At 41.9% G+C, this 144179-nt stretch overlaps 4 protein-coding genes and 1 long non-coding RNA gene across 22 annotated transcripts in view; 4 read left to right on the top strand and 1 right to left on the bottom strand.

Annotated features, from left to right (window-relative positions):
- The first annotated feature begins 10404 nt into the window (after nucleotides 1-10404).
- Nucleotides 10405-15950, top strand: LOC133378090 (uncharacterized). Of its 2 annotated transcripts, none has more exons than XM_061612877.1 (10): nucleotides 10405-10518; nucleotides 11167-11303; nucleotides 12260-12393; nucleotides 12558-12674; nucleotides 12922-13001; nucleotides 13652-13754; nucleotides 14391-14474; nucleotides 14872-14976; nucleotides 15326-15389; nucleotides 15853-15950. In XM_061612877.1, the coding sequence occupies exons 1-10, from the start codon at nucleotides 10487-10489 to the stop codon at nucleotides 15879-15881; spliced, it is 885 nt and encodes a 294-aa protein (XP_061468861.1). In that variant the 5' UTR covers nucleotides 10405-10486; the 3' UTR covers nucleotides 15882-15950. The 2 variants fall into 2 exon arrangements, with proteins under 2 accessions (XP_061468861.1, XP_061468862.1); XM_061612878.1 differs by having other exon boundaries at nucleotides 12260-12294.
- Nucleotides 15951-17573: 1623 nt separating this feature from the next.
- On the top strand, nucleotides 17574-22016 carry LOC133378092 (uncharacterized). Of its 2 annotated transcripts, XR_009760853.1 has the most exons (3): nucleotides 17574-17661; nucleotides 17749-17888; nucleotides 21559-22016. It is a non-coding gene; the product is annotated as an uncharacterized LOC133378092 (long non-coding RNA). The 2 variants fall into 2 exon arrangements; XR_009760852.1 differs by having other exon boundaries at nucleotides 17657-17888.
- Nucleotides 22017-34700: 12684 nt separating this feature from the next.
- TMEM237 (transmembrane protein 237) lies at nucleotides 34701-57380 on the top strand. Of its 4 annotated transcripts, none has more exons than XM_061607980.1 (13): nucleotides 34701-34742; nucleotides 38730-38761; nucleotides 39001-39011; nucleotides 40015-40071; nucleotides 43819-43932; nucleotides 45082-45175; nucleotides 46016-46170; nucleotides 48016-48139; nucleotides 52292-52483; nucleotides 53084-53157; nucleotides 53716-53809; nucleotides 55075-55196; nucleotides 56383-57380. In XM_061607980.1, exons 1-13 carry the CDS (start codon nucleotides 34716-34718, stop codon nucleotides 56448-56450), a joined length of 1164 nt encoding a protein of 387 aa, XP_061463964.1. In that variant the 5' UTR covers nucleotides 34701-34715; the 3' UTR covers nucleotides 56451-57380. The 4 variants fall into 4 exon arrangements, with proteins under 4 accessions (XP_061463964.1, XP_061463965.1, XP_061463963.1 ...); XM_061607981.1 differs by lacking the exon at nucleotides 34701-34742 and adding an exon at nucleotides 35006-35220; XM_061607979.1 differs by lacking the exon at nucleotides 34701-34742 and adding an exon at nucleotides 37359-37615.
- A 2248-nt stretch (nucleotides 57381-59628) lies between these two features.
- Nucleotides 59629-110555, top strand: C2CD6 (C2 calcium dependent domain containing 6). 11 transcript variants are annotated; one of them, XM_061607983.1, is made up of 17 exons: nucleotides 59629-60183; nucleotides 64288-64374; nucleotides 66061-66112; nucleotides 66920-67059; nucleotides 74337-74459; nucleotides 75978-76022; nucleotides 78903-78971; nucleotides 80833-80924; nucleotides 85809-85961; nucleotides 87321-87435; nucleotides 88477-88549; nucleotides 92651-92694; nucleotides 94174-94566; nucleotides 98486-98552; nucleotides 101255-101298; nucleotides 102993-105743; nucleotides 109679-110555. In XM_061607983.1, exons 1-17 carry the CDS (start codon nucleotides 59902-59904, stop codon nucleotides 110012-110014), a joined length of 4866 nt encoding a protein of 1621 aa, XP_061463967.1. In that variant the 5' UTR covers nucleotides 59629-59901; the 3' UTR covers nucleotides 110015-110555. The 11 variants fall into 11 exon arrangements, with proteins under 11 accessions (XP_061463967.1, XP_061463968.1, XP_061463969.1 ...); XM_061607984.1 differs by having other exon boundaries at nucleotides 75981-76022; XM_061607985.1 differs by having other exon boundaries at nucleotides 74337-74429.
- Nucleotides 110556-125178: 14623 nt separating this feature from the next.
- Nucleotides 125179-144179, bottom strand: part of STRADB (STE20 related adaptor beta) — a 21472-nt gene continuing 2471 nt past the window's right edge. For all 3 annotated transcript variants that reach the window (XM_061608004.1, XM_061608001.1, XM_061608003.1), the window contains exons 2-12: nucleotides 144109-144165; nucleotides 143232-143312; nucleotides 139719-139821; nucleotides 138344-138465; nucleotides 137892-138000; nucleotides 137330-137453; nucleotides 134066-134237; nucleotides 129786-129890; nucleotides 128759-128985; nucleotides 127341-127383; nucleotides 125179-126595 (exon numbers count right to left, since the gene is read on the bottom strand). In XM_061608004.1, the coding sequence (XP_061463988.1) occupies nucleotides 126443-126595; nucleotides 127341-127383; nucleotides 128759-128985; nucleotides 129786-129890; nucleotides 134066-134237; nucleotides 137330-137453; nucleotides 137892-138000; nucleotides 138344-138465; nucleotides 139719-139821; nucleotides 143232-143312; nucleotides 144109-144120 (1251 nt within the window). In that variant the 5' untranslated portion in view covers nucleotides 144121-144165 and the 3' untranslated portion in view covers nucleotides 125179-126442. The remainder of the gene's footprint in view (nucleotides 126596-127340; nucleotides 127384-128758; nucleotides 128986-129785; nucleotides 129891-134065; nucleotides 134238-137329; nucleotides 137454-137891; nucleotides 138001-138343; nucleotides 138466-139718; nucleotides 139822-143231; nucleotides 143313-144108; nucleotides 144166-144179) is intronic.

A 144179-nucleotide genomic window follows, 5' to 3' on the forward strand; every position in this document is an offset into this window, starting at 1 on the left:
CATTTTTTGCCGGAACTTAAGAACACTGTTGTACCACTATCAATTTTGTCTGGTCATTTCAGGGGGGCTCAGCCCACCCAACCTTAGTCTTGGGGGGGGTTGAGCCCCCCCTGTTCTGGGGTCCATGGGTTGGCCACTTTGAGAACAGAATGCTAACCTAGATGAGCCACTGGCAAGATCCAGCAGGCCTCTTCTTATGATCTTATATTCTCCCTTGTCTAGCCCACTCAGAGTGAGTACCTTGATTCCAGTGTGTCACTTCTCAATATTCTTTTCTGTTTTCCCCCTTGGGTCCAGTTCAGCAGCAGGGGGAGTGTTTAGAAGGGAGTGCCCGTGTGGACGCACCACAAATGTTCCTACTATCACCTCTGCATCCATTCTAGGTGCAGATATCCTTCTTCCTTAAAACCCAGCGAAAGTAGGAACCCAATGCAAGACTAATCGTTCGAAAGAAGGTTATTGATAACAGAAAAAATAGAAGCAAACACAAGAACTCACTCTCAACACTTCTCAGCAAGCAAAGTAAACTTCGTACTCATCACAAACACTAAAAGACAGCAAGGATCCTTGAGCCACCTTTCCTTCCCCCAAGTGGACAACATACGTCTCTAGGTTTCAGAGTAGGCTGACGGCAACAATTTGTCCCCAAGTTCCCAATTAAATACTCTCTTCTCCCCACTTCCAGTAAACTCCTACCCCGCTAATTAACTATTAATTTTATGCTCATTTTCCTGCATTGATTGGATCTTACTCTTCTTAGAACACACCCCTCTACCAAGATGTCTACCCATTTCCACATAGTTTGTTTATCCCACATGACACAAATGTTCCTCTTTTTGTGGAAAATCCTGTGGTTTTTACCTTCTTTTCAGGGGAGAGGGGGCTTTTTCTAACCATACTGTCAATCATTGTTGTCCAAAGGTGACCTTTTATTTATTTATTTATTTATTTATTATTTTATTTATATCCCACCCTTCCTCCCAGCAAGAGCCTAGGACGGCAAACAAAAGCACTAAAAACACTTTAAAACATTATAAAAACAGACCTTAAAATACATTAAAACAACTTTAAAAACTTTAAAGCTTTAATGACATCTTTTATAAGGGTTAAAAATATATTGTTTTAAAAAAAACATATTAAACTGTTCCAGCACAGACGCAGACTGGATAAGGTCTGAACTGAAAAGGCTTGTTGAAAGCAGAAAGTCTTCAATAGGCGCCAAAAAGATAACAGAGATGGTGCCTGTCTAATATTTAATGGGAGGGAATTCCACAGGGTAGGTACCACCACACTAAAGGTCCGTTTCCTGTGTTGTGCAGAACGGACCTCCTGATAAGATGGTATCTGCAGGAGGCCCCACCTGCAGAGTGCAGTGATTGACTGGGTATATAAGGGGTAAGACGGTCATTCAGGTAGCCTGGGCCCAAGCTGTACAAGGCTTTGTACACCAAAACTAGAACCTTGAACTTGGACCGGTAGCAAATGGGCACCCAGTGCAATTCTTTCAGCAGCGGGGTGACATGTTGGCGATACCCTGCCCCAGTGAGCAATCTCACCACCGCATTTTGCACCAGCTGCAACCTCTGAACCAACCTCAAGGGTAGCCCCACATAGAGTGCATTACAGTAATTCAGCCTGGAGATTACCAGTGTGTGAACAACAGTGGTCAGGCTATCCTGTTCCAGAAATGGCTGCAGCTGTCTTACTAGCCAAAGCTGGTAAAAGCTACTCTTAGCCACTGAGGTCACCTGAGCCTCTAGTGACAAAGATGGATCCAGGAGTACCCCCAGACGACAAACCTGCTCTTTCAGAGGGAGTACGACCCCATCCAAAGCAGGCAACTGACCAATTATCTGAACTTGGGAACCACCAACCCACAGTGCCTCCGTCTTGCTAGGATTCAGATTCAATTTATTGGCCCTCATCCAGCCCACCACCAAGTTCAGGCAGTGGCCAAGGGCTTGCACAGCCTCTCCCAGTTAGATGTTATGGAGAAATAGAGCTGGGTATCATCAGTATACTGCTGACACCTCGCCCCAAATCTCCTGATGACCGCTCCCAAGGGCTTCATATAGATGTTAAACAGCATGGGGGACAAGATGATACCCTGTGGCACCCCACAGCACAACTGCCAGGGGGCCGAAAGACAGTCGTCCAACTCTATTCTCTGAGAGCGACCTTGGAGATAGGATCGGAACCACTGTAAAACAATGCCTCCAATACCCATCTCACCAAGTTGGCCCAGAAGGATACCATGGTCAATGGTATCAAAAACCACTGAGAGATCAAGTAAGAACAACAGGGTCTCACTCCCCCTGACCTCCCGATAAAGGTCATCCATCAGGGCGACCAAGGCCGATTCAGTCCCATAACCAGGCCTGAACCCAGACTGGGATGGGTCAAGATAATCTGTTTCATCCAAGAGTACTTGCAATTGCTGCGCCACAACCCTCTCAATCACCTTCCCTAAAAAGGGGGTATTTGCAACTGGTCAGTAGTTGTCACAAACCAATGGGTCAGGAGTGGTCGGATCACCATCTCTTTCAAGGCTGCTGCAATCATTCGCTCCCACGATGCATTGACCACACCCTAGATCCACTTGGATCCCTCAACAAGCTTTAATAAGCCAAGAAGGGCGACGGTCGAGAGGACACGTTGCTGGCTGCATCGTCGCAAGCACCTTGTCTCCGTCATCAAACCGCATCAACTCAAACCGTTCCCAAGAAGTTACAGCAGACGTTGCACTGGACACTTCATTGGGGACTACAGTAGATGTGGATGGGGCATCAAGACAGCTACAAAGGCGAGCAACTTTACCCTTGCAAACAATTCACAGTGGGCCTCCGAAGGGTCTAAAACTCCATTTCTTGGAGTTGATGTCAACAGACCCCTGACAATACGGAAAAGCTCTACTGGACTGCTACTTGAGGATGTGATGGAGGCAGAGAAGTGGGCCTTCTTTGCCGCCCTCACCGCCACACAGTAGACACAGTTATGATGTTTTATTCATGCCCGATCAGCCTCACCTTCTTTATTAAAGCCTTATCTGATGCTATATTTGCCTTGTCCTTATGATAACCTATAAGCTATACGTAAATAAACCTTAGATCAATGATTTGATTTAAACTATACCTTATATTAACTCTTGTTTCAACATTTTATAGTATTTATCAGCTTACACATGCTTATTGGAATAGCATCCTCATTTTAACTTGCTAGGGACAATAATAGGATGGTCTTTGCAACCCTCCAACAGTGCAGAGACATTTAATATTACTGCTAACTAATCCTTCATTTGGTCTTTATTAAATGTTCATCCATGGTCTCCACAATTTCTATCAATTACCTGAAATCTCCTTCTTACCCTATGCCTTAGTTGCAAGCATCCACAATCTCTGATTCCCCCTTGAAATTATTTAAACTAAAACACTATAACATCGAACTCCTTTACTATTTAACTAGAAAGGATCACACTCCACTATCTCTATCTATTAGACTTCTAGTATACCTCAGGTTCTTCATCCTCCTTGGAGACGCCCTTAAATGTAATATACAAAAGCCCAGAAACTTTTATTCAAATTGTACACTATTAACACCAATAGATAAAAGCTCACATTCACTTTAACCTTAAGAACTCATTTATTGTAAATCTGAAGTAAAGAAGTTAGTTCTCTGTTCTTGTGGTTATGTCTTTTGGATATAACTGGATGCCAGCTGATACTGTAATCCAACGGTACTTTCCATATCATGGCTCAAAGTCCTCTTTGCCTTCTGATTGTTAAAGTTCATTCTAATCCATCCATTTGAATGTGCCTTAACGAGAGCCGGTGTGGTGTAGTGGTTAAGGTGTTGGACTACGACCTGGGAGACCAGGGTTTGAATCCCCACATAGTCATGAAGCTCACTGAGTGACCTTGGGCCGGTTACTGCCTCTCAGCCTCAAGTTGGAATCGACTTGAAGGCAGTGCATTTTTATATTTTAAAACCCTTTAACCTTATGCTTATCAATGCAGGATAGTAAATTCAATTTCAAAGCAAACTAATAATTGCTACAGATTAATGAACAATGCAACTGCCAAAAGGGGCATTAGACTAGCATCCTGTTGAACCTATGCATGATATTGGAAATCAGAACTGAAGTTGTATTTCATCAATTATTTTGAAGCACAATTGAAATCTAATTCAGGCTATCTCTTTATTAAAGATTTATGAATTTTATTTACTTAATTTTGTATGTAGTATACATATGTATATTGAGAGCAATCATTATGTTAGTCTTAAAATATGCAACTATTTGGCATGCATATAAACTATGCCTTTAGCTTCTTGTTGTTCTGTTCTCTGTAGGAGGAAGATCTGCAGGAGATGGAAGAGTCAGCTAAGAAAATGGAAACTCTGTTTGGTCAGTTCTTTGATCAGGTTATTGTGAATGACGATTTACAGGAGGCTTGCATGCAGCTACTGTCCACTGTGCACCAAGCACAGGATGAACCTCAGTGGGTCCCATCCAGATGGATATGCTCAGAAAATCAGCTGTAATTCTCAGGCCTAGGCAGTTTAAGAAAGATTATAGTTCATGCTTTACTGCAACAATAATAAATGCTGGGATTGCTAGAGAGAATATATCATTTTTTTCAAGGAATTTAGAGAGGATTAGTCAAAAAGCTATTGCAAAATGTAGTATTTGTCTGGTGTGGCATTCTTAAGCATTGTACATTCAGTAACATTAATTCTGTACCAAAAATTGCTTCATTATAGTATAAGAATATAATTTGTTAAGAAAAATAAAAGAATATATTTTGTTGCATTTGTCTGAGCCAGTTGTATTAATCTAATCATACTGTCTTTTGACTTTGGGGGCATTTTGATTGTGTCCTTTCTTGAGCAAAGTAAAATTTCAAGGAACCTTCAAATTAATTCTCCAGTAATTTTGAGGTGGGGCAGTCTTTGTTATTGATTGATGGCAGTGTTAACTATCAATAATTATTCTACTTCTCTGCTAACGTGTCAGAGCCAATGGAGAACCGACAGCAAGGTTCTGGTTTGACGTGTACCTGAGCTCTTGTGACACCATTTGAATTTTACTTCAGCACCTTACATCTTTTGTGGGTGAGAGGTGCCATTTCAGGCAGTGGCTTGGGCTATGGTGTTGTTGGACCCTAACACCAAAGACTGAAGTCAAGAAGACAGCTATTCCTCACCTGGCTTGACCTTCCACACTTGGCTTTTCTCCTGCCAGAACAGGAAAGCAGTTGATGCTGAAGCAAAGGCGGCTGGCAAGCACCACTAATACTGTATTCTGCCACACATCTTCTCCTTCAGGCTGGGGGACAAGCAAAGCAGCTACTCATGTCACTCGGTCACACCCTGTGGCACTACACAGACCCTTACAACTGGCAGACACCATTTTTAATACTGAGGAGGCCAGAAATGGTGATTATTCTCCTCACTCATATAATTTGGGGGCCACTACCCCACTCTTATTCATTGGCTTTTTGCCTCTTCAGCAGCCACACAATAGCACCTAGTAGCAACTAGAGTCCACAGATGCCCAGAGTGCAGTAATCTGAAGTACCCCAAAAGGGTTCCATGAGGATTCTCTTTTTTTAACTTTTTTTAACCTAACCATTGTTTCTTTCTGGCAGCATGCCTGCTCCTGACAGCTCCCCCCCCCCCAAGTGCCTGACAGAGGCAAAGTGGCCACTTTGGAGAGGGATGGCTATTCTAAGGTCCCTTCCAGGTGACCTGTTTATTGTTTGCTGTTTATTGACCATTCATTCTGATTTGTGTGTGGGAAAGTTATACGACATTCCATCAACCAAGTGTTATTCCAGTGCATTTCCTCATCATTTACCTCAAAAGGTCCATTTTTAAAGCAAGTTTATTGCATGAGAGCACAAAATCTAATTGCACAGCCTGAATTTGCCAGTATGTGATTGAATCCATCCCAAAATAACACCAGTATGGAAGCCCTCAGTCTCTTCTCTCTTAAGCAAGCAGTTCCCTTTTCCTCAAATCAGGCACAGGGTTGGAGTGTTGTAGGAGCCAAATGGCAAAACAGAAGCCCAGCAGTTCAAGTAAACATAACTTGAAAGACGGGAGTTACAAGTCTGTCTCTTTTCCTGGGCAGGTGGCCCATCCCTCCAAATCTTGAGATAAGGAACAGCTTTGCTGCACAACAGCTGAGGTATATTAGACATAAAGAACTTGAGGGTCCTTAAAGGGGAGATGTGCCAGAGATAGGGTTTCCCACCAAGTCCATCTTTTTGAATTAACTCTAGTCATCTTCATAGGGGATTTTTGTGTGCAAATAGCTTCCTAATACGCTTCAGCAACATCCCATTCTCCCTGAAGACTGGTTTTTCTGTTCCTAAATCCATTGAGGAACAAATGAAAGATCAGCAACTTATGGAACGCCCACTTTAGACCAAAATATAGGTCTGATAAAGAGGAAGATTGCCCTGTAAACTTTCCAAAGCTGAGTAGTTTCAGATTACTTTTATGTGAATTATGCTCACTTCTCAACAGACATATGATTAACAGTGAAACAGACTGCCTTGGAGGATAGTGAACTCTTCTTTGAGGTTTTTAAGCAGATCTAGCTGGCCACCTATTAGGGATGCTGTAGCTGTGGATTTTCTGCATTGGCAGGGGCTTAGACTAGATCACCTTTGAGGTTCCTTCCAACTGTACAATTCTGATTTGTGGTTGAGTTGAAGAGACCCACTGTAATTCCCAGCCTGACACTGCATGCCTGGAGATGCAGAAATCCAGTGAGATTTGCTGGATAGTGTGTTGGTCATTTCTTAGAGAGCCCTGGGTACAGATCCTTACTCTAGCAGGATGCTTTTGGGTGGTCTTGATAAAACAATTATCTTCTAGTCTTGAATAACTCTTGTGTTGCAAGGACACAGGTATTTTAAAGAACATAATCAGAACAGCATGCTATTTGATCTTCAAATGGACATTGTGTAGCTAGTTGCACTTGCTCAGGGGACGGCTGTCCCTATGGAATACTGTAAAGCAGAATATTTCCCTTAAAAGTCTTACAGGCTTTGACTATATCACAAAAGTTTTCTTCTTTATTTTGCTCCCACCCATTTTTTTAACCAGGGCTCTGTTACAGACATAAAGTGGAAAGCTGACCTTACATCTTTGTATGCTCTTGCTAACCCTATATTAGCACACTTCTCAACCTTTATATAGAGAAAGACATAAGAAGATCCTGTTGGATCAGGTCAGTGGCCCATCTAGTACTAGCCTGTTCTCACAGAGGCCAACCAGATGCCTATGGGAAACCCAGAATCAGGATCTGAGTGCAACAGGAATCTTCCTTCCTGTCGTTTCAGAAGCATACTGCCTCCAGTCATGGAGACAGCCATTGTGGCTAGTAGCTATTTATACCCCCAAAAAGACAAATGCATAACTAGAGGTTAAGGCTATCTTTGCATTAATATCTGTTCCCAACCAGACTCATTGGAGGAATACCCAGAAGAGAATGTAACACTCTTTAGGTTATAAAACTTGGTTATAAATCACTTCAGGACTTTTTTAGTGGAAAGTGGTACCGTGTACAAATTTAACACAACTAAACTAATGTTGCAGTGCAATTCCATACATGATACAGGTTTACTGAAGAGGTCCCACTGAGTTTAACAGCATCTATTTCCAGGTAAGTATGTACAGGATTGTACCCTAAGTAGGGTTGCAATATTCCAGTTCCACAAATCCGGGCAGGTTAATTTGCATATTATGCAAATTATTTGCATATTAATATTTGGATTGTCCAGTTGTTTTGTTTTTGTGCCTAGGAATTACCACCAAAAACTGGGGAAAGATGTGAGAAATCTTTTTTTTAAAAAGCAACATTTTTAGCCTTAAACGCCTAGACTCTAGTTTCCAACACTATGGAGTATTGATTGATTGATTAAGAGAATTTATATCCTGCCCTTTTGCTGTTAAAAACAGAGCTCAGCACAGCTTACAAATATAATAAAAACAATAAAAATACACAATCAATATAAAAACATAATAAAAACACAAAATAGCAACAAACAAAGTAAGTCAGGGCAGCAGTACGGTTAACCATATACGATATATTTCAAAGTTGTGGTGGGTGGAGAAAAACAAGAAGCCAAAATGTTAGGAAAAGGAGTCTTTCACACAACATGCTCAGTTGTAAATACCATTGCAGCAAGCTTTACAAGTTCCTCCAGTATTCCACTGGTGCAGGCACTCAGACATTCAAAGTATCTGTATGTTTCTTAGGTTTTATAAAAGCAGAGCTTTGCTTAACTCAAAATTTCTTCTCCCTTTGATCAACCACATCTACACAGGTTCCACCTCCATACTCAAAATGAAACTGGGCCTGGAAGTGTGCAACAACCCCACACATACCTTGCTAATTAGATTACCAATGCCAGGATGTCTGTCTTATCGACTACTCTCCTGCTCCGCCCCCCCCCGGGCATCATAAAAGACCCAGTCCTGGGCTCAGAAAGAAAATAAATATCTGGTCCTCTTCAAAGTATTGATAAGCCTCTTGTTTTAATTGAAATAATAATTATAAATTCTTGTTCTTATCACTAATGGGAGTTAATTATCTTGCATATGCTGCTGTTGCTTCTATGGCTGTAACGGAGTGAGGTTAAAGATAAGTGAAATGCAAATTGGAAAAAAACAACACAAAAGGCAGTAACACTTTCCTAAATGCAATACCATACCAACCACAACAAGATTCCTATGAGTAAGGCAGAAAACTAAGCATCTCACAACCAGTCAGGATTCCTAACCAAAAACCAAAAATATGATAAATGAAGAAATATTTATATAACCATGACTATCAAATGTATTTATTATTTACACAAACTGTAAAGATATTTATAGTGCAATCCTAGGTTTATTTATTCAGAAGCAAGTCCCAGCGTATTCAGTGGGGCTTACTCAAACAGGGACAGAAATGCAACTTCAAGTGATAAGCAACTTCATTCACACAACCCAAAATTCCGAATCATGCCACTTTACGCTGTTTTGCAACTGTTTATACTTGTTTTTATGGTTATTGGATTTTAAATGGCTTTATTTCTTGTTGTGAGCTGCCTTGGTTTCCAACCCTACCTCACAGGGGTGTTGGAAAGACTCCATACACGCACACGCACACACTGCAGATGTATAAATACATACAGCCCATATAATAGTTTATTATCAAACCAGTTGGTCATTGCAGAAAAATCAGTATTAGTTTTTAAAAAATCAGTATTACTTTCCTACAGAATAAAAACTGTAATACCTAAGTAAGCCCTGCCTACTTGTTTTAAAATAGGACTGAAGGGCACAAACACAATTCTTTTTTCCATTCACTCCAAAGTCCCATTGATTTTCAGCACATTCATAACCATGTCTACTCAAAAGTAAGTCCTATTGAATTCAATGGGATTTACTCTGGGCATATGGGATTAGCATTGCTTTTACAAAAAGCAAGTATTGGGAAGGTTTTCAAAACACTGCCCAATATCTGACTCCTGCACACAAGAGGAAAAAAAACTGAAATGTATATACTTACCCAATTTATGAGATTTCCAGATAAACAGGGGGTGAAACCACCATTTTGTTTTCTAGAAACTGCCTAAGGTCAATGAAACAAACACAATCCCTGATTGGCTGCAATCCTGAACGGGCGGGGTTAAAGCTACAAAGTGCTATACAGTACTGTTTAAAGAAAGATTTAACACTCGGGGGCGGCAGCTGACGTTTTTATGTATATCTCGAGAACCGGACCACCTAGAAACTTAATTTTTTTTTTAAATTAAAGCTGAGAATCCGGGCCACCTAAAGGGCTAGCCGGGCGCCAGGTGGCATGTGCACGTTTATGCCTATCAAGATTCTGCTGCGATCTTCTGTTGTAGTGCATCCTATGCATGCTTACTCAGAAGCAAATACCGATCCTGTAGATGGTAAAGTACTCTTTATACTGCTGAAAAAAATATGTTTAGTGAATTCCTGATGTGAGATAAGCAGGAAAAGGAAACTGTGCTCAGAACTTGAAATGGGGTTTAGCTATTGCCTGAGGGTCAACAGATCTTGTGAATCACTTATTGGCTGGACACCTGAAAGGGCCGGGATTACAGCAGCCGGTATGGAACAGAAGTTGCAGGGGGCACGGCTGACCTTTTGGTTTATATCTTTTGAACCAGATCACCTAGAAAGTTATTTTTTAAAAAAAAAAGAAAGCTAAGAGTTGTAGTTCAAAAACGGAACTTTTCCAAGCTCTGCCTGAGACACAGCTGTTGGAAGGTGTGAGTTTTCTAGGGTATATAAAGGGAGGTTGGGATGGTCTTCCTTTAGAAATGTGGCTTAATGGAGAATAACATGATTGGTCATTAGAGAAATGGAGACAGGGAAAGAAAGAGAGACAGTGAAGCAAGCCGGCAGACAAGACCTCAGGTCCCTCCCAGCTCTGAAGCAGCAGCCAGGCTCTGCAGGAACAATGCCCACTGTCAGGGCAGGTGGCTTGCCAAGGTAACACTGAGCCACTCTCCTTTGTTGCACCTCTTGCTGCTGGTATAAAAGCTGCCAAGCTGAGGTGTCCAGCGTGGGTTTAGTGGAGGAGTTGGTGGTGTGGAGGAGAGTAGGAGGAGTTAGAGAGAGCAGAGAGAAGAGTTTGGCTTTGATTTGATTTCTATTTTCATTTTTCTTTCTTTCCGTTTCTTTTTAATTTGTCATCCGAGAGGTTTAAACATGGAGAAAATGTAAGTAGGGTTTCTTCTACTTTTCTTCAAATCCTGGGGGGAGCACCCGGGGTCCCTCACGTGGCCTGCATCCCTGGAGGATACAAAGGCAGCGGTCCTCCTGCTCTGTAGAGTCCAGACGTACCTTAATGGTCCATACAAGGACTGCCGCCACCATCTCCTGAGCTGCAGAGAGCAGGAGGACTCTCCTCTAAGTCTTCTTTGAGTACATCCATTATTATTATCTATTATTCATTTATTTATTTATTATTACATTTATACCCCGCCTTTTTTTCCATGATAGAAACCCAAGGCGGCTTACATATGGTTCCCAGGCAGTCTCCCATCCAGGCACTGACCAGTGCTGGGCTCGAAGAGCCCCCTGCCCCAACGCTTCTGGCTGCAGGCCTGAATTGGTCCTCTCTCTTGTTTCTTTCAGGTTTAAATGCCTGCGGAGTCTCCTGGCGCGCACCAGCAAGGTTGTCCCTTTAGGGGAGGCTTCCCCCAAGAGGTGGAAGTGCCCGTGCCTAAAATGGAGAAGGAATCGGGTTGCGGCAGTACGCAAAGCCAAGCCAGGTGAGGCTGCCTCTGTCAGCAGGTGTGCCCTTTTTGTGGGGAGGGAGAAGGTGAGGATGGCGTGGGAGAATCTGTGAGGAGGGCAACCTGGTGATCATGAAAAGCCCTGCTAGGTCAGACCAAAGACCCCTGTAGTCCAGCAGCCTGTTCCCACCATGGTCAAACCCGGTGCTGCAGGGACAAAGCCCACAACGGAACCCATTCCGGGAGCCCTCTCTCACTTGATATTCCCAACAACTGCTCCTATTTAGAGGCACACTGTCTCTTCTTCTGGGGGGAATGCACCGCCACCTCGACTAGGAGCCATCAATGGCCTTCTCCTCCCTGAATTCCTGTAGTCCTCTTCACCAGCAGCCACCATCCCCACATCTAGTGGGAGGGAGCTCCATCCTTGAGCGATGCAGTGCTGTGTGAGGAAGGAGCCCTTCCTCTTCTGTGTCCTGAAGCTGCCACCCTTCTGCTTCACCGGATGTCCCCACTGGGCTCAAGCATTATGAGAGGGGGAGAAAACGCTCTCCCTGTCCACTCCAGGCACCGTTTTATATGCCTCCTGCCTTACAACACAGAAAAAAGGCATGACACCTGAAAGAAACGTGGGGTGGTGGTGGTGGAGGAGGGTGTGAAATGTGAAAAAGAGGAGGAGTTGGATGCCCTGGCCCAAGGGAAGGCCTTCGAGTGAGATGAAGATGTGAGGGGAAGGTGGCAGGCAGGCAGGCAGGGAGGGAGCATAGGGGACCATCTGGAGCTCAGCCAGGAGATGGTGAGGTCCCTCCCCAGCAAAGGGTCTGAGGAGGAGCATCAGGAGTGAAGGGATGGAAGCCATGGAGAGCTTTGAAAGGGTTGGGGACAGAGTGGAGAGATGGAACAGAAAAAGTGGAAAGATCAACACAAAGATGTTAGAATAACGCAGGTGAGGAATGAACCTTTCCTCACAACTTGTCCTCTTTCCATTGCAGAACCGCAGGCGGATAATGCTGCCTCCTTGCCTGAGGTTAGTATCGTAGGGAGCAGAAGTGGAGGGCGGGCACAAAAGCTCTTGGCGCAGGAGCTTGCAGAACCGCAGGTGGATAACGCTGCCCCCTTGCCTGAGGTTAGTATCGTAGAGAGCAGAAGTGGAGGGTGGGCACAAAAGCTCTTGGTGCAGGAGTTTGCCTCCCCCTCCCCCAAACCCATTCTGGACGTTTGCTCCCCTGGGACCCGGCAGACCCCCATTGGAACCAACGTGTTCTTCCTTGACTATTCTTCCAATTTCAGGAAGTCACCCCGCAGGAGTACTTCCTTTTCTCCGTCACCTCCACCTGCAGAGACACCCGGGCGAGCGGCCAGGATACTGTCCCATACGACAAAGAGTTGGTAGCTCAGACCATTGTGGTGAGTGGGATGCAGGCAGGGTGAGCAATCCTGCGGGGAGGTGGGCAGGAGGAGGTCTGGGGATGGGTTGTGGGTCAAGTTCTGTGGAAGGGACCCTTTTGGGACCAGCAAAGGGGAGGACTTTGCAGGCATTTCGAAGGGAAATTCCTATTTCAAGTGAAGTCAGTCCCTGAGGTTGGGGCTGGAGCAGCCCTCCTGAATCCGTGGGACACCGACTTGACCCTTCTGTTCCTTGATCTCTTCTCAGGACATCGTCGACAAGCATGATGATTTCCTGGACCCCTCCAGCATACTGAGAATGTCTATGGAGGCCATTTTTTATCTCAGGTGTGTTGTTGACAGGGGGTGGGGTGGAGATATTTATTCACAGTCATAGTGGTAGTCAGAGCCAGCAGGGAGGCAGGATGGGGCAAAGGACTGGGCAGCTTTTATGCTTTTGGGGCCAGATCAGCCCTCTTGGCTTGTGATCCTTCCTTGTGGAGAGGAATACCTTAAAGGGGCAGCAGGCCTCTGACTTGGAAGCTAGAATTGAAGGGCTCTGTAGGGGATCCCTAGCACGAAGGGGGTTGGTTCCTCGGGTGATGTGGAGGCTTTGAGGACACAGACCCTGGAGGTCCATGTCCAACTTGAGGGTCTCTATCTCAAGAGCCCCAGATCTGCTGGGCTTGGCTGTGGGTCAGACCTGATCCTGACTCTGGTCCTGGGCTGGTGTCTGTTCTCTCTGCCTCCAATGCCAGTCCTCTGAGATGCCTCGGATGGCTAACTCTGGGGGCAGAGGGAGCAAACACCAGTCCAGGCCCCTCCTCATCTTGGTGTGAGGCATAGCCCAGGCTTCTTCTTCTTGTGGGGGGGTAGGGATATCTCAGTATGCAAATATGTAAGAGAGGCATGGGGGGGGCTTGGGGCTCCCAACACCCCCTGTTGACTGTCCACAGGTCTTTGGGGAAATCCACCTCATCTTTCCTCTATCCTGCCAGTTTAATGAAGCCTCTGTTTTCGACACAAATGAAAAGAACGATTATCCAGGGAATATTCTATTCAATCTATGAACTGATTGAATTTTCTGAGGATGACAACGAGGTAAATTCTTTGTTGTTCGATCATTTTTCTTGCGTTTTGATTTCTATATATCTCCTGAGAGTTTCCAGAACTGTTTATATACAATGATTTTTTAAAAACTGTGCTCCACATTTAAAAGAAAGTATGCCCTATTCAAAGCCGCTAAATATTTACAAGAAACATCAGGATTATTAATGAAAACAGATTAAACAAGAAATTTAAAACATTTAAAACACAGTCAAAACTGCTGCTTACTAAAAAGAGAGAAGAGCATATCAATATCGATATGCTTGGATAGGTTTGCTTAACCAGAAATTATTTCAGCAGCCCCTGAAAGGGATACAACAAAGGCACCACTTGATGTCAATAGACAAGGTGTTCCAAAGAGTAGGTGTTGTGCTGCCACCCAAAAGAGCAATTTCCAAGCACAGGACAAGTATTAGGGAGCACTTTAGCCATGCCAGTTCCGCAGATGGAAGCCCTTGAGTGGACTCTGTTAGTGAAGATGGTTCTCAGTCTGGCCCCTCTCTCTGTTCTGCCAGGTTCCTTGAGTATCGCCGTTGCTAAAAAATCGATTGTCTTTCTTTTTTCCCCTTCCACATCATCTCCCGCCTGAATCTACGGATCCACCTCGATGAAAACTGTCTTCGCCATCAGGATCTCCAGGCGATTTTTGAGTTGATGCTGAGGGGCCTCCTATCGGAGGCCCCCTCCCTTGAAACTTTATCAAGCATAATTGAAGTAAGTGTGCTGGGAGGGTATGTGTCACTGAAGCAGAGCCTGGTAGGGAGGCATCACCCCCCCTACACACCTTTTCTCAGCAGAATTACCCACCAGGCACCCCTCGGGCCCCTTCCCTTTCGGCAGGCAAGCTGAACACCCTGCCACACTGTGCCACGTGTCTGGCAACATGCTGCAGAGTAGCCTTGAGCATGATGTGCAAGGCCAGGCACCCAAGCTTACTGGGTGGGGCACCCGGGGGAAGGCCCCAGTGCAGATTTTGGACTGGGCCATGTCAGAGAAGGCAGTCCTTTCAGATGGGTTGGGATCTCCCTCGACTAGTGGGGGAAATGCCTTGGTGACTGGTGGTGGCAGCCTGTCTGGTCCCCTGATGCTGAGCTGCTCTTTCCTCCCACAGGACCTGCGCATTTACATAGAGGGAAAGGACAAAAAAGAAAGGGACCTGGCGGCCAGTAGCCTCCAATGGCTGCTGGCCGACGCACTCACATTCCCAGACCTGACCGTAAGTATCTCACCTTTATGTGTTGATTTAGAGTACTTGTACTCTATGGCCCCAAGAGGGTCTCAAAGCAGCTTACGAAAGATGAGAACCTTCCAGCCTGCTCTCTGGGACACAGGGTCTCCCTGTGGGTCCAGAATGGGACCCAGATGATGGAGGTGGCATTCTTTGCCCTCTGCTTTGGAGCTGCCCTTCAACCTCCGCCCATAAGGTGGCAGAGCTCACAAAGGCTCTCTCAGGCAAGGAGTGGCACTGAGGAGCTGAATCTCCCTTAGTCCTGCTTTGGGGTACCCACACTTTGATTTTTGGGATTGGAAAAACGACCTGATGTAGCATTTTCTTCTCTCTACAGCTGGAGTCTGTGAGAACCATCATCCCTCCCGAGTTGTCCTGGCTCTGCTCCCGAACCAGTGAAGGTAAGATCTCCATCCTGGAAGCAGACAGCCAAGCCACAGGCCTCACTTTCCACCCGAAAGACATCGCCTATAGCCTCTTTGGGGCATGAGGGTGCCCCAACTCTTAGCCATAACACCAGCTGACCTCTCAAATTGTGGGGTCTTGAAATTCAAGCCCTCCTGCCCTGAGGCCAAAAAAATTGGGGTGGGGTGGGGTGGGGGGGACAGGACGGAGTGGCAGCTGCCGGCTGCTGTGGTAATGCCCTCCCTCAGTAGTGAAGACCAACGACTGTAGCAGGAAGGGACCAGATGATCTGAGAAGGGGAGGATGATGGGGGTGGGTGAATGGCAGCCCCATTGGTCCCAACCAAGATATGGGTCCCCATCAGCTGCTCAAGCATGCCGGATACTGGCTCTGGATCTGCAAAGTCCACTAAAGTGGCCATAATTAAGACTCACTTCTGTTCCCTTCTTTCCTTTCCAGAAGAGCTGGTGATAGAAGATCTGGAATAGAAAGAATCAAAATGCTTTCTGGACAGCGAGGGAGGGAGGGAGCACCGTTTGTTGCTTTGTGTATGTTCCTTGGACTGTTTTGTTGTAAGATATATTGTATTTTCACGTTTTAAATTTATCAATAAAGTCCATTTTGACTGACTTTCCATTTGTCGTCATGTGTTGTACCAGATTACTTGTACCCCAATGCTGTTGTCTGCTGCCTTTCGCAGTGGGGATGAACACTAATATATGGGGTGCTGGGGACCGGTTTGAGAGGGCCCTCGGCAAGGGGTTCTCCAGAGGGGACCAGGGATGCAGCCTTGCAGACCCTTCCTGACAGACTAACGGGGCAGGGGTGCTGGATCCCAGCTGCAATGGTGTCTCTAAGAACGTCATGGCCAAAACAGAGGCAGTGGGCTTTGGCAGGGAGAGCGGCAGCAACACCTCTCAGGCCTGGCTGGCTTTGACAGGAGGAGCACTAGGCAATCCAGCTGTCCTCTTACTTTGCCCACAGAATGCCTCTGGGCTAGGCATGGGGGAGAAATTCTATTCAGTTTGCATTTCGACCTGAATTTATGAAATCCACACTTTCCGAAACAACTTGAGAACTGAGCCATTTTTTGAAATTCGGTTATCCGAACACACACACACACAGAACTCTAAGTGGTTTACAAATGAGATGAAAATTATCAATCAAAGTTAAAAACATGTAATTAAAAACATTTTGTAAGCAAAACAGGCCAAAAATATTAAAACACATCAGCATCTATGTGTCTAAACGGGCTCACCGAAAGAAAGAAAAAAGTTTTAAGCAGATGCTGAAAAGAATAGAGCGAAGACGCCTGCCTAATGTAAAGGGGCGGGGAGTTCCAAAGAGTAGGTGCTGCCACACTCAAAGAATTGTTCCTTACAAGTGTGGAATGAGTATTATGTGGCGCCTCTAACAGTGCCTGTTTCGCAGGTGGGCACACAAAACTGTGAAGGGCTTTATATAGCAATAATAACACCTGGAACTTGGCCCAGTAAGAAATCGATATCCAATGCAGACCCCTGAACAGAGGTGTTATCTGCTGATGGTGTCTGACTCCTGGACCAATAAATCAGACACATTGTTGGGAAGATGCATGAAGCGCACAGTCTGTCCCATCAGTGTTTGCCACTGTACTCCATGCAAAATGATAAGTGCCATGAAAACATCACGAAACACAATGAAACACACACATATTACACCAGAGTGCAGAAATAACTCGTCTATTAAGACTGGTAGATGAAAGAATAAAGGAAGTTAAGGTTGATTACTACAAAGAGGTAAATTCATACATGCTGAAGCAACCATGTGGCTCTGCACTCAGGGAGCCATTACTAACTAACTAACTAACTGAGAGCAGAGGGAGAGAAAGGAGGAAGGGGAGGAGCAAAGCTTGCAAAAGCAATAAACACATAAGAGGAGGAATTAGGGAAGAATAGATTGCCTTGCTGTCACCCCCCCCCCGCCCCACTGGTTCAGGACACTTGTAATATGCGTTGGTGCTTTACTCCCATTTTTGCCTGGCTGGAGTGTGTCCTTAAACTGTGATAGTGCCCCTTGCTTGCCTGGATGGAGCTCGGGGAGATGAGTCCCTAAAGCAATCCCTTGAACTCAATGGGACTTACTTCTGAGTAGATCCTTACTATATAGCAGGCGTGTGGAGCCTGAGGTCCTCCAGAAGTTAGTGGACTACAACTTCCATCATTCCTGACTAGTGGCTACATTAGCTAAGGCAGACTAGAGATGGAGTCCAGGTTCCCACACAGCTGTGTAAGATTGAACTGATGTTGTGTCATGCACCATTTAAGTCCCAAATGGTCTGAGTCAGTATAAATTCCACACAATTTCTTCCCGTAGGATGAATCTTTCGACCATTGAAGAACCACGCTGTTTTCTTGTGCTTGCTGCAGCAGACCATCCTTCTAAGTAAAACGAGGGCTGGGTTTTAACTGGCCGTATTCCGTGGCAAATGATGATCAGTTGAAAACCCTTTTGAGGTAGGCGGGCGGACGCCTTGGAAAGGGAAACAACAACAACAACGGAGAATTTCCACAGCCCAACAGGGGGAGTTGTGAGCAGGGCTGGAGCGCAGTTTTTCCTTTCTTTGCTTCCCGCCCGGAAATGGCTCCTCCGCCTCTTCCCACTTCTTCCCTCGGCGTCTCCGGCAACGCCTTGGTGATTGGGCGCGGTCTTAGGGCGCCGTTATTTCTTCTTCGGCGGGGGTGGCAGGATGGAAAACGTCCGCTCGGTGAGGGAGGGGAAGTGCTCGGTGCCGGGGTAGTCCTCCCGCTTTTTTCCTCTCTTCCGCCGCTTGCCCTCTCTTGCTGTGTCGCTCTCGGAGGAGGGAGACGTGGCTTTGTATGGTGCGAGAGGAGGCAGGGGCTGGCCCTTTAAAGACTAGCCTTCTCAGTCTTGGTGCAGAATATAATTCTAGCATCACTTAATAATTAAAAATACCAAAAAAAGTGTTACGGTTCCTTAAAGACTACTCGGTTTTTACAGTTCTATAAGATGCTGCGAGGTTCTTTTCTTACTATTTTGGCTGACTTCCACAGAGATCTCTCTGGAATTGGCCCTTTTAAGATATGTTTCTAAGTGATCCAGCAATTTCTGGGAGCCTTTTTAAATGCTGTTTACTTTTTTCCTCCGGTAACTATTATTGCGTTTTCACCACCAGGTGGAGGTTATTTTATGCACTTCAGGTTGAGTTGGAAATGTACAGTCTGAGACTGGGATCACCTGTTCCTGACTGGTTAATGTTCTAAGGACCACTTTATTCATTCAATAGCTGTTGGAGGGTGTGCATTGCTCCATGTGGCAGCTGTCACCATATGCTGAGCTGTTAACATGCAGTAATTCACCACACAATAGGCAGAGCCATGGAGGATCATTCACATGTACAGCTTCTCATTTGACTGCAGTTGTCAAGTGTGTGTGACCCTGTGTTGTGTGTATGTGTCTTAGTTTCCAGCTTTGTTAGTTGTTTAAGGGATGTTTCTACCCTTAAGGTGTTTTGAATAAAGTAAGTGGGCAAATTACACTATTCTAGAATTTCTGTCTTTAATGTATTAACTTGTTTTATTTTAATTCTTATTTATTTTGTTTTATTGTATGCCACATTGGTAACTTTTGGTTGTGAAGCAGTTTATAAATGTAATAAATAAACAAATAACATTTGTATCCTACCTTTTTTCCAAGGACTTCATGGTGGTGCAAATGGTTTATCCCATTTTATCCTCCCAGCGACCTTGCAAGAGTTAGGTTCAGCTGAGAGATAGCCATAGGCCCAAGGTCACCCAGTGAGCTTCAAAGATATGTAGGTGACTTGCACTTACATGTTTACAGTCCTAGCCCAGTACTCTAACCAGTACACCATTTTGGTTTCTTTTTTGACTTTTGGGAAACATCTTAAGACCAAGAGTAATGTCTGAGTGATGTACCATCTTTCTGTAGTGGATTCTGTATTTTCACAGCCACTCTATTTAAAAGGAAACTTACCCACATTTTAAAAGCACATCATCCTCATTTCTCCTGCAAAGTTTGTCTTATTTGATCTTACAACAGCAATACAGTGTCTTTTGGCCGCTTGCAGAATCCCTTTGGAATTCCCTCCCCTTAAATATTTTTGTTGTTATGTGCCTTCCTTGTTTACAACTTATGGCAACCCTATGAATCAGTGACCTCCAAGAGCATGTCATGCACCACCCTGTTCAGATCATGCAAGTTCAGGTCTCTGTGGCTTTCTTTATGGAATCAATCCATCTCTTGTTTGGCTTTCCTCTTTTTCTGCTCCCTTCTGTTTTCCCCAGCATTATTGTCTTTTCTAGTGAATCCTGTCTTCTCATGATGTGTCCAAAGTATGATAACCTCAGTTTCATCATTTTAGCTTCTAGTGATAGTTCTGGTTTAATATGTTCTAACACCCAATTATTTGACTTTTTCGCAGTCCATGGTATGCGCAAAGCTCTCCTCCAACACCACATTTCAAATGAGTTGATTTTTCTCTTATCCTCTTTTTTCACTGTCCAACTTTCACATCCATACGTAGAGATCGGGAATATCATGGTCTGAATGATCCTGACTTTGGTGTTCTGTGATATATCTTTGCATTTGAGAACCTTTTCTAGTTCTCTCATAGCTGCGCTCCCCAGTCCTAGCCTTCTTCTGATTTCTTCACTATTGACTCCATTTTGACTGATGACTGTGCCGAGGTATTGATAATCCTTGACAAGTTCAAAGTCCTCATTGTCAACTTTAAAATTACATAAAGTGGGCCTTCTTTGCCGCCCTCACCGCCACACAGTAGACACAGTTATGATGTTTTATTCATGCCCGATCAGCCTCACCTTCTTTATTAAAGCCTTATCTGATGCTATATTTACCTTGTCCTTATGATAACCTATAAGCTATACGTAAATAAACCTTAGATCAATGATTTGATTTAAACTATACCTTATATTAACTCTTGTTTCAACATTTTATAGTATTTATCAGCTTACACATGCTTATTGGAATAGCATCCTCATTTTAACTTGCTAGGGACAATAATAGGATGGTCTTTGCAACCCTCCAACAGTGCAGAGACATTTAATATTACTGCTAACTAATCCTTCATTTGGTCTTTATTAAATGTTCATCCATGGTCTCCACAATTTCTATCAATTACCTGAAATCTCCTTCTTACCCTATGCCTTAGTTGCAAGCATCCACAATCTCTGATTCCCCCTTGAAATTATTTAAACTAAAACACTATAACATCGAACTCCTTTACTATTTAACTAGAAAGGATCACACTCCACTATCTCTATCTATTAGACTTCTAGTATACCTCAGGTTCTTCATCCTCCTTGGAGACGCCCTTAAATGTAATATACAAAAGCCCAGACACTTTTATTAAAATTGTACACTATTAACACCAATAGATAAAAGCTCACATTCACTTTAACCTTAAGAACTCATTTATTGTAAATCTGAAGTAAACAAGTTAGTTCTCTGTTCTTGTGGTTATGTCTTTTGGATATAACTGGATGCCAGCTGATACTGTAATCCAACGGTACTTTCCATATCATGGCTCAAAGTCCTCTTTGCCTTCTGATTGTTAAAGTTCATTCTAATCCATCCATTTTAATGTGCCTTAATGAGAGCCGGTGTGGTGTAGTGGTTAAGGTGTTGGACTACGACCTGGGAGACCAGGGTTTGAATCCCCACATAGTCATGAAGCTCACTGAGTGACCTTGGGCCGGTTACTGCCTCTCAGCCTCAAGTTGGAATCGACTTGAAGGCAGTGCATTTTTATATTTTAAAACCCTTTAACCTTATGCTTATCAATGCAGGATAGTAAATTCAATTTCAAAGCAAACTAATAATTGCTACAGATTAATGAACAATGCAACTGCCAAAAGGGGCATTAGACTAGCATCCTGTTGAACCTATGCATGATATTGGAAATCAGAACTGAAGTTGTATTTCATCAATTATTTTGAAGCACAATTGAAATCTAATTCAGGCTATCTCTTTATTAAAGATTTATGAATTTTATTTACTTAATTTTGTATGTAGTATACATATGTATATTGAGAGCAATCATTATGTTCGTCTTAAAATATGCAACTATTTGGCATGCATATAAACGATGCCTTTAGCTTCTTGTTGTTCTGTTCTCTGTAGGAGGAAGATCTGCAGGAGATGGAAGAGTCAGCTAAGAAAATGGAAACTGTTTGGTCAGTTCTTTGATCAGGTTATTGTGAATGACGATTTACAGGAGGCTTGCATGCAGCTACTGTCCACTGTGCACCAAGCACAGGATGAACCTCAGTGGGTCCCATCCAGATGGATATGCTCAGAAAATCAGCTGTAATTCTCAGGCCTAGGCAGTTTAAGAAAGATTATAGTTCATGCTTTACTGCAACAATAATAAATGCTGGGATTGCTAGAGAGAATATATCATTTTTTTCAAGGAATTTAGAGAGGATTAGTCAAAAAGCTATTGCAAAATGTAGTATTTGTCTGGTGTGGCATTCTTAAGCATTGTACATTCAGTAACATTAATTCTGTACCAAAAATTGCTTCATTATAGTATAAGAATATAATTTGTTAAGAAAAATAAAAGAATATATTTTGTTGCATTTGTCTGAGCCAGTTGTATTAATCTAATCATACTGTCTTTTGACTTTGGGGGCATTTTGATTGTGTCCTTTCTTGAGCAAAGTAAAATTTCAAGGAACCTTCAAATTAATTCTCCAGTAATTTTGAGGTGGGGCAGTCTTTGTTATTGATTGATGGCAGTGTTAACTATCAATAATTATTCTACTTCTCTGCTAACGTGTCAGAGCCAATGGAGAACCGACAGCAAGGTTCTGGTTTGACGTGTACCTGAGCTCTTGTGACACCATTTGAATTTTACTTCAGCACCTTACATCTTTTGTGGGTGAGAGGTGCCATTTCAGGCAGCGGCTTGGGCTATGGTGTTGTTGGACCCTAACACCAAAGACTGAAGTCAAGAAGACAGCTATTCCTCACCTGGCTTGACCTTCCACACTTGGCTTTTCTCCTGCCAGAACAGGAAAGCAGTTGATGCTGAAGCAAAGGCGGCTGGCAAGCACCACTAATACTGTATTCTGCCACACATCTTCTCCTTCAGGCTGGGGGAGAAGCAAAGCAGCTACTCATGTCACTCGGTCACACCCTGTGGCACTACACAGACCCTTACAACTGGCAGACACCATTTTTAATACTGAGGAGGCCAGAAATGGTGATTATTCTCCTCACTCATATAATTTGGGGGCCACTACCCCACTCTTATTCATTGGCTTTTTGCCTCTTCAGCAGCCACACAATAGCACCTAGTAGCAACTAGAGTCCACAGATGCCCAGAGTGCAGTAATCTGAAGTACCCCAAAAGGGTTCCATGAGGATTCTCTTTTTTTAACTTTTTTTAACCTAACCATTGTTTCTTTCTGGCAGCATGCCTGCTCCTGACAGCTCCCCCCGCCCAAGTGCCTGACAGAGGCAAAGTGGCCACTTTGGAGAGGGATGGCTATTCTAAGGTCCCTTCCAGGTGACCTGTTTATTGTTTGCTGTTTATTGACCATTCATTCTGATTTGTGTGTGGGAAAGTTATACGACATTCCATCAACCAAGTGTTATTCCAGTGCATTTCCTCATCATTTACCTCAAAAGGTCCATTTTTAAAGCAAGTTTATTGCATGAGAGCACAAAATCTAATTGCACAGCCTGAATTTGCCAGTATGTGATTGAATCCATCCCAAAATAACACCAGTATGGAAGCCCTCAGTCTCTTCTCTCTTAAGCAAGCAGTTCCCTTTTCCTCAAATCAGGCACAGGGTTGGAGTGTTGTAGGAGCCAAATGGCAAAACAGAAGCCCAGCAGTTCAAGTAAACATAACTTGAAAGACGGGAGTTACAAGTCTGTCTCTTTTCCTGGGCAGGTGGCCCATCCCTCCAAATCTTGAGATAAGGAACAGCTTTGCTGCACAACAGCTGAGGTATATTAGACATAAAGAACTTGAGGGTCCTTAAAGGGGAGATGTGCCAGAGATAGGGTTTCCCACCAAGTCCATCTTTTTGAATTAACTCTAGTCATCTTCATAGGGGATTTTTGTGTGCAAATAGCTTCCTAATACGCTTCAGCAACATCCCATTCTCCCTGAAGACTGGTTTTTCTGTTCCTAAATCCATTGAGGAACAAATGAAAGATCAGCAACTTATGGAACGCCCACTTTAGACCAAAATATAGGTCTGATAAAGAGGAAGATTGCCCTGTAAACTTTCCAAAGCTGAGTAGTTTCAGATTACTTTTATGTGAATTATGCTCACTTCTCAACAGACATATGATTAACAGTGAAACAGACTGCCTTGGAGGATAGTGAACTCTTCTTTGAGGTTTTTAAGCAGATCTAGCTGGCCACCTATTAGGGATGCTGTAGCTGTGGATTTTCTGCATTGGCAGGGGCTTAGACTAGATCACCTTTGAGGTTCCTTCCAACTGTACAATTCTGATTTGTGGTTGAGTTGAAGAGACCCACTGTAATTCCCAGCCTGACACTGCATGCCTGGAGATGCAGAAATCCAGTGAGATTTGCTGGATAGTGTGTTGGTCATTTCTTAGAGAGCCCTGGGTACAGATCCTTACTCTAGCAGGATGCTTTTGGGTGGTCTTGATAAAACAATTATCTTCTAGTCTTGAATAACTCTTGTGTTGCAAGGACACAGGTATTTTAAAGAACATAATCAGAACAGCATGCTATTTGATCTTCAAATGGACATTGTGTAGCTAGTTGCACTTGCTCAGGGGACGGCTGTCCCTATGGAATACTGTAAAGCAGAATATTTCCCTTAAAAGTCTTACAGGCTTTGACTGTATCACAAAAGTTTTCTTCTTTATTTTGCTCCCACCCATTTTTTTAACCAGGGCTCTGTTACAGACATAAAGTGGAAAGCTGACCTTACATCTTTGTATGCTCTTGCTAACCCTATATTAGCACACTTCTCAACCTTTATATAGAGAAAGACATAAGAAGATCCTGTTGGATCAGGTCAGTGGCCCATCTAGTACTAGCCTGTTCTCACAGAGGCCAACCAGATGCCTATGGGAAACCCAGAATCAGGATCTGAGTGCAACAGGAATCTTCCTTCCTGTCGTTTCAGAAGCATACTGCCTCCAGTCATGGAGACAGCCATTGTGGCTAGTAGCTATTTATACCCCCCAAAAGACAAATGCATAACTAGAGGTTAAGGCTATCTTTGCATTAATATCTGTTCCCAACCAGACTCATTGGAGGAATACCCAGAAGAGAATGTAACACTCTTTAGGTTATAAAACTTGGTTATAAATCACTTCAGGACTTTTTTAGTGGAAAGTGGTACTGTATACAAATTTAACACAACTAAACTAATGTTGCAGTGCAATTCCATACATCATACAGGTTTACTGAAGAAGTCCCACTGAGTTTAACAGCATCTATTTCCAGGTAAGTATGTACAGGATTGTACCCTAAGTAGGGTTGCAATATTCCAGTTCCACAAATCCGGGCAGGTTAATTTGCATATTATGCAAATTATTTGCATATTATGCAAATTATTTGCATATTAATATTTGGATTGTCCAGTTGTTTTGTTTTTGTGCCTAGGAATTACCACCAAAAACTGGGGAAAGATGTGAGAAATCTTTTTTTTAAAAGCAACATTTTTAGCCTTAAATGCCTAGACTCTAGTTTCCAACACTATGGAGTATTGATTGATTGATTAAGAGAATTTATATCCTGCCCTTTTGCTGTTAAAAACAGAGCTCAGCACAGCTTACAAATATAGTAAAAACAATAAAAATACACAATCAATATAAAACATAATAAAAACACAAAATAGCAACAAACAAAGTAAGTCAGGGCAGCAGTACGGTTAACCATATACGATATATTTCAAAGTTGTGGTGGGTGGAGAAAAACAAGAAGCCAAAATGTTAGGAAAAGGAGTCTTTCACACAACATGCTCAGTTGTAAATACCATTGCAGCAAGCTTTACAAGTTCCTCCAGTATTCCACTGGTGCAGGCACTCAGACATTCAAAGTATCTGTATGTTTCTTAGGTTTTATAAAAGCAGAGCTTTGCTTAACTCAAAATTTCTTCTCCCTTTGATCAACCACATCTACACAGGTTCCACCTCCATACTCAAAATGAAACTGGCCTGGACGTGTGCAACAACCCCACACATACCTTGCTAATTAGATTACCAATGCCAGGATGTCTGTCTTATCGACTACTCTCCTACTCCGCCCTCCCCCCGGGCATCATAAAAGACCCAGTCCTGGGCTCAGAAAGAAAATAAATATCTGGTCCTCTTCAAAGTATTGATAAGCCTCTTGTTTTAATTGAAATAATAATTATAAATTCTTGTTCTTATCACTAATGGGAGTTAATTATCTTGCATATGCTGCTGTTGCTTCTATGGCTGTAACGGAGTGAGGTTAAAGATAAGTGAAATGCAAATAGGAAAAAAACAACACAAAAGGCAGTAACACTTTCCTAAATGCAATACCATACCAACCACAAAAAGATTCCTATGAGTAAGGCAGAAAACTAAGCATCTCACAACCAGTCAGGATTCCTAACCAAAAACCAAAAATACGATAAATGAAGAAATATTTATATAAGCATGACTATCAAATGTATTTATTATTTACCCAAACTGTAAAGATATTTATAGTGCAATCCTAGGTTTATTTATTCAGAAGCAAGTCCCAGCGTATTCAGTGGGGCTTACTCAAACAGGGACAGAAATGCAACTTCAAGTGATAAGCAACTTCATTCACACAACCCAAAATTCCGAATCATGCCACTTTACGCTGTTTTGCAACTGTTTATACTTGTTTTTATGGTTATTGGATTTTAAATGGCTTTATTTCTTGTTGTGAGCTGCCTTGGTTTCCAACCCTACCTCACAGGGGTGTTGGAAAGACTCCATACACGCACACGCACACACTGCAGATGTATAAATACATACAGCCCATATAATAGTCTATTATCAAACCAGTTGGTCATTGCAGAAAAATCAGTATTAGTTTTAAAAAAATCAGTATTACTTTCCTACAGAATAAAAACTGTAATACCTAAGTAAGCCCTGCCTACTTGTTTTAAAATAGAACTGGAGGGCACAAACACAATTCTTTTTTACATTCACTCCAAAGTCCCATTGATTTTCAGCACATTCATAACCATGTCTACTCAAAAGTAAGTCCTATTGAATTCAATGGGATTTACTCTGGGCATATGGGATTAGCATTGCTTTTACAAAAAGCAAGTATTGGGAAGGTTTTCAAAACACTGCCCAATATCTGACTCCTGCACACAAGAGGAAAAAAAACTGAAATGTATATACTTACCCAATTTATGAGATTTTCAGATAAACGGGGTGAAACCACCATTTTGTTTTCTAGAAACTGCCTAACTGAAACACAATCCCTGATTGGCTGCAATCCTGAATGGGCGGGGTTAAAGCTACAAAGTGCTATACAGTACTGTTTAAAGAAAGATTTAACAGTCGGGGGGCGGCAGCTGACGTTTTTATGTATGTCTCGAGAACCGGACCACCTAGAAACTTAATTTTTTTTTTAAATTAAAGCTGAGAATCCGGGCCACCTAAAGGGCTAGCCGGGCGCCAGGTGGCATGTGCACGTTTATGCCTATCAAGATTCTGCTGCGATCTTCTGTTGTAGTGCATCCTATGCATGCTTACTCAGAAGCAAATACCGATCCTGTAGATGGTAAAGTACTCTTTATACTGCTGAAAAAAATATGTTTAGTGAATTCCTGATGTGAGATAAGCAGGAAAAGGAAACTGTGCTCAGAACTTGAAATGGGGTTTAGCTATTGCCTGAGGGTCAACAGATCTTGTGAATCACTTATTGGCTGGACACCTGAAAGGGCCGGGATTAGAGCAGCCGGTACGGAACAGAAGTTGCAGGGGGCACGGCTGACCTTTTGGTTTATATCTTTTGAACCAGATCACCTAGAAAGTTATTTTTTTAAAAAAAATGAAAGCTAAGAGTTGTAGTTCAAAAACGGAACTTTTCCAAGCTCTGCCTGAGACACAGCTGTTGGAAGGTGTGAGTTTTCTAGGGTATATAAAGGGAGGTTGGGATGGTCTTCCTTTAGAAATGTGGCTTAATGGAGAATAACATGATTGGTCATTAGAGAAATGGAGACAGGGAAAGAAAGAGAGACAGTGAAGCAAGCCGGCAGACAAGACCTCAGGTGCCTCCCAGCTCTGAAGCAGCAGCCAGGCTCTGCAGGAACAATGCCCACTGTCAGGACAGGTGGCTTGCCAAGGTAACACTGAGCCACTCTCCTTTGTTGCACCTCTTGCTGCTGGTATAAAAGCTGCCAAGCTGAGGTGTCCAGCGTGGGTTTAGTGGAGGAGTTGGTGGTGTGGAGGAGAGTAGGAGGAGTTAGAGAGAGCAGAGAGAAGAGTTTGGCTTTGATTTGATTTCTATTTTCATTTTTCTTTCTTTCCGTTTCTTTTTAATTTGTCATCCGAGAGGTTTAAACATGGAGAAAATGTAAGTAGGGTTTCTTCTACTTTTCTTCAAATCCTGGGGGGAGCACCCGGGGTCCCTCACGTGGCCTGCATCCCTGGAGGATACAAAGGCAGCGGTCCTCCTGCTCTGTAGAGTCCAGACGTACCTTAATGGTCCATACAAGGCCTGCCGCCACCATCTCCTGAGCTGCAGAGAGCAGGAGGACTCTCCTCTAAGTCTTCTTTGAGTACATCCATTATTATTATCTATTATTCATTTATTTATTTATTATTACATTTATACCCCGCCTTTTTTTCCATGATAGAAACCCAAGGCGGCTTACATATGGTTCCCAGGCGGTCTCCCATCCAGGCACTGACCAGTGCTGGGCTCGAAGAGCCCCCTACCCCAACGCTTCTGGCTGCAGGCCTGAATTGGTCCTCTCTCTTGTTTCTTTCAGGTTTAAATGCCTGCGGAGTCTCCTGGCGCGCACCAGCAAGGTTGTCCCTTTAGGGGAGGCTTCCCCCAAGAGGTGGAAGTGCCCGTGCCTAAAATGGAGAAGGAATCGGGTTGCGGCAGTACGCAAAGCCAAGCCAGGTGAGGCTGCCTCTGTCAGCAGGTGTGCCCTTTTTGTGGGGAGGGAGAAGGTGAGGATGGCGTGGGAGAATCTGTGAGGAGGGCAACCTGGTGATCATGAAAAGCCCTGCTAGGTCAGACCAAAGACCCCTGTAGTCCAGCAGCCTGTTCCCACCATGGTCAAACCCGGTGCTGCAGGGACAAAGCCCACAACGGAACCCATTCCTCTTCACCAGCAGCCACCATCCCCACATCTAGTGGGAGGGAGCTCCATCCTTGAGCGATGCAGTGCTGTGTGAGGAAGGAGCCCTTCCTCTTCTGTGTCCTGAAGCTGCCACCCTTCTGCTTCACCGGATGTCCCCACTGGGCTCAAGCATTATGAGAGGGGGAGAAAACGCTCTCCCTGTCCACTCCAGGCACCGTTTTATATGCCTCCTGCCTTACAACACAGAAAAAAGGCATGACACCTGAAAGAAACGCGGGGTGGTGGTGGTGGAGGAGGGTGTCAAATGTGAAAAAGAGGAGGAGTTGGATGCCCTGGCCCAAGGGAAGGCCTTCGAGTGAGATGAAGATGTGAGGGGAAGGTGGCAGGCAGGCAGGGAGGGAGGGAGCATAGGGGGCCATCTGGAGCTCAGCCAGGAGATGGTGAGGTCCCTCCCCAGCAAAGGGTCTGAGGAGGAGCATCAGGAGTGAAGGGATGGAAGCCATGGAGAGCTTTGAAAGGGTTGGGGACAGAGTGGAGAGATGGAACAGAAAAAGTGGAAAGATCAACACAAAGATGTTAGAATAACGCAGGTGAGGAATGAACCTTTCCTCACAACTTGTCCTCTTTCCATTGCAGAACCGCAGGCGGATAATGCTGCCCCCTTGCCTGAGGTTAGTATTGTAGGGAGCAGAAGTGGAGGGCGGGCACAAAAGCTCTTGGCGCAGGAACTTGCAGAACCGCAGGTGGATAACGCTGCCCCCTTGCCTGAGGTTAGTATCGTAGGGAGCAGAAGTGGAGGGCGGGCACAAAAGCTCTTGGTGCAGGAGTTTGCCTCCCCCTCCCCCAAACCCATTCTGGACGTTTGCTCCCCTGGGACCCGGCAGACCCCCATTGGAACCAACGTGTTCTTCCTTGACTATTCTTCCAATTTCAGGAAGTCACCCCGCAGGAGTACTTCCTTTTCTCCGTCACCTCCACCTGCAGAGACACCCGGGCGAGCGGCCAGGATACTGTCCCATACGACAAAGAGTTGGTAGCTCAGACCATTGTGGTGAGTGGGATGCAGGCAGGGTGAGCAATCCTGCGGGGAGGTGGGCAGGAGGAGGTCTGGGGATGGGTTGTGGGTCAAGTTCTGTGGAAGGGACCCTTTTGGGACCAGCAAAGGGGAGGACTTTGCAGGCATTTCGAAGGGAAATTCCTATTTCAAGTGAAGTCAGTCCCTGAGGTTGGGGCTGGAGCAGCCCTCCTGAATCCGTGGGACACCGACTTGACCCTTCTGTTCCTTGATCTCTTCTCAGGACATCGTCGACAAGCATGATGATTTCCTGGACCCCTCCAGCATACTGAGAATGTCTATGGAGGCCATTTTTTATCTCAGGTGTGTTGTTGACAGGGGGTGGGGTGGAGATATTTATTCACAGTCATAGTAGTAGAGCCAGCAGGGAGGCAGGATGGGGCAAAGGACTGGGCAGCTTTTATGCTTTTGGGGCCAGATCAGCCCTCTTGGCTTGTGATCCTTCCTTGTGGAGAGGAATACCTTAAAGGGGCAGCAGGCCTCTGACTTGGAAGCTAGAATTGAAGGGCTCTGTAGGGGATCCCTAGCACGAAGGGGGTTGGTTCCTCGGGTGATGTGGAGGCTTTGAGGACACAGACCCTGGAGGTCCATGTCCAACTTGAGGGTCTCTATCTCAAGAGCCCCAGATCTGCTGGGCTTGGCTGTGGGTCAGGCCTGATCCTGACTCTGGTCCTGGGCTGGTGTCTGTTCTCTTTGCCTCCAATGCCAGTCCTTTGAGATGCCTCGGATGGCTAACTCTGGGGGCAGAGGGAGCAAACACCAGTCCAGGCCCCTCCTCATCTTGGTGTGAGGCATAGCCCAGGCTTCTTCTTCTTGGGGGGGGGGAGGGATATCTCAGTACGCAAATATGTAAGAGAGGCATGGGGGGGGGGCTTGGGGCTCCCAACACCCCCTGTTGACTGTCCACAGGTCTTTGGGGAAATCCACCTCATCTTTCCTCCTCTATCCTGCCAGTTTAATGAAGCCTCTGTTTTCGACACAAATGAAAAGAACGATTATCCAGGGAATATTCTATTCAATCTATGAATTGATTGAATTTACTGAGGATGACAACGAGGTAAATTCTTTGTTGTTCGATCATTTTTCTTGCGTTTTGATTTCTATATATCTCCTGAGAGTTTCCAGAACTGTTTATATACAATGATTTTTTAAAAACTGTGCTCCACATTTAAAAGAAAGTATGCCCTATTCAAAGCCGCTAAGTATTTACAAGAAACATCAGGATTATTAATGAAAACAGATTAAACAAGAAATTTAAAACATTTAAAACACAGTCAAAACTGCTGCTTACTAAAAAGAGAGAAGAGCATATCAATATCGATATGCTTGGATAGGTTTGCTTAACCAGAAATTATTTCAGCAGCCCCTGAAAGGGATACAACAAAGGCACCACTTGATGTCAATAGACAAGGTGTTCCAAAGAGTAGGTGTTGCGCTGCCACCCAAAAGAGCAATTTCCAAGCACAGGACAAGCATTAGGGAGCACTTTAGCCATGCCAGTTCCGCAGATGGAAGCCCTCGAGTGGACTCTGTTAGTGAAGATGGTTCTCAGTCTGGCCCCTCTCTCTGTTCTGCCAGGTTCCTTGAGTATCGCCGTTGCTAAAAAATCGATTGTCTTTCTTTTTTCCCCTTCCACATCATCTCCCGCCTGAATCTACGGATCCACCTCGATGAAAACTGTCTTCGCCATCAGGATCTCCAGGCGATTTTTGAGTTGATGCTGAGAGGCCTCCTATCGGAGGCCCCCTCCCTTGAAACTTTATCAAGCATAATTGAAGTAAGTGTGCTGGGAGGGTATGTGTCACTGAAGCAGAGCCTGGTAGGGAGGCATCACCCCCCCCTACACACCTTTTCTCAGCAGAATTACCCACCAGGCACCCCTCAGGCCCCTTCCCTTTCGGCAGGCAAGCTGAACACCCTGCCACACTGTGCCACGTGTCTGGCAACATGCTGCAGAGTAGCCTTGAGCATGATGTGCAAGGCCAGGCACCCAAGCTTACTGGGTGGGGCACCCGGGGAAAGGCCCCAGTGCAGATTTTGGACTGGGCCATGTCAGAGAAGGCAGTCCTTTCAGATGGGTTGGGATCTCCCTCGACTAGTGGGGGAAATGCCTTGGTGACTGGTGGTGGCAGCCTGTCTGGTCCCCTGATGCTGAGCTGCTCTTTCCTCCCACAGGACCTGCGCATTTACATAGAGGGAAAGGACAAAAAAGAAAGGGACCTGGCGGCCAGTAGCCTCCAATGGCTGCTGGCCGACGCACTCACATTCCCAGACCTGACCGTAAGTATCTCACCTTTATGTGTTGATTTAGAGTACTTGTACTCTATGGCCCCAAGAGGGTCTCAAAGCAGCTTACGAAAGATGGGAACCTTCCAGCCTGCTCTCTGGGACACAGGGTCTCCCTGTGGGACCAGAATGGGACCCAGATGATGGAGGTGGCATTCTTTGCCCTCTGCTTTGGAGCTGCCCTTCAACCTCTGCCCACGAGGTGGCAGAGCTCACAAAGGCTCTCTCAGGCAAGGAGTGGCACTGAGGAGCTGAATCTCCCTTAGTCCTGCTTTGGGGTACCCACACTTTGATTTTTGGGATTGGAAAAAGGACCTGATGTAGCATTTTCTTCTCTCTACAGCTGGAGTCTGTGAGAACCATCATCCCTCCCGAGTTGTCCTGGCTCTGCTCCCGAACCAGTGAAGGTAAGATCTCCATCCTGGAAGCAGACAGCCAAGCCACAGGCCTCACTTTCCACCCGAAAGACATCGCCTGTAGCCTCTTTGGGGCATGAGGGTGCCCCAACTCTTAGCCATAACACCAGCTGACCTCTCAAATTGTGGGGTCTGGAAATTCCAGCCCTCCTGCCCCGAGGCCAAAAAAATTGGGGTGGGGTGGGGTGGGGGGGACAGGACGGAGTGGCAGCTGCCGGCTGCTGTGGTAATGCCCTCCCTCAGTAGTGAAGACCAACGACTGTAGCAGGAGGGGACCAGATGATCTGAGAAGGGAGAGGATGATGGGGGTGGGTGAATGGCAGCCCCATTGGTCCCAACCAAGATATGGGCCCCCATCAGCTGCTCAAGCATGCTGGATACTGGCTCTGGATCTGCAAAGTCCACTAAAGTGGCCATAATTAAGACTCACTTCTGTTCCCTTCTTTCCTTTCCAGAAGAGCTGGTGATAGAAGATCTGGAATAGAAAGAATCAAAATGCTTTCTGGACAGCGAGGGAGGGAGGGAGCACCGTTTGTTGCTTTGTGTATGTTCCTTGGACTGTTTTGTTGTAAGATATATTGTATTTCCACGTTTTAAATTTATCAATAAAGTCCATTTTGACTGACTTTCCATTTGTCGTCATGTGTTGTACCAGATTACTTGTACCCCAATGCTGTTGTCTGCCGCCTTTCGCAGTGGGGATGAACACTAATATATGGGGTGCTGGGGACCGGTTTGAGAGGGCCCTCGGCAAGGGGTTCTCCAGAGGGGACCAGGGATGCAGCCTTGCAGACCCTTCCTGACAGACTAACGGGGCAGGGGTGCTGGATCCCAGCTGCAATGGTGTCTCTAAGAACGTCATGGCCAAAACAGAGGCAGTGGGCTTTGGCAGGGAGAGCGGCAGCAACACCTCTCAGGCCTGGCTGGCTTTGACAGGAGGAGCACTAGGCAATCCAGCTGTCCTCTTACTTTGCCCACAGAATGCCTCTGGGCTAGGCATGGGGGAGAAATTCTATTCAGTTTGCATTTCGACCTGAATTTATGAAATCCACACTTTCCGAAACAACTTGAGAACTGAGCCATTTTTTGAAATTCGGTTATCCGAACACACACACACACAGAACTCTAAGTGGCTTACAAATGAGATGAAAATTATCAATAAAAGTTAAAAACATGTAATTAAAAACATTTTGTAAGCAAAACAGGCCAAAAATATTAAAACACATCAGCATCTATGTGTCTAAACGGGCTCACCGAAAGAAAGAAAAAAGTTTTAAGCAGATGCTGAAAAGAATAGAGCGAAGACGCCTGCCTAATGTAAAGGGGCGGGGAGTTCCAAAGAGTAGGTGCTGCCACACTCAAAGAATTGTTCCTTACAAGTGCGGAATGAGTATTATGTGGCGCCTCTAACAGTGCCTGTTTCGCAGGTGGGCACACAAAACTGTGAAGGGCTTTATATAGCAATAATAACACCTGGAACTTGGCCCAATAAGAAATCGATATCCAATGCAGACCCCTGAACAGAGGTGTTATCTGCTGACGGTGTCTGACTCCTGGACCAATAAATCAGACACATTGTTGGGAAGATGCATGAAGCGCACAGTCTGTCCCATCAGTGTTTGCCACTGTACTCCATGCAAAATGATAAGTGCCATGAAAACATCACGAAACACAATGAAACACACACATATTACACCAGAGTGCAGAAATAACTCGTCTATTAAGACTGGTAGATGAAAGAATAAAGGAAGTTAAGGTTGATTACTACAAAGAGGTAAATTCATACATGCTGAAGCAACCATGTGGCTCTGCACTCAGGGAGCCATTACTAACTAACTAACTAACTGAGAGCAGAGGGAGAGAAAGGAGGAAGGGAAGGAGCAAAGCTTGCAAAAGCAATAAACACATAAGAGGAGGAATTAGGGAAGAATAGATTGCCTTGCTGTCACACCCCCCGCCCCACTGGTTCAGGACACTTGTAATATGCGTTGGTGCTTTACTCCCATTTTTGCCTGGCTGGAGTGTGTCCTTAAACTGTGATAGTGCCCCTTGCTTGCCTGGATGGAGCTCGGGGAGATGAGTCCCTAAAGCAATCCCTTGAACTCAATGGGACTTACTTCTGAGTAGATCCTTACTATATAGCAGGCGTGTGGAGCCTGAGGTCCTCCAGAAGTTAGTGGACTACAACTCCCATCATTCCTGACTAGTGGCTACGTTAGCTAAGGCAGACTAGAGATGGAGTCCAGGTTCCCACACAGCTGTGTAAGATTGAACTGATGTTGTGTCATGCACCATTTAAGTCCCAAATGGTCTGAGTCAGTATAAATTCCACAGAATTTTTTCCTGTAGGATGAATCTTTCGACCATTGAAGAACCACGCTGTTTTCTTGTGCTTGCTGCAGCAGACCATCCTTCTAAGTAAAACGAGGGCTGGGTTTTAACTGGCCGTATTCCGTGGCAAATGATGATCAGTTGAAAACCCTTTTGAGGTAGGCGGGCGGACGCCTTGGAAAGGGAAACAACAACAACAACGGAGAATTTCCACAGCCCAACAGGGGGAGTTGTGAGCAGGGCTGGAGCGCAGTTTTTCCTTTCTTTGCTTCCCGCCCGGAAATGGCTCCTCCGCCTCTTCCCACTTCTTCCCTCGGCGTCTCCGGCAACGCCTTGGTGATTGGGCGCGGTCTTAGGGCGCCGTTATTTCTTCTTCGGCGGGGGTGGCAGGATGGAAAACGTCCGCTCGGTGAGGGAGGGGAAGTGCTCGGTGCCGGGGTAGTCCTCCCGCTTTTTTCCTCTCTTCCGCCGCTTGCCCTCTCTTGCTGTGTCGCTCTCGGAGGAGGGAGACGTGGCTTTGTATGGTGCGAGAGGAGGCAGCGGCTGGCCCTTTAAAGACTAGCCTTCTCAGTCTTGGTGCAGAATATAATTCTAGCATCACTTAATAATTAAAAATACCAAAAAAAGTGTTACGGTTCCTTAAAGACTACTCGGTTTTTACAGTTCTATAAGATGCTACGAGGTTCTTTTCTTACTATTTTGGCTGACTTCCACAGAGATCTCTCTGGAATTGGCCCTTTTAAGATATGTTTCTAAGTGATCCAGCAATTTCTGGGAGCCTTTTTAAATGCTGTTTACTTTTTTCCTCCGGTAACTATTATTGTGTTTTCACCACCAGGTGGAGGTTATTTTATGCACTTCAGGTTGAGTTGGAAATGTACAGTCTGAGACTGGGATCACCTGTTCCTGACTGGTTAATGTTCTAAGGACCACTTTATTCATTCAATAGCTGTTGGAGGGTGTGCATTGCTCCATGTGGCAGCTGTCACCATATGCTGAGCTGTTAACATGCAGTAATTCACCACACAATAGGCAGAGCCATGGAGAATCATTCACATGTACAGCTTCTCATTTGACTGCAGTTGTCAAGTGTGTGTGACCCTGTGTTGTGTGTATGTGTCTTAGTTTCCAGCTTTGTTAGTTGTTTAAGGGATGTTTCTACCCTTAAGGTGTTTTGAATAAAGTAAGTGGGCAAATTACACTATTCTAGAATTTCTGTCTTTAATTTATTAACTTGTTTTATTTTAATTCTTATTTATTTTGTTTTATTGTATGCCACATTGGTAACTTTTGGTTGTGAAGCAGTTTATAAATGTAATAAATAAACAAATAACATTTGTATCCTACCTTTTTTCCAAGGACTTCATGGTGGTGCAAATGGTTTATCCCATTTTATCCTCCCAGCGACCTTGCAAGAATTAGGTTCAGCTGAGAGATAGCCATAGGCCCAAGGTCACCCAGTGAGCTTCAAAGATATGTAGGTGACTTGCACTTACATGTTTACAGTCCTAGCCCAGTACTCTAACCAGTACACCATTTTGATTTCTTTTTTGACTTTTGGGAAACATCTTAAGACCAAGAGTAATGTCTGAGTGATGTACCATCTTTCTGTAGTGGATTCTGTATTTTCACAGCCACTCTATTTAAAAGGAAACTTACCCACATTTTAAAAGCACATCATCCTCATTTCTCCTGCAAAGTTTGTCTTATTTGATTTTACAACAGTAATACAGTGTCTTTTGGCCGCTTGCAGATCAGTCTTACTTACTCAGAAGAGAGTACCACTGAACTCAACGTTCACCCAAGTAAACATATAATAACATTTAAACCTCAATGTTCACCTCTGTCTGTTAAGAATACTGCTTAGCAATAGTTGCTAATAAAGCATCAGCATATTGTTATTTCCAATTAGTAGCAGTGCCAAGAGATTTACTGTAAGTACATTTAGTTTCAGTCGCACTTGTGCTATTGGAGTAATCTGAGGATCTAGCTGCTTCTTTATACATCTGTGATTAAGTATAATAAATTCAGTGACCGTGTGTGTGTATGTGCGCGTGAACCTGCTGCTCAGGATGTCTATAGACTACTGGGGTTAGTTGTTTTTTAGTTGTTTTTGGGGTCAAGATTTAATTTTGGAGATTCATTTTATTTGGACTACAGCATATTTTTGTTAGACACTGTTGTGAAATGTGTGGGGATTGCTTAATTGCATATTTATTGAGATGTTTTCATTAGTTTGTTGTTTATTATTATTGTTTGGCTACTTATATACTGTGTATAGTTATATTTCTCTGTTGTATTATTTCTCTGTTGTACACCACCCAGAGAGCTATGCTAGTCGGGCGGTATAGGAATTTAATAAATTAAATAAATAAATAAATAAGTGCACTGCAAATGAGTCCTGTTTTTCGGTTTTCAGTACAGAAACTAAGCATGACGTTTTGTGTCAGAATGAAGTTTTTAGAGCCAAAAGATGGACTGGAGGCTTAAGCTCAGTTCTGACCCAGTTGCTCCTAGTAGTTTCACTGCGATCAGCATTGCTTTTGAAAGATGGGATCAGGCTGTTAAATTTTAAAAATTAGTTGCCATTAAGTACCCACTTCTGAGCCAAGTCATTAACAGAACTGGACTTTAAATAAAGCAGTGTCAGGCCCTCAATCAGATGGAGCAAAGGTTTACTTCCTGCTAATCCTGGATATTGAAAGTTTATTTTTAGTAGAGAATTAACACAGGTCATTGTAGATATGAGATTGTGTTGTGTCACATGGAGTCTCACTTTAAATGATATGGGGAAGAAGCACGTGGTGAGTTCTGAGTTATTCTCAGGCTTTTTTATTGAGATAAATATTTTATCTGATTTTTCAGAACCATATTCCTTTTGGTTCAATTAATGTAAAAAATGTTAAGCTGTCTCACCGAGAGAGAATTATCAGATGTATAGGCTGAACTTGTTAGCCTAGTAACAAAAAAAATATTTTTGTGGCATTTCAAAATATGGTGTGTATCCCATGATGTAGCTGTTTGGATTGGGTAATGCATCCATATTCTTTTAGAAAGGCAATGAATACTACTTTATTTGATGGCGATGGAGGAGGCTGCCTTGTCCCAAGTTCTGCGGTTTGTTTTATAGGTTTTAGGCTTTATTGACATTTGATACGTTTGCATTGTTCCAATCTGTTTCGGAGTGTTGCAGCTTGCTTGGCGGCTCTGACTGCTATAAACAGACATTGAGAATATCTGCCCTATCTCTTTTTCAAGGATTTTAATGGTCTTAACTTCAAAGCCTTAAACTGTTGGCCGGAGGCCCACAGCTACTCCTTTATTTAGATGGGCATTTCTATACATTTGAGACTGCAGTCCTAGATGTACTTACCTGGGAGGAAGATCCACTGCATAGAAGTAGGAGACCTGCAGCTGGGGGGGGGGCAGTGCCCCCCAATTTTGTTTCCAAAAAATAAATTTATTACAGATCTTTTTTTCTCTCTTTCCCCCTCCCCCTTTTTTTGGTGCCTTCCCTGAACTTTTAGGCTGGCTATGAGCCTGAGGAGTAGACGTGTATAGGATTGTGTATTGTAAATTGTGCTACAACTCTACAATTGTGTGTCAACTACTGTTTTATTTCTTTGTTTAGTTTTGGCCTGCTCTGTATTTTGTACTTTGTTTTGATTATGCTGTAAGCTGTCTTGTGTACTATGGCAGAAAAAAAGGACAGAAATTAATAAATATAAAAGTAATAATCTTCTAGCCATTGAGTTAAAAGTCCTGGTGTATGCTTACATTTTAGTAAATGTCTGATGTCCTGACTATAACCATCATGTTGCTTCATTAGTTACATTCAAATATGCAATTGTTGGATATGTGCTAAGAAGAGGATAGCTGTTTTTAATATACAAAGATACATTTGTGTTTTTATTTCAGTACCCACCCCGTGTTCTTCCACCAGTACCAAGGTAAGATTATTTGATTCACTGGAGAAGTTGCCAGGCACAGACATTTCAGAGAAAACAGAGAAATCTCCCTAGTCCAAAAGTCCATGAGCTGTTTGCCGTGTAGATATTAAAGCTATACCTGTTGGGTGGGAGGATTTTAACAGTTTTGGATTGCCATCCGTTCTGAAGTTAATAGTATTTTCTTTTATGTTTCTTCTAATTTCTTTTCCAACTTGATTTGAAAAATCTTTGCTGTAAAGTGGAAACCGAGGTGAGTTAATTTATTATTAAATAGATAATTTATTTGCACAAAACTCTTTACATTCTCAGTAATACCAGCCTTATATTTCTCAGAGAAGGTGTAATTGTTTGCTCAGTAGTTATCAGTGAGTCAGGTTTTCAAAAACCATAATGTTTGTCCGAGGGGGCGGGAATCTGGTTTTCAGAAGTTGATTTTTTTCCCTTCAGCCATCCATGGCTGGAGGGTGTAGAATTCTATGCTAGAATACTCTCAAATGTTGCACTCAGCATTGGAGGCCCTTGTTTGTGTGTCTCCTCCGAAAGAGGTGCAGAGCTTGGCAACATGAGAATGAGCCTTCTCAGTAATGCCCCCCCCCCCATGGTGGAACACTCTCCCCAGGGAGGTTAGCCTGGCACTATTATTATCCATTTTTAGGTGCCAGGCAAAAACATTTATCTTCTCCCAGGTATTTGGTTCGTAACTTTGTAAGGCTTTTGGAGGGCTTCTTATTGCCTTCCTAAGAAGGGTTGCTGCACTGTCTATGTACTGTTTTGTTTTTAACTTTTTATATATTTTTCCATTTTTTGCTTTTTAATTTTTTGTTAACTGTAAGTCACTTTGAGTGCCCTTATTTGTGTAGAAGCGAATTTATTAACAAATTTAATAAATAAATAAACAAAATAGTGTTAACAGTGCAATCCTGGGCATCTTTACTCAGAAGGATATTCTATTGAGTTTAGTGGAATTGTAATTTGAGACTGCAGCCTAAATTATAGTAGTTATTGTATATTAATACGGTTGCAGATTTTTAAAAGTCTCCTTAGGAACTGGAATAGAACAAGGAAAAATGGATTGGATGTTATTTATGTAAACATTTCTAGCCCAAAGGCTTACCTTACAGAGTTGCTGTAAGGATTACAGCTAGATAATGCATGTGAAGTACTTTCAACATTAGAAAACATTATATAAATGCTAAGTGGTATTAATATTCCTGTTCTGTGATATCTAACTAGTTCTTTGTTTTTTACTCCAGATGAAATTCCTCTTGGTCACCAAAAAAAGAAAAAGGCCAAGGGAAAAAACTCACTAGGTAAGAGGCTGGTTTTACTGAGAACAATACAGTAGATACTGGATGAATAGCATATAAAATACTTGCTGTTGCAGTGCATACATTTTAATAGATAGCATGATTTATGTGTGGCTAGTGAGCCTAGATTATGTTGCTCAAAGCTTGAGCTCTGCAAATTTAATAGGTCATGGAGGAAAACATATATATATATCCCTGCTGGGAAGAAGAGTGGGATATAAATCAAATAAATAAATAAAATAAAAGCAGCTCCAGTTAAGGCAGCTCAACAAATAATATGTATGAAAGCAGCTGAGGGGAGTCAGTCCCGAGCTAAATCGCAATGGCTGGTCATGAATGGAGTGATAATTTCAGTTGATGCAACAAGGCAGCTTTAATTGCCTAATCATTCTATTCCTTATATACTCTTTGTTTTGTTTGCTCTATATTTATAAGATTTTAAAAAGATGAGTTTTTCAAAATTTATTTGCTGCTTTTTGAGCATTTCTGTAAGCAAGAAATATACGTAGTATTACCAAATTGTCTTTAAACTAAATTACAGCTCCTTCCATTGATCTTCTCATTGCTCTCATTAATCTTATCAGTAGCAATTTGGAATAGCTAGAATAGTCTTTCTTCATTAGATAGCATGATGTAATCTCCAACTTTAGTTAAACAGTAGACTTAGGCTCAGTTAGCATGTAATACTAGGCCAAACTATGACATTGTGTGAACAAGCAAGCATGCTGGTGCACATCTGGAAAATGGTGTCTGCTTTGCTTTTGCCCCCACTACCTTGCGCTAAGCCATGGTTTGGTGTGTTATATGTGAACCCTGGCTCATGGAGTGTCTCATTCCAAACATGCCACAAGCTGTAACCAAGGTTTTTCTAAATATGCACCAGCACACTTGTTCATGTGAACCAGACCTTTGTGTACTTGACAGAAAATTCCATCATCATGTAACCTACTGAACAAGCTAGAAATATCTGACTGCGAGTCGTCAGGTCAGGAGACTCGCATATAAATACAATATGAATTTATTTATATCCCACCTTTTATCCAAGGAGCTCAAGGTGGCATATATGGTTCTCCCCCTCCTCATTTAATCCCCACAACAACCCTGTGAGGTAATTTAGGCTGAGAGGCAGTGACTGGCACAAGATCACCCAGTGAGCTTCATGGCTGAGTGGGAATTCAAACCCTGGTCTCCCAGGTCAGAGTCCAACATATTCTAACCACCACACCACACTGGTAAAGGCATACACATCCAGATCTGTTCTCCTACATCTCCCCTATTTTTTTCTTGCTCAGCCAACAGAGCCTTATCAGTAGGACATCCAATAACAGATGAGGCATATTCTAGACGTCTTGAGCTAATTGTGTCTCATGTCTTACTGGGGTTGAAAATACACCACAGTGAGTCCCATGCAGGTCACTTATGCCAATTGTAAGGAGAAGTTGTACAGGTTGATGGTATTGCAGTCTATCCCTTCTTTAATTAACTAGGTCAGATAGTACAGACAATTAAGTGCCATGTTTCAGATTAAAGTTCACCATTACCATTGCTCTGACTGTTACAGTTCCATTTGAGGCCTTGTGAGGTTCCGTGCCTCTTTTGTGGATGTGCAGTACTTGGAATCTGTCTATGAACCTAGATTCCTTGTAATGTTCTAATTACTGTGTAAACCAGTACACCCTGACAGAGGAGGATTTTTTTTAACTACTTTTTCTTGTTTTTGTCTTTTCTGAGCATCTTGCTTACTTGGAACTAGTCAGGGAGTCACACCCAAGAGTTGCTTTTGAGTCTTTTTTCTTCCCACTCATTGTTCAAATGTTGAACAATAACACTAATATTTTAAAAGATACATTTAAACCACTGCTCTTGTATTGGTTTTGAAGTGCATTATAGAAACTAATCTGGTGTAGTGTGGCTGAAGAGCAAAAATTAGTTGCCTCTGCTCACTTAAATTTGATGAGACTTTCTTCTGAGTAGACACATTTAGGATTGCACAGTAATTTGACAGATTGTATAGATTATTACAATATTCTCTTTTTTTGCTTTCCAAACATATATATTATTTTACTCAGACTAGAGCTAAATGCTGAGTTTTAATTTTATTCACATTAAATTTGTAATACAACCTCTCTAGTATCTCTTCATTCACTTTCCATCAAACATGTTTCAGATTTGTTTTATTTTAAACCTGTGCATAATGAGTTTTCTTCTCAAGGGCAAGCTAAAGATTACACTGCTGTGATATTAGTCTGACAACTACTATATTGCAAAATGATCTTGAGAGGGGGCATTTTTGCTTGAGATAAGGAGTAGTTAAAACCCTTCTCCTATCTGCCATTTTTCTATCTCCTATCTGCCACTCCCCCCCACACACACATTCAGTCAAAATGTTAAACCCATGCTGCCAAATCGCTCCCACTTCACTCCTTCCCTAAAGGGAGCAACAAATCTTGATGCTTTGCTTATTCTGACATCCAAACCAGTGCTCATGGTTTGTTCCCTGTGAACGAACCATAATCGGAAACCAAGGTTTGTTCTCAGCTTCTTGTTCTGCTTCCCAAGAAACAAACCACAAGCAGTGATTCAGACTTCAGAGTAAGCGAAGGCTCATGGCACTTTGCTCACACTGGAGGAGGAGCGTAGTCAGAAGGATTCAGCAGCCTACACTGACTGTTTGTGCTAAGCCATGGTTTATGGCACGGGTGAGGAACCTTTGTTGGACTACAACTCCCTTCATCTTGGACTATAGGCCTTACTGGCTGAGGGTGATGGAGTCCAGCCACAGCTGGAGAGCCACAGGCTCTCCACCACTACTTTATGGCATACTAGTTTGTGGCATATGTCATTTGAGCACTGCCACTAGCATGAAGAAAACCTTTCCAAACTGTTAAGTTTCAGGGGGGAAATAGTTGGCAGGGGAAGGCTTATGCTTTTTCCTTCTTCCCATCTGCTGATACCCTCTTCAAAGGTCAGTTTGCAAAGGTCAATATTACAAGGGGCTATTGGGGGGTAACATTATATACCGTTGTAGTGTAATTTTTCTTTTAGCCCCCATTTATTTTTGATGAAAATCTCACCTGCAGAAATTATTTTCCTGTGCTAGTCCCAAAAATCTTGTTGAGCCTGTTGTCGGCTTTTAACTCTGACATCTTTAGAAGGCTTCACACATGGCAATCGTAGTGCATTCTGTTATTTCCTAACCCTGTTCATAAGAGTTCAGATGACTTCAGTCACCCTTACAAGCTTAGCACTAGCATGTTAGCCAAGGCAAATCTTGTTGACATATTTAGATTTTATATTTATGCAAGTTATCAAAAGGTCTTTGCAGTGAGTTTCCACATGTGCAGCGGACTTTCTGAGGGTTTCTGTTCCGAACATCCTGCTTCTGAAACTTGGGGCAGCTATGAGAGGGGCTTCCAATACAGCACAAGAAGCTGGTGACTGGGGTTGGAGGAAGAGAAATGTGGAGAACCTGGAATGCGTTCCCAGGAACCTTTTGGATCCTGGTCTATGCTATTTGTTAAAGTTGCATGTTATTCTCCTTAACTTGTGTCTTTTTAAATGCTGACATCCTTAGTTTAACTGTCTTCTGTATGTGTCTGTTAAAGACCCAGCAAAATAATGTTCCCATGAACTGTTGGGATAATTCAGCAATAACTAAGTAGAAGAGAAATGTTTTCATGTAATATTTGAAGATCAAGGTAGTATTATTTAGGGTGCTGATTGAAGTTGCTTTTTGATTCTGCTTTTTAGATGGCATCGTTCAAGCTGCAGTCCGCCGACCATCTGAGAGCAGGGAGCCTCTGACACCTGAGGTACAGGATGCTCCCCCTCAGAGGAAATGTAAGAAAAAAAGGGTGCCTGCAGGTATGTGGAGAACTGCAGGGGAGAAAGTCAGGCAGAGACTATAAGCCACTGTGGTCTTTTTGCCATAGAGCGCTTGAAAATTGCTGATGGTCTTGGCGAACCACTTGATGGTTTTTCTGCCTGTTGTAGCAATTGTTGTGCACTGTGATTTTTAATTGCTTCCTTTAGTTTTTACATTGTATTTTATTGTAATTTGCATTCTATAGAATTCAAATTGTAATACAATAAAATACAATATAAGAAATAAAAGAAGCATCAAAATACATTTAAAAGTCAGTGTGAATATTTAATGCAGACATGCTGCCAGCCACCTGAATGAAGCTCACAGACCACTGGTGGCCCATGGACCACAGTTTGGGAACCCCTGTCTTCGAACAGTTCTCAGCTTTGGGGCTGTTGAGCGGCTCAATTGCAGTTCCAAGTTCCTTGGAGGAAGAGCAGGGTACATTTGTGATAAATGCATGAATGCTTACACAACCAGTAATAATATTTGGTTGTGCGTGTAGTAAAATTTTTCTTGCTTGAAAATATAACTGTTAGCTACTGCAGAATGCTAAGAATTAAAATGAGCAGAACAGCAGCGTTTGTTCTGCTCACTTAGCATCTTTTGCATGTTAGCATGTCTTTTATCCTTCACATTAAAAAACAAAAACAAATCTTAATTGCTTGGCCATATGAACACTCTTTTTGAGAGTGTCTACAGTACTCATGACTGTGGTAAAACAAAATGGTTCTAAATTGAAAAGCTTATCATGAAGCATACTTCAAGTAAATATAACTTGATTTTAGAGTCAAGTTATAAATTGTTTTTGTAATAATTTTATCTATAGAGCCAGTATAGTGTAGTGGTTAGACTGTCAGGCTAGGATTGGAGAGACCCAAGCTCAGCTCCCTACTCAGTCATGAATCTCACTGGATGATGTTGGGCCACTCATTATTTTTCAGCCTAATCTTCCTCACAGTATTATTGTAAGGATAAAATGGGTGCATGGGTACATCACCTTGAGCTCTTCAGAGAAAAGGAAGTAGATAATTTTTTTAATGAGATGTTTTACATGGTTTGTCTCACCCTTCCTTCTTTGGGTATCAATTTATGGCGGCCTGAAATACTGCAACAAGATGGTCTTGTTTTCTATTTTAAATCTTCAGAATCTGAGACATCTTTCACAGAACAGAATGGAAATGGTGTGGATCCTCCACCAGCTGAAGAAACTGTGACTCGTAAACAACGGAAAAGAGTAAAGTGAGAGCTTCCAGTTTGACTTGCACTCCCCTGTGTCCCTCCCAAACCTTTTGTAACATCAAACTTCGTTCTTGCAGTTTGACATTGTAGCGTATGGTAGCCTTTAATTCCGTTCATCTACATTTGTTTTAAAAATTATGTTGCCCACCTTCCAGCCCCAAAGACCCTCATTTATGAATAGTGAATGCATTTACATACCATTTCAAATTGTTCAAAGTGCGTTACACTGTTTCAACAATCCTGTACAGTAGACCAATGTTTTTATTCCCATGTTGCAAATGGAGACTGAAGCTAAAACGGTCCAGGCTGTACCAGGGGATTCATGGCTCACAGCTTCATTTCCTAGCCACTATCTGTATTTCAGGGGTTGCCAATCATTTTGGACTAGTGGGCACATTTTGAATGTTAAGAGAGTGCTGAGGATGCCAATCACAAAATGGCTACCTTGGGGGGCATGGCATAGCATGGCTGCCATGGGGAACAGGACTGGCCCTAGGGGTAGGTGAGCTGTGGGGTTGCCGGGGGGAGCCAAGCTGAGCTCAATGGCTGTGTTTTTGAAGGTACAGTCTGCAGTAAGCTATGGTGGCAAAAAGCAAGTGTCCGTAACCTTTTTTTCAAGATTCTACAGATTGTTTGGATACGAACTACAAAAATGATTGTTCTTCAGTTAGCTTTAACACTTGTTTCTTTTTCCATTTCCACTTTGATGTCATTTGCTTTAGGTAAAAATCTTTGCGGCAACATTACTGAGCACTTAGCATGTCAAATACTATAAGCACTGTACAAATAATAATAACGATATAGGTGGTCAGCTGGATAGCTTTTTTATTTATAAAATAGGAAAACTTGGCCAGTAGAAAGTTCCAATGAATTGGGAGTGGAAGAAGAAGATATCATTGAAGATGAGCAAGTAAAAAGCTCAGAACAGCATCCTGTATTTTCTGTTTCAACTGGTGTTAGCCAACCTATTAGCAAGGTGTTTGTTGAAAAAAATCGTAAGTGCTTTCTTGGATTTTCAATAACACATACTTGTTTTAAATGAACAGCTATGTTATTTAATGCATGCTTTTAGACTGGCTTGCTGAAAATAAGATATTTGGTGGTATGCTTATTTGATCTCTCCATATGGTAAAATTCAGTGGCTTCATACTGCTGTGGTACATTTTACATCATTTTAGTTGCAGGAGAGATCATACCATTAGGCCATGTTTGGGCAACCCTATGAACAAGAATTTGGCAGCACATGTAATCCATTCACTTGAGCAACCAAGCAAACCAGGAAGATTTCCATTAGGTATAGATTCCTCTTTCATCCAAACCAGGAAATTAAAGTTAACAACTTTGGAATAAGCCAGGATACTCTCCCATGATTTGAGGTTAGCTTAATATTCTAGCTGAGAGCCAGTGTAGTATAGTGGTCAGAGTGTTGGGCTACAAACTGGGAGACCAGGGTTTGAATCCCCACACAGCCATGAAGCTCACTGGGTGACCTTGGGCCAGTCACTGCCTCTTTGCCGCATGAAAACCATATTCATAGGGTCGCCGTAAGTCGGGATTGACTTGAAGGCAGTCCATTTCCATTTTAATATTCTGGCTTGTTCTGAAGTCAGTAACTATAGTTTCCCGGCTCAGACAAAATGGGAAACTAGCTAATGGAAGACTTCCTGGTTTGTTCCCTTGTGTGAAGGGAGTAAGAAAGGGGTAATATAGGTGGCCAGAAGGCGCATTCATATCTTGACTTTTAAGCTGAGATACGATCATCTGAATGTGGCCTTTGGTTAAGTAGGACAACACCAAGGAGCAGCAGTTCAGACTGATGCCCCACATGAGCAGTCTGCAATAAAGCTAAACCATGATATAGTGCTACCTCAGGGGTGGGGAACCTCCAGTCTCTGATCCAGTCGTGGCCCCCAGAGGGGACTAATTTGGCCTGTGAAGCCATTTCCCCAAAGTCATGCCCACCGGCTGACATCACTAGTGACATCAGCTGATGGGTCAGAGGACAGGGTTTAGTGCAGCCTGGGCTGCGTGTTCACAGCAGGAAACAAGGTGGCTCAGCCAAAGCAGCAGCATTTAATCCCCATTCACCAGCATACAGTCTTTTCCAAGTCTCCCCATGCTACCTTTAAATCTGCCAGTTTTGTAACCCATAATAAGAAGCTGGCTTATTTTGAAATTTACTAGAGTTTGTTTGTAAGACCCGTGTTATGAAGCTGGCTTATTTTAAAATCAACTTAAGTGCTACTGAAGCCACTTAATTAGATTACTATAAGCAGGTTGAATCCAGTGCTTTTGATTCAGCAGACACCTCTGCTAACGGAAGAGGAGGGGAGGCAATTTTCATCATTTTTCTCCTGTGCCCTCTGAAAATATGCTCTGTCCAGCGGGTTGTTGGATCTTCCAGCACAGGGGCGCTGCAGGAAGAAGGGGAAATCGACAAGAATCTCCTTTCTTTTCCATTAGCAGAGGCCTCCACTAGATCAAAGTCTCTTCCACAAAAAACTCCTTCTGTTCTTGGATGCAACCCAGAAGAAATAAGAACCCTACAAACAAACCCTTTTCTCCAAAAAAGAAAAGGGAATGAACAGTACTTGAATTTTAAAAAGGCTCACAGTGCCATCCTATGCATGTTTACTCATTAGTTTCATTTAGTGCAATGAGATTTATGCTCCAAGTAATCAAGCAAAAGATTGCCTGTTAGTATAGTAAAGAAATTGATGCCATTGTCAGTTCAGAGTCTTGTGCAAAAAACCTACCAGATGCTATTATGAATAGGCAATATTCATAAGCACTAGCGGTTATTATCTTTACAATTGTTTAAACTTCACTTCTGTCCTAAGGACGTTTTCAGGCAGCTGACCGCAAAGATTTGATTAAAACCACTGAAAACATTGATGTATTTATGGATATGAAAGCTGCTTGGACCACCAAGGATGTGGCACTTTCGGTTCATCGTGGGTTTAGGTATGAAATCTGTCTTGCTTAGCTATTATTTAAAGTGGGTAGGTGGCTTAATTGAATGAACTTTCCCAGTGATTCCTTCTTCTGAACTTGCAATTGGTTACTCCCCCCCCCAACGCACAGTCTAAATTTTGGCTGTATTTGTCAAAGTATAGTAGTTTAAAGTAAGAGCAAGCAATCTGTGGCCTTTTGCATAATTTCATGTGGGTGGGTGAGATGGGAGGAGCCTGGAGAGAACCCGGGAAATAAGCTGAAACTGATGGAGTGATGGAAGGAGGAGGGATAAAAAACCCTTAGCAAGCTATCAGTACTAATCTCTGGCAAAAATGATTTCTCCCTTTCCAACTAGCTCACTTGGTGGGGCGGGGGAGGAGAGGAAAGGGTGGCCCTGCCCACTTTTGGCTCTCCAGACACTACCGGGTCCAGACCTCAACTGGATTCAGCCCTTGGGGGGATGTAGCCTTCAGCAGAGCAAAAAAGGTTCCCCACTCCTAGTTTTCTTGTTGTTAACGTGCCTTCAAGTCGATTACGACTTATGGCAACCCTATGAATCAACGACCTCCAATAATATCTGTCATGAACCACCCTGTTCAGATCTTGTAAGTTCAGGTCTGTGGCTTCGTTTATGGAATCAATCCATCTCTTGTTTGGTCTTCCTCTTTTTCTACTCCCTTCTGTTTTTCCCAGCATTATTGTCTTTTCTAGTGAATCATGCCTTCTCATGATGTGTCCAAAGTATGCTAACCTCAGTTTCATCATTTTAGCTTCTAGTGACAGTTCTAGTTTAATTTGTTCTAACACCCAATTATTTGTCTTTTTCACAATCCATGGTATCCACAAAGCTCCCCTCCAACACTACATTTCAAATGAGTTGATTTTTCTCTTATCCGCTTTTTTCACTGTCCAACTTTCGCATCCATGGATAGAAATCGGGAATAACATGGTCTGAATGATACTGACTTTAGTGTTCAGTGATACCATCTTTGCATTTGAGAACCTTTTCTAGTTCTCTCATGGCAACTCTCCCCAGTCCTAACCTTTTTCTGATTTCTTGACTATTGTCTCCATTTTGGTTAATGACTGTGCCGAGGTATTGATAATCCATGACAAGTTCAATGTCCTCTTTGTCAACTGTAAAGTTACATAAATCTTCTGTTGTCATTACTTTAGTCTTCTTGACGTTCAGCTGTAGTCCTGCTTTTGTGCTTTCCTCTTTAACTTTCACCAGCATTTGTTTCAAATCATTACTGGTTTCTGCTAGTAGTATGGTATCATCTGCATATCTTAAAATTATTGATATTTCTCCCTCAAATTTTCACACCTCCATCTTATTTTTCAATCAACTGGCTCATGGGCTTTACATATGAAGTCAGTCATTCTAAATGCCAAAAGAACGACAAAAGCCCTACTTTCCTTTTATTTTAATAAAGGGGGTCAGCTCATTATTCCAGTCTTAAGAATCTTTAAAGCCAAAATAATCCCTCAGTTATTATACGGTTCACAAGTTGCAACCTATACAAATTTTGCCCAATTGGAAGCAGTTCAGAATATGTTTCTTCGGTCTATTTTTGCTGTTCCCTCGTGTCTCCCCAGCTTCATCCTACGTATGGAAGCGGGAATACCATCTTTAGAAGCACGAATTTGGTCTCTGAGGATCAGCACTTGGCTGAATTTACTATTCAGTCCCAATGGAATAGCCCCCCATATCTTGCAAGATAGATTTCATTCCTCTTGGGAAGAGATGCTTAGTACCAAAATAACTTCCCTGGGGTTCTCTATTCCCGTAATACTAAATATGGGCTTTTCAAGAGCGAAAGTGCAAATTTTACAACGTGTAAATGACCTGGATCTTCAACAACACTTGGCTCTCATTAAAAAACATCTATTTAACCCTAACCCCCAATGGCCAATGCAATATCTCTTTAATTTATCTCTACCGAAGTACAGGAAGGCATTTATGTGGGCAAGGTTCAACTGCCTACCAAATGCGATCCTGCTGGGCAGATTCAATAAAACACCATTTAATGAGCGGCTATGCCCTTGTAATGCGAAGGCAGTTGAAACACTTAATCATGTTTTTTTCCACTGCTCCTTTTACCAAGAAATCAGAAATTCCCTAATCAACCCTTTACTTATTCACCTTCCAGGCAGAACTGAGGATTTCTATATTAAATATCTCCTTGCCGGTCAACTCGCCCATATTACTGAACCAGTAGCCAAATTTTGTGCCATAAATATTTCTATTAGGAAGGGTATAAGCCTGTGTACTTAGATTAGCTGTTCCTACTGTGATGCGCTTTATATTACATATGTTTAATTTCATAAGTAAATGGGTAATGTCCATGGTAATTAACTCTGTTTTATCATTTTAGATAATAATTTTAACTTATAGCTCAATTTCTAGTATAGTTGAATGTTTTCCCACTTCATATACCGTAATTTATTTCATACTGTATATGTATATGCATATATAAATGTATAAAATCTATAACCAAATCCCGACTGTTCACGGTAAATAATTTTCATCCATCATGTTAGTTAACAATCCTAAATGTGTTTAATTGTTGTATATTTTGTATGTTGTTATGTATTCTTACTGGTCTTCGACCGTAATAAACAATACTACCACGTGTACAGTCGTCTTTTCGGTTGCTCAAAAAATGTGTTTGCAAGAAACAAATTATTGGCTTCACAAAATTCAATACGTCTCCCTCCTGCTTCATTTCTGTCTCCCAAGCCCCATTTCCCCACAATTCCTAGTTCTTCTCTGTTCCCTACTTTTGCATTCCAGTCCCCCATGATTGTCAGAACTTCTTGTTTTGGTGTGTGATCAGTTTCTTCCTGTACTTCTGCATAAAATCTCTCCCCTATTCCACTTCTGCATTTGCCAGTGGAGCGTAGACTTAGATGATGGTTGTGTTAATAGGTTTCCTGTTTAATCTCATTGGTATAACTTGCTCAGACCTCGCATTATAGCCCCTAATTGCTTTTGCTGCATCACTTTTCACTATTAGAGCAATCCCGTTTCTTCTTAATTTATCATTTCTTGCATAAAATATTTTGTAGTTGCCTGGTTGAAAGTGTCCCATCGCCATCCGTTTTAATTCACTTACGCCATGTTGATACGTTCCATTTCTTGCTTGACAATTTCTAACTTTCCCTGGTTCATGCTTCTCACATTCCATGTTCCTATTGTGTGCATCGTACAACTCCGGACTCTCCTTTCGCATCTGTGCGCATCAACCTCTGGGCTTCCTTTCATCTTTGATCCAGCTGCATCATTAGTAACAGCGCTACTTGTCCTTGTCCTTTGTTCTTTCCCCTAGTTTTCTAACCTTGTTTTATTGCTGTATATGGTGACAGCATTTCCCCTTTGCACAACAAGCTCTCTGCCACCTATAGCATAAGTGGTGATTTTGGTGACCATGATTTGTTTATTCCAACAGAAACTACTTACATTGGACAATTTATAGCTATTCAGACTAAATATTTTCTGCCATAGAATAAATAGAGAGATGATAGCATGCAGCCTATTTTTCTTTTCTTTTTCTGAGCTAGTGAACACTTTTTAAACAAGTAACTAGGGACCATTTCACACATTATAAAATTCCTATGCTTGAATTACGTGTGTTTCAGAATGTGTATCTAAGATGTAATGAGTGTTAAGCGTACACACAGAGAAATATAGAAGGGTATTCTGCACCATAGGTGCAGTCACGCACAACAGTTCACTTGTACATTGCATGGCAACCTTTTAGGGAATTGTAGGAGTATTAAGCAGTATGAGGCTCTACCTGTAATTATTTCTTGCCAATCCACAGCGGATATACATGTGAAGATGATTAACTACATACTTTTCTTCTGAGCTGTTGACCACCTGCCCTCCGGAGTCTCCATAATGTCTTAAATATAGTAATACGAACATAACCAGTGGAACCAAAGTGTAAAGATATATTAGGGAACATAAAGTTTAGGAGCAAAAGCTGGCATTTATGTGGTTGAATGCATTGATAAACTAAATTGGGAAAGGTTGCATATTTTAGATGATATATAAGATCATATCTTTCCTTTTTAAATCTGTTACACCCTAACCACTTTAACTGTTAAGATTTGTACAAGGTTATACTTTATTTTAATGCGGTTTCATTCATTTAGGGTGATTGGACTGTTTACTCATGGCTTCCTTGCTGGCTATGCTATCTGGAACATCATAGTGATTTATATTCTGGCAGGAAACCAGCTGTCGAATAACTCAAACTTGCTGCAGCAATACAAGACTTTGGCATATCCTGCTCAGTGTCTCCTTTACCTTCTGCTTACAATTAGCACTGTTTCAGCTTTTGACAGGTACAGTTTTCATGCATTTTTTTTAGCCTTATTGCAATGCAAATGGTTTACTTCTAAAGGCACCTTTGCAGTGAAAACCAGTTGTATGCAAAAATTATTAAAAGGTTGATCTTGTAGATAGCTATAGCTGCAACAGTACACTACAGGTTGGCCTGCCAGCACTGTGGTGGCCTTTAAGATGCTATGTATGTGCATATGTATGTCTCCCAGTGCTACCCTCATCTCCGTTGTATTCTGTTGTTTCCTCCCATTTCCTAACTGCAATGGCACTGAGTGATGCCACAGTTTCACTTCTGACAACAGAAGCTGTTGTCATGGTACCACTGACCCACATTTCTGCACCGTAGTGGCTTAGCTCATCTAACTGGCCCAGAGCAAGACTATGCACTGATGAAGTACTGATTGTGCCACTTATTTCATGGAACAGCAGTCCCTAAGAGTGGGGGTTTAGGATACAGTCTGGTTCCATTAAAATTAATGAAGTTTTCTCATTGACTGCCTTAGGATTGCCATTTATCAGACTAAAATATACTACATTGATTCATTTGATGCCATGTTGTACGCAGCTTTAAACAAACCTATTTCATACCCACTATTCAGGATTGACTTGGCTAAAGCATCAGTAGCAATACGAGGCTTCCTTACCTTGGACCCAGCAGCAATTGCTTCTTTCTGTAAGACATCACAGCTTGAAAATTAAGTATTAGAAAAATACTAATGTATGCGTTTTAATTACAACTCTATTGCTGATTTTAAGCGGACCTTCATGTCCTTTCTCTTGAAATATTTGAGTATATTTATATGGAAGAGTGGCATACAGATTTAAGTAACAATAATAAAATACTCATATTGTGTTGTCTATAAAAGTAATTGTTTCCATGAAAATTACTGTCATAGTTTGTTAGATAAAGGTCGTGTTAGAGAACTGATAAGCTGATTACTAAGTTTTTTTTTTAAAAAAAGGATGGCTCTGATGGGAGTAGTGAAGTGCTTTTGAAGACTGATAGAATGTAGTGTTCTATTTCCTTACTCTGAATGTATAAGAAATGCCAAATAGAACAACAGCACAAGGCACATATGACCTTGGTGGATAGCACACTGGAAAATAGTGGGTTTGGGGCTAATGAAGAGGGAGATGTAGACATTCTTTGAAGATAATCCCATTGGGATGAAGTTCAGTGTCATGTTTTTGAAAAATCAATAAATGTTATTAATTTCATTAATTTTCTCAGTGTATTTTGCTGCTCTTATCTTGTCTCTGAGCCAGCAAATGACGAGTGACAGAATCAACTTGTACACACCACCTTCAGAGAATGGAAGCCTCTGGTAGGAATTATGGTTTTTTTCTTATAGAAGGTGAACTACTTGTATTAGCCAGTACAAAAGTATTTGTAATATGGTACATGGTGTAATACAAAATCAGCTAAATTGCTGTTATTTTGCTGGGAAGTGAAGAAACTGTTGGATATTACATTACCAAAAGTTGCAAATTAGGTAGTTCAGTTTTCAGGTCCCCATAATTTTGCTTCTGTGACCCTTTGCCTGCGCTCATTTACTGAAACAAATGGAAGGTTAATAGTTCGTATAATCTAGAGTTTGCGCAGATGTCAGTATTGGGTTCCCCAGATTTATAAAAAAAAATTGGGGGAAGACGTAGGTGATTTAAAACTGCCCAAATCTAATTATCATTAATAATGTGGTGATGTATAAGTTCGTTACAAAAATTTTAATTGGAATCGCTTTAAATCTCTTTCTAGCTCAGCTAAACAGAGCATCAAAATTCCAGGTTGTAGCTGTCAAGGAGTCACTGAGTAGATCTTGCATCCCAGTTCTGGACTGCAAGCAACTTATGACTGTTGTAAGGCCTTTTAGTATTAAGGTCAACGTTGGGGTCAATGATCCCCCAAAGCAAAAGCTCCTGAAAGAATTTTGGCCAACAGATCAAGGTGGCTTAAGAGTATTTAAAATACTGCCTTGCTGATGACTTTATAAAAACACAAACTAGACATAACAGTATCTGTTCTATATGTAAAGCCAGTCATATGGAAAATGGGAGGCAGGATCTGATTTTAACAAGAAAAAAGTCATGTGGTTGAGGAATGCAGGGCCGTCCCTCTACCCACAGCTTACCTTTTTTAGTCTCTCTTCCTAAGTGCTCCTCAGCTGAGCTCTGATATGGGAAATGACCTGGTGGACAAAAAGGCTTGGTGTGAGGGGCTGCAGGGAGTTTAGTAGCACAGGGAATGTAACTCTTTTCCCTGTCAAAATTGGACACCCTCGCCCCTTCTTTCTATGGACTGGGACAGCTCATGTTTAAACTCATGGAACTGCTGCCTTCATACACAGTTTGGACCATAGTGAAACCTATATTGCTGCATGTAACATTTTACCTATTTTTTATTGTACCCATCACTAGATAGGTAAGTAGCTGCTTAAAGGTAGATGAAATGCAATGTTAAATTAATCTGATTTTTATAGATTTATAACTAACCTTATTGCTTAAGAGGCATTTCATACATTACATCTATAGTGTTAAACAGAACTGTCATATCAAGTCTGACCATAATCAGAACTTGTGGTTTGTTTTTCAGGACCTCGGGTGCAGAGGAACAGATTCTCCAGCCCTGGATTGTGGTGAATCTAGTGATAGCCCTCCTTGTTGGGATCTCCTGGCTCTTCTTGTCCTACCGTCCCCAATTAGATCACACTGAAGGTACAGAACAGGGGGAGCCACATTTTTATCTATAAGTCATGTACATTGCTGTAGTATATAACTTCTTTGGCAAATTGCTTGTTCTTTCCCAGGCATGTTTACGATCAAGGGAATTTCAAAGTAGCAGTATAGACTGCAAGTTCTAAGAAAAGGAAAAAAGTAGTTTGGAGAGAGCAGAATGTAGGGAGAAACTGGGAAAACTATTGTAGTGGCAGGGGCACTGTGTAATGGTTTATGGTGTGTGTGAGAAAGAATATGGGTGGTTGAAAAAGGAGTAGCAGATGGAACTAGTTCCAACTGTGGAGGCAGAGCATAGCCATTATTATTATCAGTATTATTACAACTGTGCTGCAGGGCAGCATACAGATGATAAAGCACTTAAACATCTTTAAAAACCAAATAAAAACTTCTTAAACAATTCTGTGCCTGAAACCCTGGAGAGCTGCTGTCAAGTCAGTGTAGATAATATTGAGCCAGATGGACCAGTGGTCTGACTCAGTCAGTTTAAGGCAGCTTTCTATGCTAATATATTTTGTATGGTGCTCTCAGTAAGAGATTTATTCTACTGTTAAAGAGTGCTAGCTGATATATTTAGGGCAGGGGTAGGGAACTGAATCTGGCTTCCCCTGCAGCCACGTGTCAGTTGATATCTTGTGATAACTTCAGTGGGGCTCACTATCGGCCCTGACAGAGAGCCCCGTTTTATCTGTTTGTAGGCACAATTTGGATTCTAACCATGCCTGCAAATGAACATTTTTCCTCTGCTGCCTGCAAAGCCAGTCTGCGGAGGAAAAAATGGCTGTTTGCAATCGGGTCTGAATCCAAACTGCACCTGCGAATGGACAACTTCAAATGTGATGTGTCAGTGCCACATCTGCTCGGTGCTATCAGTGAGCCACCACTTGCCAGCGAACAATCAGGAGCACACTTTTAAGTTCCTGATTTGCAGCTGTGTCTTTACTTGCCCCATGCCTGATGCTGCATATTATGTCAGGTGTGCGGCAAGTGGGTGTGGTTTGGAGAAAACAGCCTGTGGGCCAAATGAGGGTCCCTGCCAGCCCTAATTAGGCCTGTGGGTCAGAGGTTTTGAGTAAGTGCCAAGACATGCAAGGGGCATTCAGAATTTGATGTTGACTGACATTCAACTATATTTTAATGTCCTCTACTGCTTTGCCTTTCCTTGCAGAACTGATGTTTAATACCCAAGTGGAAGAATATCCCCCATCAGATAAAGAATTCAAAGGGTCTTCATAGCTAAAGACCCTGTTCAAATACTATAGCTTAGTTACCTATTTATATTTCTATATAATACTTTTATATTTATAATGTATGCCTTGTATGTTTCTTTTGCATGACTTTTAAATGTTTATAGTTTTTTAAATGGTAGGACAGTGTCAAGTGTGTTTTTTCTTCTGAATCATCAGAAATTACTCTGTAAATCTTGCTCATGCGACTACCAATATATTAAAGGAAGAAGACACATGGAACAGAAAAGTTAATAGGAGGACATCCTTAATAGCACATTTATTCATCCTTTATAATCTGCATTCTGGTATTCATGTGTTCATAAAATTGAGAGCATATTTATATTCAAAATATCTCAGATGTTAGTGCCAATTTGTTTTTACAGAATTAAATTAGGATTTAAAATGCATCTTCAAACCATTAGAATTTCAGTAGCATAAAGATCTCGTGTTGAAGTTTGTAAAATGTCTCTAGATTTGTGCTCCATGGTCATAATTACTGACATTCATACATTGTGTGTGTATTGTACTATTTATAACTACTTGAACAAGAGTATACATTTGTATATCAGTTATTACTACATTACTTGGAAGTAATTATTATAGATCTTGAAAGTTCATTGTTTCATATCATGACCAATTCTAGTTAAATGTGTACTCTAATCTAATATGGGTGGGTTCCCCTGTGAAGTACTCTACTTATTATACAAATCAAGAACTAGTTATATCTTGCATAACTGGAATTGCTGAAGTAAGAAGCTTGAGAAGAACTAGGGCCCTTTTTCAATATTTTAAGCCTCCCTCTGGTACCATCCCAACTGTCATTTATTTTTGAAACTCCAAATTGTTCTTTATAGCAAGTGTTCTGTAATTCTACCTCTCATACAACATTGTAAAATTTAAACATTTTTGCAAATAAAAATCCACTATTTTGCTGAACTTGCCTCATTTGAAAGAATATAGTTAAACTGCTGTCATGTACCTTCGTCATAAAGGTATGTTGCTCTCTCATTCATTGACTATACTAACTTTAAACACTGAAACTGGCCTTTTTTATTTTATTCTGAGATCATGCTGAAAGACACAATGGGTATGATATGCACTCCTTATGGAGGCTTCTGAAAAATACTTCAAAGTGATGGCACCATACTGAAAACCAAACAGACATAGTTAGGCCAGTCACATGCAATTTTTTAAACTTTATTTTTCTTACCTTGGTATACCACCTTTTTTTCTTCATTGAACCTAAAGCAGGGTATATGTGGTTTTCAGGCAGTCACCCATCCAGGCATTATCTAGCCCCCAAACCTGCTCATCTTCAACAAGGTACTGGTTTTATGTGCCTTCAGACCCCACCCTGGGAACATCACCACATACGCATTAGCTGCATTTGGCTGATTCTCAGGGTAAGCCCAATACATGTTGATCAAATCAACTTGTGCTTTGTCACTTTGTACTGGATATCTGTGTTCTTCAGACCCCAATTCAAAGTGCAAAGTGCGCACGTGTGCCTGCCATCAACCAAGATGGCATCGGGTCCCCAAGGGGCTGATGCCTGCACCACCATCTTGTTTGATGGCACGTATGTGTGCTACATATGCACACATGTCTGCCATCAACCAAGACGATGGCAGGGGCATCAGCCCCTTAGGGAAGTCTCAGCCATCTTGGTTGATGGAAGGCATGAGTACACAGCGCAGCCAACATTCACTGCAGCAGGAGAGGTAGGTGGGGCATGCAGGTGGGTGTTGCGGGCTTGTGCAGTTGTGTGGGTGGGTGCCTGGGAGCTCCCTCTGTGCGATTTGCCGCAGAATGGGAACGCTACCCACTCTCCCTCCCTAAGGAGGAGCCCTCAGCCAGGGCCTGACCTGGCCATCCTCTGGTGCTGGCCCTGAGTTGGAAGATGACTATGTCAGTTTTTGTATCAAAAGGTGAGCTGTACTTTTGTTAGCAGTTTTAATCAAAAAGCAGACAAATATTCAAAATAAATGTCTTTGGGAGAAGCAAGCAATGGAATATAAGATGGCTTCAGGCTTTCATTGATTATCTTATTTCTTACATTTCTGTCCTAACCTTCCTCCTAAATGAAGCCCAGGGCAGCAAACAAGGGCCCAAACACTAAAAATATCTGAAAAACATCTTAAAAACGATTCCAAAACAGACACAGACTGGAATCAGGTCTCTACTTAAAAGGCTTGTTGAAAGGAAGGTTTTTAGTAGGCGCCAAAAAGATAACAGATGGTGCCTGTCTAATATTTAAGGGGTGAGGATTCCAAAGGGCAAGTGCCACAGTGCTAAAGGTCTGCTTCCTATGTTGTGGGGAACGGATCTCCTGATAAGATGGTATCTGTGGGAGGTCCTTAGCTGCAGAGCACAGTGATCAACTGGATATATAAAGGGTAAGATGATCTTATGACTCATCAAATTTGGAAACTTGCTTTTCTTATGCCTACCATCTCTGTAAACAGATTCTGAGTACTGTAATACCGAATCATTAGCTTAGCCTGTGCTATTAAGAACACACAGCAGTATATACTGTTCTGTGGCCATCTGTATTTGGCTACATTGTGTCCTATGCATGTTCTTCTGTAAGAGTGTGGCATTGTCATCTGCATTAAATGATGCACCATTACAAGAGGCCAGCTTCTGGGACAGATACACACATCCCTGAATAATTTTTTGTCAAGGACACTAAAGAATTGAAACGGAGGTGGCAAAAATGAGTTCTAGGGCTAAGTGACAAATGAAAGCTTAAGTCACTGAGTCCAGATGGAATTCTCTGGCAACTTCTTAAAGGACACAACGCCCTTATTACAGTTTAGGATCATCCGCTGAAATAGATTGATGGTGTATTTGAGACAGACAGGAGACTTTATTACAACACGTGATTTATGGAATTCATCCCAAGATGCGAGCATGGCTACAGTCTCAAACCGTTTTAAAAAGCAGATTCATAGATTATAGCTCTACTAGCAATAACTGAGTTAGGCATAATTTGTAAACCTAGCTTCCCAGCATACCAATGAAGGCGACAAATAGCAAAGGAGGGCCTATTGCCTCTATACCCTACTTATGTGCTTCCAAGGGCACCTAGATGGCCATTCTACTACTCTCAGCTAATAATAACCTGCGTATTTTTTATTATTAATATCCTAAATCGATCTAATGCTGCCGGGAGGGGAGGTAAGGGGGGGTCTACTGGGCCCTTGAGCCCCTCTTTAGCCACAGGTAATGTTGTGTTAGCCTCAGGCACCAACTAGCAACCTAAATTGTGACGCCGCCTGAGCGGGAAAGCAGCACTAAGAGAGCAAACCCGGCTGGGCTGGGCGGCGACAGCGGACTGGGCCGCTCAAAAGTTCTCCGCCTTTCTGAAGGAGTTCCTTGGTGAGGCGAGAGATGGGAAAAGTTCAGGCTTCCCTTTGCCCCCAGCAGTAGCACCACCACCACCAGTCGTCGCAACCATGTCGAACCCCGCCAACAAGAAGGACTCTCTGGATCTGCCGCCGAGCACCTCTCAGGGAGGCCGGAGAGACTTAGCGGACGACTTGGCCGCAGTTCGAAGCTCCGCCCACCGCCACAGCGTCGGCTCCGCCAGCGGCTCCGGTGCAGAGGGCTGGCCCGCCTCGCATATTTCCTTGTCGACGCTCCTCGGCCTCCGTGGGTTCGGCTTCATTCAGAGTGGCAGTGCCCCCATTACCACCACCGACAAGTACAAAGGGGACAAGGCGCGCGCTCTCCTCATGGTACTGAATGCCTTGCCCGGGGCTCAGCATGAGACAGGGGCTCATCCTCGATGGCATGTGTTTTCAGTGCTTGGGTTGACCCTTGTAACCATGTGAGCTCAATATAGACGGAAGTGCCCCTGAGCGGGTGCAGAGGTCATTGTCCTCGTGGCTCGGTAGAGAGCCTTCCACGGATCAGGGAATAGGGCTTCAATCCAGAGGGTGGGTGTTTCCAAGCAGACTTTGTCCTCACCTACTCTTTGGCATGTTGGGTTTGGCCTGTGGTCAGAATCCACCTCACCCTCTCATCACTGCTGCGCTTAGGGCTCCTGTAAGTAGTTGACAGAAGTCTGTGTTCCACCTTATGATCTCCAGACCTTCTATACACAAGAGTTGAACATAAGCTGTGATTTTTATTCTGAAATGTACTATTCTGTTAAATGAAGTTTGCATGGATACATGATCCAACAGGAAGAGTCTCCCGTATGCCAAATCCAAGTATGATTCAAGCCTTGACCTGTTCTCTCACCTTCAATATGCATGGTCACTGAATTCTTGGAGGGAGGAAGAGGCTTAGCATTTGCCTGCCCCCCTGAACCCCATAAGTAAAGGGAATGTTATAAAAGGGCAGTACTTTTTTTGTAACAGTACTCACTGATACAGAGTGCTGGCATCTCTTTTCTTTTTTGCTGCCCATGGCAGCCATTTTGTGCTGCCACCCACAGCACTTTTATCAAGATATGAGTACTGGCACCTCATTTTTTTTTATCAAAAAAATCTGAAAAAGGGACTTTGCAGGTAGGTTTGTACGTACATAGGCTTTGTATGGGCAATTGGTACATACATATGGCAGGTGAGAACATGTTACCAGTGGCATGAAATAGCTTTTGTGCATACAGTTGTACATGCGTAGAGATCTATTCATACTTATGTGCAGAGGTTAGGGCCAATGGGCATGAACCTGCTCCCCTCTCACACTGAATCAACATAATTTAGAAGGTGAGAATGAGGCCCACGTGAAGCAGAAGCAGAACTTCCACAGTCCAACATTCCATCCCATCCCATCCGAGGGTTGGCTTTCTCTGTGCTAGAATGCTGGCTTCTATTATGAGGTAAACTTCATGCCCCAGGTTTTGACCTTTAGGTGCAAAAATGTCCAGTTGTTAGACTTTTTTTCTAACTGGTGTCCCTTGGCTTATATATGTGCTAAATTTCAGCATTTTGGGTGGCCTGGAAGTGTCTTAATCCCCATTATATCTCCCATTTCTAAGGAGAAACAAATGTCCTCCTTTCAGATTGTTTTCCTCTCACCAAGCCCAGTCTCTGTCTAGGAAGCTGTTTGTACCTAATTTCAGTTTCCTAGCTAGTATGGGAATAACAAGCGTGCTAGGACACATTTTATCCTCTCCTGTTCCCAATCAATTAATCTGCATTTATATATCCAAGTTTATTCTGTGTACAGAAGACTGACACCTTGCTTGTTTGTGCTCTGCTGTCCACTACCATCCTGTACCATTCTTAACTACACCTTCATTGTGTAGACTGTGGTCTTGTGTGTGCACCCCCAGAACTACAAGGGCCAGGTTGTGAGCTCTAAGGCTGACTTCATTTTAAGATTTAACATTAAAGCCATTACATCATGCACCAGAGGTGGGGAACCTTTTGCTCTCCAGATGTTGCTGAACTACAATTCCCATCAGTCCCAGCAAGCATGGCCAATGGCCAGAAATGATGGGAGTTGTGGTTCAGCAACATTGGGGGGGGGGAGTTCCCCACCTGTCATATACCATGAGTCAAAAGGTTGATGGGATCTGTGAGGAGAATCAAGTGAAGAGAATGATTCTCTGTATTAGGGTCTCAATCTGTCCACTGACTTTTTTCTAAGATGACCCATCTTAGGGATTTTGCCCCCATCACAGTTTGGTTCCTTTATGTCACACAGTTCACCCCCATACTACTTCTGGTTGCCCTATCAGTCCACCTGCTAACCTAATGTGTCTGACCCGCACTTTGGAAGTCACTACTACATGCCTTTGGCCATCTTGCAATTATTACTTAATTTAACCTTGTCGTATCTGAAACCTTTCATATTTCCCAAACCCAGGCAAAATGTGTTGCATAGCATACAGATCAAATGCTTTAATTATGTGCAAAACTAAGTTAGTCAATCCTACCAAGTAGTAGAGCCAAAAAAGGAAAGGTGACTTTCTCCCTTGGTTGTATACTTGGTGCCAAGGGCAAAGCTTCTCTTATAAAGCTGTTGCTGTTCTTGAAGAACATTTTGTTTTGGATGTCTGAAGTGGTATGATGAAAAAAGTCAGAACCGTGTGGTAGACAACTACACATACAGTTCAGTATATTTATTTATAATTTGTATACCGCTATTTCATTTCAAAAAAATCAAAGTAGTTTATAACAAATAAAAACCATTAAGATATAGTGATAAAATATATATGGAGTTAACTATTGTATAGTAGTTCCAAGTGCCTGGAATCCGTGAGTGGATGGATGGGAAGGAACAAGCTGAAGTTGAACCCTGATAAGACCGAGGTACTACTTGTGGGGGACAAGAGAAGGTTGGGCGACATTGACCTGAAGTTCAACGGGGTGAGTCTACCCCTAAAGGACCAGGTCCGTAGCCTTGGGGTTGTGCTTGATTCCAGGCTGTCCATGGAGGCTCAGATTTCGGCAGTGAGCCGGGCAGCCTGGTACCAACTACACCTCATACGGAGGCTGCAACCCTACCTTCCTGTTCACCAGCTCCCACTAGTGGTACACACCCTGGTCACTTCTCGTTTGGACTACTGTAATGCGCTCTACATGGGGTTACCCTTGAAAACGGTCCGGAAATTACAACTGATACAAAATGCGGCTGCTCGACTACTTACGAATAGTCGCCGCCGAGATCACATCACACCAGTGTTGTTCGACCTACACTGGCTACCAGTTGTTTTCCGAGCCCAATTCAAGGTGTTGGTATTGACCTTTAAATCCCTACACGGTTCCGGCCCAGTTTATCTTACGGAGCGCCTTCAACGCCACCAATTATGCCGCCCGACAAGATCGGCCACACAGGGCCTTCTCTCAATCCCGCCAACAAAAACAGCCAGATTGGCGGGTACAAGAGAGAGGGCGTTCTCAGTGTCGGCCCCCACTCTTTGGAACTCCCTCCCACAAGATCTCCGGCACGCCTCTTCCATAAATGTGTTTCGGAAAGCCTTAAAGACCTGGCTCTTTCAGCAGGCCTTCGGGGTATCCGGGAAGGGTTAATTGTTATAACTGAAATGCCTCCTGCCCAGTTTTAATATTGTTGCTGCAGATGTGTTGTTTTTATGTTGTATTACTGTATTTTATCAATTGTATTTTAACAATTCTGTAAGTCGCCTAGAGTGGCCATTGGCCAGATAGGCGACGAAGAAATTAAATTTATTATTATTATTATTATTATAGCACTTTTTACATGATCATCCACATAAAACTAGATTCAATACAGGATAAACAAAAGTATTTTTTCAGGAAACACATAATCAGTTTATGAAATCTTTGGTACAAGCTGCTAGGGTGGCCGCTAGCATAGACAGCTTTAGCTTTAAGAAAGGAGTTAGACAAATTCATGTCAGATAGGGTTTATCAATGGCCATTAGCTAAAAGTAGTCTCTGTGATTAGAGACATTCTGTTGAGCCACACTTGTGTACTTCTGTGGGGCATCTGACTGTCCAGTTTTGAGGCTAAGTAAGGCAGTACCTAACTTATTTTTCTTTTCTTCCACATCAGTTTAGTTACTTCGAGTTGCAACATCTGTCTTTCAACAAGCCTTTTAAGTTGAGACCTATCCCAGTCTGTGTCTGTTGGAATTGCTTTTTAATATGTTTTTTAAACCTTTTTTCTTTCATTTCTTTTTAACAATAAGTTTTTGTTAACCCTTTTTAAAGGATGTTTTTAAAGTTATTTTGTTTTAATGTATTTTAAAGTCTGTTTTTATGATGTTTTAAAGTGTTTTTAGTGCTTTTGTTTTCTGCCCTGGGCTCCTGCTGGGAGGAAGGGTGGGATATAAATCAAATAATAAACAAACAAACATCTATAATGTGTAGTTAATTGCAGAACCTACTTTCCCATTTTTATAGATGTTACTGAGAAGTCAGAAGGCATCTGAAGAATCAGCGTCTAATCACTCCATTGATGTACATAATTTAGTTCCTTGTGGTGATGTGGTATGTACATTAAATATGTTCCTAATACTATTTTACAATAATAATTTACTTTTCACAGGTTATATTTTACTTGTTAGATGCTATCAGACAGCAAATCATCTTTGATGGCTAATGAAAGGGGATGAGATGATCTTTGAGAAGTCTGTTATTACCTTCTTACAATTCTTTACCTGAAATTATGTTAGGGCTTGTGTGTTCCAAGGGCTAATAGCCTGACCTCAAATGCACTGGCTTAGCCTGTGATACAGGTATAAAGGCACTCATTTAACAGTATAGAGCTTATGTTTCTCAGCATGAGGAAATACCATAGAGTGCTGGCCCATATACATGCAGCTTCAAGGGCTCATTCACAGCTTTTGCCATCATGATAGATTTGCAAGGTTCATTCTTCCTACCTTCAAATCTGCTGTTTTCCATTCACACTAGTGGGCATTCCTCGGGGAAGGATGTGTCCTCCCTCCGGCTATGGCTAATGGAGAAGGGGATGGGTTTTTTTGTTTCATTGTTTCTTGCCTCTCTGGCTGAAGTGTCAGGTGCAATTGACACAGAACTGATTAGAGGGGGGAGTGAGTGAAGTAGGCAAACAGAACTCGGATGCGGGAGGACAGAACAAGGCTGAAGTGACTGGTTAAGCCACTTTTCACATTATCTGTGAATTGGGTAGATACGGATTTAAAGGGGAAAACTTCATTATAGCTTCCTTGCCTGCAGTGTCATGTGAAACATGAGAATTAAATGGGGATGCAAGTAGCACCAATCTCACAGTAAGTTGCCATGTGAACGAGCCCCAAGTCTTGGGGTGGAAATAGCATAAACAAGGAAGCAACAGGGATAACAAAAGCAGGTGCATTTTTTCTTTTGCTGCTTCTTTGAAGCAAAACAGACCTTACTGTTGTTAGCAGCAACATCTGGTGTTTTGTGTTTTGTTTAAATTTCCATTAGGAAAAAAATCCCTACAATTGGTGCCACTGCCCATTAAAAAATCCCCCCCCTGCATATGCTGGGTATTAATTTGTAAAAAAAAAACAGACATGGCTATTAATCAAGCAATTAAAGTAATATCTGTTTAGTCCCTCACTTGATGTCTGCTACCTGCCGCAAGTGCAAGCAAATTGCATGGCTGGATTTGTGCTTACCTCATGAGAAAAAAATATTTTTGAAAAGAAGGCAAGAGAACTGAGATGTGGTACAGACTAATATCTCAAATGAAGGAGTATATAAAAATTGAACAAGACCACTTCCTAAAGACCGTCCTCCTTATTCCCAGTTGAGAATGGGAATTGTATGTCAAGAAACATGTAGATGCACCAAATTATAATATAGATTGTTGTTCTAAAGGAGGACTGGTAAATGTGAAAATATCTTAAATCGCCTTCCCAAGGGTGAAATCATATGCTTACTTGCCAGAAAGAAAGCCTCATTGAACACAGTAGTGCCTGCTTCCAAGTAAACACGCAGAGGAGTGTGCTACAAGCTTGACGTAATGTTACTTTTGAATATAAATTGCTGTGCTTCTCTTCTTAAATAGATAGCCTTAATACACAAAGCACCAAATTATTTATTGGAGGGGGGGGGCAAATAGTAGAGAATTCCAGGTTTTTGCCATCTAGCTTAAAGCTTGAAGATAAGCCATTGTGGCAGTTATAATAAAATAAATTTAGTTTTTTACATTTCATATTCTAATAGGCTGGCTTGCTGGGAGTTACCATAAAGCAGTGCAAAGATTTCACCCCCAAATGTATCCTTTTTTCCCTGTTCTTGATGTGTGCAGATAACTTTTTTTAAGGTCTCTGCCTTGGCTGTTTGAGTTGTTTTTATATGTAGTTGGTGGTTTTTGTATTGTTTTCACCTGTTTTCGTTGTTTTTATTACATGCTTATTGCCTTGAGACTTCTGTGAAAGGCAATTAATAAAATAGTAACAACAGCTGCAATGCTTTCTTAGGGTATAACTGTACATTAGGTGAGAGATCCGTGAGTAGCAATTTGCATGTTTTGTTTGATTTTAAGTCATGGCAGCTGCAGCATCTTACATGTACACCCCAATAGAACAGATAGCAGCTTTTGGAGAATTTAATCAGGAAAATTATACTGTGGGAAACAAAACTCTTCTTTTCCAGCACAACCAGTGACTCAATCCATTGATTCTCCCAGCAGCTAATGGAAGAGTTTTTTAAATCATGGAAGATCCTAATAATAAACTTTGTGCATGGCCCTAAGATGCATGATCCTGCATGACCTTAAGATTTTGTTTTAGACCAGCCTTCCCCAGGGTGGTGCCCTCCTGAGGTTGTGGACTACAACTCCAATCAACCTCAGCTAGCATGGCCAATAATCAAGAGGAACGATGGGAGTTGCAGTCCACAACATCTGGAGGGGACCGTTGTTGTCTGTTTTAACCCTTATTCCCATGGCTATTCATTAGGCTTGTATATGTAAGGTGCTAACAATAGCTTAATTTTTGTAACAGTTACTCCATACTCATCTTCTTTATTGTGTGTGACTTACCAGAAAGATTTATGCTTTCTTAACATGAGATTCTTTCAGTCACTGTTAAACATGACACCTACTTGCTGATTCGTATTAGCATTGATAAAATCATGAAATGCACAAACCCTCAAACTTACCGAGCAAACAAGAAGAACAGTGCAATTTGTTTTGGCGATGTGAGATATTTTTCTGTAAAGGTAAGTTTCTACTTTTCTTGTAGCACGATATTTTTTTTTTTTTCAATAGTTTTTATTCAGATTTTCATAAAACATACAAGACGAAATCATGAAACATTCAAAGACAAAAAACAAAATCAAAAATAGTTAAACAAAAAAAAAAAAAAAGAAAAAAAAATAAAAAATAAAGAGTAAAATATTGACTTCCCATTTGTCAAAGATCAAATCAGTTATAAGTCTATAATATATAACAATCCTGTCTCTTAAGTCATATTATAAAATCACTTTCCTCCAGTAGTTATCTTACTTAATCATCAAATCTCATAAACATTACTTTATTCTTTCCACAAAAAGTCAAAGAGAGGTTTCAATTCTTTAAGAAATATATCTATCAATTTTTTTTCCAGATAAGCATATCGATTAATCCATCTCATTACTAATTATGATAATCTTATTGTCAAAACCATAGTCAAAATAAACATTTCAATTAATCCATCACATCAGAATCTGTTAGGTTCAGTAGTTTCAGTAGCCATTGTTCTATTATCCCTATTAGTTCCATTTTCCATCTTCCATCTTCAGTAGTCTTGTTAAGTCCAGTAATTTCAGTATCCAATCTTCCATTATCAGTATTCCATAATAATCTTGCTGTCAAAGCCATAGTCATATAGTAAGAGTCTGATGGGAATTACCTCTATCCCAAATATTTTCTTGCCATCCATTCTGAATAGGTTGCTGAAATACTGCTGTAAAATCATATCTCTGTTCTTTTTTTCAAAATACACTGGGTCATCTCTTGAAAGTTTTTCCATTGTCACATGGCTGCAGTTAATTCCATAGATTTTCTCTATATTGGGCTCCATCACATCAATCCAGTCCAGAAGATTATCCATGCCATTGATAACTTTATCTCTAGAATCTTCATTAATTTCTTCAGAGATAACATTGAGTTCCAAACAATAGATTTTATTTCTAAAGTCCATAGACTCCAAATCTTGTTCCTGTTCCACGTTTGTTCCAATCTCCGGGATCTCCTCTCTCACAGGGACCCCTGTTCCAGTCTCCAGGGTCTCCTCTCTCACAGGGACCCCTGTTCCAGTCTCCAGGGTCTCCTCTCTCACAAGGACCCCTATGTCTTTAATCTCCTGTGTCTCCAAACAATAGATTTTGTTTCTAAAGTCCATAGACTCCAAATCTTTTTCCTGTTCCACGTTTGTTCCAATCTCCGGGGTCTCCTCTCTCACAGGGACCCCTTCCAGGGTCACCTCTCTCACAGGGACCCCTATATCTTTAATCTCCTGCTTCATTTTACTCAATTCAATTTTCAGCTCCTTACAACCCTGTCGCAGGTTTTGTTTCGTTATCTCAATCTCATCCATTATTTTCTGAAACATAGTTATTTCCAGATTCTCAGCCACTTTCTTAATTGCCATTTTAAAAAAAAAATATAGGAAAACCACTTCTTATTTCAGCAACAATTGGGTTAATACTCCAAACTTGGTGACATCACAGTATAAACAGAGCAGACAGCCTTATCTCTCCATGCTTAAGTAAACAAAATGCAGTTCCCAGGATCGAAACAATTAATGGCGGTCGTCAGGAAACAGATTCGTCAAAATAAAATAGACCAAAAAGAGAGTAGTCTCAGACAATATAATATTCTTCAAAATAAAAATCTGGAATAGAAATCCCTCTTCTGTGTATATCTTTAGAATGCAAATCCAGGACAGCTTTTTGCAACAAAAACAGAGATAAGCTATTAATTAGTGAGTAGCAGAGAGAAGTTATGGCTCCCCAGTGAGATGTCAAAAACCGATCAATCTGGCAAATCTCTTTTAAACAGCAACAATTTAAGTCAAGTAAAAGAAAAATATAGAAAGAAGGGTGCTTGCCTGTTAGTGCGTTCTCTCTTAGAAGATAAGATGAACGTTCGCTTTATCAGATAGAGCTTGTTGTTGAAAATCCGTCCCACCTTCGTCGGCTGGACCTCGTCCCATAAATTAATGAGATCTGGTCGTCCCAACAAAAATAGGCTTTGAGGTTAATCTCTTCGTTTCTCCCTACCCGGGAGAAGTTTAATCAGTCAAAAAAAAAAAAAAAACTGACTGATATATCTGAATAAGCTTCTTTTGAGGCAGGAGCCCGTCTCAAAAGCAGGCACAGGCTAAGTCACCCTTCCCGGAAGTCCCAGCACGATATTAAAATAGTTTAAAAACTGCCATTTAATCTCAGTAGCTGTTACTGATTTGCTGTGATCTCAATAGATATCAGACGGGTTGGTGAGTAGGATAGCCAGATTTAAAAAAGAAAAGGACAGGATTCTTTTGCCTTTGTTAGTTATACAGTAAAGGGAGTTGCCTGACAAACCACACTTGCTGAAATTCCTTCTTCTATACAACTATTAAAGCTGCAGGAGCCCTGTGCTCTTTTTCACCTAGCCGTTCTATGGGGAGGGCAGGAAAGCTTGGTAGATAACGGGACTAAACAGATTGGAAGACTAAAAGGTAGATGGAGGAAAGTAAGAGTGGAGAAAGGAGGAGAAAGAAGAGATGGGCGTAGAGATAAAAGGAAACTGGAAGTTTGGACTATGGAAATTATGAAACTGTTTGGAGAAGGACCATAGCTCAGTGGTAGAGCATCTGCTCTGCATGCAGAAGGCTCCAGTGTAGGGATGGAATCCTCTCCTTTTTAATATTTTTTTAAGTGTGGCCCCCTAGTGGTGGTGAACAATCTGATTCCTTTTTCCTCTAATATCTTCATTTTTTCCAATCTGATTTTTTTTTTGCTTTGCAGAGAATTATCAATATTATAATTACTATTTATTCATGAGTCTCTACTGGTATCGATCTTTATTCTGAACTCTGTAATTACTTGTTTACATTCCTCTTCAAGTGCGTTGCAGAGCAGATTAAGGCAGATAAAGTCAGTGTCTTCCCTATCATGGACCACTGCCCCCACAAGGCACGGGGACCATGCTTCAGACCTAATTTCCACCGTTAGGGTAATTGTTCTGGAACCCAAACACCAAATTCCCCTTGCCAAGGCTGTGCAAACCAACACCAACCCTGCAAGGTAGAAGATAGGCTGCCACCACCCCTTCACTGGTTCAACTCAGAGCTAGGGGAACTCTGAGCCCAGAAAATAGGTAAACCAAGGTTCTATAAGACAAGAGCCAAACTTACACTCCTTGTCAAGAAACCTCTGGTAAAACCCCACAAATAGAATTAGGCTTAACTCTTTTTTCCTTTGGTAGTTGCATAGTCAAATGGTCAAGGTGCTGAATTCAGAACCACCCTTACCCTCAATGAACACACCAGGTTAAATAGAAGTAGCTTTATTCAAAAATATAAGTGCACATTAAAATATAGCAGCAAAACAAGTCCTCAAAACCACACACCCAATCAGGGATTTAGGTATACATGAGAGAATTCATACACACAACAAGAAAATAATAACTTAGCTAGCCTGTCTACTTACTTAGGAGGTAGTTGGTTGTAATCTCATCTCTCCTCAGAGAGAATAGCATCAGGTACAAAGCAATGGAACCCCACTTAGGTGACCACCAGCCGGATGGACACCTAGGAACAGTCCAACGAGAGTAACCCAGGGGAACCTCTCAGGAGGAACAAAGACTATGGGTCTCAAGCCCTATACCTGAAAAAGAAACCCAACGGTCCAGGATTAATTAACCAATCAGGGGCTTACTGATGTAATCCCTTCTCGATGCTTCTTCACTTTTTCGCGCCTTGCAGGCCCCCCTCCCAACTGTGTTCTCAACCTTCACAGGCCTGCATGGCCTTGAGTACCAGGCTGTCACTGATTAACACAGATAACCAGGTGTTTCTATTCAGGCCTCCCTAACTGCCTTCAGCTGGAAACGAAACAACATTTTTGCCTTTCCAGAGGTCTGTCTTCTGACAAGATGTAACTCCCAGAGTTCTTTGCACTGAGCCATGATATTAAACATCAATTTAACATTTCATAAAAATATACAAATTCATGACATTCCCCTCTGCTGATTACAATCAATACCTCACCCCCAGCTACTTTCTGTCTGTCAGTTACAATCAACGCTTCATTAACATCAGTGAAACAGAATACACATTTCAAGAGCTCATGTAGAAAGTAGATCAATAAAAATATCACTCATACTATCGTGTTGTACACCGCCCTGGGAGCTGTTATCTATAGGGCAGTTTAGAAATGCAGCTAAATAAATAATAAATAAATGATTTCAAAGCAAATTTAAAAAAGCAAATCAGAAAAAAAAGAATGAATTGGAAACCAGGCACAGAGAGTGGATTCTCCAAAATTCTCCCCACAAAGATAGAGAATATCAGAAATAATAATTAATCTGATGGTCAGCTATGGAATTATTGCAGCTTCATATTTGTATTCACTGATTATTCCAAAGTACAGGAGAGCATTTACTCTTTACCTCTTTAATGTGTTGCCATCGGCACTGTTGAAAGGACGATTTAACAAAATCGCAGTCAGTGAATGGACCTGTCCTTGTGGAGCTGGTGCAGTGGAAACTGTTAAACATGTTTTACTGTCTTGTAATTTGTTCAGTAAATGCAGAAAGAAGAAAATTTCCCCTTTATTAACTGCTTTCCCTAGGGGTATTTCTGCAAATTTGGTATTGTTCTGTTTAAGGGATATCTCATCTTCCGTTACCAAAAGTGTTTGCAAAGGGTTTTTTTTATCACAATGCAAATTAGGAAAAAATGCTACTTAATTTGTATGTATTTGGTTTGTAGTAATTATCAGCAGTTGTATTTTACATGTATTTTGATTTTTGTGGCTTTTTATACTGATTTTAATCTTTTGGTCTGTGACCATAATAATGATAAGAACATAAGAAGAGCCTGCTGGATCAGGCCAGTGGCCCATCTAGTCCAGCATCCTGTTCTCACAGTGGCCAACCAGGTGTCTGGGGGAAGCCCGCAAGCAGGACCTGAGTGCAAGAACACTCTCCCCTCCTGAGGCTTCCGGCAACTGGTTTTCAGAAGCATGCTGCCTCTGACTAGGGTGGCAGAGCACAGCCATCACGGCTAGTAGCCATTGATAGCCCTGTCCTCCATGAATTTATCTAATCTTCTTTTAAAGCCGTCCAAGCTGGTGGCCATTACTGCATCTTGTGGGAGCAAATTCCATAGTTTAACTATGCGCTGAGTAAAGAAGTACTTCCTTTTGTCTGTCCTGGATCTTCCAACATTCTGCTTCTTTGAATGTCCACGAGTTCTAGCATTATGGGAGAGGGAGAAGAACTTTTCTCTATCCATTTTCTCAATGCCATGCATAATTTTATACACTTCTATCATGTCTCCTCTGACCCGCCTTTTCTCTAAACTAAAAAGCCCCAAATGCTGCAACCTTTCCTCGTAAGGGAGTCGCTCCATCCCCTTGATCATTCTGGTTGCCCTCTTCTGAACCTTTTCCAACTCCATAATATCCTTTTTGAGATGAGGCGACCAGAACTGTACACAGTATTCCAAATGCGGCTGCACCATAGATTTATACAACGGCATTATGATATCGGCTGTTTTATTTTCAATACCTTTCCTAATTATCGCTAGCATGGAATTTGCCTTTTTCACAGCTGCCGCACACTGGGTCGACATTTTCATGATTCATTCATTCATTCAATTAATCTGATGGCAAATCTGATTATTGCAGAAATGGAGCCCATTGCCACTCCAGTATCAATCTTCAGCAACTCTGGATAGCAGGAGAGACTCCCTGCCTGAAACCCTGCCAGTCAATGTAGACTGTACTGAACTAGATGGACCAGTGGGTCTGACTCAGTATAAAGCACTTTGCTGGGTTCCTTTTTTTCCTAAGGAGGGAAAATGGGCACAGATGGTAAAAAAACTTTCAGCAATCTGCGGAAACACCTTCAGCTCTTGGACTTCAACATTACCTCTTTTCTGCAGGATTGCCATCTTTTATACTCTCGCTTTTTTAGTGGACCCAGACAGTATTATTGTCAGCCCTTTCCAATGCAGTATTTTTTGTGTTGTTTCTCCAGACCTGATTTGTGGTACAGGCAGGCCCCGCTTATACGGCAGGGTCCGTTCCGGACTGCTGCCATAAAGCGGAACCCATTGAGTATAATGGGGTGCATCATGCGGAAATGCCGCAAAATGCCGCAAAAGCGCAAAATCGGCTTTAAAACAGGGAATTTCCCCTAATTGAAAGCCGCCGCATTAGTGGAACGCTGGAAAGCAAAGCTCCGGTGAGTGGGGCCCTACTGTACTTTATTTTATTTCCTAATAAGAAACAATTGTATCACCAACCTGCCTATGAACAGGCTAGGTGCTGTTGATGCTTTTAAGGACTCCTTTGCTTTTAGTTAAACACTTCCAGTTTGCTTCCGGCAATGTTATTGCTTCCTGATGAGTATTGGTAGATGAATAGCCCACTAATTACTCCTTGAATAGACTCTCTTAATTGTCCCGCTGTCAGTTTATGTTTTTGCAAAGGCAAAGCTTTAATTACTGATTTCCACATAAAAACTGCATTATGTAAGGGAAAATATGCATTATATTAGGGGAAATATGCTTTGCAAAAAAGTGTGTATTAAGCAAAACTGCATACAAAATGTGTATAAGAGGAGAAATTCACACTAAAATGCTTATGAATTTTCATGAGATTGAGACTGACGGCTTCATCCATCCCTAGCAAATAGCCATGATGGCTGTGTTCTACCTCCACTGTCAAAGGCAGTATGTCTCTGAATGCCAGCTGCTGGAATTCATAAGTGGGGGGAGAGTACTGTTGTACTTAGTTCTTGCTTGTGGGCTTCTTATAGGTGTCTGGTTGGCTACTGTGAGAACAGGATGCTGGACTAGATGGGTCACTGACTTGACCTAGCAGGGCTATGTTGTTATGAGGTGCACAAAGTCAGGGAATGACACCCTAATCTTATGCATGTCTACTTGGAAGTAAGTCCCTTTGAGTTTGGTGGGACTTACTCCCCAGGTAAGTGTGCATAGAATTGTAGTTACTGGAGAGTAAACACCATTGAACACAGTAGGACTTCCTTTTGAGTAAACATGCATAGGCTTGCACTGAAAAGAAAGGACAAGGCCCTGGTATTCAAAAATTTTAGACTTGGCTACCAAGGCCAGCCCAAATGTACGGCCCCTTTTTATTTTTGGGTTAGTGCCAGCTAAGCAGCGTTCCTGTGATATCTGTGCTATGGAGGCTGTTGCAAATAGGCAACATTTCCTGTCTTCTTGTTTTAAAAAATGCTGTTCCAGTAGAATATGTTTGTCCTACATCTTGATTTTCAGGTCCCAAAGCAGAAAAGTGATCCTAGGAACAGAATTTCTTTAGAACTGGTGGGCTTTGAAAGTCCAAAAGACTTTCCGAGGCTCTATGGGAATGTAAGTATGCATCTTTATGAAGTCATTCAGGTGAGTTTAATGAAAAGAGGTCTTCTTATATGTGGATTATATTGGTTATGCTTTGAAACAGAACTATAAATACATACACAGTGTTGATTTTCCTTTTAAAATATTTTCTACTAGGTATTGTACATAATGAAAAATGGTAGTTAAAATCAAATATATAATTAAAATCAAATATATAATTTTTAAAGATTCCTTCTTGATAAGTCTTTCAGTCACTTTGTCATAGTGCAAAAACTACTACTCCACCCACAACACCCAATTTGGTGCAAAAGTTTTGATACCTAAATTTTAGCTGAAACATTAAAATCTAAGTTTGGGTCTTAACATTGCCTCCATATTCAGGAACGGTGTTCCTCTGAATAGGACATGCTTAGGACAAAGAGTATGGGAAGGCTTCATGCTAAAGAGCAACTAGTTGGCCACTGTTGAAAACAAAATGCTAAGGAGGTAACATCTGGTTTGATCAAGCAAGGCTTATATTCTTAATAAACACATGGATCGCTCTTAGTTGTGCATATGCACCAGTTTGTGGAAGCCAATCATTTATGCATATCATGTTTATGCATATGTTTGTACTTTTTATAATGTAGAACGAACCAGATTTTTAAACCCCATCATGGAAAACTTTCCTGGCAGGTCTGCAAATTGATTATTAAAATACTTGTTGGCTGATACAGACGAGGCTATCACCGTGACTGTAGCCAAGTTTATTTACTCCATCCAAGTTATGCGCAAGAAAATTCCTTTTTAGATTACTGTCCTATTTTAATGATGTACTGCTATTTATACTTTTTTGTATAGTGTATGTCGTTTTTTAGTCAGTTTTCTAATCAATTTGTATATTGGGTCTCTGACCACATACTAAAATTTGATTTGATTTATGCATATCTGAGTCACAAATTTGGATGTGAATTCATAAGCAATAAAAAGCTAAGGATTAAGGAGAGCCAGAATTAGACCTGGCAATTGCTTGCAGTGACACAAATAGTCTAAAATAATGTAGCCTTTTCTACAATACCTGCTGGAACGCCTCTCTCGATATGAACCTGCCCGTACACTACGTTCCACATCAAAGGCCCTCCTCCGAGTTCCGACTCATAGGGAAGCTCAGAGGATGATAACAAGACCTAGGGCCTTCTCAGTGGTGGCCCCCGAACTGTGGAATAGCCTTCCCGATGAGGTGTGCTTGGCGCCGACGTTGTTATCTTTTCGGCATCAAGTTAAAACCTTCCTCTTTTCTCAGGCATTTTAGTCTATTTTAGTCTTTTAAATATGTTTAACTGATTTTAGATTTGTGGATGCCTACATACATGTTCCTTGCACTGAATTATTGGATTTTATTGTGTATATTTATATTCCTTTGTTGTACACCGCCCAGAGAGCTATGCTAGTCGGGCGGTATAGAAATTCAATAAATAAATAAATAAACCTGTAGCCTTTCATCTGATAATTTTGTTTTATTGTCTTCATGCAGTGAAGAATAGAAAAGCTCTCTAAATTTTTGTATTCCCTCCCATTCAGAAGCAGTCCTTCACTGAAATATGTGCTATGAGAATTAGAAATATGGTAAGGCATATTTTTTAAGCAATCAAAATGATAAATGGATATTATATAATGACTGTAAGCAATCTATCTTAATTGCCATATCTGATCTGATTTAATTTAATATTTAATTTGAATTTGGTAATTGAGTGAAAACTTTAAATCTTTGTGCTATGGATAGGTGAGAGAGAAACTGTTTGATTCTGTTTGTATGCTGTTTGTAGATATGAATAAGTGAAGGTAGAATAAGTGAAGGTAGGAGAACAGAAAATGAGGAATGCTATCATAGCCATACTCATTTTTTCTGTGTATCTATTTTAAAAGGACTAATATTGAAATCTGTTGTTCCATATTTTTAAACTCTGTTCTTGAACACTCTTCTACTTTGGACGTACTTGCTTGCTATCTATGGGCCTGGCAGCAGAATCCCTGTAGTGGTTAAAAAAGCCAACCAAACTTTTAACTGATATGGTTCCAGGGGAATTCATTGCAGTAACTGTTAAAAATATTTATTTTGATTAGTTTATGTATTTTTTAAAAGTTACCCACCTGTCTACATTGTACACAAAACAAAGCATTGAGATATAGTGACAGAAGATTCAATTAATCAGAATGAAGATTCAGATTCTTCAGAATGAAGATTCTTGTAGTTGAACACCAGGTTTCATTTAATTAATTGTATCTGTAACAAAGAAAGCCAGTTTCTGTATTCTTGGGAAATGCTTCATCCTCCAGACCAAGGGTGGGGAGCCTCTGGCCCATGTGCCCCATTTGGCCTGCCAGATAGTTTTGGGGAAGCCACATCCATCTGCCCTACACCTGACATCATACATGATGCCAGGTGTGGGGCGGGTAAGGGTGGGGCTTCAAAGAAACAATTGGGATCTTAAAGTGGGCTCTCGGTTGTTCCTTTGATAGAGCAAGGGGTGCTCCCAGCTGCTCATCGGCTGATGGGTGGTAGAACTGCACCCTGCTCAAGGAGGGAGAAGCAGTTTCCATGCAAGAGAAACTGATTCTGCCTCCCATTGCTGCTCTTTGAAGCCACTCCACACTGCTCCAAAGCATAGGACTAACAACGCCCTCTGCACTGTCAGTTCCCAACACACACAAGGGATTTTGATAGGTAGGCAGGACAACTCACCTGTCAGTCATGTGACATAATGATGTCATTTGGTTGATAAGCAGGTTGCCTCACCCACTTGTCAAAGCTGGCCCATGGGGTGAGCCAGATGAAGATCTGGCCTCCAGAGTCCAAAAGGTTCCCCACCCCTGCTCTAGACATCCTGGTCTGGGAGCCAAAAGTGTGTGGTCAGGCCCCATAACAAATATGGCACCATATATCAATAAAGCCTTCACAGTTATAGAAGATGTGTGCTCAAACCTAGTCATTATGTACAGATATGTATATTTATCTTCCACACAGATTACAAAATCAGAAAGAGAGCATCTCTTTATTTTTTACAATTTTAAAACATGCATGAATCGCCTTTGGATTGTGAATAGCTGAGTGGTGCGCATAATTTCGATGTGCATACAAATGCAGTTGCCTTCCACTTGCACTTCATTGTTTTTAATAGGTGAATAGTTGGGTGTGCATTCCCATTGTGTGGCAGGAGCATGTTGCGCCCCCTTTAATAATAACACAGCCAGGCACGGGTTTTGGGTGAGGCAGGGCCACAACTTTATTGATTACAGCAAGTAAAGAGGGGTTGGCGTGGCAGTAGGGCCAGGGTCTGCTTCCTTCTGGGAGCCCTTACTGTAGGAATGCTGAGTCAACCCAACTAGCAGTTGGGAACTACCCTTGGGAGTTGGCCTGCTTTAGACCTAAGTGGGGTGTGAACCCAAGGCACCTGTGGTCCTGCTGATCAACCAGTGGGAAGGGTTGTGAGCTGGGTGAGGCAGTGCCTCTCCCTTGCTAGGAACGTGGCTATCATGTACCCCACTGGATTCCTTATGGAAGTCCCCCTTATAATTGATCATGCCCAATGCCATTTCCACCTAAAGTTGTGACAGAGGTGATGAACACCTAACAATTGCACAGTGAACCACTGAAGGATAGGCAAAAAACCCTGCTCAACAATGGGGCCAGATTCGTTGAAAGGAAAAATTCCTATCCAGCCCCGTCAACCAGTGACCCAGGTAAACATGCCCTAAGAGCGAGAGGGGGTGGCTGGGAAAGGTGGCATGTGAAGAAAGAGGCCGACTCTCAGTAGACTGGGGGCTTAAATGCACAGGCCTGGCTCTGCCCCTTGGCTACTCTTGCGAGACCGCCTGGAATTATGAGCAATCCCGCAAGAGCTGGGCATAGACAGGAGGATAATATCTCCTCCCTCCCATGGCTGTCTGGAACATGCTGTGCCCCACAATTAGCACCCCGAGCCAAAGCTCGAGGTTTGGCTTGCAGTGCAATTAGTCACTCGTCATGGCTAGGCATGACTGTATGTTGATCAGGACATTTATGTGTTTCCTTGACAAAGAACACAAGCTGCTCAGCAAAGGAATGTTTCTGGTTTTGCAGAAGAACATTGCATGAGGAGAATGATTCTAAATACCGAGAGGGTCTTCCATTTGCACAAATTCCTGGAAAAGACTTTGCACACATTTTTGAAATAAACCCCAATACATTGTGGCATTACCTGTAAAAAGTCTTCAACTGGTGTTTATACAGAAGTTCCCAGAACAGCATTAGTGCAGGTTCTATAGGATGCAGACCCAGAAGTTTTTATTATTTTTTCTAGATCTCCTTCGCAAATTTTTTTGTCTTGCTATTGCAGGCAAGGCTTTACAATGGAATTTTTAAACTTGATAACTCTATGCTTATTATACCTGTGATTTGGCATAAAAACCATTGAAATTTAATTTGCGATATGAATTGTACTAAGAATAGGATTTTTATACTTGCAGGTCTTCTGCACAGTAGAGGTGGAATTTATGTTCTGCTATGGATGTCTTGGATATGGATATTCACATCAGGTCAGTCTCTCTTTGCTGAAGTAGGTGAACTGAATTTGAATCACAAAGCTGAAAGGGACCAGAAAGTCATGAAGCCTAGCATCCTTCCATGCACTGTAAAATCAGTTTCCAGCCCACAGGTCAATTCAGGATATTAATTGTAGTGTTTTATAAGCAGAGAGCATGAGCAGACAAGATTTCACCATGCTAAAGATTACCGTTCATTAAATAACTCCAGAAGGTTCAGTAGATATCCTGCTCTAGGAGAAGACTGAACTCAGGGAGAGTCACCAACACTACATTATCCATTATTCTGTCTCTAAAAATTTTTTTCTAAGCTAAACTGAGTTTTAAAAACTCCTTCTGATAGTGTATTACAAAATGAGGCAAGGAGGTCCTGCAATGCAATGCAGTGTAATTTCATTATACAGAGCACAGATGAAAATGAGATCTATTTTTAAAAACCATCAAAGATCAAATCAAGGTGTGGGTAGTAACTCATTCCCAACTAGTCATGAACTGGCATAACAAGATGGGTAGTGTGCATAAACACTTAAAGAGGGGCAATTACTTTCTCTAGACTGGGTTGATTAATGATGGAATTTGGTAGCCCAGCTACATCCCTACCTGAGTAAGGAGGATCTTACATCAGTAGTACATGCTCTGGTAACCTCACGTTTGGATTACTGTAATGCGCTCTACGTAGGGCTACCTCTGAAGACGGTTCGGAAGCTACAGCTGGTGCAAAATGCGGCGGCCAGACTGCTAACAACAACGAAGCGGTCTGACCATATAACACCTGTTTTGGCCCGCTTGCACTGGCTTCCAATACGCTTCCGGGCCAAATTCAAAGTGTTGGTATTAACCTATAAAGCCTTATATGGCGCGGGACCTCAATATCTGTCGGAACGCCTCTCCCGCTATGAACCGGCTCGTACACTACGGTCTGCTACGAAGGCCCTCCTCCGGGTCCCGACTCATAGGGAGGCCCGGAGGGCAGTGACAAGATCAAGGGCCTTCTCAGTGGTGGCCCCCGAACTATGGAATAGTCTCCCCGAGGAGGTTCGCCTGGCGCCGACACTATCATCCTTTCGGCGCCAGGTTAAAACCTTTCTCTACTCCGAGGCATTTTAATTTTTTGTTAACGATTGTAATGTTTGTAATTTGATTTTAGCCTTTGCTGTTTTTAGATTGTGAAATTTGATTTTAGACTGATGTTTTTGTATTATATTGTATTTTATTGTATCTATGTTCACCGCCCAGAGAGCTATTGCTAGTCGGGCGGTATATAAGTTTTAAAAATAAAATAAATAAATAAATATGGGGGATCAGCGCTCCTCATGCATGCAAGTCTTTTGCAGCATCCACAAGACATTGTTGACATCAAAATGTCAGCCCATATTTGTTCTTCATTTAATCTAGATTTACCCTTTTTCGAGGAAATATGATAAGTAAAAAAAATTGTTGCCACTGACACAATTACAATATCTCAATGACATGTTTTCCAGTTAAGCCCCTGCCTGGAAGCACCCTTGCAAGACTTTCAGCTCTTGCTGAGCCTGTGTTGAAGTACACTTCCACTCTTCCCCACTTGCCATTAATTCTGTCTCCCTTAGAGACAGCCAGATAATAACCAGTGAAAAGTGTCTATTCCAGCAACACCCCCAGTTAACAGGAATAGAATTGCAAGAAGCCTTTGGATGAGGAGAAGCTATAGAAATCTTGTCTTCTCGACTCTCTGCCTCCACTCCCATGCATACTCTGGAGGTAGAGAGACCATTGGAGGCCATGGCACATAATCTGAAGTGCCACTTTATGCTGCATTATATTAATTATCCAGTATTCATAATTATTGATTTTCATTTATGGCTTCCTTTTGCAGCTGAAACTGCCAGGTGCAGATCCTGCCAAAGCTGTGGCATATTCCATGTTTCTGCGGGTTCCTCCACCAGAAGACAGAAAAGACAATTCAAGGCAACAGTTCTTGACATCTAACTAGATTTGTTTCAATATGTAATGAACTCTGTCCTATAATGCCATGTATACAGTTAGGCATGTATTTTAAAATTAGAACTACAAGGTGATATCCAGTGTTCGTGATATACAGAGTAAACCCATTGAAATAAAACTTAAGACCACTGATTTCATTGTGTCTACTCTGAGAATTACTCAGTTGGATATCACCCACAGAGTAAGATATAAACAGATCCTCTTGTCTACATCCATTTCACTACGGAAATAAGTTTCCATTTCAGATGATGGAATACCAATGGACTGTTATCTGGCTAAGTCATTCTCGCATAGACCCATTGAAATCAATGGACAAATTTGGTCATGTCCACTGATTTCACTGCATCTACTCTGAGTATGACTTAGTTAAATACAATCCAACATATGCTCTGTCTCCTGCTTTTCCCTTTTGTTAGGGGTGTGTGAATACTTGGGAGAGGGCAGTTCTTGGGCTAAACCCTAGCACTAGGCAGCCTCAAAGTAAATGCAAAACAGAGATGAACCTGAATGTTGCCACACAAATTCCTGATGTGCCCTGGCCTTTGTCAGTCATAGAATTTTAAAAGGTACCTTAAGTCTGAAAGCTACCAGATCCCTGCCCCAAAACAGGATAGCCTGCTCCACAGGTGAGCATGCTGTATTTGGCCTGCAGAAGCCTTCCCTGTGACCTGCTGTGTTTTGCCCAGCATTCCTCCACCCCCACTGCTGCATGGCTGTATTACATAGAGAGAGGGAGGGATACTTGCATGTGGGTATGCACACATGTATGATTGTGTAGCCTGCTGTCTGTTGCTGAATGCTGCCCTTGGGGCCAAAAAAGTTGCTTACCCCTGCTTTTGTCTCAGAACAATTTAGGCACATAATCTCCATCATAATTTATGGGACTGCCTACCCGGCACCAGTGGGTGTCTGCACCTGCAAAGGTCTTCCTTGGCACTATGATGCCTGTGGGTGCTGAGTTGGCAACACTTGTTAGTTTAAAAAAATATTTTTGGATTTATTATTTGAAATGGCAGAGCAGTTGCTGGAGCTGGAAGGGCCCACCCACTTGCATTCATGTTGGTTTTTAAGGATGTTTTGGGGGGAGAAGTGGACAGAATGGCTTCCCCATTCGCCTAGTGCCCCATCCTGTTCGCTTGTTGCCTGCCAGCCATGTGGAGCTGGCTGCAGGCACTTGACTTACCCCATGTGGACCCGTTTGGGTGGCCCACCCTCGGCAACTGATGGAACCTGTTGTGTTCCTGAATGCTTTAGGGATCTTCCAGTAGATAAAGCCAATGATCCTGTTGAAGCCCTAGTCTCATTACGGAATGGGAAGAGGAAGCAAGCACATGACACAATCTTTCCTGGGCGTCCTTGTGACGTCTCTCCCTGGCACCACCTGTGTTGCTCTCACTCGTGGCTACCAGTAGTCAGGATCGTCGTGTTTATTTTTACCTCTCTCCGCTCTAGCACACATCTCAAAAGATCCCCCTGCTAGACCACACTACCCAACACTCTGTGTATCCAATATAACCTCTAGACTGTGCCTTAGTCTCTTCCTGGTTATTTTGATACCTTGTGTCTGTGTGTATAGGTAATTCCCAACCCCCCTGAAGCCTCTTGCCTATGAAGCTCACAGCTCTGGGTTGCTCTGTGGTACTGGATGTTGATACAATATCTCTTCCTTCACCGCTGCCACCATTCAATATTATTTCTTCTTCAGCCTTGGTTACTCTGCCTCCCCCCTGGTCTGTGCCCCCCAGCTGAGGAATCAGGCTTTAAGTAAACCAAGAAAATATTTATTGATAACACTAAGAATAACAAGATTACTTATAGATTTCATTGACAAGCATATGGTTTCATATATGTTTCTCTTATGTTCCTAACTCCTACTATTTGCCTCAGAACTCCCAATCCAATATCTCAACAGCCACCTCTTATTCTCCACATCAACCTCCCTGTCCACAACCACCCTGTCCAACCCCCACCGTCATCCTCTCATTTATACCTTCAGCCATTCGAACACACAGCCAATCATCATCCAGCATTCTACAGTCCATGTACTCCCCCTTCTCACTCATTCCACTTACCATATTTCCTATAATAAACCTGCACTTACCATATTTACATTACATTCACATACAGGAACATCACAGTCCTCCCTGGTGCTGTGGAGCCCAAGTCACAAATACCCCCTTCTGGGAAAGATGGAGGAGGAGAGAATTGTGGTGGAGCAGTGGCAGGCATTTTTGGATGACACAGCTTATTTAGATCTATTCTAATCAAAGTTCAGGCCTGGCTATGGGATTGAGTCACGCTTGTCACTCTAATAGAGTACTTTTACAGAGAGAGGGACAAGTGGAATGCAACCCTTGCTTCTGCTTCTCAATCTGTCTGCAGCTTTCAATACCATTGTTCATGGAATCCCTGGACTGGCTGCATGGAATGGGAGTTGGGAACCCTGTGGTCCTACCTCCAGGACTGAGTCCAGAGAGTAGCATTGGGAGAGTGTTTTTTGCCCCCCTGGCAGTTACATTATGGGGTGCTGCAGGGCACTATTTTATCCCCAATGCTGGGAGCGGTTGTTAAGAGTTTGGGGGCAAGGTGCCATCAAGTATACTGATGACACACAGCTCTATTTCTCTATAACGTCTCTATTCCATACCCCATATATGTCCACTGAATTGCTTCAATATCTGGAACTGGCACTGTTATAGGTGCCTCATAATACTTGTGCAGTTGTAAGACATCAATTTTTTATTGTGGCAGAACCTATACTTTAAACTCCCTCTCTATTGACATCAGGCAGGCACCTTTGCTGTACTTTTTGTGGTGCCTGCTTGAAACATTTTTGTTTAGGCCAGCCTGTCCAGACATATAGAAGTTACATGTGTTTTAATCTGTTTTTACTTTATTTTATTTTCATTCGTGTTTGAATGTTTTGAAATACCTGTTTTTACTGTGTGTTATTAATCATTTTAATTTTTTGCTTTATTTTTTGTAAACTGCTTTGAGGTTTTACACCACAATCAAGTGATATATAAATGTTAAATAAATAAATGAAAGGGTGAAAGGGTGTATGTGTGTGTGTGAGTGTGGGAGAGAGGGGGGAGAGGGAGGGGAGAGGGAGAGGGGGGATGCATGTGAGTTTGAAAGGGGGGAGAGATATGTATGAATGTATGTGTGGTCTATGAGAGAAGGAGAGATGTATGTGTGATTTGTGTGTGATAGAGAGGGAGGAGTGCCCTTATATCCAAGAAAGATGTATTTATGTATGACAGAGATGCACATGGGCACCTATGAGATTATGTACAGTATCGGATCATTGCAATTCCTGTACGACAAGCAAGTCCAACTCTCAAAAGCAAGAGCAGGATGCATTTCTGCCTCTAGGGGGCATTGCCATTGTCCTTTGCTTGTGGGCTTCCTCTTGTTGGCAGTTGGTGAATCTGATTCTGACCTTTCTGCTCTCTTGACTAGGCCTCAAATTTGTCGTAAGTTTTTTTCTCAGCTCTCTATGGAAATGAGTGCTTTATGTGTGCTTGACACTGTAGCAGACTGGAGGAGATATAATTTTCCTTGTTTTACTATAATGTTGGTAGCTTCTTCTGTTTTTATTTTTTTATTTGTTTGCCTGCTTCTCAGGCAGTTCTTTACAGTTCAGCAGTTTGTAGTTCCATTTATAACAAAAGGATTAAAATTTTAAAAAATTCAATTTATTATTATTTATTATTTGATTTATATCCCACCCTTCCTCCCAGCAGGAGCCCAGGGCGGCAAACAAAAGCACTAAAAACACTTTAACCATCATAAAAACAGACTTTAAAATACATTAAAACAAAACTTATTTAAAAACATTTTTTTTAAAAGCTTTCAAGACTTTTTTTAAAGGTTAAAAACATTGTTTTTGTAAAAAAACAAAGTTTTAAAAACATGTTAAAAAGCAATTCCAACACGGAAGCAGCCTGGGATAATTTATAATTATTATATGAATAAACTGGACTTTTAATATACCTAACATGATACCTTTATGGCAAACCAAGTTATATTGTATTTTATTTTCTTATGTCAATGTACGTCGCCTAGAGTGGCCGTTAATTCGGCCAGATAGGCGACTCAAAAATAAAATTTTATTATTTTATTATTATTTATTATACATAATACATTTTATGTACACCGCCCAGAGAGCCCTTGGGCTTAGGGCGGTATATAAATTAAATTAAATAAAAATAAAAATAAATTATGTTCCTACAGTAACAAAATGACTTTTGATATGTAAAGGATGCTAAATAATTACATATTGCATTTTTCTATTTTCCCTAAAATTTTAGCCCCACCTTGAAAAAAACTTTCCCTCGCCATGACTTCAACTTTTCCAGAAGTTTTACATCTCTATGCCCTATTCAGGCTCCCCAGGAGCATATAGATTACCAGCCACACACCCATAATCTCTGCAAATTGCAGAGAATTCAAGTGAAATCTCTCTTCTTACCTGCTTCAAAAGTCACCTTAGCACAACACCGCCACCTTTCTCTGATCGTGTGAAAGCTTAGTGAATATTTTTAACTGTACTTTTAATATACCAAACATGATACTTTTATGGCAAACGGAGCTATACATAATACATTTTATGTTCCTGAAACAAAGAATATATCTAAACTCAAATAACCTTATCTTGAACATTGTTACTTATCTCTGAATCAAAATCAACTTTTTTTGCCATTGCGAATATATGGGGGACTTTGAAAACAATGGTGCCTATTAGAGTAGTAGACCCATGTAGCAGGGTGAAGGGAAGAACCTTTCCTTTATGGTTACTTCCATTGGCAAACATTTGAACCCCCTGCTTTTTCTCATTTTTTCCAGCAATGCCATCAAGCCACTGCGCATGGATTACCCTGCATTCTTATCTCCAGACCTAAATGTTACAGTTGGAAACTTTGAGCTTGACAAACCTGCAGAAGTTTCAGAACACTACAAAAGCCTTCAGAAGGCTTTGAAACAACCACCTCGAGAAAGGCAAGGACGTAGGCAACAATTTTTAAAAGTATCTTTTTCAGTACCTAAGGTTAGTTAAATACTATTGAGCCATCTTCTCCAACCTAATGGTATTGGACTACAACTCATATCATTCCTGACCATTGGTCATAATGGCTTGGTCTGATGGGAGTTTGCAGTCCAGCAACATCTGGAGGGCACCATGTTGAGAAAAGCTGCTTTTGAGCATAGGGAGTCCACTAAAAAAATTAATCAAGCTGAACTGAAGAGATGGGTTGCAAGCCCCTTGAGGCACCTTTTCCAACCGGTCTTTGGCAGGCTGGATTAAAAGTTCTAGTTCCCAGTGTGGCAATTTGAAGGCCCACAACCAGATCCACCAGTAGATTCATCCTGGTACTGCTGTTCCCTGACTAGGTGAGCTTGGAGTACCTCTCTCTTGTCAGGACTGAGCTTCAGTTTATTGCCCCTCATCTAGTGCATTATAGATTCCAAGCACCAGTTCAGCTCTTCCACTGCCTGAAATGATGTAGATGAAGAGGAATAGAGACAGGTACCATCAGCATACTTGTGGTATTTTACTCCAAATCCCCAGATGACATTACTCAGCACCTTCATGTAAATGTGGAACAGCATGGGATCCCACTGTGTAAAAGCCATGAGCTGAGGAGTAGTTCCCCAGCTACATATTCTAGAAATGGCCCTCCAGGTAGGAGTGGTACAATCTCAGTATGAGTGCCACCTAGCTCAGAGACCCTATTCAGAAGCATATCATGGTCAAAGTTTCCTAAGATGTCCAAGATAATAAGGTTACACTTAGTCCTTCTAAGGCATAGGTCATCCTTCAAGGCAATAAATGCACTTTCTGTGCCAAAACCAGACCTGAAACTAGATTGCTAAGGATCCAGATAATATCATCAAAAAGTGGCTGGAGGTGTATGGCATTTATTATCGTGACAATAGTTATCACAATCTCCCTGGCCCATAGAAGGTTTATTTATGAATAGTTTCACAGCCACTAACATTTTCAGCTGTATTGCTGAGCAGACACAGTTAGGATTGCACTGTAAATTATCAGCAGTTTATCTGTAATCCAATTAAGGAAAAAACAATAATAGAAATGAAAACCTGTGGCTTCAAGACAGTTTGATTACAATGACTTCAGCAGAACTGATCTGCCTTCCCTTCAGGTAACTGCTTATTGCAAGATTGTTAATTGAGTTGGTAATCCCAATGGAGTTAAGGGGTCTTAGTTTGAGGTATTTCAGTTTTAACATCACAATAGATTATAACAAAATGTGATCTTGTTCATTTTTTGGTTAGCTGATGGCAAGGAAATATGCATATTTGGATATTTCAATAAACTACTTTGTTGCTCTTCAGACTGGAGAAACTGAAAAATGAATATCGGAGTCTAAAAACATGGCGTGAAAAGGCTGATTATTTAGATCAACTGATCTTAAAAAGGGGACCAAAACTAAGACCTGGTCAAACAAAGGTAATTTCCTGTCCAAAAAAGACCAAAAAATGTGCAACAGACTTGGAGCCAAACTACCTGTGAAATATAGTTGTTGTTTTTTTAAATGGGAAGAATTAATTACAAAACCCAAAAGCAATTGCAGGGAGCTGAAATGGGAAGTGGAGTTCTCAGTAGAGTCCAGCTCCTTTTCTCCTGGGGAAAAAGATACAGTACTAGAGAGGAAGGAAAATAGAACTGCCTACCACATGCAGTTTGGCCTCCAGAAATTCCCTCTTCTACAAAACTGTTACCATTACAGGATCCCTCTTCTCTTGCATCTGGCTATCCTAATTAAGAGTCAACCCTGGCCCCAGTGGGTGGTCAGGTGGGGCACTGGCAAAGGGCCCCTGGTACTGAGAGGGGGCCCTGCTGCTGGGGCTGGATGGGTGTAGCTTCCAGTCTGCAATCCATGCTAGCATCAGGTCATGGCGCATGCGCAGCCATGACCTGATGCTGGCACGGATCACGGAGCGCCAGCCACTATTCCAGGCAACACCATACTGCAGGCTGGCCATGCAACTTCCTGTGGCACTGCAGTGCTGTGTCAGTGCGCTGTGCACATACACTTGCCATCACCCAAGATGGTGGCAGGGGTGTCAACAAGTCCCCACCATCTTGGGAGATGGCAGGCTTACAAGCACAATGTGTTAATCCACTGATGCGCCTGGGCCTTTTTAAGCCTCCAGTGATGCTGGCGGCTGCTGCTGCTGCTGCTGCTGCTGCCTGCCACTGAGGGCACCTGCAGTCTGGTGCTGGTCCAGTTAAGAGTCTCCTACAAAGACACACAGCAAGGCTTCTCTCCTCTCCCTGCCCTTTTCCATTATATTTTTATAGCTGTCGGGCATGAGAAATCACAATTGTATTTAACTGTTAAGTTGATAAATCTCAGAAACAAGGTAAAAGATAAAATTCCACTATGAGGTTCCAGTGCTAATTATCACAGGAGGAAGAATTATATATACTTGCAAGTACTGTATGCCTCACTTAATTTTTAAATACTTTTCTCCACCTGCCCTTAAGGTATCTCGCTTCAAGGAACTTGTTGGGAGGATACAACGCCCTCAAGCTCCAAGTTCAATTTATTCTTCCTCAGGTTTAGTGAACATAATTTTTCTTATTTATATCTTGAGTGGAGGCTGGAGGGTCAGGGGGTCAGTTTTCTAGCTTTTACAGTGCAGCATGTATACTGGCATTTGCAGTAGTTCCGAAATTCAGTATTACCTTTTATGAAAATGAGGGAGTGGGTGGATGGTCCAAATTAAAATGATCACAGGCAAGAACAGACATTGTTCTGGTTAGACTTGAAAGTGTTGACCAGAAATTAGAAATATATCTCTAAAATGCCAATAAGAGGATAAAATCTTTTATTCAATATACCCAATGTGTTTTGGCTAAAATGCCTTTATCAAGGGTTTTCTTTCTGATTTCTTAGCAAACTGATCTCAGAACCTTCTGTTACAAAAGAACTTGTAAGGCAAAATCTTCTTGACATCTTTGAGATATATTTTCTTTTTGTTAGTCATTTTTGGATGCTTCCTGTTTTTTGTGTGTTTCCTTCAGACTGAAAGTGTGCAGTTTAAACTGTGGCGTTAGTTGATAGGAAATCACCTAAAATTCATCTAATGTCACATCCTTCCAGTTGTCATAAATTATACGTATGTAGTAATTCCACCTTTATGAAATGGTATCAGACCCTTAAAAGAACTGGCCGAATAAATAAATATATTGCTATTATAACTCTGTAATGAATATCCTATGGAGCTGCAGACTTTCAGAGCAACATGCTAATGGAGGCTAAACCAGTCCTATCTGTACCACCACGTGTCCCCAAATTTCAGCCAGTTACCACTCACCTTTTTCCTTCTGGAAACAAAAAAACACCTGGGGTTAAAATATACCCCAGCAAAAATCCCTGGGGGCAAATTTCTGCCTTTTATTGTGTAACTTACACATGGGTAGACCTACAGGGTTGTTCTTCTAGGTCATTGTCACAAACTTTCACCCGTACAACATCCCCACATTTTAGCCAGTTACCACTTGCCATTTTCTTTCTGGAAACGAAATACCGGGGTCCCAAAATATCTCTGTTTGCTCAATATGCACAGAGAACTGTTCAGAAACATATACTGCTCAGAAGAATTCTACCACCTCTGCATAAGTGTTTTTTGGCTCATAGTGCTTTGGTAACATCAAGCACACGTCATCAAATCCCATCTCTCCCAGGGGGACTTGCTATATTTGCATTCAAAATGCATGGCAGCAAGAAAGCACCACATCTTAGCTGCTTCAGGTTGGGCAGATGGATTACCAATTTTTAAAAGATTAAAAGAAAGAAACTGCTTTTACAGGAAGAGAGGTAGCAATGCACCCTAAAGGAATATGTGAGACTGCAGATTCTGAAATAAACTCAACCAATCCAGGTCGTGGTCATAAGAACAGAAGAGCCTGCTGGATTAGGCCAATGGCCCATCCAGTCCAATATCCTGTTCTCACAGTGGCCAACCAGATGCCTATGGGAAGCCCACAAGCAGGACCTGAGTGCAAGAGTGCTTGCCCCTGCTGCAGCTTCTGGCAACTGGTTCTCAGAATCATACTGCTTCTGACCATGGAGGCAGAGCATAGCTGTCATGGCTAGTAGCCATTGATAGCCTTATCCTCCATGAATTTTTATTTATTTTTTTATTTTATTTTATTATACTTGTATACCGCCCCATAGCCGAAGCTCTCTGGGCGGTTTACAGTAACTAAAAACATTAAAACATATACAATTTAAAACAGATCTTATAAAAACAATTTAAAACACAATTTAAACATTTAAACAGTATAAAACACGTGCTAAAATGCCTGGGAGAAAGGAAAGTCTTGACCTGGCACCGAAAAGATAACAGTGTTGGTGCCCATCACTGTCTCTTATGAGAGCGAGTTCCACAGTTTAACTATGCGCTGTGTGAAGAAGTACTTTCTTTTGTTTGTCCTGAATCTTCTAACACTCAGCTTCATTGGATGTTATGAGAGAGGAAGAAAAACATTTCTCTGTCCACTTTTTCCATGCCATGCATAATTTTATATATTCCTGTCATGTCGCCTCTGACTCGCCTTTTCTCTAAACTAAAAAGCTCCAAATGTTGTCACCTTTCCTCATAGGGGAGTCACTCCATCCAGCTCAGAATGAATCATGTGAGTCTGTTAGAGGATCTGAGTTTGTTGGATTCCTCCCCCACCTCTAGCTGTGCATTTTCTGTGCTAAATAAATCCTGCCCATCCTAAGAAACTGGTGAGATAAAGAAAATAATCAGGTGGAAACCAGGGGGGGAAAGGGGGGAGGGGAATAGCAATAAGGAACTTCCACTCCTGTGGACTTCCTGCTGCTGATCCTTTTTTTTTTTTTTTAAGTTAGATTTTCCACAGTAGGAAAAAACTTGGGACAGTCTCTGGGAAAACTCAAGCTAATTACACAAGGGTGGCAATGTCATCTGGACTCCACCCCCATCCAAAAAAAACATGACTGAAGGAAGCAGAGCCATTCCACAATAAATGCCTTGTATGCAATAATACCTTATTGGCCTAGAAAAACCAAAATGTTTTAAAATTAGCAATACTAAAATGACCAAATGAAATACAAAGCCAGACTCTTTATCATATAGCAGCGTTTCAGATGTTGTGGCAGGGGAAAGCATCTAGGGTGCCGCTTTCCAGTGATGTTCCTTCCACTGATTGCATGTCCATCAGCAGAAAAGGGGGGAATTTTCTGAGATTCCCACTCCAGTTGCCTATCCCTCCTCAAAACTTCTCCCAGAGGGTCCTCCTATCCTCTGAAACAGATTTAAGGAAGCGCAGGGGGAATCATGAAAACGGTCTCCCTCCCTGTTTTGTGATCAGATGACTTCCATCAGAGGAGGGGATAGCTTTGGATTACAACACCTAAGGCCCTGAAGTTGCATCCTAATGTTGGAAAGTTGAATCCAGGGTTTGATTTGCTGAAGTTAATCTTCTTTCCAAATAGATTAGCTCTTTAACTCTACAAGATGACTTCTAGTCAGTATGGAAGTATGGAAGCAAACTCTGTCTCTAAAGTTCCAGCTATATGTTTTTTCTTTGGAATACCTTCTGACTTGGGGGTTTTCAACAGCCAGAGTGACCCTTAGGTAATGTGTGGCAGATGTGGAACACCCAACAAGATCTAGGCTTAACTTCCAACTATTTTTTCATAGGCAGAGCACTCCAGCTCAGAAAACTAGCAAACTATCTCCATACGCTCTCAGTCCAAAAGTATTGTGAAGCCTTTACACTGACATAACTTAATGTTCTCCCTTCATCAGTTTTGGAGGGAAGATACCAAAAAATCCCTTACTGTGAACACAAGTGTCCCTGTGACTGGAGAGGCCAAACTGGTGACTCATGTTCTTTTGTATTGTCTCTAATGTTTTTATTGAACCCTTCATACTGAAACTGCCATGATGATCAGATGCATTTTATACCTCCTCACTTCTTTCTGATCAAAACACAGGTACTTCTCTCAGTGTAGCTAAATTCTGTGCTACAGCATGTAAAATTCTTCAAGAAGTAATTTCACCACCCTGTAACCATATTTTCTGGAGGTTGTTTTTTATTTTCTGTAATATTTCTGTGCAGATATCTATGTCTTGTTTTTATCCAATGACACATTATCTTATTCTATATTACCTTATTTACTTTATTTCACTCTATTTTACATGACGGATAATGTGTTTTATGCTGTTTCTGAATGCTGGTCTTTGATCATAATAAAGAATGATTTGATATCCTAATGTTGGAACTTCCATCTACATAAAGCACTAAATTAATATTTTATTGTGGACAGATGTTTAAATAAGACTTGTAAAATACCGTAAAATGGATTACTGACTGATTACTTTTTTGTCATTCAAGGTGACAATATGGAATATTTAAATACTGAAAATGAACTGGTTTTTAAAGAGGATGCGTGTGATCTTTAATGCACTTATGAACTCATTGTTCATAATGCAAGTTCTTATTAAATGTGCTTCTCTATGGAAAAAAATCCCTAAAACATTCAGCAGGAATAGTGTCATAAACTGGTGCACCAGCAAGGCCAGAACTACAGTTATGTAGCATAGTGACTGTTAAGCAACTAGCAATTCCTTTTTCAGTTTGTTAAAATGTAACTTTCTAACATTTTCCCCTACATCTACAGAGGCAGTAATTAAAGAAGAAAAATCAGCTGAACAAGACTTAGCGGTGTGTATTATTGTAAATTGTATTATAACATGACACCTCTGTGATACCTCTACAGGTAAAGGGGTTATTGTAGATCACACTCCCACATGTTTTAGAGACTGTAGCATTGGTGCAGAGCTTCAGGCCCTCTAGGACTCTCTCTCCAGCCCTCAGGACTCTCACCAGCCAACACCCCTTCCCCAGACCACACCCTTAATGGCCCTGCCCTTCTTGATTACTTTTGATTGTCTGGAAGGTGTCCTTGAACTGTGATAATGCATCTTGCTTTCTTGGATGGAGAGATGGGTGTGCAGAAGATAAGAAAGTAAGAAGCCATTGTTTTCCATTCTGCTACTGTATTCATCACATGCAGCAGTGTTTCTGTTCTGTTGCAATTCTCTTCCACCAAAAGCTACATTATTTGCCGCAATGTCTACTGTGGTGAAATTATGTAACTTATGTAATGTGCGTAATTAATTACATAAATTATGTAAGCAATGTTGTCATAATGTTATTCCACCTCATTCATTTCAATGCAAAGGAAACACAATGCATATGGGGAAAATAACATAATCAATTATCTATCATTTATGGATTGAACTCAACAACAACAGCAAATACCACTCATATTCACTGGATTCATTTCCGTTCCACATGTGGGACAAATAAGCAAACACTGGCAAATTACACTCCTGTTTGTGTGTTTTTTGGAATTCTCTAACATCCTAGTAGAAGCTTGTGACTTTTGAATGGCTAGAATGTAACCTACTATACAAAAGTGAGAGTTGAATCTGTTGGTCCCCCTACTTGTGCCTCCGGCCCCACCTGCCACTGGCATGAAGCTCTTGGGTGGCTGCCTGTGAGGTCCTTGAGGTTATCCATCTTTGAACTATAGAGATTGCAGCAATGCTGAAAATAGATTACTTTGGTTCGTTGCAGGGTTTTTTTAATAATCTGGCCTTAAATGAATAGGGGCTTGGTTAATATTAACTACAGCGCCAGAAGGTGTATGCCTTAAATAGTATCAAGATTGTAATTTTCTTTTAATTTATAAAATAATTTCTCTTGTTACAATCCTGCTTGCTATGTAGGTTTCTTAATTTATATTGAGATTTCTATACTTCCTTCTAGTGCATGTACACTAGTTACAAGATGGGCCCTGAGTTACTATGGTACTATTCTGACTTCACCTGCCTCCTTTCATACACATCAAGGGGACCATATGCTATTTTGTTGTACTGGTTTAAAAGCTGATGAAATGTTCAGAAATTCCTAGAATTAAAGAAGAGTACTTGGTTACTTTGTATTGTTCTTCAACATTGAAAAGTCGAATTGATGCAGGGCTGATCCTTGCAAAGCAGTGTATATTTCATTAAAATTAAGACCCAAATGTTTATAAATATTGTTTTGATTCATTCCAGATTTCATTTTAGTACATGTTCTTTAAACAAGGCAAGTGGTGGTGGTGGTTGGTAGTTATTGTTGTTGCTGTTGTTACAGAAATGGTCAAGTCTTCTATCTAGCCCACAATTGCAAGTTCCTGCACCTGTGCCATCCCATGAAGAATCAGATTCAGAATCGATTCATAAACTTACTGAGTGTGCTGAAAAAATGCATCTTGTTCTAGCGCTGCCTGTAACATCTAGCACTACCTGTTCTCCAGGATCTTCAGATGGGGGAGAGAACCTGCTACAGAAGGTTGTAAGAGAAAAATTTCGTCGTGAGTCTGAAACCTCTCTATCAAGTTCTGCTGATCACGCAGCAGAATTGTCTGAGACTGGGGATTCAGAAAGCCCTACTTTTCCAGGTCCAGAGAGCAAAGTGATAGATGAGGAATTACCTGTCGTAGCAAAAAAATCATCTATCAAAGAATATCTGCCAGAACCAATACAGGTAGTTGATGATGATATGTAATAAGGAGTCAAGGATGGTACTATGATGATTTAATTGTGCTATATTAGACTTTTAAATACCCTCTACACTAACGGCTCTTCCAGGCAACCTATGTATTTGACATTTGTCCCAGTTTGTTTACACAAGGCTTAAGCAGTGGCTAAACTCTTGGTGCTTTCAGGCTATTGCTATTTTGGGGTGGGATTCAATCACATACTGGCAAATTAAGGTTGTGCAATTATAGTTGATTGGGAGGTCTTGCACAACAAACCCACTTCCCCAAAAGATCCAACTTTTGGCAATTATTAAGGTGATGGGGAAATCACCGGAAATTGTGGAATAACACTTGCTTTAGTATAACACTGTCTTGCCTCCCTGTAAACAAATCAGAGTGAATGCTGATTTATGTAGCCAACATCGTCTGATCTCTCTGCAAACAACTCAGGGTGGATGCTCAGTAAACAGGTCATCTTGATGCCCTTATTCAGGTCTTTATTGAGCATTCATATGACAGTGAGCATTCATCTTGATTTGCTTGAAGGGTTTTTACATGTCCCATTAATCGTTCATTCATTCCACACTTTTCAATGCATTTTCCTTGTCACTTCCCAAACCACAAGAAGCCCAATTCTTTTTAAAAGTTGATTTGTTGTGCTAGAGTAACAGAGTGCTTGAACCCACTGACTGCATAAACCTAAAGTTCCAGTATGCACTTGAATCCCTTCCACAATATAGTGACAGTCTGGAGGCAGCCTAAGTCTGCGTGGTAGACTTAAACTGGTTTAACAGTCATTCCTTCTACCTGTGGAACACTGTGGAGTATAACTGTAAGGCATGCTTGGGGATCTCTCACAGAGAATTCTCACTTCCCACTATAATGCCCAGGATTCTTTGCGGGAAGCCAGGACAGTTATTTATTTATTTGTATATTTGTTTATATTTGTATACCGCTATTTTGTTAAAAACATCAAAGCAGTTTACAACAGGTTAAAAAGAACAGTACAGTACAAACCTGCATAAGCCTAGCAGAACAGAAAGGTTTCCAGCAGGTGTTTAAAAGTTAAAACAGAAGGTGCCTGCTGAATCTCTCTGTTAGCAGAGCATTCCAGAGAACTGGGCTGATGACACTAAAGGCTTCGTTTCATCTCAGTTAAACTGGTGTTATTAAAAGAAAGAAAAAAGCAACACGGATATGTTGTTGCATAGCTATGACAGCCTTCTTTTTAACCACGTGCCTGGTTGCCATAATTGACTAGCAGTTCCACCCAGGCAAGTGAGCAGACTGCCAGAAAGAGCATGGAATACTTGGCTTCTCCCTGGTATTGGGATGTGGAGGACAGTATTTTGCCTCTTCCCTGACCAGTGTAGAAACCAAGCAGGCTGCTGAGCAAGGGACAGAGCCCCTCCTTCAGCAGCCCGCTGTGTTACTATACTTGGGCAGGGAGGAGGGGAAGCATCAAAAGCCTTCCAAAATTCTCCAAAAATTAAGAGCTGAATGCCGGGGAGAAGAGGAATGTTTTTGCCTGGAGCCTAACGGTAGATAATGATGGCGCCAGGCATGCCTCTCTGAGGAGAGTGTTCCATAAGCTGGGGACCACTACTGAGAAGGCCTGTTCTCATGACACCATCCTCTGTACCTCCCTTAGAGGAGACACACAAAGAAGGGCCTCAGATGCTGCGTCAGTATCTGGGTTGGTTCATATGGGGAGAGGCAGTCCTTAAGGTATTGGGGTCCTAAGCTGTATAAGGCTTTATAGGTCAAAACCAGCACTTTGAATTGAACCCAGAGACTAATTGGTAGCCAGTGCAGTTGTGCCGGTGTTATGTGCTCAGACCATCTTGCCCCAGTGAGAATCTGGCTGCTGAATTCTGCACCAGCTGCAGTGTCTGAACTGTCTTTAAAGGCAGTTCCATGTATAACACATTGCAGTAATGTAACCTAGACGTTACCAGAGCATAGAAAACAGAAGTCTATTAGAAGTCAGGCTATCCCTGTCCAGATAGTATCGTAACTGGGCCACCACCCAAAGTTAATGGAAAGCACTCCTCGCTGCTGAGGTGACTTGAGCCTCAAGCGGCAATAATGGATCCAGAAGTACCCCCAAGCTACACATCAACTGTCACACCTGGAAATATAAAGGAGAGATACAGTTGTGGTTGCCAGTATGTTGCTGACAACATACTCCGCATCTCCGGATGACCCCACTCAGTGATTTCATGTAGATGTTAAATAGCATGTGGGATAAATCAAACCCTGAGGGAACCTCGCACTGAAGGTTCCACAGAGCCAAACAATACTCCCCAAGCACCACCCTCTGAGTGTGACCATCCAAGTAGGACTGAAACAACTGCAAAGCAGTTGCCATCCACCCCCAAGTTGGACAGCCACTCCAGAAGAATACCATGGTCAATGGTATCAAAAGCTGCTGAGAGATCAAGGAGGATTAATAGGACACACTCCCCCTATCAATCTCCCAACATAGGTCATCATACAGGGCAACAAACCCCAGTTGAAATGGATCTAGACAATCAGTTTCATCTAGGAGAGCTTGGAGATGGCCTGCAACCATGTGTTCCAGAACCTTGCCCAAGAAAGGAGTATTAGCAACTGGCTGATCATTATTCAGATTTTCTGGATCCAGGAAGAGTTTCTTATAGAGTGATCTTACCACTGCCTCCTTTAGGTGGGTGGGGACCACCCCCTCTCACAAGGTGACATTAACCACCTCCCTGGCCCATCCATCCATCCATCCCTTCCTTGCTATTTTTGATCAGCCATGAAGGGTCAAGAGTACAAATGGTTGCCCAAACCGAGCCAAGCATCCAATACAATGAGGCTAGACTGTGCTGTGGATACCTCATAAGATTCATCTGCACTAGTAGTGGAGTTAAGGTCCCAGCAGATGCAAGCGATTTAATCCTCAAAGTGTTTTGCAAACAAGTCACAGCGAGCCACTGTATGTTCCACTGGTCTCCTTTGGGCCAGACTATCATAGACTACCATACTGCTTGGAAGAGCTCTGCTGGACAACCCAATGAGGATGCAATGGAAGCAGTCAAGTGTCTCTTCTTTGCCGCCTTCACTGCCACTAAGTGGGCTTGATGATGAGCACCTAGCGATGGGCTCCATTTTCACAAAAATTGGATTTGCCATCAGATTATCCATTATTTCTGATCTCTATCTTTGCAGAGAGGATTTAGAAATTGCAACTCTCCACACCTGTTTTGTGTTTTGGTGAGGGTTTTTCCCTGATTCATGTTTCCCTCTCCACTTCACTTGGAAATCATTAATAGTGTGAGCATTAATTTTTATCAGGAAGAAAGAGAATTCCATCCCTTGTACATACAAAGCAGGCTTCCATTCGGGTGGCTGTTACTTTAAGCTGGACCTAGAGCAAGCTAAAGGAAAGCCAGAAGCTGTGTGGTGGGCCCCAGAGTTCGTTGCCCCTGCAGAAAAACAAAACCATATATGGGGAGAAGGAGGAGGAGGGAATGTGTGAGTTTTGGATCCGCTCTCGGCATTTAATCAATGCATTGCAGTTACAGTCTGCACTCTCTCAGCACTTTTTTGGGGCTGCTTTTCCTGTAGCCTCCTCGCCGAGTTTGTCTGGATCAGAACAACCCAACACAGAAAGAAAATCAGTGACCGATAAAGCAGCGAACAAGTTCAAAAGCAGCAGCAGTGGTGGTCTCTGCTTTAAAAAACTTTAAAGTAGAACTTGCATAACGTACAAAGCATGTTAAAATGGAGATTTTTCTGATCGTCTGCTTTGCATGATTATGTTCTCCTCGGGTGAATTCTGTTACCTGGAGTTCTTTACTTTGTACATTCATATTGCATTCCTACTATTACAGTGATTTATAAGAGTGAATAACTATCCATTCTTTTTCTTGATACATTGCTTCTGAAATTTTAAAGGAATCACATTCTAAGTCTGAAGTTTCTGTGAGTGTCTCAGCTCTGTTGGTGGCACCTAAACCATCAGGTAACAATGCAACGTTTCTGTAGTAATCATGTTTCCATGAGGTGGGGTTCTATATAAAATGAAGCAAGAGGAGAAGAATCACAATTTCATGACCTGCTTTTAATCCCTGGGTTAACTTGGGGCTTGGGGTCAAGAAACAAAAATAATATAGCCAATACAAAGCCAAAAGTCTTTTGTCAGATATGTATAGTGTGTGTGGTCTCTATGACTATGTTTACACATAAGACTAAACCATGGTCTAGAGCAGCCGTTCCCAACCAGTGTGCCTCCAGATGTTGTTGGACCACAATTTCCATCTTTCCTGACCATTGGCAATGCTGGCTGAGGCTGATGGGAGTTGTGGTCCAACAACATCTGGAGGCACACTGGTTGGGAATGGCTGGTCTAAAGGTACATGGACAAGCCTCCATAAGCCCAAGGAAAGCCTAACACTTGCCTCATCCTCTCTTCTCATTCCATACAGACAGCCTGGGCAAGAACCTCTGCTAAGTTTAAAGAATCTTGTTTGTATCAGGTGTGCTGTTATACAACTTGCCAAGGTTTGTTTTAAAACAAGCCAGTTTCAAAGCACAGGTTATGACGATGGGTTATTAAACAATAGTTAGTTTGCTTTAAACTAGCAAACACAATACTAAGGCAATTTTCCTTAAAAATGGAACTAAACTCAGCAGAAATCTTTCCCTCAGCCATGTGAGAGAAGGAGACAGGAAGGGGAGCACACAAGACTGACACTTTACTCAAGCTCATCCACATAGCACTAAACTGTGGTTTACTGTTACATATGGACACAGCCTATATTTTCATTTTTCCTTGTGTCTTTCTTTGTCAGAGATAGGAATGCTGATCTTTCATCCTTGTGAGCAGGGAGCATCAGAGGCAATAGAGCTGTTACCATAGTAGACCATGCAGAATTCCAGGGTTGTTACTGTATATGGTTCCTGGCTCTGGAGTAAGAAGAGAGAATCAGGGAATGTTCAAGACAGAGCTAATTATATAGGAAACAGTTTTCAGTATTGGGCCTCAGAACAGAATGGCAAATTAGCAGTTGCCTAACCTTTTCCCCATCCTGCAGTAGTAGAGAAATAGGGTGTGCATGCATTAACTGTTGCAAAGAGTGGAGAGGTTGCTTCTTCAAAAAAAAAGGGTTCATCTTAGCCAAAGGCCAAAAGGTAATGCAGCTGTACTGCTCAAGGTACATGCTTTCCTTATACAAGGGCAGCCAACATTGTTCCCTCCGGCTGTTGCTGGACTACACCTCCCATCATCCCAGACCACAGTCTGTCAATTTTGGTTTCTCTCAGGTTCTCATTTTTCCAATCTTAAGTTCAGTTCTCCACATTTCCATATCAGTTTGCAAATTACTCTTTTTAAAAAATAATAATAAAGTCCTCACAAAAGTTCATCAGCGCTTTAGTGAAAATGTCTTCAGATATACATCTTTTATATGCAGTTTTGCTTAGTATACACATTTTTGCTAAGCACATTTTCCCTAATATGCATTTTATGTTATTTTCACTAATATATGCATTTCTATGCACACTTTACCTTAGTATGTGCATCTGTTAGACATTACTTGGCTGGAGAACTACGCTGCAAAATTTGGAGAAGTGTGAACTTCAAAGGATAGCTGTGTTTCAATTTGCATAGTGTTTCAGAAAGTGTGGATTAGGTAGATTTGTCTTTAAATACAAACTGAATCGAATTTCACCCCCATCCCTAGGCCTATGGGCCTGGTGGGCATTGGGAGTCCAACAACATCTGCAGGACACCATATTGGCTGCCCCTGTTGTATAAACTGGGAGGTGTTCTTTTCCATAATTGGCCTTCCCTTAATGACACCTAATGCTTTCCTCTGGTGGGAAGCAGAAGGGTATGTCTTGAAGTCTCTGCTCCGTATGACCATGACATATGAGGCACCAAACCTTTAAGCAAAGAGAACAGTATCCTATTCGTTAGGGGATGTCTAAGATGAACAAAGGCAAAACGTGGGTTTGAAGGTGACTCACCCCCTTCATAACCTTAGCTTGGAACAATTACAAGCAGGGTGAGTGATGCAAGTTTGTCTTTAGTGCCTGAAGGTTGCCCTCCCTTTTGACTGACGGGAAACAATACCCACCCCCAAAGCATTATGAACTAGATATATATACATGATGATACAAAAAATGACATAAACCTGTTTTCCTACAAAAGGACAGATTCTGTGCCCCAAGTGCAGAATTGGTTTGGGGCATAGAATTCACCCTTTGTGATTATTATTAATGGTTGGCCCAGCATCCATTGTCAAGATTAATCCTTTTTCCAAGAAGAAGTCTCTTAACCAATTGAATTCTGCTGTGTTTGTACTGAATTCTCAGAATTCTCTGAATGTGATGGAACATTATGTAATTAAGATGATCAGGCAGGGGCCCCATAGATTAAAGGTCTAAATGCTATGCAGTGTCAAGTGTTAGCTTCCAACCAATTGGTTCAAATGTGCCTGATCACTTACGGAAGTGATGGCACCTTTACTGAATTCCAGTAACGATAGAAATAATTATTCAAATGCTTTGCTATGTTTTGCTGAGGAGTGTATGTGTGTTTAATTTAAACTAATCAATATAAATCTGCCAGATTTCAGAATTAAAATGTTGTAATCCATCGTGACTATCTAAATAAAAATGATTGTTCTTCAAAATTTTAATTTTCCTGCTGCTTTTCCCTAGATTCAGTTGTTGAACCAGTACAGCAATGGCCTTGGAAAGATGTGGTAAGAAATAACTGGTTAAGTGCTACTGCAATTGAATGCAATACAACTAAGTGAATTTGGTGATCTGTGTGCAGCAGCATTTCCTGTCAACATAATTGGCTTGTGATCTGTCACAGAAAAGAGTGCAAGGCTTCATCCCATTTCTTGATCCACTTGCCAGATTTTTTGTGGGAAAGTTAGCACCCTCTGTGAAAGACACTAGCCTTTCTTTGATTTATTTGGAAAATGTTTTGAGATGACATTTGGTGTGGGGCAGGTGAGCGTGGTGCGGGGAAAACAGTCTTGCAGACCAAATTAGGATCTGCCTGGCCTAGCCTGTGCATCAGAGGTTTCACACCCCTGTGATAGCTAATTGCTGGAGACCCTTTGGGGAAAGGGGTTTAGCTTCTCCCTTCCCTTCTCTCAGCTGCACAATGTGCTAATGCTGTGTCTGTGCGAAAGACAGGAAGTTCATACTAGGACTAAAAGAGCTGGTTTCCATGCTAAGCAGTGGTTTGTTAAACTATGGTTTATTAAACCATGCATTGACTGAACCCTGCCTGCTGTCTTAACTATAGTTGTTCACTGCCAGCAAATCCCAATCTATTTACCAATCTACCCACCAATCTACAAAGACACAAGGCAACAGCAGCTGGAAAACAAACCCAACTTGGGAAAAACAAGTCATGGTTTGTTTGAAAGTTCAGAAGATAACTCATGATTAATGTGTGGTTAGACAAACCAGGTCGCAGAGGGCTGAGAATCTGGAAAAATCGTATGTCGCTGGTAATCTCCCTAGAAATGTAATGATGATGAAGTATCTGTTAAGTGTTAATGCTGTGAGTCACCACCTTGTGCTCAACTTATATTGGTAAAGAAATGCAAATATTACATAATGCCACAAGCCTTATGCCACTTTTCAAAAGAAAATGAACCCTAGGTAAGCACTGTACCCCTGTAGCCTTACGCTGCTGTGAAGTGTACACCCAGAATATTGTATATTGGGTGCTTAGGGTAGCATTGCCTCCATGTTGCCAGTGTGCAATTTTATGTGTACTTATTTGAGAGTAAGTCCCATTGAATTCACAAAGACTTTGTTCTAAGTAAACATGCAAGAGGACTGTACAATACAGATGCTTTCACATGTAACTTCTGAACTCATTTTTCTGTGCTGTCTATTAGGTTTGTGCTTTGGCTGACCACTGTGCTGTGCCTGGTGGCTGTTGCTCATTCAGCAGTGCCAGTAATCGGTGAAGCCAACAGAGTGATCAAGACTGGATTAAAACACAAGTGCAGCATAATCATAGGGTGGCAGTTGTGCTGTTGTCATCTCCCGTACAGCACCCTATGACACTTATTTGCTCATACGCATGACTGCTCAGTTGAACATATAGCCTCTCTCCTTTATACCCTGGCGTCAGAAAATAGGAAAATATTTAGACTATTAGGATTTATTAATATTGAACTTTAAGTATTATTTGTTCAGAATTTTTCCTATTTATGCTCTTCATTGTGTTGTATTGCCTTGAAAATTTGGCCAAAAATTAAATCAGTTGTAAGCCTTTTCTAAAAAAAACCCTGGGGATTATCCTTTTTTTCTTTCAATATGGGCACAGTACAAAGGAATCCCAATGTTTTACATATCTCCCCTGTTCATATCGAAGCCTTCAAAATATCATAATTATGTCCTTCTCTCTATTTTTTTTAATTTACAGTTCCAGGATGCAGTTTTTAGTGGGAACAAGTTTGAACCATTCTTGAGAAGTGTTGGTAAAGAACAGCCTCCTCCATTTAGTATAGGCAAAGCAGATTATTTCAATAATTTAGAAAAAACATATCCACCTGATGCTATCAAAGAACAAGAAGACCAAGATCCACCTTATGGGATGTTATTGGCAAAACCAGGCAGTAGTCCAGATGCTAAATTAATCAAGAGTGGTGAGCAGCTTTCTATCCTAAGACTTATAGAGAGAAAAATGGATTTAGAAGAGAAGGACCAAGAACGTGATGAAGAAGAATCAAAGCCACACGCTATCACATCTGGTTCTTCTCAGAAGCCACTAAGAGATAAGCTAGAAGAGCAAGCAGAAATAAAACAGAGCCTGATTGATTTTAAAAGGTCTCTTGAAGACTGTCTTGTTGATAGCCTTGTAAAAGTTGTTGCAGTGAAGTCACTTTTAAGTAAAAACATTGAAAACCTAGTTGCAGAGAGACTCTCAGAAGGAAAGATACCTGAAGAATTAGAAGATAGCAGCTCCCCAGGTGATGAGATGTGTTTACTCGAGGAAAGAAAAACTTCTGGAGAGAAGTTTGCAGAACCAGACATAAGAAAACTGAAAGCTGTTTTGAGTCAAAGTTTGCAGGCTCGCCTTGTAGATAGATTGTATGAACAGGGGATAATCTCAGATACAGAACTACCTGAAAAAGACTGGAAAACTTCTATTTCTATTTCTGGTAATTTGCTCCAGGGAAGGAAAAGCTTATCCAAGGAAAGAATTTCACAAGCTGAAATAACAACAATAAAATCACTAAGTGACAATCGATCAGGAAACACTGCCAAAACTGAATCCATGCACCATAGTAAAGAAAGTAGTAACGAAAGCCAGCTAGTAGTTACAGGGACAAGTTTATCTGAAAGCAAAATGGATGATGATAGAGCACCTGATTTACCTCTTCAAAGCCAAGGTGGTTCAGTAGAAGGAACAAATGCAATGACAGACTTAAGAAATCAACACTCCAAACAGTCACTGGAAATCATTAGAGTAACATTACCTTTGAGCACAGAACCAGATAATGTTAAACAGCGACATTCCATTCATGACGCTTTCCTAGAAAAAATTTTAAAAGCAGAAATAACAAGTTTAAAATCATTTTTAAGCAAAGGCCTCCAAGATCACCTTAAAGATAAACTTTCAGAAACTGGATTAAGTGGAGAAGACTTGGAAACTGTGTGCTGGAAATTGTCTTTGAATGTGAAAGGGGAACACCCAGTTACACCAGAGAAGGATGTATTGCAAGATCACCAGGTTTCCTATAATGAGGGTCTAGCTGAAGAGACATTTGTAGTAAGTGAAAGTGTTCAAAATCTCTTTCAAGCACTTTCAGAAAATGAAATTACCAATCTAAAGTCTGTGTTGAACAAAAATATTCAAGACCATCTTTCAGAAAGACTTTCAGAAATAGGATTGATCACAGAGGATGAGTTAAGGAAAATACTTGAAAACTTATTTCCAGTGGTGGAAATGCCAACAAAGGGTGCTGAAGGATCAGATTTATCTGAAGAAGGACCAAGTATGCATCCAGCAACTCAAAACCTGCAAGATAGGTTTTCAGAAGAAGAACTACAAAATTTAAAGTCTCTCATGGGCAGACTTCTGAAAGAAGGCCACAAAGACCAACTTTCAGAATCAGAAGTAAAAGGTTTGACATCTGTTTTACAGAAAAGCTTTGAGAATCTTCCCATACAAAGCAGTAATGAAACTGGGATAAGCAAAGAAGTAGAGATAAAAGATGAATGCCATAGTATATCTCTGCCTAAAGTTGAAAAAAGTCCAAGAGTTAGTAATGCAGATGTGTCTGACAGAGGAAAAGATCATTTAAAGAAAAGTCTTAATAAACTTTCAAGAGCAGGTGAAAAACAAAGTATAAAAAGAGAAACTCCAGATGTTTCTGTAAACAATATTTTTGAAGTACAACAAAAGACCCAAGAAACTCAGACCATGTTTCATCCCAAAAAAGTGAAACATAGTTCTAAAAGAGAATGTCACAGATTGCCAGGTTACCCTGATAATCTAAACATGCCAATTGTAAAGACAGGATCATTTGAAGCAGGATTAAAAAGCAGGGCACCTGATGAACCTCCAAAGAGAACATCAGAACCATTTGCCACATCTTCTTTTTTGAGTGTGCATGATATTGGTATCCAAACAGAAATAAAAAGTTATTTCTCCAAGCCTCAAAACTTTATTTCCAAGCCTCCCTTTCCAGTAAACCCTCAGACATTTCTCTTTTTACATTCAGAGTCAGAGGAAGAAGCAAAGCCAGCAATCAAACATCAAAAGCCAAAATGCAAGAAGTCTGACAGAAAGAAGGATGCTGGGTCACACCATCCACAACAAGCCGTGATGAATACACAGAGCAAGAAAGACAGGACACCTCATGGAAACACATCGAAGGAAATTTTAAAAGAAAAGGGCATAAAACATGGTGAACCACCTTCTCCCAAACTCAGCATGACGGAAAACCGGAAGGATTCAAAAACAATGGGATCCCCCAGCGGTATGAGAAAGGAAAGCCTGAAGCAGAAATCTGAGAAGAAACGAGATAATGAGGTTAAACAAAAAAAATCACTTAGCAAGACTGCTGGCTTGGCTAATCCACAACTACAGACCCTGTCAAAAAATCTTCCAGAAAAACCATCTACAACTAAATTTCTAACTTCTGGGCGGACAAAAGGAAACACACTGGTAATAACATTATTGACTCTGACCACAAATATTATATCTGAAGGCAAAGCATGTAGGACAATATATCATTTAACACATATATATTTTCCAAACTAATAGAAAATCAGGGCCTTGGAATAATGTTGTAAATTAAAGTTAAAGCTGGACATACTTGAGAAACATAACTTTTCTATTGCCTAAAGCATTTAATGACAATTGGTTAGTCTACACCCATTAGTCCAATAAGCCCAGCGCTTACTGGTTGTTTGCATTGTCAACCCACTGAGTTCATTGAGCAATGTTCCTTGGACCATATAAAAATGATTCCCACCCCTGCAGAATAGTATGGTTTTTCAGGACCAGAGAGGGTGGTTGTACCCTTTCGTCCCATTCCACAGTTCTCATAAAAATCCTGCCCACCCTAAAGCTGTTGCTTGGCATGTGGGAACTTCCGTCCTGTGCTCAAATAGTTCTCTCCCCCTGAATAGAGCTCAAACGGCACCGTGGTATACTCCATGGTTGCGAACTCTGAGGCGGGAGGTGAGACGGCTAGAGCGCCAGTGACGGAAATCTCGTTCTGATGACGATCAGACACGGGTTAGAGCAGCTGCAGCAGCCTACCATGTGGCGATACGGGCAGCAAAAAAGGATTTTTATGCTGCCTCTATTGCGTCCGCAGAGTGCTGTCCCAGGAGGCTGTTTCAAGTGGTCCGAAGCCTGGTCGGTCCAGTTGCTTCAGAACCTGTGGAACATTCTAAGATCTTATGTGATGAGTTTGCAAAGCACTTTGCGGATAAAATCGATCGTCTAAAGAGTGCGATACCGCACACCATGGATACAGTGAGCGAGCCAGAGTCGGCCAGTGGTTCTCTGGTGGTGTGGGATCAGTTCCAGCTTCTTCCTTATGATGAAGTGGACAACGTGCTTTCAACCTTAAGGCCAGCCACCTGCTTACTTGACCCTTGCCCGTCGTGGCTCATTATGAGCTGCAAGAACAGATTGGGCGAGGGGATCAAGGCGGTGGTAAATGCATCCTTGGAAGAGGGCATAATGCCATCAGCCCTCAAGGAGGCAGTAATAAAACCAATTTTAAAGAAGCCCTCCTTGAATCCCCAAGATTTGAACAACTTTCGCCCAATCTCAAACTTACCATTCTTGGGCAAGGCAGTTGAGCGGGTGGTGGCAAAGCAGTTGCAAGCGCATTTGGATCCATTTCAGTTGGGCTTCAGGCCTGGATATGGCACTGAAACAGCCTTGGTCGCCTTGGTGGATGATATGAGGAGAGCATTGGATAGGGGTGAGTGCATCTTCCTTGTCCTCCTGGACCTCTCAGCAGCTTTTGATACTGTTGACCACGGTATCCTTCTGGATCGCCTGGAGGGGTTAGGCATAGGGGGCACTGTATTGCAGTGGTTCCATTCCTTCCTCTCTGATAGGCACCAAAGAGTAGCATTGGGGGATGAGGTTTCGGACCCTTGGCCTCTCACTTGTGGGGTGCCACAGGGCTCCATCCTCTCCCCGATGCTATTTAACATCTATATAAAGCCACTGGGGACTATCATCAGGAGATTTGGGCTGCAGTGTCACCAATATGCGGATGACACGCAGCTCTATCATTTAAATCTTCACCGAGGTTGGCTGTAGAAACCCTATCCAAGTGCCTGGAATTGGTGAGTGGCTGGATGGGAAGGAATAAGCTGAAACTGAACCCTGACAAAACCGAGATACTGTTCGTGGGAGACAAGGGAAGGTTAGGGGATTTAGACCTGGTGCTCAATGGAGTACAATTGCCCCTAAAAGACCAGGTCTGTAGCCTCGGGGTCATTCTTGACTCCCAACTGTCCATGGAAGCTCAAGTTTCGGCTGTGAGCCGGGCAGTGCTGTATCAACTCCATCTGATATAGAGGCTACGCCCCTACCTTCCCAATCATCTGCTCCCATTGGTGGTACATGCCCTGGTCTCCTCTCGCCTAGACTACTGTAATGCGCTCTACGTGGGGCTACCCTTGAAAACGGTCCTGAAGCTGCAACTGGTACAGAATGTGGCGGCACGCCTGATTAAAGGCAGCCGCCGGCGAGATCATATCACTCCAGTGCTAAAAGAGCTGCACTGGTTACCAGTTGCTTACCGGGCCCAATTCAAGGTGTTGGTTTTGACCTTTAAAACCCTATACGGTTTCAGCCCAGTCTATCTAAAGGAGCACCTCCAGCATCATCAGCTATGCTGCCTAACAAGATCAGCCTCAAAAGACCTTCTCTCCATCCCATCAGTCAAAACAGCCAAACTGGTGAGGACTAGAGAGAGGGCTTTTTCAATTGTGGCCCCCACCCTGTGGATCTCCTTCCCAAATGATCTCTGCCATGCCCCTTCTCTGATGAGCTTCCGCCGGGCCTTGAAGACCTGGCTCTTCAGGCAGGCTTTTGGGGTGGGCTAGATTTTATCTTCATTGTTTTTAGATTTTCAATGTCTAGGTATTATATGCCTATGTTGTACGTTGCCCAGAGTAGCTGGACAGCTAGCCAGATGGGCGACTAATAAATTCTATAAATAAATAAAATAAATAAATAAATAGTCTTCATTGGAACTGTGGCATAGGAGAGAAGGGTTGAAAATCATTCTCCTTTTACAGCGGTCACAGACCTGATCAGCCAGACCTCACTGAAGCTGCTGTATTAGCCAGTGTGGGTCAGAGCTTGGAAAAGTTACTTTTTTAAACTACAACTCCCATCAGCCCCAGCCAGCATGGCCACTGGATTGGGCTGATGGGAGTTGTAGTTCAAAAAAGTAACTTTTCCAAGCTCTGGTGTGGGTAGTGGTTAAGGTGTTGGACTAGGACCTAGGAGACCAGGGTTCGAACCTACACATAGCCATGAAGCTCACTGGGCCAGTCACTGCCTTGGGCTAGTCACTGCCTCTTAGCCTCATGAAAACCCTGTTAATAGGGTCGCCATAAGTCGGAATCAACTTGAAGGCAGTACACATTTACGTCAGGTTGTTAAAGAAAAGCACAACATCAAGCAACACATTCAATATAACAAGTAGCTTGGCTCTTCTGAACTTGACATAGACCACTGATGCACCCTTGGCACCATGTTTTCTCCTTTCATGTCTCTGCTCTCAGCATACCACATTCCTTTAATGTTATTTATTTATTTATAACCATGTGTATAAAATGCCCACTCATAAAATATCAAAGCAGTGTAGAACTTTATATATAATATATAACAAAACATAAGATACCATAAAAACAATACAAATAATCTTGCCTTTGTGCTTTCTGTATGTTAAGGCCTGCATATTCTGATTTGTCTTCTGATTTTGAGCCCTACCAGCATTTCCCCCACTTTCCTGCCAATAGAGTGTGTAGCTCTCAGTGTCTCTACAACTTGCTTAGTGTTTCCCCCCAAACTGATCTTTCATTTCCCTTTCAGAACTGTCACTATGCATTGCTGTCTGAGTGCTTGATCTGTTTGATAAAAGTCACAGTGGTTCAGCAGTTGCTAATATGGGGAAGGAATGTGCACAGCAACAGCTGGTATTTAGCTGATTAGGTACAAGACTGCAAATATTAACCTGGTCTAGATATTAATAGCATGAATTTGTCAGATAAAATAAAGTAAGAGTAAAATACGCCAAGAGATACAGAATAATGCAAATTTGATTGTTCAGTAAGTCCTGAAGGCTGATAATTTTGGGTTGTATCCAGCATTGCTGATCCGCTTTTGCAACAAACTTCTGCTTGTGCAATGGAACTGTCCTCTCCACTCTCTTCCCCTGCATCCTTCCGCACACCCTCAAAACCAGCAGATGGGGAGGGCAGGGAGAGGAAGGGGAATGCTCATTGAGTGAGTTAAACACTCACAGTGCATTGGATACAATCCTTTCATTGTAAGAAAGATTCAAGTTTGTCATAATTATACACAAAACAACTATTTGCTTTTATTTCTTTATTTAGAACACTGCAGGCACAGATGATTTAGACATTGAAGCTTTCAAGCATCTTGAAAAAGCAATAGAAAGAGCTCTTCTTGATTTAGGGAGAGTTGCAGAAGGCAGCTCCAGCCAGGGAAGACCAAATACTGCTCCAAATGCTGCTGCTCTCGTGTCCAAAGAGTCATCCAGGTCATTTCTCTCTGCAGTTGAGACTCCAAGAAATCAAGCAGGCTCAATATCAGAGATGCTTAACAATCAGGAACAGATCTTAAAAATGACGCCAGAACAATTGGAAGTAGTGCTTAAGATTCTCCAAAAAATACTGAAGCAGAATACAAGACCTCAAAATAATGGATGAACGGAAACCATATGTATGTTAACTAGCTATGTATGTACAATTTGTTTTACTTTTTTTCCCCTTAATGAAAAATAAAACCCTCTTTGTATGTACATTTTTAAAAAACATTTAAGGATACCCCCAGACGTTTCTGAACTAAAACTCCCATTAGCCCCAGCAAGCATGGCCATTGGCCACCCACCTGTCAAATACCTGATGTATGGAGAGCAAAAATGTCCATTTCAGCTACGGTTTGAATCCAAACTATGCCTGCAAATGAATAAAGTAGGACAGTGATAGCAAGCCCCCTCAACCACACCAGGAAATTCAATGGGAAACTCCCTAGTGGAGCTGATCCCAAGCTGGGCTTGCTGTCACTGCTGAACAACTAGCAAAGGAACAACTGGGCGCTCACTTTAAGCTTGGGATGGGATAAAAATCCTATTCAGTTTGCATTTAAAGGCAAGTCTGTCCAATTCACAGTTTCCGAAATAATATGCAAACCAAAACAAAGCCACCTTCAGAATTTGCGTGTCTCTGAATTTTGTAGTTCTCCAGTCAAGTAATGTGTACAAAAATGCATATTCTAAGGTAAAGTGTGCATAAAAATACATATATTAGTGAAAATAATACAAAAATGCCTTGTATTAGGGAAAATAATAGTATTTGGGGAAATACTTTTTGCAAAAATGTGTATATTAGGCAAAATTGCACCCCAAAATGTTTATATTAGGAGAAATTTGAAGTAAAATACTGATTAATATTCATGAGGATTTTTTAAAATTCACAACTGAATTTAAAATTGGAAAAATGAAAGAAAGAGAGAAACAGAAACTGGCAGGCTGCCCATCCCTACTTTAAGCTCCCAATTGTACCTGTGGAACTACACCGTTACCTGCCTCACACCTGATGTCACATGACATCAGGTTGGGGCAGCTGGGTGTGGTTTGGGGAAAACATCCTTGAAGGCCAAATCGAGACCTGGACCAAGCCTAATTAGACCTGTAGGCTAGAGGTCTCCCCACCCCTGTTGTATACATGGAATAGCAACAACTCTTGGGGTGATCTTACCTGAAGATGGATTGTATCTGGGACTGTCTGCAAGCGAAGCATGTGCTTTACCACTGAGCTATAGCCCTTCACCTAATACTAACTTCAAGATTCACTAATTCAAGATGCTTGAAATTCTTCATAGAAACTACTGCAATGTTCTCAGTTTGATGAAACATGCTTAGGCAGTTGCTGGAAATAAGATTCCCTTTGTGTTCAGATCTTGGTAATTGAGCCTTTTAAAAAAATTGTATGTATTAATAGAGCAACTGAATACAGGTTGCAGCCAATAACAAACAAAACAAAAATAGTTGTGCGTATCATAGCCGCATACTACCCACGCTATGATGCCATCGAAGATGCCTGTCCTAATCTCAAGACAAATGTGACTTGCAGTAGCAATTCAGTGGTACAGTGTCACGGTGGCTATAGAATGTAGTCTCAGAGAGAGTAAGAATATGGAAATATTCACTAATAGGCAAAAAACCTTGCAGTTTAAGAATGTACCTAAAGCCCACAGATATTTCTATCAAACTTTTAAAAATAGGGAAATTGGGCAGCTATAGCGAATGCACCAGGGGAGCAGGAGACCTAACCTCCTCTCTGAGATACTTGACTGACCTACAAAGTTGTCAAAATGCAAATACAATTTGGGTTGGTCTTTCACAATCCAATCCACTTGCTGTGTAGCTTGGAAGAATTTGGTAAAGTGCCTCTGGCCACTGGAGCTCTGTCAGTGGAATAGGAATCTCCTCTCACTGGCAGAGCTTGGAAAAGTTACTTTTTTGAACTACAACTCCCATCAGCCCAATCCAGTGGCCATGCTGGCTGGGGCTGATGGGAGTTGTAGTTCAAAAAAGTAACTTTTCCAAGCTCTGCCTCTCAGCACCCTTCACAAACTACACTTCCCAGGACTCTTTGGGGGAATTTAATCTTATGTTTATTTTCTTTTACTCTGTTTTTAATTATGTTTTATAATTGTATGCGCAATACACACTTGCTTGTATTTTAAATATTGTGGTTTTATCGTGTTGTACACCACCCTGGGAGCTGTTAGCTATAGGGCGGTTTAGAAATGCAATTAAATAATAATAAAATAATAACAATGATTGTCTCAAGTGAAATAAAGGTCAGGTGTGGTGGGTGTGGCTGCCTGATTAGGCAAGCCCAGCAGCTGAGTCTGGCTCTTAGAACACTGACAGTTGGTTCTTACTGAGCATGCCCAACACTATCATAGGGTTGCAGCCAAATTTTCTTAAATTAATTAAAAATCAGCCAGGCATTTTTTAAAACTTTTAAACTGCAGAAGATGAAGGCCAGAGTATGGGGCAACGTCAGTTAAAGGATTACAGGTACTCTGTGAACATGGCTGATTTTTAATGAATTTCAACAGATTATGAGAACTCGGAGAAAAAAGTCCAAAAGGCTTCTGGGTTTTTTTTCTGTCTCTGACTTTGAACTCTCAATTCTTTCTGACTGTTTTGTGTATCGCCATGAAAATTGACAGGGTTGTTAAGCAAGCGTTTCTGAGTTCAGAACTATTAAGTTTTGTAGGGTTTTGTTTTGAAATGAGCTTATGGGAAGCCTCAGAATGGCATGAGGGGTATTTTCAATTTAACATTGAGGAATGTGAAAAATCCACGCTGGCTATAGTATACAGCCACTCTTGTGGCTGTATAATATCTGTTCCATTATTGCAGCAATTGTACTGCTGCTATACGGTCTCTTAGTTTTAAAATCAACAGACCCTGCTTACCAGCCCTGCCCTCAAAAACACTGCAAGTAACATTGTTATGGGCCATACCCTATAGTCCATATTTCCCTACAAAAAGCCCAAAGTTCAACTTAGATTTTCTTAGTATTTACAACCCCGCTATACATGAATGGGATGGGTGTCTTATTCTGGGAAAGCTGCCAATGTTCTAGGCAGTTTTCCAAGTTGGTAGTAAACAGATAAGAGAGCTGTAAAAGTAACCTAGTCAAATTACCTTTAGAGGTCTCACTGGGAACACAGCTGGACTGGTGTCTCCAATATTACGCAATGTGTAACCCCAGGGAGCAGGCAACAAGGTTGACACCGTAGATAACACAGACTGCTATAAATATGAGATAAATTCAAGGCTTGTTACAAGTGCTTTTAAGCCTGGTTGAAAATGCTGCTACCGAAGGTCCAAGGTCTGACTCACGCACTGGGTGAGATCATTTTCTTTCTGGATAAGAATTGGAGGTACTGATACAGGTACTAGGATACTAGAAGATAGCCTTTTTATATTTTGCAATGTAATTTATTTGTTCAGAATTACTGTCTAAGTCCAACTATACCTGTAAAATGTTAAGTGTTAAGATGTTAAATAAATGTAAAGTTATTAACTCCCATTTATTTTCTGGATATTTCCCAATAATTTGGGGGGGGGGGTTGTGATGTTCCTATATATTAGTGTATATATGGTAAGTGCTGGTTGTTTAGAGTATACATGGTAAGTAGTGAAAGAGGAGGGGGAGTGAATGGGCAATAGAATGCTTGATGATTGGCTGAATGTTTAAAATGGCTGACAGTATAAATGAAAGGATGACAGGTAAATCTGGGTGAATGTGAGGTGGTAAATTGTGGAATAGGGGGGAGAAGAGAAAGAGTGGATTGCTTGGTGGGGTTTGAGAGAGTTGTTTGTCAGGAGGGAGGTGGAGTTCGGATTAGTATTGAATAAAACCATATGCTTATGTGCCTTAAGAAGAAATCCTGTTAATCTTGTTAGTTTTGTTATCTGTAATAAATACTTAATTTGGTTTACCAAAGGCCTGATCCTTGGCTGGGGTTTCACAGACCAGAAGGGAGGGTAAGGTAATGACCAAGGCTGAAGGGGAACTGTAACAAATGGTGGCAGCCGTGAAGAGAATAACAATACCGGTATTCAGAGTCTCTGGGAATACTAGTATTGGGACGTTACTGGTGGTTGCCTAGCAGGGGGATCTGTTGAGATCTGTGCTAGAGCGGATAGGTAAACCATAAGAGAGTGCGGTCCGGACTGGTGGAGTCCCTGATGGTGCCTAGAGACAGGCAGTAACCACGAGCAGGTAGGAACCTGACAGGGAGAGCCAGGGAAGGACGCATCACAGGGGTCTCCTCCCATTAGTCTGCCTTCAGATGACTGCTGTTGGTAAAAATGCACTATTAGATTTGCACAAAGTCTGACATACAATAGCCACAGTGCAGAGGGGAGAATGTGAGAACCCTCGATCCGACTTGGCATTCACAAAATAAAGGCCGTCTTTCAGCATAATAGGAAATAGTGGTGTAGTCGTCGACAGTGGGACTCTCTCAATAACTAACACTCCTCATTCATGCTTATTCGGCTCCTAGGAACGTCTGTTGTGGGAGAAGCCATTGACAAAGATCTTATTCTGAACCCAGTAGCAAAAGGGGAGGGGCATGGCTGTGACTATCATGAAGGGACCCTACACTTCTGAATTTGCCACTGCACTACTGATAGGGAAGATATAGGGATAGCGAAGGGTAGAAAAGCAGGTGCCCAGCTGCAGTTTCCCACATCAATGCTTCGCAGATAGATAGATACTGAGCCTAGGGGTGGAGGCAAATGTTCCTTCATTAAAAAAATGAAAGAAACCCCTTTCTCCTTTAGTATAAACTATCTGCAGCTAGAGTGTGACTTCAGAACACCCCACACTGCTTTGAGTTCTCATTACATAATTGTTGCATCCACATGGGGAAACTGTTGTCTGTACTATAGCAACCTGTAACAGTTCTACATGACCAGCTTCAGTATGTAGCCAATTGCTATTGGAGGCTACTTCTTCATCAGGGATGTAGCTCCCATGTAACGAAATAAGCAAGCTCCCCAAAGTGCTTTTTGTCTGAATCTTCCCACATTGAAGTCATCTCTCTGTAGCCAGTGGAATAAATGTGTTCCGTTGTACTGCATGTCACTCTTAATCCTGCCATTCTGTTAGCAAATAGTAAATAGGGATATGGATTTGCACAGGCAGAACAGAGAAAGGATGGAAGGATCTGTCAATTTCTTGTGAACAAAACACAGATATCTGCCAGAAAATATGGCAGGAAGCTCTGCAAGACGATCTGAATGCAACAGTTGATATTATCATCAGAGCAGGTAAATTTGTCCATCTACTAGGAATGGAAAGTTCTGTCAATTTCAACTCTCTGTTTCTCCTTTTTCCAATCTTAAAATCCAATTCTTAATTTTTCTGCAGAAATTTGCAAATTCCTCATGAAAATACTTCAGCATTCTAATGGGAATTTCTCCTAATAAAAAACATTTTTGTATGTAGTTTTGACTAAAGCCTAGTAAATTTTCATAACTTATTGTCACTAATATATTCATTTTTATGAACACTTTCCTCTAATATATGCATTTTTGTCAACACTGGTTGGAAAACTGCACCATAAAATTTGGAAAAGTGTGAATTTCAAAGGATGGCTGTGCTTTGGTTCTCATATTGTTTCAGAAAATAGTAGATTTGATATATGAAATGCTAATTCTCCCAACATCTTTGGCATTGTGAAGCCCAGTTTGCACCTTCGTACACCAGTGAGCTACGGGCAACGAAACAGGCTGGACAACGGCTAGAGCACAAGTGGTGAAAGACATGCTGTGAGGCTGATTGGGCACGAGTAAAACATAACCGTGCCTACTGTGTGGCGGTGAGGGTGGCGAAGAAGGCCCACTTCTCTGCCTCCACCGCATCCTCAAGTAGCGGTCCAGTGGAGCTTTTCCATATTGACAGGGGTTTCTTGACATCAACTCCAGAAAATGGGAGTTTTAGATCCTTTGAAGGCCCACTGTGGACTGTTTGCAAGGCACTTTGAGGGTAAAGTTGCTCATCTCTGTAGCAGTCTTGATGCCCCATCCACAACTACTGTAGTCCCCAATGAGGTGTCCAGTGCAATGTCTGCTACAACTTCTTGGGAACGGTTTTAGTTGATGCAGCCTGATGATGTAGACAAGGTGCTTGCAATGATGCAGCCAGCAACATGTCCTCTCGACCCTTGCCCTTCTTGGCTTATTAAAGCTTGCCAAGGGGATTTGACCAAGTGGATCCAGGGTGTGGTCAATGCATAATTGTGGGAGGGAATAGTTCAAGCTGTACTGAAAGAGGCGGTGATCCAACTGCTGCTGAAAAAGCCCACCGTGGACCCATGGTTTGCGACAATAAATGCCCCATTGCAAATACCCCTTCCTAGGGAGGGTTGTGGGGCAGCAGTTGCGAGTACTCTTGAATGAAACAGATTTTCTTGACCCATCCCAGTCTGGGTTCAGGCCTGGTTATGGGACTGAATTGGCTTGGTCACCCTGATGGATGACCTTTATCGGGAGAAGGACAGGGGGAGTGCAACCCTACTCTTACTTGATCTCTCAGCAGCTTTTGATACTATTGACCATGGCATCCTTCTGGGCTGACTTGGTGAGATGGGTATTGGAGGCATTGTTTTACAGTGGTTCCAATCCAGTCTCCAAGATCCTTTTCAGATAATAGCATTGTGTGATTGTCTTTTGGCCCCCTGGCAGTTGTGCTGTGGAGTGCCACAGGGTACCATATTATCTACCATGCTGTTTAGCATCTATAGGAAGCCCTTGGGAGTGGTCATCAGGAGATTTGGGGCAAGGTATCAGCAGTATGCTGATAATACCCACCTCTATTTCTCTGTAAAATCTGAATCGGAGAGGCCATGCAAGCCTTGGACTGGTGCCTGGACTCAGTGGTGGGCTGGGTGAGGGCCATTAAACTGAGTCTGAATCCTAGCAAGACGGAGACACTGTGGGTTGATGGTTCCCGAGTTCAGATAATTGGTCAGTTGCCTACTTTGGATGGGGTTGTACTCCCTTTGAAAGAGCAGGTCTGTAGTCTGGGGGTGCTCCTGGATCCATCTTTATGGCTAGAGGCCCAGGTGACCTCAGTGGCTAGGAGTGCCTTTTACCAGCTTCAGCTGTGGCTGTTTCTGGACAGAGATAACCTGACCACTGTTGTCCACGGACTGCTAACCTCCAAGCTGGATTACTGTAATGCGCTGTATGTGGGGCTGCCCTTGAGGTTGGTCCAGAAGCTGCAGCTGGTGCAAAATGCGGCAGCGAGACTGCTCACTGGGGCAGGGTATCACCAACATGTCACCCCACTGCTGAAAGAATTGCACTGGCTGCCCATTTGCTACCGGTTCTAGTTTTGGTGTACAAAGCCCTAAACAGCTTGGGATAAGGATACCTGAAAGACCGCCTTATCCTTTATATACCCAGTCGATCACTGTGCTCTGTAGGTGAGGGCCTCCTGCAGATACCATCTTATCAGTTCTACACAACATAGGAAATGGACCCTTAGTGTGGCTGCACCTACCTTGTGGAATTCCCTTCCCTTAAATATTAGACAGGCGCCATCTCTGTTATCTTTCTGGCGCCTATTGAAGACCTTCCTCTTTCAACAAGGCTTTTAAGTTGAGACCTTATCCTGTCTGCGTCTGTTGGAATTGCTTTTTAATGTTTTTAAACCTTTTTTTAAAAAAAGTTTTTAACTTTTTTAAAAAAAAGATGTTTTGAAAGGTTTTTCAAAAAATGTTTTTAAGGGTGTTTTGTTTTAATGCATTTTAAAGTCTGTTTTTATGATGTTTTAAAGTGTTTTTAGTGCTTTTGTTTTCCACCCTGGGCTCCTGCTGGGAGGGTGGGATATAAATCAAATAATAAATAAATAAAATCTTTATCTTTTCAGTGACATGGTGTTACGACATGTGCTCTTGGGAACCTGAGTGTGTGAATTTGCCACCCTCATGTCCCATGAAACACACCTCCTTGAGAGTAGGGGATCTTTTGCTAGGGATAAAACAAGTGCTTTGCCCAGAAATTTGCCTAAATGGTGTATCTGTTTAACCCAAGAAATGCAGGTCCAAACCAAAATAAAGCAAAGCTTTCTTTTATTGAGAGAGAGTAGAAAAACATTACAGAATTACTTGGGTGCGTGGCAGCATTAATCATTAATATCCTAACCCATTCATAACTTTAAACTAAAGAAATCAAAGGACCCTATTACTAGTAAGAGGTGAAAGGTAGGAGAGATTACCTATCCTATGCCCGGAGTGGGCGGTTGAATACAGCTGAAGCTATGTGGAAGAGCTCTGATCCAAAACCAGGAAGGAATCTCTTGGTCTCAAGGTTTTGCACCGAGATCCAGAGTCTCCCCGGTTCTGTCCCTGCAGTCCTTGATGCATTCCTTGAGAGCGTGTGGGAGCTCTGATGTTCCTCAGCCCCCCTTCCTCTTTCTTCCCTCTCCACTAGATTCAAGCCTGGGTTTTAAAAGACTTTTTCTTCTCTCTCCCTCCTGCGAAGGAGGGGTCTGAAAGTCTGGTGATTTTGTGTATCTCTAACTGACCCTGAAAACTAAGGCTCCTAACGAACAATGGGATTCACTGTGGGTGAGGGAACTTTGCCAAAGAACAAGATAACATTTATGCAGAACATTTATGCCGTAGCTTTAGTTTTGTATCTTAATTTCTGCCCTTGTTCTTCCCTTGCACAGTACCTCTTGGGAAAGCATAACCAACCATACAAGAGGGTGTGGGGTGTGGGGTGGGAATTGTAGTTTAGCAGGCTCCATGGCCCTGCCTCGTAACAATGGCAGCATTCACACAATAAACCAGGGGTCACCAACCTTTTTGGACCTGTGGGAACATTTTGAATTTTGGGAAAGTGCTGTGGGCACAATTCATAAAATGGCTGCCATGGGGGGGCATAGCATAACACAATTAGAGTATAGTAATTACTGCTCCCACTCAATCCCAGACAGCCTCAAGTTTATCATGGGAAGTCTGCTCTGTCCTGCTGGTTCCGACTATGGAAGTAACACAGTATTGATTTCTCATATGCCGTTGCTATCTAACAACAGGGAGTGTTTCATAGTACCAGGAAAAATATACAAGGTAGTTCTTTTGTGGATGTGCAGAGTGCACTTGCAGACCACACACCCCTCACCCTCCCACATTTTCATGCATACTCTCTGCCTCCGTCTGTCTCTCTCTCTCTCACATACACACCCATGTGTATCTCCCTCTCACACACACGGGCAGTACATGAATTTTTCCAAGGGGTGGAATAGACTTAATTTCTCACACACCCAAAAAAGTGGGAAGAATTGTGTCTATATGTTTTGCCTCATGCCTTAAGTTCTAAAAATGCTAGAACTTTTTTAAAATGAGTTGAGGATCTGGAAATTATGGTTCATCCCAGTGGCACCCAAGAAGGCCTGTGCAGGTGCCAGCTTGGCAAAACCTGTGATAAGTCGTACTAATTGGCAGAGCTTGGAAAAGTTACTTTTTTGAACTACAACTCCCATCAGCCCAATCCAGTGGCCATGCTGCCTGGGGCTGATGGGAGTTGTAGTTCAAAAAAGTAACTTTTCCAAGCTCTGCTAATTGGTTTACTGTGAATGCACAGAAGGCTCCCACTTCACTCTTCCCCTCTAACCAGCAGGCTCAACAAGCCTTGTTCCCCATCTTAATGTTAATCCATGCTTACCAGTCTGGATGTAACTCCAAACAAACCACCATGTTGAGTACCAAGATTTGTTCTGCATTGGCTGGAGCAAAACAAACCACAATACCTGGTTCAGATATAACAGAGCCAGCAATCTAGTCTTGCTCCTGCTGGCTAGACAGGAGGAGCACAGTGGGGGCAATCTCTGTGTTCACTGTAAAACAATAATTTATTTATTTATTGCATTTATATACCGCCCCATAGCCGAAGCTTTCTGGGCGGTTTACAGCAATTAAAAACAATAAAAACAAATATACAAATTTTATAACACAAAAAACAATTTAAAACACAATTTTAAATTTTTTTAAAAAAATTAAAAACACATGCTAAAATGCCTGGGAGAATAGGAAAGTCTTGACCTGGCACAGAAAAGATAAGTGTGGGCGCCAGGCACACCTCATCAGGGAGATAATTCCATAATTTGAGGGCCACCACTGAGAAGGCCCTCTCTCTTGTTGCCAGTCTCCGAGCTTCCCTCGGAGGAGGCACCCAGAGGAGGGCCTTAGATGTTGAGTATAGTGTATGGGTGGGTTCATGTCGGGAGAGGCAGTCCATCAGGTATTGTGGCCCTAAACCATGTAAGGCTTTATAGGTTAAAACCAACACCTTGAATTGAGCTCGGAAACATACAGGCAGCCAATGCAAGAGGACCAGAATCAGTTTTATGTGTTCTAACTGTCTGGTCCCTGTTACCAATCTGCCGCTGCATTTTGCACAAGCTGCAGCTTCCAAACAGTCTTCAGAGGCAGCTCCATGTAGAGCACATTACAGTAATCTAGCTTGGAGGTGACCAGAGCATGGACAACTGAAGCCAGGTTATCCCTGTCCAGGTAGAGGAGTAGCTGGGCCACCAACCGAAGTTGGTAGGAGGCACTCTGTGTCACTGAGGCTACCTGAGCCTCAAGTGACAGAGATGGTTCTAGGAGAACCCCCAAGCTACGAACCTGCTCCTTCAAGGGGAGTGCAACCCCATCCAGGATAGGTTGGACATCCACCATCCAGTCAGAAGAACCACCCACTAGCAGCATCTCAGTCTTGTCTGGATTAAGTCTCAGTTTATTACCCCTCATCCAGTCCATTGTTGCAGCCAGGCACTGGTTCAGCACATTGACAACCTCACCTGAAGAAGATGAAAAGGAGAAATAGAGCTGCATGTCATCAGCATACTGATGGCAAAGCACTCCACAGCTATGGATGACTGCACCCAACAGTTTCATGTAGATGTTGAACAGCATGGGGGACAGAACTTACCCCTGTGGAACCCCATACTGGAGAGTCCAGGGTGCCGGGCAATGTTCCCCAAGCACCACCTTCTGGAGCTGACCCGCCAAGTAGCAGCGAAACCACCGCCATGCAGTCTCTCCCACTCCCAACCCAGCCAGTCTTCCCAGAAGGATACCATGGTCGATGGTATCAAAAGCCGCTGAGAGATCAAGGAGAATCAACAAAGTAACCTCCCTTGTAGACTGTGGGAATGCTGTGGACATAATATCTCAACTTCAGCAAAGCTTTTGACAAAGTGCCCCATGATATTCTGATTAGCAAGCTAGCTAAATGTGGGCTGGATGGAACAACTATCAGGTGGATCCACAGCTGGCTCCAGAATTGTACCCAAAGAGTGCTTATCAATGATTCCTTCTCAAACTGGGCAGAAGTAATGAGTGGGGTACCACAGGGCTCGGTCCTGGGCCCAGTGCTCTTCAACATTTTTATTAATGACTTGGATGAGGAGATACAGAGCATGCTTATCAAATTTGCAGATGATACAAAATTGGGGGGGGCATAGCTAATACCATGGAAGACAGAAACAACATTCAAAGGGACCTTGATAGGCTGGGGCATTGGGCTGAAAACAACAGAATGAAATTCAACAGGGATAAATGCAAAGTTCTACACTTAGGAAAAAGAAACCAAATGCACAGTTATAAGATGGGGGATACTTGGCTCAGCCATACGACATGTGAGAAGGATCTTGGAATTGTCGTTGATCACAAGGTGAATATGAGCCAACAACGTGATGTGGCTGCAAAAAAGGCGAATGCTATATTAGGCTGCATTAGCAGAAGTATAGTTTCCAAATCGCGTGAAGTATTAGTTCCCCTCTATTCAGCACTGGTTAAGCCTCATCTTGAATACTGCGTCCAGTTCTGGTCTCCGCACTTCAAGAAGGATGCAGACAAACTGGAACCGGTTCAGAGGAGGAGGATCAGAGGACTGGAAACCAAGCCCTATGAGGAGAGACTGAAAGAACTGGGCATGTTTAGCCTGGAGAAGACTGAAGGGAGGCATGATAGCCCTCTTCAAGTACATGAAAGGTTGCCACACAGAGGAGGGCCAGGATCTCTTATTGATTATCCCAGAGTGCAGGACACGGAATAATGGGCTCAAGTTGCAGGAAGCCAGATTTCGACTGGACATCAGGAAAAACTTCCTAGCTGTTACAGCCATACAACAATGGAACCAATTACCTAGAGAGGTAGTGGGCTCTCCGACACTGGAGACATTCAAGAGGCAGCTGGGCAGCCATCTGTCGGGAATTCTTTGATTTGGATTCTTGCATTGAGCTGGACTTGATGGCCTTATAGGCCCCTTCCAACTCTACTATTCTATGATTCTATGAGTCACACTCCCCGTCTCTCTTCCAACAGAGGTCATCATACAGGCCGACCAAGGCTGTTTCCGTGCCAAAACCAGGCCTGAAATCTGACTGAAACGGATCCGGATAATCGGTCTCATCCTTGAGTGTCTGGAGCTGGCCTGCCACCACTCCTTCAAGGACCTTGCCCAGGAATGGAACATTTGCTACTGGCCTATAGTTATTAAGATTTTCTGGGTCCAGGGAGGGTCTCTTCAGGAGTGGTCTCACTACCGCCTCTTTCAGGCAGCCAGGGACCACCCCCTCTCGCAGAGAGGCATTAATCACTTCCCTGGCCCAGCCGGCTGTTTCATCCCTGCTGGCTTTTATTAGCCAAGAAGGGCAAGGATCCAGCACAGAAGTGGTTGCACGAACCTGTCCAAGCACCTTGTCAACGTCCTCAAGCTGCACCAACTGAAACTCATCCAAGAAATCGGGACAAGGCTGTGCTCTGGATACCTCGCTTGATTCATCTGCTATAACACTGGAGTCTAAGTCCTGGCAGATGCTAAAGATTTTATTCTGGAAGTGCCTAGCAAATTCATTACAGCGGGCCTCAGATGGTTCTACCTTGTCCCTGGGGCCAGAATGTAATAGCCCCTGGACAATTCTGAAGAGCTCCGCTGGGCGGCAAATTGATGATTTGATAGTGGCAGCAAAATATTGTTTTTTTGCTGCCCTTACTGCCCCTAAATACAGCTTACCATAGGCACTTACCAGCGTATAATTGCATCCACCAGGAGTTCGTCTCCATCTCCGATATTGTTTCATCGCTCTCAGCTCTGGGGTATACCATGGAGCCGTATGAGCTCTACACAGGAGAGGGCGCTCAGGAGCAATCATGTCAACCGCCCAGGTCATTTCTGTATTCCACAGTTCAACCAGGGTTTCGACAGGAGCGCCAGCCCTATCAGCCAGAGAACTCCCCAGAGCCCTTTAGAAACCATCCAGATCCATTAGTCTCTGGGGGCGGACCAGCTTAATAAGTCCCCCACCCTTGCACAGGGGAAAAGCCACTGTTAGTCTAAACTTCAGCAAGCAGTGATCTGTCCATGACAGGGACTGATGTAAGGCCCCCCACATTCAGATCACCATCTCCATGTCTAGTTGCAAAAACAAGTCTAGAGTATGCCCTGCTACATATGTTGGGCCAGTCCCATGGTTGTCATGGAAACCATGAAATCCTGAGCTGCCCTGGATAAGGTGGTTTCGGCATGGATGTTGACATCCCCCAGAACCAACAGTCTGGGGGATCTCAACAGTACACCCGAAGACCACCTCCGTCAGCTCAGCTAGGGAGTCTGTTGGGCAGCGGGGTGGGTGGTACACCAACAGAATCCCGTCTGTCCTACTGACGTAACCCAAGGTGCAAACACTCCAGACCAGTAGTCACATGGACAGGGTGCTTGCAGAGGGAGATGGAGCTCCTATAGACCACAGCAACCCCCCCTCCCCGACCCTTAGGTCTACCCTGATGCTGAACCAGGTACCCTGGCAGACATAGCTGGGAGAGACTGACTCCCCCCTGCTCACCCATCCAGGATTGAGTTATACATGCCAGATCGGCTGCATCATCCACAATTAAATCATGAATAAGGGAAATCTTATTATGTACCAATCTGGCGTTTAGGAGCAGCATCCGGAGATCTGAGAGCTGGCTGATAGGGCAACCAACAAACCTGCGGGTGTGGGGAGGACTGGAACAAGGTACAGCCGTTAACTGCCTGGGCCATGTTCCCCTTACTTGGCAAGTCCTCCTCACAATGCCATATCTCCCTCTACCCATCACTACACTAACTGGGACCCCCTCAAGTCTCCCCGCTTGGTTCTGAGTCCTCTCTCTCAGGCACATAACTCAAGACCTACCAGTCCCACAAAAAGCCAGGAAATCTACAAAGCAGGAGCCACCTCAGCCAGCCAACTTATGTATTCCCTCCAGGGAAAGGACAGGTGGATGAAATCAGCGACAGCTGGCCGAGTACCTGGGGGCCTTGTCCTGCAAGGTGTGGCAACCTGCAGCACAGAAGTCCAACAGGGAGAGGGCAGTGGTGGTAGTCAAGCAGCAGCAGCAGCAAGCAGGCAGATTTACCTTGATGTGAACTAGGCCATTAAGGATGGAATGATCCATCAATTTCAGTTCTCTGTTTTCTAATCCTAAATTTGGTTCTCCACATTTCTGCTACAATTTGCAATTTAAAAAAATCCTCATAAAAATTCTTCAGCATTTTAGTGTTAATTTCTCCTAATAAACACATTTTTGTCTGCCGTTCTAATGTACACATTTTTGCAAGCAATTTCTTATAATGCATTTTTGTATGTTTTCATTCATTTAATTTTTATGCACATTTCCCCTTAATATATGCATTTTAAAAAACATTAGTTGGCAAATTGCAGCGCCAGTTTTGAATAACTGTGGATTTTGAAGGACAGCTGTATTTTGGTTCTCTTTGTTTTGGAAAGTGCAAATTTGATAGGTTCAGCTTGAAATGTGAACCAAATCCAGTTTCTCTCCCTAATTGCCATGTTAGATTCTGATCACCCAGAAGATTCAGGGCATGAAATCAGGTCCAAATCTAACCCTTTTTGCTAAACCATTTAACCATGCTTTGTGTTCAGCATCAAGCGTTTCTCCTACTTGATCAAAGAGATCACAAGGACGACTGAATAACATCCCCTATTAAAATAATTTTCTGCTGTTTGAAATCTGTATAAAATCACTTGCAAAGCATTTAATACTCATCACCTCAAGCAAGAGAATGCATATTAAGATGAGGACTCTTTAATAAATTCTTAAGAACTCCTATGCAGATGCTTTTTTCTTACCACGTTATTTTTAATTGTTTGATTTTGATATGTGCCACATTTGGTGTTTGGTCTCAAAAGTAGTTTTTGTCTATTTATTGATAAGAATGAAATAAAAGTCCTACCAGAGGAAGCATTACTCAAACAGCTCTCTTAAAGTACATTTTATTCTAGTTACATTTGTCAGAGTTGAGATCAAAATACATAAAGTTTACTTCAGTAGTTTCTTAGCCAAAAGAACACTTGTGATGCTACTCACATCACATCTGATACAACTCTGTGAGGTTACACTTAAAAATAAACTAACATCTATTTTACATAATCAAAATGTACATTAATAAAATATAATTGTAAATCTCAGTATTAAAAACCCTCTCCCCAAAATTAAATGCTGTACAGAGAGCAAGAATTTTGGTTAAGGTCATGCTCATTCAGGCATTCACAGTACTAAGAGTAACATGAACAGAAAGTAGTGTCAGTCTGGCCTTTTTAATGTTCTTTTTTGTCATTTGGGCTTCTTACCTTTCTCTATGAAAGGCATAACAAAGAGGTCAAAATGCAAGGCTTAAAGCTATCTTATTTAAGAATCTATTACTTTGTAGAATAGTGGTTGCAGCAGTGTACTTCTAACAGAAATGTATTATTTAAGTCATATTCATGCTTCTATATGGCTCAGTGGATCTTCCATATTCTTTGCCTCATTATGAAGATTCCTTTTACCTCATTAATCCTATGAAGTTCATCTTGAGATGTTGCTAGTTTTAAGATTAGCTAGGTGAGAACTCTTAGGTAGTGTATTTCAAAATAAAGCTTTGGGATTAATAAGGAACATCTTTATAAATAATATAATCCAAGGAGTTTCAGACTCCAGTTTTATCACTATTAGGAAAACTGTGGTCATTAATGCAAAGTATTTCCATGCTACAGTGATGGCTGCTCCAACAACTGTTTGAGGAGGGGTGGCAGATGATCCTGCAAAGTTCACCATGGTTTGCACACTGCCACTTTTTAGAGTAAGAATAGGCAGTACTTTAAAGAAAAAGTTTATACATGTGATTAACGCCTGAGAGAATGGAAACAATACTTCAGCTTAACACTTCAGAGGCAGTAATCACAGACATACCAAAAATGCCATACCAAGCTAGTTTTATCATAAAAAATTCAGTTATAAAACTGGAAAGGAGATGCTTGAAAGTATGTGGACATTTTTGGCAATTCAAGAAGTGAGGGTTATTGCATTTTCATAGTACCACCTTGGAAGAATTTTCCTCACCATATAGCATCATCTGTACAAAAATTTAACATTTTTCAAGTATATGACTAATATTTGTATTTTAAACATTAAAAAGAAAAAGCAGCAAAAAAATCACATTTTCCCCCAGAGACCAATATCAGAAGTATGGTTTATTATCTTTAGAATTCCCAGTACATCTCTCTCTCGTTTGGCAAAAGGCATCCTGTCTTGCTCCAAATGGTTGCTGAACACGCTGATGACACTTGTGGTTGGGTATGTTGGATGGCAGGAGGCAACAGTGAAAGTAAAGAACCCTTTGTTTGTTCTTTTACCTTAAAGGGAGAACACAGTGACTGGAAATAGTGAACTTGTATCCATAAATCTGTTGAAATCATTAATTCATTTGGATAGGCTCATTATCCTACAACAGGCAGAGAAGTTAGATTTTGAAACTCTGGTTTACTTTGGAAAGGCATGCCTTGCTGTAAATGGGCACCTGTTAGTAATGAGGCTCATTGAATTAGACACTATAGAACAGGGATAGGGAAGCCATATTCACTAGAGGGAAATTGTTCAGTGCCACATACCAGTGGCTGGTGGGGACAAAAGCAAAAGTGGGCAACACCTCTCTCTGCCACACCCTTTTCTCACTTCTCTTTCACATCCCATGCACACTATTCTATGCTGAATGGGAGAGAAGAGACTTCTATTTTCCCAGCCTAGCAGGGAAGGAACAGCTATGGCAGGAACAGAGTGAAAAACTGCTGTGGAGCAGAGGGCTGGATGGAAAGGTTCTACAGCCAAAGATCCCCCACCCCTATTGTAGAACAATGTCTCACTGAAAGTTGACCAATTATGACAAGCAGCCTGCAATTTTTATGCCACTTCTGCAAGCATATTGTTCTTTGTGCACAACTTTTATAGTTCTCCCATTACAATCAAACTGCTCCAGATATATGGCTGCATCTTCCATGTTCAGCTATGAGCAACTTGTGTTCCTAGTTCATGATCGTTTTCTAGATCATAGCCTTGGTTATTATCTTTAGCAGCAAATAGCACAATTTGTTGCAAGCTCACCTGCTTGAAAAAAGCATGCGACAGTAGACCTCTTGCCGATGGCCTAGATCCCAGGAGGAAAACACAAAACTTAGATATTTTAACCTTAGCAGCAAATGGAGTTAGCTAGTAATTACTTTCCCTCCTCTTGCAGCCTATTACATGGTCAATCAATTGAAAGAAAAATCCAGTAAAGGCATTTCATTTTAAATAGAGTCCTTACATAAACTTATTAAAGTTGCTTAATATTTTCAAAATCATATTAAGCCTGAAAAAAGTGTATTTTTCAAGCTCTTCATATGTGAATAGTTTGAAAATAAGGACTGTCAACTAACTGTAGAGTTTAGTCAATCAGCTGCCTTTGTATGGATTAAAATGACACATATTTACATATTACCAAAACGTTACTACGCCTACCTTTTAAAGAGAAGTTTCATTTATTAAGTTATAAATAACCACACATAAAGTTAGAATTCATTTTGACATTTTCCAAAATACCTTTTAAAATAAAAGAAATGTGTGACCTTATTGCCCACTAATTAATCAACTAAAGCTTCAGGTGCAGCCCTACCAAAAATTATAGCATGATCTATTTGCACTTTGTGCAGGAAGAAAAGGGGAAAGATTCAACATAGCTCCTTTTCCTTCTTCACCACCCCAGAATATGGGAAGCACATACAGATCCTCTTACTGTTCCATTACAGTGTCTGTGGGATAATGTTTGCAGATATGGAAAGTATGGGCTTTATTAAGCTCTATCAGAATCTTCTGCATACAGGTACTGCACAGGTAGTGATCCACTTGGATCATGCCTCAAATATCTGTCATCATCACTGTGAACACCTATTTTTACATTTTAGCAAAGAACTGACACTTCAGCAGCCAAGCCTCACTTCTACCTAATCTGATCTGACTGTATTATATGCTCCATAGTACCCCTTCAAAATTTGGAAGCTAGCTTCCTGAGAAATGCGGCTTTTATTTAAAAACAAAAACAAAGGGCGGTATCTAATAAAAAAGATCTGCTAGCGCATGGATTTCCACTTGCACAAGTGAACTTCTCTCTCCTCTCCCTGCACATCTCCCACCCCCTCCCCAAACTTGCTCCAGAGGGTTGAACAGATTCAGAAGGCATGTGAGGAGAGGAGAGAGAGAAGTACCATTGTACAAGTTGAAATCCTTGCATTAGCAGTTCTGTTTAGTTGGAAACCACCCCAAAACATGAGTCTATCTGGTGAAAGCTAAAAATCTTTCGTCAAAGCAATTCTGAAAAATACTAAACAAACATTTACAAAATACATTTGTATGAAATATACAGTGAAAAGATTTGATAATTACAAGCTTTGGGATAAAACAAGGGTTTCAAATAACTGGAAAACTCTTGAACTGCATACAACTGTAATTGCAGTTTTGTGGTCACTAATTGCTAACAGCCTTACCTTTTCTCTGGGTCCTGTTGCAAACAGAGTTCTATCAAGTTATGGAAAGCAGGGGAGAAGGTTTTTGGTGGAGTCTGCAGTCTCTCACTTGCCATTGTGTGTGTCATGCTTTCACCAATTCCAGAGTCAATCCCTGACCGAGAATTTTTTATCCTGGATTCACCACGTGGAAAATTACTTACAGCCCAGGGACAATAAGATGGACCTTTAAGCTTCTGCAGCAGCATCTGGTAGAAATGTTAGGGCAATGCAAAATGTCCAATGACCATCTTAATCTGTCTAAGTCAATAAATTATGGCTCTGCCAAATATACACCCGTTTTAATTTTTGGAACAATAGATTTCAATGAAAATATTTCATGGGGGGAAAACTCTAAAATGTGCAAATTCACCTCCTATCAAAGCTTTTCACTGTCACTCCCCTATCTCTTGTTTCTTCAGCATCCAATCAGGTATCTCATAATGGGGACACAAAGCTACATAGGGCACACAATCCACTTAAGAGTGAGAGCAATGCTTCCTGGATTGGACAATTAGGAACCATGTAAAGAAAATTACAACATCACTGAACGGCAAGCAAAAGCTTTTCAAAACACTGGCTCCTGAATAGGTGAACACCTTTGAACCACTTTACAGCATTTTTTTTTTTAAAAAAGGGAGTGCCAATATGATGCATTTTTATGTTAACAAAACATCACCCTGCTCTTTTTCAGCTCAGCCCTTACAGTATTTTTTAAAACACTGCAATAGAGGAAGTCTTATTGCATTAGACATTCCTCTTCTCCCAGACATTTTAGCATACGATTTTAAATTGCTGTTTAAAAATTTGTTTTTTAAAATTTGTATATTTGTTTTTAATTGTTGTAAACCGCCCACAGAGCTTTGGCTATTGGGGGGAGGGAGTCAGTCAGTCAAATTAGGTAGCTAGGTGTTTAAGAAACTAAAGATTAAGTTGCCTCTTTTTATGACAGTATTACGTATCAAAATAGATGTGCTTAACTAACAAGTTGAAAGATTTGGTGCTTTACCTGTGTACGAGGCATATCCTGAAAAGGTACGTGCCCATTGGCTAGTTCACATGCTGTAATGCCCACACTATAGATGTCAGACTTCGCATTATATCCATACATATCCTATGGAAGAAGACACTGCACTGATGATTTCAACCGCTGAATACCTGCCAATGTGCAAGAACTGAAAGAAACTTATGCATACTGAAATGTAAGAGCGGGTTTTTTGTTTGCAAAGCAGAATACTGGTAGATATTGTTGCTTGTTCTAAGTTCTGTTTGCTTGCTCATGCCCGTGGAATAGGGGAGTTCATAAATCAAAACAGAAATAACCTGTTGCTACATTCAAACCCTGAAGTATATAATATTATGCCCTTTGGGCAGTATTCAGCTAACACATCCCATCAGCGCAATGCACCTTGAATTGGACTCAGAAACGAACTGGCAAGCAGTGCAGCTGTTTTAAATCATGGGAGATCTAAAGGGAACCCCAGTCAGTCATCTGACTACTGCATTTTGGACCAGTTGAAGCTTCTGAGTTGTCTTCAAGGGCAGCTCCATGTAAAGTGCATTGCAATAATCCAATCTGAAAGTTACCAGTGCATGGAGTAGCATGGCCAAGACATCTCTGTCCAAAAGGGGCTGAAGATGGCGATCCAGTCAGAGCTGGAAAAAGGCACTCCTACCCACTGAGACCACCTGAGCCTCCAGTGACAATGTTGAATCCAAGAGGACCCCCAAGCTGTGGACCTGTTCCTTCAAGGAGAATACAACGCCATTCAAAACAGGCCATCTCCCCACCTCCTGGACATGAGACCTCTAGACACATAACATCTCTGCCTTTTCACAATATAGTCTCAATTTATTGACCCACATCCAGCCCATCACCACTTCCAAGCACCAGTCTAGCATCTCAACTGCCTCTCCCGATTCATATGGAACAGAGAGAGTTAGACGTTATCTGCATATTGAAGACACCTCACTTCAAATCTCCTGATGACAGCTCCCAGCACCTTCATACAGATGTTAAATAACATGGGGAACAAGATGGAACCCTGCAGAACAACATAGGGCAGATCCCATGGTGCCAAATAGTAGCTTCCCATAACTATTTTTTGGAAGTGGCCCTGGAGGTATGAGCAGAACCACTTAAGCACAGTGCCCCCAATCCCAACCTCCCTGAGACATTCCAAAAGGATACCATGGTCAACAGTATCAAAAGCTGCTGAGAAATCAAGGAGAACGAGCAGGGTTGCATTTCCCCTATCTCTCTCTAGGGCCACCAAAGCAGTTTCATTGCCATAGCCAGGCCTGAAGCCAGACTAGAATGGACCCAAGTAATCAGTTTCTTCCAAGCATGCCTGAAGCTGGACTGCCACCACCTTTTTGAGCACCTTGCCCAAAAAGGCAATTTTTGCCACTGGGCAATAGTTGTTTAACATGTCTGGGTCAAACACTGGACAAATCTTGTTTACAGCTTGTGGTTAGCCTGGAAAGGGCCTTGAGCCTTAGTTTGGATGAAATGCTAAGTCAAATCAGGGCTTAGCTCAGCATAGCAGCAAAATGATGGGAGGAGCAGAACAGCCACATTCTTCTCTCTGGGAGCCTGTACATTGTGCAAACCAGGAGACTGAATGACACTGCTTCTGTAATGGAAGCATTAACTGTCATGACATCACCTGCAGTATTAGTTCCTGCAAACTCTGTATATATTGTTCACTCAACCCACAGATATTAAGAAAAACTACATAACTAGGTAATGGTGACTAATTCATGTAATGCTCAACCAGCTGTAGTTGTATCCTTATCCTTAGTTTCTCATTTCCCATTTCTCATTATACCATCCCTGACATTTTGCTGAGGCCTGATCACATCATCCTAAACGCGCATTAAAATCTCAAGCAATAACTACAGAAATAGATAGAATTTGGGCCTTTAGCTCCAATAGCCAACTTTCTAGTTCAGCATCCCTCCTAATGAGGCGAGGGTTAAGGGAGGAAGTAATTACTTAGAAAAGTTTATGAGTTAGAAGGGGATTTATCAAAAATAGTCAGAGCTCAAGAGTGGTACATAAAAGGAAGAAATGGGTAACTTACATTTCAAGAATTTTATTGGTATACAAGCCACCTCCGAATAAGTAAGTATTTTATTTTTTTTAGTAATTCAAGTAATGGTTTGTGTCAAACAAAAAATTAACAACATTAAAAACACAATACAAGTCTGAGCAGCCAAAGAAAATAGTTTTAAATTAAAAATGTTCAAAGAGACAAAGAAGTAGTTTTTCCCACTTCTGGAGGTTCTAGTTTCAGAGCAGAATTCTCAGCTACTGTTCAACTTACTGCAGAGTCAGCACGATTATAACTGCTGACAAAACCTCAACTGACAAGTGGGCTGATATGCAAAGAGAGAGCATTAAAGGTAAAAGGATCCTAGGCCATGAAAAAATTAAAATATTAAAACCAGCAGCTTAAATCGGCAACCAGTACCACTGGCAGAGAAGATGTGCATGCTGTGCAATCCCAGTTAATTGTTATTAATCAAAAGTGAAAGAAGGAACTCTGACAGCTATTCCAGCCTGCTTCTCAAGAAGCAGTACTGGGTCCAGGACGACCCCCAGGCTCTTTACCTGACAGGGTCACAGAAATCCTATTGACTACAGTCAGGCTAATCACCAGACCTCAGCCACTTGTTATCAGCGGAGTGGGGAACCATTTTCCTGAAACCACGCTCACCACCAATGTTACTACTGATATCAGCTGATGGGTGGGAGGAACCATTCAATCCTGTTTTGGCTGTGCAATCCTGTTCCCAGTGTTGAGCGGGGATTAAAGCTCTATGCAAAAGTGCCTTTCGAGCAGTTTGCCCGCATAGTGCTTTTGCAAAGGCTTGATGACAGCTCCTGAGCTCCCATTTCCTCAAATAGAAGATAGAGGGCTGTCTTAAAGCCTTTGCAAAAGCCTCCCTTCTTCCCTCATTAACTCCCTGACACTGGGGATTAAGGGGGACGGGGAGAACTGAAAAAGCCTTCATATCTTCCCCTCCCTCTGAAAGTCTGCAATATTGGGAACTTAATGGGGGAAAGGGGGAGACTTGGAAAGGCTTTTCCTTCTCTCCTTTGGGCAGTGCAGGAAGGGTGAGAAGGAAGCCAGTGCTTGCTGCTGGCACTTGGGAACTCCCTCTCCCCGCAAGTAATTTTGACAGGTGGGCAGGGTCACCTGCCTGTCAATTATGTATATCATAATGATGCCACATGATTGAAAGGTGGTGGCCACACTCACCCATCAAAGTTAGCCCATGGGGCCAATCTTCATAAAGATCTGGCCTGTGGAACTACAAAAGTTCCCCACCCTTGCTTATCATCATCACCAATATCTTGTCTGGGTTCAGTTTTAACCTGTCTCCCTCATCTGCTTGACTAGGGCCTCTAAATACTGAAGTAATATAAAGCTGAGTATCATCAGCATATTGATGGAACCCAATCCCAAAACTATGGATGATCTCTCAGCAGCCTTAAATCTGTTAAGAATTACATAGGGAAGGCAGAATTATAGGAGGGGAAATAACTTTGAATGAGTAGCCAACTTTTCTATTTGCCTTACTTTGAAAGCATCTCAATGTAAGATTTTGTATTTACGGTATCTTATACCAGAAAGACAAATTAAGTCTTATAAGAAGTGAATACATACCCCTTTGGAAGTAGCTACATCAAATGCTGAATGCCTGCACATGGTTATCATGTTGAGATATCAGAAAGATGTGTAATGAAATATTCAAAATATCATTGAGTATAAACAAGTTATGATTTAATGACAGCTTTGCTGCACTACTTACATGAAGCTGTTTGAAAGGAAACTAGAGCTTTAATTATGAACTTTTTGACTACAACAATGATGATTTTAGTGAAGTAAATATAGTTCTACAAGGAAGGAATGGTTGATTAAGATATAGTGATAGTTCAATGATGTACAGATTTCTATAACTGATCCAATGATTTTCAGTAATAACTTCTAATAATAATTACATACTGGAACAGGAATTATGGAGCAACAATGATTTAAGGATGTGCATTTCACATTATATGTAATTTTTCAAATGCGTATCTCTTAATCATTGTGTGTTATATACAATGTTAAAAGATGTCTAATGTTAACAAAAAAAAAAGGAGAGCATTAATCCATCAGGATTAGTTCTTATAATGCAGAATTAGAACTCTTTATAGATATTTCTAAGGTTCAGTCTGTGCCAGTAAGTATATTCTGCAAAACTGCTCAGTCACAATGAAACACAACATATACTGACCTGCCTCAGTAGTTCAGGACTGAGCCAAGGAAGCACTGATGTACTGAACTGGGGGAAGTCATACACAGCTTTTAACTGTTGCCCACTGCTGACTAAACTGTAAAGATGATTTAAGCCAGACAGATAAACTAGGCCATCCCCAGAAATCAGTATGTGGCTAGCTTTAATACTTCTGAAAGACAAACAATGTTTTAGTTAGAAAAATGATTCAGACAACAACAAGATTCTAACACACATTTTACAATGTCTTCCACATGGCCTGGCAGTCACTATACTGAATCATCACAGAGAGATTGTGTATGTATGTATCTTGAAGATGTACAGTGTGTGTTTGTTGTTGGGCTGTTGACCCATAGGCATTACTGTCTCTAGTTGTTTTCCATAAAGCCTGCAAGTTTGGAGAAGTAACTGTTATCTCCTGGCCTGAGAGAGAGCAGACATCCAAGGCCAGCGGTTGTCATGGTAACGTGAGATAGCAACTGGGAAAGTTCTAACAGAGTCTGTAAGTTGTGTCTTCTGCATTTTGCCTCTGAACTGAGCGGTTGTCTTCTGTGTTTACCTTTGGAGAGAGATGTACCAGAAGGGGGGGTGACTGAAGAAACTCTACATGTATTTACTCTTAAGCCTGTTGGCCCTAATGTCTTAATAAAGACTCTTAACCTGATCTAATGCATCTGAGAAGTTTCTTGCTCCACTTAACTCCAAAGTAACGTATGCTGTGTCACGCAAGAACCGCCACCATCAACATTTGTTGCTCTCAACAGCAATGAAGAAATACTTTAATGAGTAAATACCAGATCTCATTAAGTGATGGTGCATGAAGAGATGATCACCAGAAATCAAAGATTGCCTTGTAATTTCAAAAATCAAAAAACACCCATTAGAACAGCAGTGGGGAACCAGGCCCCCTATTTAGCCCACTTAGACCCTGACCTTTCCCTGAAGTTTTGACCCTTAGAAAAAGACAAGGGAAGCCAAGAAAAATGTTTCATCTTCACTGCTGCTCAGCTGCTCACCCTCTCCATTACATTCCTTCACTTCACGTTTGGGAAACAGGCTGAGAGGCAGAAAACAGAAGGGGTACTCTGGTGATTCCCAAAAGATTCCTCTGTGCACTGTCCAGCCCTGCCCTTCTAATGATTAGGCCTTTGTCATGAAAGGCACAGACTCTTTCCCAGTCCTTGCCTCTGCTGAGCCCAAAGAAGAATGCGTCAGGATACTTAGTGTACAGAAAGCTATGACTATTTGCGGTATTATTTGTTTTGATTACTGTGTGTTTTTCTTTCTATATATAGAGAGAGAGAGTCTGTTCATAAAGATCGTGGACGCCTTTATTCTCACAATTACAAAATGAGTACAATGAAGCAGCTAAATACTCAGTTTTCTACCAAGTAACTAAGTGCCTCATTGTAGTTATTTTGCATTTGAAAGAATGATATCCCTAGGTCTTTATAAAGTATAGTCACACAATGTAGTCCATGGGGCGTTCATGGAATCGTTGCAATGCATATGTATGGCTGTTTTTATATGTATATGTGCCTTTAAGAGGTTAGGATTTGCAAATGGAAGCTTATAATGATGTTTTCTCAACCTTGGGCACCTGCAAGAAGTTCAGCTTGTTAGAGATTGGGTCAAGTAACGGTCAATGAGTAAACAATCTACACCCAGCTGTGTCTTATCTAGGAGGCTAATGGGCTGGGAGAGGACCGTTGGATGTACTCTCAAGGATAATAGCCTTGATGCTGATCTAGATAGCTCTAATGAGATGCATGTGTCAAGGAACAGCAACGCATGTTCCAAGGGAGGGTGGCATGGAGAGGTCAAGATGACCTGTTTACACCAGAACAGTGTCTTCTCACGTGGATAGGATGATCCATCAAGGGCCTTGACACCTTAGGTCAAAAGACTGCGATACTTCAAAGATAGTGACATAGTAGCCATAGCCTATTAGGCATAGGGTAGCTTTGATGCCTAGTCTGATATAGCATAATTAATCATGTATCCTGTCAAGATGCGATGATCTGATGTAAGATAGCGGCTAATGATGTATTCCGTTACCATTGTGCTTTGCCAAGATTTTTGCTATAAAAGGCATACATGTAGCCCAGTTCAGGTTTCAGACTGCAAGTGTCTATGCAGGGACCTTGCAGCCCGTTCCATGTTATTGAGTATGCCTGTGTGCTTGCTAAATTACTCAATAAACATCTCCTTTGTGAGTAAACTTTGAATCTGTCTGATTGATTCCTTGGTACTGAACTTAAATTTGAAGCAGCCCACAGCCGGGGCAATACACACAGCAAACAGATTTTCAGAAGCCTTGGCTATACAGAACAGTTGCAGTGCTGGCAATAGGATTCCAGTGCTGTGATCCAAAGAGACCTTTTCGGTACACAGAAAGGTTCATGCACACATCAGTTTCTCCAGTTCCCTTCCCCAAACTGTTGCACCAATACTTCTCATTGCATTTGGAACCTGCTTCCCGAGTTGCCTGAAATGTTGTTATTATTATTATTATCTTTATTTATACCCCACCATTTTTCCAAAACTGGAACTCATGGCGGCTTCCAGATAAAAAATACATATAATTAAAAACATACAAAATCTACATTAAAATAAGATTAAACAATTTCCAATATTAAAACCATACATGTTGGGTTAGCTTGGCCAGCTGTTGGGGGGAAAGGAACCAAAGCCCTAATAAACTTGACAATTTGATCAGGGGAGGGCTGGAGCTCAGTGGTCGAGCATCTGTCTCGCAAGCAGAAGGTCCCAAGTCAATCACTGGCAGCTCCAGGTAGGGCTGGGAATGTCTGAAACTCCAGAGAGCTGCTGCCAGTCACGGAAGACAACCGTGAGCCAGATGGACCAATGGTCTGACTCAGTATAAGGTAGCTTCCTCGGTTGCTATGAACTCAGGCAGCTCATCGCACAATAACCCTTTGGATTGGCGCCCAAAGATTCAGAGTTTACTCACACCAGAAAGGGTGACTATAGCGCTCAGATGTCAAATACAAGCTCCCAACAATTAGTAAGAGTTGGCATATTTTTAATTTGTTTTACTGCATTCTGAAATTTTGTAAGCCACCCTGAAAATTTTGGTAGATTGGTACAAATCCTTATAACTAATTATTAAATAGATAAAGCACCCAGCAGTCAGGAGGAGAGCCTACTAACAAACTGAAGCAAAGAAAAAGATGAATTAGACAAGTAACCATGCTGCAATCATCTCACACTTTCCTATAACAAATGTTTTCTACCCAATACCTGTGAATGTAGCCATGTTGGTGCATGTAGTTTAACCCTCTGATGGCTCCAAACAGGATATTTCCTATCAGCATTTCACTCATGCCTTCAGGAAAGTAAGTCCTCAGTAGATGACTGGCTGAACCTAGAAAAGGTGTGTGAAACTTGCTAGCAAGTCAAAACAAGGACCTTACTTATAAAATAAAACCAGAGCTGACTACAAGACATTTTCCTGTCATAGTTCAGAGAGGTGTGACCCATAAAACTGATCCCCTGCTACATTTTGGAGGATGCTCACAAATAACCTCATGGGTAGTGCACAGCTATGCATGATCAAAGAACAGTCTTGCACATTAGGAAGATGGTATTGCACACCATCACTGGTCTCCTGCCATATGTGAATTTGCTTATGGTTGAGGGAACCAACCCTCTGGAGTGGTTTTGGGGGGCTGCAGGGAGCGGGAGAGGAAAGGGGACTCCTGCTGTCTGAGTGGATGTGTGCTTGGACTGCATTGGATATAACCCTCAATTAGCTGCAGAGATAATTCAATCAATATGTAGCTTTTGCCAACAGAATACTTACTGTAGGCCATGAAAGGAGAAATAACCCAAAGCCAGCTTCCAGCTGTAAACACTGCCCAAAGAGTCATGATATTGGGATGACGAAAGGAGTGGGATAATACCACCTCATTCTAGAAGAGTAAGTGTTATTATTTTAAAGAGCAGCAGAACATTACAAACCCTCAGCCACAGCCCTCTACTAATCTGAAGACAATCCCCAAATCAGAAATGAAAAAGACTTTTGGACTGTTGCATAATGTCAGAAATGCAAGCTCAAGCAATTCAGCAAATGTATCACTGCAGCTGATCACAAGTTTTTAAACTTCTTAGCATACTTAGAATTATTTCCTTTTTAAGAACCTTGCCTCTTCAGAGGGTGTTCATTTTTAAGCACTTTATACGATGTTTAAAAACCACCTCCCCCTTTACAGGTTAACTTCATAAATATGTAAAATGTTAAACCATCCGTTTTACTTGTAAAGCTTTCAAGCGTTCTTCAGAACATCTTTCGAGATCCGTAACCCTTACAGCCACCAGTGTTCCTGTAGGGATATGGCGTGCGAGGTAGATTGAAGTAAAGTTGTTGCATCCCCTTCCTATTAGCAAAACAGAAGTTGACCACTTTAGCAACTCTGAAATGTTTCTTAGTTATTAATTCATCATTTATCATTCACACATCCTCAAAAATTTAAGACACAGAACAGAAGATTATGAAAATAGCTGTTGATGCTTTTTAGAAATGCTATAATTTTGTTAGTTTGATTTTTTGTAAATTGTATTGTTTTTATTTGTATTTTGTATTTGTGTTTTTTATTTGTGTGTAAGCCGCCTTGCGGGCCTTTCTGGCCAAAAGGCGGCCTAGAAATAAAACAACATAACATAAGAATACCTGTGCCAAAACTGGGCATTGATTATAACTAAGTTGAGCAAGCAAAATAAGGTATTGCTGCAAGTCTGACTTTGGTTTTGCTGAACAATATTGAAGGGTCGGGAAGACATTTTCTATGGCTAAAAGCTAATTTATCACAATCCAAAGGACAAATATCAAAAGCAGTCAATTTTTATAAGGCCAACTGCAAATTACAAAGACTCATGTTGCAGTGCCTCCAAATGGATAGCATGTACACATCATGTGAAATACATTTAGGCAGTGGTTGACAAAAATAAAGGCAGGTAAAAGAACAAACTGGGAATTTAATAAGGATGCCAATTCAAGTCCATCTGAAAATAGTCTTCAGCCTCACAGTGCCACAAGCGGCACCCTCACATCAGTTCCAGGGTAGTTACTGGCAGCTCCCAACTTTAGGTAGCCATTAACACTCAAAGGGGCTTATGTTGCACTGGCATGAAAGGACAGCATTCTCTCCAACATCCTCACACAGCATTCTATAGATCTTTAGCAAAGGATAATGTGGACTTGCACTTTCCTCATATAAAGAGAAGTGGCTGGAGGGATTCCCTGGCCAAGAGGCGGAGTCAGGGATAGCAATCTGCAGCATCTTTGGGAGTTTAAGTCACCGCTTATAGCACTGCAGCTACCATGGGCCAAAAGGGCATTGGTCTCAGTATTATAATCACAAGAAAAGCAAGCAAGTCAGATGTGAATGGATGGTAAAGAACAAGCAAATATTAAGAAAGATCAGTAAGGTTGCATGATTCAAAACTAATGGCCAGGAGTGGGTAGAACTCTAGATTTTCCCCTCATGGAACAATACTGTCCAGTTTGCTGATCTCTCAGCCAGACAAGGTAGGAAGATAAGATATTTGTAAACCACCCTGGGAGCCCTTTTTCATCTGAAGAGAGGGGTAAAAATAGGAAATATCATTTTTCAGATCACAAGCTAGTCACCTATTTCCACCTGGAGATCATAATGGGATACATCAGAGGACCATGATATTTCTTCATTTTGTCTTTGAGTTGATTGTCCCCAACACAAAGCAGGTTCATCTGTCTGAACAGTAAAAAGATTTTAACATATACACACTTTTAATGTGTAAAAATTGCAGCAAACAGTGCAACTTCACATAAACCTTGGAGATCTGCCAACACTCTAGCTACGCATCTTCCAACAGTATTGCAAGGTCTCTTAATTTTGCCTTTGCTTTGTTGTCAAAGGATGAATTAGTTAGGGGTAGGTAGGGTTTTCGTCATGTCCATTTTATTTAGGTTTGTTTATTGCTACCTGAGATTTGGATTGGGCAAGTCAAACTATTGTCAGCCAATCTAATACAAAAAGCTCAATATTAAGTGTTTGTCTGCAAAATAATATTTAGTCAATCTGTAATATAGTCCCCTTCCCTCAGAAATACAGTAGCAATCCATTATGACTGAAACCTATAAAGAGTAAGAAGAGAATCACACACGCCAAAAGCAGCATCTGCAGGGCTGTGGTTACTGAATTAACATAAACAGTAAAAAAAAGTCTCACCTTTTAGATATTAATTAAATGCTTACATTCACATACCTCAAGAGTATAGGGCAAGACGGATTAGGACTTTTTCATACTTGGAAGCATTAAACTATACAGATTCAGCAGAACATTTTATGTTTACCTCTTAACAGTGCTTGGCATTGAATGATTCCTAGAAAGCCGTTCGTGACTACTAAAGTTGCAATTACTATACTGGGCTATCAGTAACTGAGAGCAACTTGCAACAAAATGAAAACCACAACTGCAGATATACACAATATTGCCTCCAATGCAGACTTTAGGTCATATGTAAGGTAACCAAGAGTAGGCAAATATATCTGCTAACATGTCCTGTACAAGTTCACAGACTTGTCCATTTTACCTGACAAGATCTTTCCCAGGGCTAAAGAAACATATGGGTTTCTGTATATTTAACATGAAGGAACATGACATTTATTATCTTGGCACTAGGCATGACTGGCACTTAAAACATCAGCTCCCCACTCCAGAAGATAAATAAACATGTTGTTTTATTTAGCATACATACTTATAGCCCCCCCTGCCATCCAAATGCACTACTGTATCATACATAGGACCTCACCCCACACCGCATATGAGAAAAAAAGAGTAAGGAAATTAATTAATGCACTTCAAACCCCCTTTTACTGTCTGATATGCTAAGGATAGTCGTGATGGTAGCCTCCGTTATTTATTATCATTGTGGAATGAGGGGAGTGTGCAGTTCCACCCACCCTTGAGCGGGGGACAGCAGCTGCACACGAGTCAGACTGCTGTCAGGAACAGTACATCTGTGTGACTGACAGGTGGCAATTTGGATTATTATTTATACAGTTCTGTCAGTGAATGGTTTTATTGTCTCCTTGGTGCTTTTACAGCACATTTTTGTTGAGCGGAAGAAGTGACTGGTATCAATGGCTGGTGATTGAGTGGGAGGTATTGATTGGGTGGAAGACGTGTTTGTGTGCAGTGGTGGATATGTGGAAATAGAATGGGATGAGCGATACTGAGCGTCTTGCAGGTATTGTATTGTTTGTTTAGATGCAAGGTAGAATTTGGGAGTGCTATGCAGTATTTTGTGAGTCAGGATGTGCCTTGGCAACAAGGAGGTTGAAGAGGGAAGGGTCCCTGACTCTAAAAATGTTTCAAAATGTGATGCTCTGTCTGTTTGGTTTTTAGGTTTTTATTGGATTGCATCATATTTAATTTCTCAATTCCCTTGTTATATCTTGTAATACTGTGAGAACTGCGTAGAGACTATTTTAAGCATTAAGCAGTACATAAATATATTAAGCAAGTAAATAAACACGATGCTTTCCACATACAAGTCCCCTTCTATTTTATTCATGAATTGGGCCATGTTACAATACCATGCGAGTCCATCAAGCATGGAAATGGACTGCCTTCAAGTGGATCCCAACTTATGGCGACCCTATGAATAGGGATTTCATGGCAAGCAGTATTCAGAGGGGGTTTACCATTGCCTCCCTCTGAGGCTAGTCCTCCCCAGCTGCCTAGGGCCTGCTCAGCTTGCCACAGCTGCACAAGCCAGCCCCTTTCTTGTCCGCAACTGCCAGCTGGGAGGCAACTGGGCTCCTTGGGACTATGCAGCTTGCCCACGCAGCTGCACAGGTGGCAGGGCATGTAACTCCTGAGCCACTCACTGTGGGAGTGATCTTTAGCTGGCCCTTGACACCCAGGGACACGAGCAGGGATTTGAACTCACAGACTGGACTCCTAGCCAGGCTTCCCACTGTGCTATACCAGCTGTTGCATCAAGCATAGTAAGGTAAAAAACATAAGAACGTGAAGCCCCCAAAAGCCAACTATAATGAAAACTCTGCTTCTACATGAGATCATTTAAGATAGTAATTGAGGCAGAGAGAGAATGAAGAGTGCAGGCAGTTGATCCAATGAGAGCACAAAAGCTAGGATCTTAAAGATTTTGCTCTGTGACTGGAAGGAGAGCTCCATACAAGGAAGGCTCCCTTCTGTTCATCTAATTGCCTGGCTTGCACATCACAGTAAGTCACAGTCTGAAAAACTATGGCATAGTCTGAATGCCTGCCTCATTCCATCCTTTGCAGCACCAAGAGGAAATAAACCACAGTGCTGTCTTTGTGCTACATGTACACCAGGCTTGTTCTTGGCTTGCCACTTATAGATTGTTTCTATTCAAACAAATCAAGAGGAAACAGGCCACAAGCCAAAGCCAGTGCTGTGGTTTGTTTCCTCTCTGTGTGTCAAGGGAGGACCAGGCTAGGGATGATTTCATAGTAAGCCAAGGTTTTTCCCCCAGATTGTGACTTGCTGTTACTTACACGCCATTACTTGCAAACAGAGCCAAACCAACGTCTTTTTATTTTTAAATTGCATAAATTGCTTTTCTTACAAACTTATCCAACATTGTGTATTGCAAAAAGCTGGTGGGAAAATCTGATCTAACCCATGAAACAGCACTATAAAATGCAAAATAAAAAATAAATTCATTATACAGTTCACGCTGTGGCCCAACAAAAATTTGCTATTGCAGCTGTGGAAGGGAAAGATCCACATGCTGCATGCACAAAGTTCTACTTGACTTAGCTAGCAATGGGAGCCCGGGGAGGGGTGGATTCTGAATCACAGTAATGTTGCACTCCTCAATTCAGATATAACTTACACTGGATATGCCCCTCCATGTAATGGTCTTTTAAAAACGTAAAGTAGGTGACTCTTCTTCTTGCTGTTATGTAAATTTGTATAAATGAGCAGAGATCAGCTAACAACTACTCTCTGCCAAGAACGAAGGCAGCAAGAGTTTCAGTTTGGACACACACTATCCAAAGAGAGCAGAAAATAAATGATGCATTCTCTCTTTCAAGGATGCAGACACCACTGTGACAGGACTAGCACTACTGATACAGGTCAAGTTAACATACACTTCCTCTTACCAAGTCTTGAGTGCTGCTGCCTTCAGATTGTTTTTCTGCTCCAATGGATTCAACTTGTGTCCGTAGAATACAGGAACAGTCCTTGAAAAGCATAAAACTTGAGCAATAAGTGTACCCTATATTATATTTTAACAGCTTTGTTACTGGCCAATCTAGAATGATGTGGCATTGGAATCTTACAAAATAGTGAAAAAGAACAAACCCACCCCAAACACCAGAGCTTCGGCTATGGGGCGGTACACAAGTGCAATAAATAAATAAATATAAATAAACACAGTCTGCTAACCCAGATGAGAGGGATCAGGAATTTAAAGACCTTGCCAGATTATTTGGACCCACTGGACAATTAACACCATTTTGAAAGCTCATCATCAAGTATGGTTTCTCAAGATTATGTATTTCAAAGCCTTCAGCTCTCCTTTGAACAATTATCAATACAGAGCTACACAGAGCACAGATCTCCCTGTAGGTCTTCAGCATAGAATAAAGCCTAGCAACTATATGCTTCTGAGCTGAAACTTGGACCACCATATTTAGATGCAAATATAAGAACAGGCACAAAGACCACAGCAGTCCATTTTACAACCCCAAGGAAGGTTCCACACAGAAGTGAAGCTGAGTGGGCCAGAGTTGTGGGTTCCTATAGAACACACTCTTTAGAAAACGCATGTTTCCCAATCTCTCTGCAGTTCTAAAAACTAGCAATTTTAGCCAAATGCAAAGGAAGCAAATGTAGTAAAGAAAAAGGCATTTTGGCTGATTGTTTTTTTAAGCATATAAAGCAGATTTCTATCTGAAATATGCTACAAACTCTGGAACACAACCAGATACTGAAGAGTCAAAACAAAACAGAAGTCACAATGAAATATGAGCTTACCAAGCAAGACATGGAACTGCCTTAGTTCATAGAAAATGTCATGCAAACCCATTTACTCTGAAACAGAATAT

This window comes from Rhineura floridana, chromosome 2 (genome assembly GCF_030035675.1).
Source record: "Rhineura floridana isolate rRhiFlo1 chromosome 2, rRhiFlo1.hap2, whole genome shotgun sequence".
Taxonomy (NCBI): Eukaryota; Metazoa; Chordata; class Lepidosauria; order Squamata; family Rhineuridae; genus Rhineura; species Rhineura floridana.

Coding starts and splice junctions, on each gene's coding strand:
- LOC133378090 (XM_061612877.1), top strand. CDS start 10,487: ATGCCCACTGTCAGGGCAGGTGGCTTGCCAAG. Junction 10,519..11,166: donor AGGGCAGGTGGCTTGCCAAG/GTAACACTGAGC, acceptor TGTTTCTTTCAG/GTTTAAATGCCTGCGGAGTC. Junction 13,002..13,651: donor GAGGCCATTTTTTATCTCAG/GTGTGTTGTTGA, acceptor CTATCCTGCCAG/TTTAATGAAGCCTCTGTTTT.
- TMEM237 (XM_061607979.1), top strand. CDS start 37,556: ATGAGATTGTGTTGTGTCACATGGAGTCTCACTTTAAATGATATGGGG. Junction 45,176..46,015: donor AAACAACGGAAAAGAGTAAA/GTGAGAGCTTCC, acceptor TTTATAAAATAG/GAAAACTTGGCCAGTAGAAA. Junction 52,484..53,083: donor ACTGTTTCAGCTTTTGACAG/GTACAGTTTTCA, acceptor CCCACTATTCAG/GATTGACTTGGCTAAAGCAT.
- C2CD6 (XM_061607983.1), top strand. CDS start 59,902: ATGTCGAACCCCGCCAACAAGAAGGACTCTCTGGATCTGCCGCCGAGC. Junction 78,972..80,832: donor GATATGGATATTCACATCAG/GTCAGTCTCTCT, acceptor TTCCTTTTGCAG/CTGAAACTGCCAGGTGCAGA. Junction 101,299..102,992: donor AATGGCCTTGGAAAGATGTG/GTAAGAAATAAC, acceptor TTTAATTTACAG/TTCCAGGATGCAGTTTTTAG.